General features: G+C 37.2%; 3 protein-coding genes across 6 annotated transcripts; 1 reads left to right on the top strand and 2 right to left on the bottom strand.

Annotated features, from left to right (window-relative positions):
- Positions 1–43,106: 43,106 nt before the first annotated feature.
- EDN3 (endothelin 3) lies at positions 43,107–60,134 on the bottom strand. Of its 2 annotated transcripts, none has more exons than XM_068700497.1 (5): positions 59,735–60,134; positions 59,168–59,408; positions 46,480–46,644; positions 45,419–45,534; positions 43,107–44,500 (listed from the first exon to the last, which is right to left on the bottom strand). In XM_068700497.1, exons 1-4 carry the CDS (start codon positions 59,784–59,786, stop codon positions 45,462–45,464), a joined length of 531 nt encoding a protein of 176 aa, XP_068556598.1. In that variant the 5' UTR covers positions 59,787–60,134; the 3' UTR covers positions 43,107–44,500; positions 45,419–45,461. The 2 variants fall into 2 exon arrangements, with proteins under 2 accessions (XP_068556598.1, XP_068556599.1); XM_068700498.1 differs by having other exon boundaries at positions 45,430–45,534.
- An 11,398-nt stretch (positions 60,135–71,532) lies between these two features.
- Positions 71,533–132,814, top strand: PRELID3B (PRELI domain containing 3B). 2 transcript variants are annotated; one of them, XM_068700078.1, is made up of 6 exons: positions 71,533–71,564; positions 127,979–128,147; positions 128,488–128,577; positions 129,215–129,285; positions 129,867–129,969; positions 130,643–132,814. In XM_068700078.1, exons 1-6 carry the CDS (start codon positions 71,548–71,550, stop codon positions 130,760–130,762), a joined length of 570 nt encoding a protein of 189 aa, XP_068556179.1. In that variant the 5' UTR covers positions 71,533–71,547; the 3' UTR covers positions 130,763–132,814. The 2 variants fall into 2 exon arrangements, with proteins under 2 accessions (XP_068556179.1, XP_068556178.1); XM_068700077.1 differs by lacking the exon at positions 71,533–71,564 and adding an exon at positions 127,249–127,492.
- Positions 86,163–106,802, bottom strand: ZNF831 (zinc finger protein 831). Of its 2 annotated transcripts, none has more exons than XM_068700520.1 (7): positions 106,559–106,802; positions 102,144–102,288; positions 94,020–98,280; positions 92,972–93,114; positions 91,105–91,274; positions 90,272–90,423; positions 86,163–89,046 (listed from the first exon to the last, which is right to left on the bottom strand). In XM_068700520.1, exons 3-7 carry the CDS (start codon positions 98,247–98,249, stop codon positions 88,192–88,194), a joined length of 5,550 nt encoding a protein of 1,849 aa, XP_068556621.1. In that variant the 5' UTR covers positions 98,250–98,280; positions 102,144–102,288; positions 106,559–106,802; the 3' UTR covers positions 86,163–88,191. The 2 variants fall into 2 exon arrangements, with proteins under 2 accessions (XP_068556621.1, XP_068556622.1); XM_068700521.1 differs by having other exon boundaries at positions 102,144–102,184.
- Positions 132,815–133,246: the final 432 nt, after the last annotated feature.

Here is a 133,246-nt window from a genome sequence, read left to right as displayed (position 1 = left end):
TTCTATATAAAGATGACCCAATAATGCTATGTAATTTATGTTGGAAGAACTACCTGAGGCCTTGTTTTTTTTGGTTAAGTGGCAATTTTTATCAAGTGTCAAGCAGAAGCAAAGTAGAAAAAATATATGCTAAATCTCAATATTTCAAAATAAATGTGTGTGAAGGTACGTTTCTGAGACTGTCTTTAGGAAACTAAATAAGTGGTTTAGTTTTCAAATATTCTGAACATAGTAGACATCATACAGAAATGTAACCCTTTTAAGATAGTTTCTGTGAATCATTTTTGAGACAGTCTTAGACTGATATAGGTTGGAGGGGACTCTGGAGGTCATCTGGTCCAAAACCCTACTCAGAGATGGGCCAGTCTAGATGTTAGATTCAACTTCAGATTCTAGCTCACATTGATCACTGCATTGTCCAGTCACATAGTCTTATCAAAACAGCTTTGGTTTTGACATATGTTGACATTTTTTGTGAGCTTCCTGAGTACTTTTATTGTAGACAGATGCATATAGACATTGCTGAGATCAAAAAAGGACTTAATATAATGCTGTTGAAATTGGGTATTGTGTAGGGTTATGTTGTTTTATGGAATGTTTTGAGCTGTTCATTATAGGCTGACCTCTAAAAAGTCCATTTCTTCAGAATATCATGCAAGTGTTACTGTTTTGTAAATGAGAAGAAATTCTTACAGAGACTTAGTATACTCATATTATTCAATTTTGCACCGATTTTTTTATTATAACTTTGGTTTTCCTGCTCTTTGGCAGCTCACTGATTCTGATGTGTCCAGCATCTTAAGCTAATGATATCAATGGAATTTCATATTTTTGTATGTTATTCTGCTTTGCAGTCAAGAGATTTGTATTGGAAAGACTGTCAACCTGATTGTAAAGGAACAGATCCTGAAACAAAATGGAACTTCTTATTTCTTTCCTTTGTAGACAGTTTTGTTAGGGGGTGGGAAGGAGTAGAATACTTTGTATGCTGTCAGAAAATTAAATTGCAGCCTGTGCTCTTCATAGGCATCAGAAGTAATTTCTAATGTTGAAAGATGTACACTAATTTGTTATGTGTTTGAAAATGTCTCAAATATAACTGAGATATAAACCAGCAAGGGACATGTGATTATCATTTTAATCAACATAGCCAAGGCATTTCTGTTTGTTATTTGACAAACTCTAGATTACTTTCCAAGGAAGGCTTCTGCTCATCACTTTTTAATTTGACTTTTACCATAAAACAAAACTGGCATTTTAGATTGTTTTGTAAATTGCTAATGACAAAATCATGGACTTAGTTACCACCCTTTATCTGAACTGGAAATATTTTTAGAAAGAACTGTTTGTCAACATTCCCCCTCCTCTTGGTGCCCATGAATAAATGGTTTCATTCTGTCCTCTGATACGTGTAGAGTTTTTCCTTCCATGTATTTTTCCCTTGAGCCATGTCTTATGGCTTGGTCCATAAGATTTCCTTATTCAACTGGTGGTCTGTTTCCTCACAGTTCTCATCTTTCTGTATCTCTTCATTGTAAAAAAAGATTTCTCACCGTGTAGAATTTTCTATTTGAAGTGGGATGGCAACATTCCTTATTAATGTCTGTTCTCTCTGTCCCAACATGGCTTGCCTCTGGCTGAAGTTCTTACATGTCTCCAAGGATATTACTAATCCACTTTGGAAGAGAATGGATATTGTATTTTACAGAGGTCTTAAGTCTTTTAAACTAATTTTGTCCCAAAATGCCTTCCACTCCAATTTCCTGTATTTTTCCTGAAAGGAAATAGTTTTGTTTTTCAATGTCAAAATGAAAAACTATAAATAAAAATCTATATTGAGATTAGCAGTGAAGTTCTTACTTCTTGTTGAATGAAACAATATTTTGGGGTGGAGGGTAATACCGGAATTTTTTAGTATGATTAGTAGTAGGATTATTTTTTTCCACTTGGAAGAGAGATGAGAAGATATAACACTTTGTCTAGTACTTCAAAGTTAGCAAAATTACAGCAAGTACTGAAGAATTAATCCATCTGGGTTTTTTAGCCTTGGTCTGGTTACCTAACCCTATTTTCCATTATCAAGTTATATACTTGTAACATGATGCTACTTCCTTCAAACCAGTTTAAGACCTCTTCACTGCATATGTTTTCAAAGTATACATTTTTTCATGTGTTTTCTAGTATAACTAAGGTGTGTAGCCTATCTCTGTCTGGTTGAAAGCCACTTTTTCACATGTATGGAAACTGTATAGACTGGGTCTTTAGCACTGAAGGAGAGTATTCAAGCTGCTTCCTTCAAGGTCCACCTGACACTGGTTTACCTGCTATATCATAGAAAGAAATACCTTAGAGGAAAAAAAAAAAAAAATCACTTTTCAGTTGTGAAACTACAGTGATTTGTATTGGCTAATGCTCTGTTTCCAAAAGTGTTGTATGAATCTGCCCTTTCAATCTTGGAATATTAAACTTGCCTTATTTTGAGGCATCTGGTGCCCAAATTCTTCTTGTTTAGATGCACATATGTATCAGTGCACTGACAAGTGCAGAAACTGTTTGGAGAAGTGTTCAGACTGTTTATGCTTTCTTATTTCCAGCCACTGAACAGGCAGGTCAGGGAAAGACAGACTATTAGATGCACAAGTTCGTGGTTTTCCTTCCCCACTATAGTATAACTGTGTAGGGGTTCCCATAATTTGGTATGAACCTTGGGTGACTCATGTTTCCATTGTCTCCTCTACAAGAATGAGAATGAAGTAGTGCTGAAAATAGAGCACTGAAATCTTAAGTGTACTGGAGTCAATACCTAAAGTTCATCCTCATTTCAGTGTGATAAGGATTTCATAACATCTTAGGGGAACATCTTGACTGTTATATACTGGTATATGTTCTGTAATGTTCTTTGTACCTGAGCCTAGATCTATTGGCTGGTCTTAAAGTAATCTAGGAAACTTAGGCAGCTCATGTTAAAAGCTAGTCTCAAATGGATGTACTGCTTATGTATTAAAAAAAAAAGCTTTGTAATACATAAAATGCTTAAACACATACTAAATACTAACAATAATACATATACTAACTTTCTGAAATAAGTTATGATACAGGTATGATTAACAGAGAAATGTCACTTCTTAAATATTCACTTATGTTCCGTTTTAAATTGTATAAGTTCAGGAGAGGATTATCTCTTACAAAGATAATTATGCAGTGTATAACATTCTGTTCATGCTCTGAACTGAAAGTCAGGAGATTTGGGTCCTATTCTGGTCTGTGAAATTTTAAAGTTTCCCATCAATATTGCTGCACCTTAGTATGGTACACATCCTTAGAAACCAAGCACCAGTGTTTCTACTGGTCATACTTACCATCTGTATAGCATACTGCTTTGCTGTGCATGCCCATGCCTTGCTTCAGTTTTTGAGGAGGAGGTTAATGTCTATCTATTTAGGGAAAAAAAAAAAAAAAAAAGAGAGAGAGAGATGTATTAGATGTATTTTGTCATTTTACTAGAGATTCCAAGCAAGCTATAGCCAATTTTTTTTCAGATGTTAATTGAGACGATGTGTTCATTTGATCTCAAAAGCTCTGTCATAAGCAACTAAGTCTTATCCTCCATGCAGTCCTTCCAACCGAATCAAGAACTTTAGAGTAGGAAATAAAGGTCTCAACATCAGATACCTGCTGGCTGTATAGATACCTGAAGCTTCTGTTAGCAAATTGTGGCCCAAGAATGTAGAAAATGTGGTGAAGAAATGAATCTATTTGTTTCTGTAGTTTAGTGATAATGTAGAAAGTCATCTAAAATCTTCAATTTAGTTTTTTATTAAAAAATAAGATATAAAGAATGGGAGAAATAATGCTGCTACTCTCTTTAATGTATTTTGTATTCTGAAGCACAGAAGGCAGTTTGTTTCATAATAATGGAAAATTGTATCATGCAGGTGTTATCAAACGCAATAATTAAACCTCAGCAAAATAGTTCAAACATGCTGTGACTGGTGTGACTAGTTAGTGCTGTGGGTGATGGGGAAGAGATTCTGATTAGGAAGCCCCGTAGGCAACTGGGGATAAAAGAACAATGTCAGCAGCATCTTAACTAGCTGAGAAAAGCCTTTGTGCCCAACGTGCTGCTTCTTGTACTTTAATAATGAGTCATCAGCTGATAGTTCTTTTGACAACCAAGTGTGTTTAAAGGTGATTGAAAATGTGAAAAGTGACCAACATGCTTCAGCCATAACTTGTGAGGTTTCTTCCTCATGTTTTAGGAGACTTTACTCACTAATAGCTAGATCGTGTGAGTTAGAGGAAGAACATGGACCCCTGTGCAAGAATGTTGGTTTTATAGCTTGTTACATATTCTCCTCTTGTAGGAAGTGTGCAAAAACAGACAAGTGACTAACTCAAAAACTAAAAACCCAAAGAGGAAAGAGTCCATGTTTACCAGAATACATCTGGCCTTAAAACCACTGGTAACACAAATCTGTATGACAGGAGCATGTATGAATGTTTGGCCAAGCACTGTGGACTTTTGATACAAGAAACAGACAAATTTAGCATTTGAATACCTGAAGATTCAATTTGATAATGGATGCTAGGGACTCACTTTAAGAATTTTTCAATCATCGGTCCTACATACCAGATCCTATTCTTCAAAGACGTAATTTTATTTTTATTGTTCAGTTTTCCAGAAGACCTTTTACATGGAGGTTCCACTTATTATTAATTTGGATGGAACTGGAAAATAAACACACACCTCCAGCTCAAAATTAAGTGGCCACTGGGTGGAAGATGATAAACTGTAGAATGATTGCTTCTAAATTGTCAGGGGAATGTGCATGTCACAGCAGGTACTTGTACCTTCTTTTGTGACATGAGTTAGGAGAGCAGAAGATGAGAGGGTCCTTAAGAAGGACTGCAATTTGGAGAGCAAGGTGTCTGGGAGTGTTAGAGGATATTTCTGTGGAAATAGTATTAAGTATTTCTGTGGAAAACTTGGAAATAAAGATTCTTCTGATACAGCAAAAAATGTGATTATGATATTCTGAATATGCAACTTGGAATTTGGAAATCAAATATGTGGGTATTTAATTGAAGAATAATGGTCAGGTGAAACAAGAAAGTTAAGCAAAAGTGCATTCAACAAGAGGATGCATTCAACACGCATCCTCTAACCATCAGTTATGATTCTGTTAAACTTGTATTATCTTGCAAGGTACTAGAGATCTTCAGTATCTGTGGTCAGAATACTGTAAATATTCCATAATTCTTTCCCAAAAAGCTGGAATTGAGGAGCAAATAGCCTGTCTTAAGTGAAAGCTCATGGGACTTGCTGGTTCCCTGCCATGCATTTCAAGGACTGATAAGTTTGATAGCACTGGCACCTTAAGGTTGAAGTGGGGATGTTTGGATTTTTATACTCCCTGATAACACTTGGCCTAACTTTAGGACTTTGTGGAATGTCTTTATCTTTTCTGGAGCAGTTGAGGCTACTCCCAGACTTAGGGACAAGCACAAGTAGCTGTTCAAATTTGGGCAATTGGCTATTTAATGTTTTTCAAAATAAAACTGAAATATTTGGATTTTTCTGAAACTATATTTTTCACACTTGCTTTTTTAATTAAAGGTGGGGGGGGGGGGGGCGGCAGGAGTGATGGCCGGTTCTGTCTCAGATTGTGAAGGAAATCTGACTCAGCAGCACAATGGAAATTACAAATTTATCCAGCGTTTCTGGCTACTAAGATGTAATTGTGCATCTAAAGCTAACGGGATCTCCTTAAGGCACCAGATGACCAATACTGTCTTCTAGACATTTTTATTTCCAAGACAAAATATTGGTATTCTGTAATAACGTAAGTACAAAAATATTGCTTAATATACCCTAGTAGAACTTGTTTGTGTTATGGTAGTAACCTAGTACACTATTTGTTGTGATTACTAACCCTTAACAAGAACAGTGTGTGCTCTTACCTATTCCATTAGTTATTTTTCCAGCTGCTGCTTTTCATTTAAAATCTCTCTTCAATCATCTGCAACATTGCTGCTTTTTATAAAGTTACAAAACACTGCACTATTTTTTTTTTTTGATTAAATTTAGTTGTGTTACATGTATAGCTGACAGGCTAATATCTCATCCTATGATATTAAATAAACATCTTTTCCTCCCATCATTTTCTCATAAATCCTATACTTGTTTTGTATATCCAGAGGAGTCCTTTTGAACTTTGCATTTGTTGTTTTAAAATATAAGTGCATGTCTTATTGGGGACAATGATATCCTGGTAAGTCATTTTGGCTTAATTGGTTTCACACAAGAGTCATGGGATCTAAACATGCAAACAGACAAGTTTTCTGCCTGCAAGTCCCATAGAACTAAAATACAGGAGGGCAAACTTTAAATCGTGCAAACTTTTCCCATTTATGTTGTTGTTAACAGCTGAATTATAGATTGTTGTCTCAGTGACCTTTGGAATTATCACTGAACCAAATTCTTTTGGCTTGTGAATTGCTATGCAAATGTAATTATGCATGAGTTATGCATTTTTCCTAGTTCTTTAAATGAACATTAGTTCCTAATTACTCCATGTTCTATTTTGCATTAGGTTGCTCATATCTTTTTTGTTTGGTTCACTCCTTTCTTTCCTGCACAACATGTAATTGAGTATTTATTAAGGTTTTACATGCTGTGACATCTTCCCACAGTCCAACCTTCACTTGTTGTAGTTGCAAAGAACAAAATACAGTTGTACAATAAGCTAATTGTGATTTGATATTAAAATGCTGCTGTGGATAAATGCAAACATCTGCTGACTCCTTCAGTTTCCCTTCTCTTTAAGACTAAGGAGGAAATAAAAAAATCCATATTCTCATGCTAGCTTCTGTACAAGTTGACAAAATATTTAGACAGCTTGTTCCCAAGGAAATACACATGCTAGAAAATGAGATGAACATTTTGATGGATCTGATAATGAATACATATTGAGAGCGCAAATCACTGAAGGTATACAAACAACTGTCCAGCTGAATGAGCTGCAGCACAGAGACACAGAGTGGATTGAAATTGCCTGGTATCCTTTTCCAGAGCACACCTTCCAACAGTTCAAGCTGTCTGGGGCCACTTGTCCATTCCCTGTAAACAGTAGGAAATAAACCCAGAAAGTTCTGGTTATCAGTCACAGCAGAGGATCTCTGCTTGGGTCTGGTTTAATTTTGCTCTGCCTTTTAGAGCTTTTATGGTTGTCTTAGCAACTCTAAGTGAAGGATGACAAAAGCACTAACTATAATTTGGTAATTACATTTAGTACAAAAGCAAGCTACTAGATATAGCAGCTAGAGGCCTGATTTGTAAAACACATTTCAGTGCTTTCTACAAATGAATTGATGGCAGAGCTACTTCTGGTTTACCCCAACCCAATGGAGAGAAGAATGTACTCCGTGGCTGTTTAACTGCAGAAGAATTGCATTCTGGAATGCCAAATAGCATGCTGGGCTATGGATGTGAAGGGAAGAATCTCTCTGGTTTTGTTTCCTACCTTCTTTTCCAAAAGGCTGAAAAAAAAAAAAAAAGTATCTTTACTATACCATCAATTAAATTTTCAACTATATATATTTTTTCATGAAAGCATTTCCTATTTTAGTTGAAAATCCATAATGTTTCAGCAAAAAAAGGCAATGAGATTTTCAAACATTTTACTCCCTCAAAGTAATTTTTTTAACTTTGCAATATTTTTCCTGTTGTTTAGATAAAATATAAATGTTGGAAAAGAATGGTTTTTTCTATGTAAAGGTGTTTTCCTTTAATATATCCCTAACTAAAACATGAAACAAATCTTTTTTATTCAGATTTATTATTTTATTATTAAAAATAATATCATTATTTTATATTATTTGATTTACGGAGGAGGAAAAGTTATGAAATCTGTGAGTTACACAGATCTGTTGCCACAGTTGCACACACAGTTGCATATTTACCACATTATAACATGTAAGAGTTCATTAGTATAAACATGGAATAGGAGTTTATTATGCCTTTTGCTTCGATCAATGGTAACAAAGTCTTATGTTCTTTTAATCATAGAACTCTCTCCTTTTTCAGGAAACCTTTGAGAATTATTCTGAAGCCTGATCAATATTTGTATCATTAATAAAACAGTTGTTCCTAGCCGCAAATTCTTTATGATCAATCCAGCCTTAGTGCTGTTTCTTCCACAAATTTTTCTTTAGAGACTTTGAAAAAGCATATTTCGTTTTTTTCTTTTTTTTCCCTGCTCAACATTACAGACATTACATATCATAGAATCATATGATATGACCTCTTTCCTGAAAGACCTCTTAGTCCTGGGATTTTTTACCATGATTTTACCTTCTGATTTTTTACCCACGTTCTTTGAAAGCCAGTTCTCAAATTCATTTAATTCAGAAGATATTTTGCTGGCAATTTGATGTGTAAAAGATAAACTTTTTTTTTATTTCTGTATTTGTTTGAAGAGAGGCAGACATGCTTTCATTTCTACGATCAGCACATATCAAACAAATTTTAAAGAAGGAAGGTGGTCCTACAGCCTCTTTTTTTTCTTTCCAAAAACTTGTTTGGGTGTAACTGATGCAAGTTACTTCACTTTCTTTCTGCCTGCACATCATCTTCAGGCCTATGTTATCTGGTTTTCATTGTGCCCTTTTGTGTTCCTTCTTGCCCAACCTTCATACGCTGCATGAAGTGGGGAAAATAGTGTAACGCCACCTATGCACTTGGAAGTGCAATGGGTACTGTTATAAGGTAGATTCATGTTCTCTTGCCACTCAGAGACAAAAATCTCTGATAAAGCTAAAGCAGGTTATACCTTTCAGTCCTATAAAGTTTCAGGATCTAAGTTTTAATATCCAGGATCGAGTACATTAATTTAGCATTTAACTTCAGCCTATTCAGACATGGAAAGTTGTGTTTAGGAAGCACTGTATGTGAACGTCATTCAAAAACACTTATTACTTGCGACGTTCACCTTCATGGTTCGTGTCTGGCTTCATAACCAAAACTGCTTCTGGTTTCTGGTTGTCTGATATCATGAGAATTGTTTGTGACATTTTGGAAGCATCTTACATGATGGCTGATTCTCAAACCTTTGAATTTTTAGTCTAAATTTGATTCAAATGTACAGTTAATTGGGATTGTATTCTCAGTGTCAAACTGTGAGAAGGGCTGTATTAAGTTCTGAAGAAAATGAATAGACTGTCTCTGAAAACAAGCAATGCTTCGCTTCTAGGTTTCTATTAGATGTTCCCTTTTCTGTTCGTTAGTGGGATACTCCAGGCTAGTTCGGTTGAGCTCAGCTGTTCTTTGTCACTTTAATTACTATAATCAAAAGGCTGAACTGCTTGTGTGTTTGAGAAGGGGAAAACTTTTAATATCCTGTTTAACCTTTCACTGGTTTTAATATTTCCCTGAATGGAAGTTAAGTGAAGGCATCTGGCCTGTTTCGTTTCAGTAAATAATGGAAATTCTCATTGACATAGTAATTGTACTGAAATTGTGACTACTATAAAAATTAAACAAAATAGAATCTTCATACCTGATCTTGGGAACTCATTTTTTTTGCAAGTAAAATTTCACCTCAGGGTCAAGGGTGGGGGGATAAAATAAAAATTCACTACTGAAGTTTATCTGGGGGGTGGGAAGGGGATCAGAATGTGTGTTTTTTTTCTACAAACACCAGTTGGTACTGTAGCAGGATATGGCATGCTACATTCAGCATATAAATCCCATAAGATTTGTACAACAAAGAGTTTATAATTCTTCCAATCATCTAAGGTCCTGAAATCAAAACCTGGTGGCTTTCTGTGTGACTATGGCAAATTGCACAGAATGTGCGTTGCCTCAGATAGGGCAGTGACACGTTAACACTATGGTAGCTTGCTCTAAGCAAGTCAGTTACTGTGCATAGTGTATTGCTTATCTGTTGAGACTAAGAGTTGCATCTAGTTTTCCTCACCTAGCTCAAGTGTATCTGAATTCATTACTAGGTAACTGCTCTCAAGGTATAGCTTATCCTGCAATCTTCATTTCTGTGTCCAGTCCTCAAGAAGCCCAAGTATACTTACTGTCCTAACAGGAGTTTTGTCCATATGTGGGCAAATGGACCAAAAACAGGACTGTATGGCAGGCATGAAACAAATCAGACTCCAAGCAAATATCCTGAATTTAGTTTTTGCTATGACTGCTGTTGGTGTTTCTATGCCAAGCTGTCAAGTGGTAATGTATTCTGAAAGCACACAAGGTTAAGATTGGGTTGCATAAATCTGCTTTTGAGTTTGCGCTTTCCATTACAGTGAAGACAGTCTTTGTGTCCCCTCCCAGGCTGATTAGAGGATAAATATTTTGACAGCTATGAGATTCTCAGAGAATATAGTTATGAAGACCAAAGAAGTATTTCTGAGATCACAGATATCTTGGGAATCTATCTACGTATTAACACCAATGAGTGTAGCAGGTACTTGCCATACAGCCATCCAAAACAAGGAGAGAAAAAAAAAAAAAAAAAAAAATATGCTGTCCAATACCTGTCTAAAGGAGTTACTTTCCAGCAACCCTTGTTTTTGCTGCTTCCTCATCTGTATTGGAGGATATCCAGAGAGTCAGCTTAATTTGCTAAACTTTCCAAACCTGGTAGCAATACCAATATCCTTCTGGGTCCTGATATATTCTGGAATATATGAGTAAAGAACATAAAATATGAATTAAAAAAAAAAAATCAGTCATAAGCAACTACTTAATTAAAAAAAAAAAAAGTCATAATCTGATGGAATCTTAAAATAGTTGTCAGCCATGTCATTTCCCCAGAGTTACTATTATCTTGACCAGCTTGAAAAAATTGAGTGATTATCTATAGGACCAATTTATCCAACCTTGAGGAAGTGCTTAGAGCCCTTGTGGTCATTTGATGCTGTTAAAACAGGTTTTGACGACAGCTGCTTATTCCTAAACATGAAATGCCAACTTCGGTAAGGGATACTTGTTACCAGGCTTAAGGTGAAGTAAAGAAGCTCCCTCATGCCAGCAGTATTCTCCTATCTTCTTGTGAAGTTATTTTCCACATGGACACAGAAATGAGGCAACTAGCCAGACTCAGAGAGGAAGTTTGTCTGTGTTACTCTCATTCAATTGTCTTCACTACCATCAACATGACGTAAGAAAGTGGCTAGTCAATGACACATCTTTTCATGTGTGCACTCAGGTATTGTAACAGTGTGCAATGCTCATTAAATTGGCACATTTATTTATTCTGTGAAGTTTTACTGCTCAGTTTTGATAAACTGACCTCAAGTGTCTCTGTTGTACAAAAGTGAAAACAAGCTAATAAATTTCCTTCTACCCTTCTACCTGTAGCTTGTATGTGGATAGGAATTAAATTGTTTAATTTCTTCAAAGGGAGATAGAGCTGCAGCATGTCTGCATCACTGCAGCATTAGTCATCTGCCAAAGCACCGCAGGCCTGTGTAGATGTTTAAATTACAATAAATATTTATAATGGTATGATATGACAACTCCATAAACAGCTAGACTGCCCAAAGTTTCAAGCCAGTTATTTTTTTTTCCCACTGGGAAGATGTGATTGCAGGTTTTCTTATAGGAAGGCAAAGATGAATGGTAGAAGTGAGTCATAGGAAGTAGAGTTAAGAAACTGGATTAAAAACCATAGCACGAGTTACCAGAATTATCTTGGGCTTAATGCCCATCAGTCAGTCATAAAATATGAGTTGGCTATTGCCCTCCCTGTGGTACTGAGGACAGAGATCAAAGGAAGACCCCCTACATCTTCACAGAAAAGCCCAGAGGGGTGCAGAGTATTACCAAGGTGAATCCCCTAGAGAGTAATGAAATTGGAATTTCTTTAGCCACAGTTTAAAGGTTAATGTTCTTGTGATGAATGATATGATAACATATAAATTACACTCTGCTCACTTCTTGGTGTTGGGCTTTGTATTTTTTATAATTGCCCAACTGGCCTTTTTTGTGTAATTTGTTTACTGACATGATAAAGCACAGAACTGTCTTGATCTGTTTGTTGTCAGTGCATGAGCCAAGTTCTATTTCTGCAAAATCTGTTTAAAAATAAATAAAATAAAAACAACGCAAACTCTAAAAAAAAAAAAATATATAAAATGTTGTGATGCAAAACAGGAAAAAAACAGGAAAACAGCAGTTTCCTAGAGATTTGTAAAGGTAGGATTTAATTTATGTACCTAATAAACTTTGTAGGAAAAGGGAGAACAGTTGAAGGTAGTAAACTTAGTTTGTGAAGTTCAGAATGTATGTGCCAAAGTTGTATTCTAAGGACATAAATTTTTTAGCTTGTATTTCATACCTGTATCTATAGCAAATTCTTGACTGCTAAATATCACTTGTAAAAGGGGCCTGTAAATCCCATTCACCAGTGGTTTACAGAGACCTTATGCCAATTGTTTTAATAGGACTGAATTTTGCATGAGACATTCTGATACAAAGCACTTTGCCAGACATAGGAAAAGTATTTTCTTTGCTGTGTTGAGTCTCTATTTAATAGCTCTTTAATTTGATCTTAAATGAGACATGGGAAAAGTCTATGCTCAGAGAGAATATTTATTAAAATATTTTATTCTAACTGCTTAACCTTGGGCTTCCCTCATTTGAAATGTTATTTGCTCAGAACAGACAGGATCTGGAAGGCCACCTTATCAGTCATTGATCTTAATTCCTCTAGCAGATCTCCAGTTCCGTGTTGTAGACCTCCTGCCTGTACAATTAATTTTCCTTCTTCTGTTGACATTTATCTAATTTGTAATCCCAATTGGAATAGGGTCAACATGAGCAGGAAACTGTTCTGAACATGGTGGTATTACCAGTGGTGGTAATTTCTCGTACACTTGTACTCCTGTTCTTTCCCGTGCTAACTGCATTAAAGGCATTACCTAGGTCCCTGGCCTGTCGTTATCAAGTGCTTTTCACTTCCCTTACCAAAAACTATCCTGTTTTCTTTGCTTACCCACAAAATAACCCCACTCAATCCCCATGTCCCCCTGGAGTTCCCCACTGGCAGATGGGCAGTAAGCTCTTACTGCTCTGGTTCCTTCCATGCTGTGTGTTCTGACTGGCCTCTTAAGTGCTCCTTCTTACACAAAACTAATTTATGGAATCTATGAGTAGAAACTGGTTTCCACAAACATTTAAAAGCAAATTTTTTTTTCAAGTTCTCTACTGCTTTATTAATTCTGGTTAAATTGCCTGGAAATCTAGAGTTGGTAACATATATTAACAGCAAAATTTTTTTGTTTGTTTGTTTTTAAGACAACAAAAATAGAGAGGTAGCATACATCAGAAAACACAATTTACTTTTCAAGACTTTCAAAAAAAAATAGGTTTGCTTTTAAAATTACAGGGTTTTAGAGTAATAAATAGTAAGGTTTTTATTTGCCTTAAAAGTGTACATCTTCTTTCTACAATTCCAAGTGCTAGAAATTCTGGTTGTAATAGTCAGTATTGTAAAACCCAAATTATTTATTTACTTCTGTGTTGTTTGTTTTCATTTGCTTTTAAATCTTACTCAGCTGAGCCTGTGGAAGACTAGCCACAAATTTATTGCTTTTTTTTTCTATATTTAGACTTTTTATAACAATGACTTCCCTTTAATAAAGAATCTTATCAGTGTTGAGGTTGCTTGAATTAACAATATGGAGTTTCATCCCTTCCCAGCCTTCCCAGTATTATGTCTTCTAGCTCTGGCATTTTCTGCTGTGTTCTCTGCTGGTCTGTGTTTATCCCCCTCCTGGTTCCCACAGTAGAATATACCCACTTTGTTTGGCCTGCCAGGAGGCTTATACTAATTGATGAGGCATCTGAGAGATGACAGTGGCTTTGTGAAGTATATTGCACCGTTACTTTACATTCTGTTCATTGTTTCCATCTGTGAAATAAGAAAGGAGACTCAGGAGTAAACTGATACAAATCCTAACTCTTTGCATAAGCAACTCTCTCAAAGCATGGGACATTTATCCTTAAGTGTTTGTCTATCCTGTAAACCAGTTATCTGGTATCTGCAATAGTTTATCTACAAAACTAAGCTAAAAGATTTTTATAAATGTTCTTGCTTTGCTTTAGTCTTTGGTTCTCACAAATGATGAAGAAAGTACTGTATATATGTGCTACACCATAACTGCTAAATTACTGAGTAACTTTCATATCCCAGAATGAAGAAACATTTGTATTAAGCAGTGACTTTTTGGCATGGTAACCATCCAAATCTTACTAATTTCCTGTGCTTCATACCAACAATAACCCTTTGAGTTCTGATTACCTAACCTCAGCTATTTAATTTGTGTGGATAAACTGCTGTTAGTTTAGAAACCAAAGTATAATAAAAATAAACCTGCTCAAGTAATGAGTTTACTGTGTATCATTCTCAGCAGGTCACTGGACTGATGAATGTAAATCTATTAAATGGACAGATGATAAAGAATGTAATTTCTAGACAAAGTAAGAATTTATATCAAAAACAGCATCACATTAATGAAAACATGGATTACTTCTAATTTAAATTTGCCAGCAGGAAATCAACTTGAATATTTTTTTTTTTTTATGCAGAAACTTAAAACACTAATAGCTTCTACTTTCATGTAGTACTTCTATCATACACTGTGTCATTTTCCCTTGAAAACTCATAGGAAAAAGTAAAGAAAGGGAAGACTTCTCTGCAGGTTTTCTATATATAATTTTGATCAGATTGTGCCATTGTTAGTGGAAAAGAGAAGTGGGAAACAGAATCCAGTTTGCCTCCCTAGTATTTGCAATGGCTCTATAGTCCTGATTATAATACATGGAATATGCTCACACTGTAAAATATCTTGTGCATGGCCAAGAGCCTCTGTGTTTGTCCATCCTGACAGGTTCTCTTGTGTTGAAGCAATGTTCTCATCTACATATGGAACTGCAAGAACATCCTCCTTCTCTGAAGTGGCATTAAGACACCACTTAAAAATAGTTGGCATCAGTTATATTAAAGGTTAAGAGAGCGATAGTTCGTATCCCTCTGAATCGTAAGTGCAGTGCACTTGCTCCCATTTTGTGGTCACTGAAGGTCATTCCAATTACAGTCATTACAGTTCTGTATGTTGAGTATGTTCTGTTCTAGTTGTACCTTGTTTATTCCTCAGAAGTTTATTTCCTTTGTAAATTGTGGACTATTGACAGTTTACAGAGATACCCAACCAGTAAGAGAGAATGAAGGCTCAGAGCAAACTGAAAGCATTAGGTGCTGGTGCTCTCTCTTTTCCTATTCTTAGAATAGTAGAATACATTGTGTTCTGAAAGAATTTCAGTGATTATTTACCTATAAAGAAGTATGCTTGGTTATTCTAAGTTCGCATACAATGAAGGACTGCATGTTTTAATTGGCTCTGTTAGTTCTCTAAAATGTAAAAGCAGCAATGTTATGACTGCATTTCAAGCTCTTTGTGTATGTATATTTTCATTTAATCTAATCCCTTTTTAGAAATCACGGAACCATAAAAAACATTTAGGCTGGAAGAGATCTGGGGAGGTTATCCAGACTTTGAGCTTCTGGCTCAAAGCAGGGCCATTATGTAAGTTAAACCAGGTTGCGCAGGACCATGTCCCATCAAGTTTCAAAAATCACCAAGGATGCAGATTCCTTGCTCTGTGAGCAACTTGTTGCAGTGCTGCGTCAGTTTTGCTCTTTTTTTTTTTTTTTTTTTTTCCCTTTACTGCAGCCTCTGATTATTGTCTTGTCCTTTTGCTTTCAGCCTCTAAAAAGAGTTCATCTTCTTTGTATCCCCACCCTTTAGGCAGTGAAGCCTGCAGGTTGCACCTCTTCACCAGGCTGCAGAAAGCTGCTTCCATCAACCTTTGTTTATACAAGCTGTGCTCCAGCCCCTTAACTTTGTCAGGGCATCTGTTAAGCTGTCTCTGCTTTGTTGGTCTCTTTCTTGCAATGAATGTCCCAAAAGTGGACACAATATTCCACACCCAGATACAGACTCACATGCTCCAAATAGGAGGGATCAATCATTTCCCTTGACTTACTGGCCATGCTTGTACTCTGCAGTTAGCCTTTGTCACTGCAAGGGCTTACTGATGACCCCTGCTGCGTTGTCTTACACCAGAACCCAGAAATCCTTCTCTGCAGAGCTGCAGAAATGAGAACCGACTTGATTAGTTTTAAGTACCTCTTCTGTCTTAGAGACTGAATAAATGAATACTCACTAGCAACTACTCTTGCCTATGACATTAAGCTCTGCCACAGGCTTAGGGAAGTCTTCAGGGTTTTAATACCCGTTTCCAGGAACACTGGAAAATAAGGATCAGCAGCATTCTTACACTGAAGGTCAGCAATTACAGTCTGCAAAGCAGACAGTGAAAAGTAAGCTTGAGGCAAAAAAGTTCTATCATTAACTGTTATTATTGGCTTTCAGTTGTTACAGGCTTAACTGAGAATGCTCATAGTACTTCCTGGTCTGGTATGTTTCCAGATTCATGCAAGCCTTGATAATCATGGTAGTGGCTAGGGAGGAGCAATTAATTTTCTTTTCCCCTTCCCTTAATCATAAGAATACTTCATAATAAAATTTACTTCTAGAGTTGAAAAAAAAATCAACAACAAGCAAGGTGTTGTGCTGCATTTTAATGCTTGGATCTGAAATTTGTGTGGTGAGGGAAAGCTGAGAGTCTAGAAAATGGGCTCAGAGCTCTGAAGTATAACATGTATTACTGCATGTTATATAACGTGCATGTTATACTTCGTACTATACACTTATATAACATGTATAATGGTACATGTGTATGGTTGTCAGTTTGTGATTTTCTGCTTCCCATTCATTTCCTACTGGCCTAATATCAGAAGGTTCAGAAAGCTCTCTTTTCTCTGTCCATTCTCTCAAGCTGCAGCATCAAAAAAAAAAAAAGTGTGTGTGGGGAAGGAGGAACAAATTATACCATTGAAAATCTATGTTTATTAGGAGAACCTAGGAAGCATGGATTTGCAAGGCAAAAATGATGACCTCTCAGTATTTGACGCAGAATTTAATATTGCTTCTTGTCCGTGTAGGCTGTGGGGATTGCAATTCACATGGGTCTGATGCAGAGAAGGTGTGCCAAGACTGCTATAGCCTGACCTTTATGTGACAATGCACATTCATTTCACTTTCTTACTCTTATGCCTGATCAGGTGTTTACACTACCTAAACCAGTCCTCCTGAAATAGAGCTTAGAACTGTCGTAAGACATAGTACAAGACTAACTTAGATTAGGTGTCAAACCTGTATGGCATCAGTGCAGCCCAGTGTCTTCAGAAGACAAAAATGTGTGAACAAGGTGCACAAATCAAATCCTAGCAAACAAACAACTTGCAGAGTGTAATCTCTGTCGTTCCTTTGATCCTTTATTTCCACAGTATTGTGCTAAAAATGTAATAAAAAATGTATAAATAGCTTTTCTTCTTGGGAAGAGTAAATGACCTTGCTTTTACTGCAGAGATGCTGATACGCAATGGTAGGCTTTTCTGTTAGGCTACACAATTAACTTGTCATTTTGTATTATAATTTTACTGTGACAAAAATATAGCCTGGTCAAGTGGAAAAGTGGGTGTTTCATATCTGGCTTTGTAATCTTATTTACATTATCTGGGTATTCTCTCTGAAGTAAAATAGTATGAATAGAATTCAGTCTCAGTGAAATTATTGTGGTTCATTTTTATCCAGCTGGTAGTAGTTATACTTTACTATTTCATTCTTCAGTGACCCGTCAAGCAAAAGACTCAAAACCAGAAATAAAGTATTTGCTTCTGCACTAAAGCCAGTTCTAAAGAAATTAAATTATCTTGTATTCTATTCTTAAAAGCATCATACAATCTGTCAAGGAGTATTCCTGTGGTATTCTGAAGGTTGTTTATATATTTCACATTCTTAAATATAGATAGGACTATAAATTGAAACTGTTTTGTTTTGGTGTAAGGCAATGATCTAATATTGTAACTAGTTGTATCTGTCAGTAAGCCTAAAAGAATCTTTGGTAAATTGAGTTAACTTGCAAAAATACAAGATTGATTGGAAAAATTAATAAGTTGTTATTGAAGTCTAGAAACAAAGCATAATATTTATGTATAGTATGTATATCCAATATAATTATATATATATATATTATATATAATATAATTAACTTTCCTATTCTAAAGCAATAAAACAACTTTAAAATAATCAATAGAAACATATTCAGGAGGGCTGCAAAAACTGTAACTTCTGAAGCATAAGTTTCCTTTTTGAGTAGTTGCTGCTTCACTTTGTGGGAAGTTCATGTGGAATTACATGAAGTTTATTTTTTGATGCACAGGAATAAGTCTGTCATTTTCCTTGTTCTACTCACATCACTGCAGATTTTAAACTACTTTATGTTCTTCTATGGTAGAAAACATCAATTTCTCAGTCTTCTATTCATACTTGTGCTAAACATTATCTCAAGTTGTTTCAAAAACCAAGATCCAAACTTTCTTTAAAAAAAAAATACATAACGTTAAATAATGCTTTGTACAGGGACTCACAGTGAAGCAATATGTTCTTTCTTCATCCTGTTCCATATGAAATTCTTATTGCTGGTTACAGCTTAAATTAGGAGAGAAAAAAACAACATCCTAACAAATCTTTTTTTCCTGTGGGTCATGGTCAGCAATGTTAGCACAGTTCTGGGCTGGAATATTTATATATTATTATACTATTGGTTAGTCTTTGCAGTGGAAGAATTATGAAAGGTTCGGTAAGCTTTTGTCTCACAGACAAAATGGTACTGTCTGTGCTATTAATTTCTGGCATTTTGAGCAGTTTGTTTTTGAAATTGTCTTAAACTTTTCAGTAGCGTGGTCTATTTCAGCCAATATGGAGAATTTGGAGATGTATTTTTGATTACATTAAAGTGTCATTAAGGGTCCAGACTTCCAAATTCTAATAGAAAGTAACAGTTTAAATAAATAAAACTACTTGCAGAGCAAAAAGCGCATCCAGATAATTCCCATACAATTAAGATATGGCACATATTTCTTCCATGATATGCTACTTTCTCAAGAAAGTGAGACTGACAACCTCATACCATTAGGGTTAATCACAGAAGCCTAAAGCTCTTTGAGAATCTCAAAGTGGAAATGTTGACTTATTGAATGGAAGTTTTTTTTCTAATGTTCCAAATTCAATATTTTTTACTCTATTTGTATTTGTGAGTTCTTTCTTGGGTTTTCTGCAGAAATCTTTCCTCCCTGCCTTCTCACCCCTCAACCTTATTGTAGTCTTTACTTCAGACTCTCTTGTGTTAAGGTGCAATTTTAGCATAAATCCTCAAGGATGATGATAAGCATCTAATAGAACCTTCCATGGGATAACAAAGTAGACCTCAAGTAAGAAATCAGCCTATGTATATCAATATCTTCAGTATTATTGGTTGCTTATTTACCTGTAACTATGCACAAAATTCTTTGGGCTGCTTACTGCATTTCCAAAAACCATGAAGTACCACTAGTTCATAAAGATGTTCCTGTTGACTGTGTTCCTATTAATAACATATTATTGGATTGAGAAATTTAGATAGTCTAAATCAATAATGACTTTTCTCGCACAGTTTTTAAAACGCAACTGTATTTTTATTTTTAGAAAATGAGGGGATTTTAGGTTCAGATTTCCCATTTTAGCAGCAATCTCTCTGCTCTCCGGCGGGCGGGGCAGGCGGCCGGCCCGCTAGGTGGCAATGTTGGGTAGGTTTTGGGAGGGTTTGCATTGGTTTGCATCGAGTGGTGAGCATTGATTCAAGTCTGTCTTCGTTGTCTTGCTTACATACATGTATAGTTGGCTTTTAACAAGCAGCTCGCTTTGTGGCCGCTCCCTACTGACAGCTTTCCTCCTGCTGCTGAGGGACGGGTTTATTTCACCACGTAACTGCCACGTTATGCCACGCACTTTGATCGCCTGTGTCCAGGACAGCTGCCTCACTAGTGCTTCGTGGCACTAGGGAACCTCACGGTGATGTTGTTATGCAGCAGCTTCTCCATATTATGATCCTATGATGGAAATTTAAGATAATTGTTAAACGTTCTTAAAAGGAAATAAGGCCTAGTACAGATCTACAAATATGAACTGCTTTGTGATAGACTTTTATAGACTTTTTGTCTAATTTTCATTGTGTTCTCTCTGGAAATGCTTAAGGTAGCAAAGGTTATATTTATATAAGCCTCACTTTCCTGTAGCAGAACTCTGCAGTGGTAAGTCTTGCCCATCTGCCAGTTCATTGTTGCATGAAGTTCGTTTAACAAATATTGAATGAACACCAAGGAATACAGAAGTTGCGTTAGAAGAAGATAAATGGCCCATTAGAAGAGGATAAATGGCCAAGACTAAGCTGTCATTAAATCTCTTATTTGTGTGTATGTGAATAATTAGTAGCAGCAATATGAATTGTATTTAACAGCATACAAATTATGATCTATGGAGTGGAAGCAGGTGAGTTATTAGGACAACACTGAAGGATGTGAAGTAGGAAGAGAGACCTTGCAGTCCTGGTGTTGAAAATCAGAGAAAAGCAGCAAACTTCTTCAGTTCAAGAAGCAGAGGAAAGAGGAGGAAGCAGTGAGGAACAGGGATTTAAGGAAGCAATTCAGTTTATATTCAATCATTTAATCCAGATCATTTAATAAAATGATCTGGGTTTTGAGTTTCATAATTCACAAAATAAACAATGGTGATTTTTGATTGCAGAGGCTGCCAGACAGGCTATAGCCAGAGCAAGATTCCTTTGTGATTTTTTTCTGATATTTCTGTACTTGGCATTCAGCCACTTACAGCAGACTAGCAGGAAGCTATCTAAGACCCATTATTTAACTCCAAACATTTTACTACAGGATTGAGATCAAGAATGAAGTTTAAGCTGTGCCTCAGTTCAAATGTTAATTCCAATTTGTGTAAATTACATGATATAAATAGCCTATAAATATATAAACAGTTTTTAGGTTTTACAGAAACCAAGTTGCAAATTTCCATAGGAGCATCCTGCGGCCTCCTGAGACTTCTCCTGCCCTGTTCATGGTTTGGCTTGGTGGGTGCTCTGCTGAAGTTGTTCACAAAGCATTAGACAAAACAGTGCTGAAGTTTACGTTTGCATATTGGTTGCAAAACACTTTGGTATGTAGTCATTACATAATATACAAGTTGTTTGTGGTACTTTTTAATTCCTTTCTAGCACTATAGCCTTGCAGGACTTCCAGTTCAGCAAAGTCTCCTTAGATGTTTGCTACAGCTGGTGGAACTTCCCCTGTGATGATAGCTAAACTTAGACTTTAGAAGCTGGAGTGAACGGAGGTATAAATCCTGATCCTAGCTCTGTTAAGTCACCCATTGATTTCTTTGGGTCAGGGCCAGTCCCATAATCTTGTGGCAACTATTAGTGTGTGTGCTTTAAGAAAAGCCATAGAAAATCTGTCTTTGTATCACTTTACCACCCCTGCACATTTCCAGCTCTTGCCTCCCAATGTTTTTGTATGCTAAAACTACAGCTGTTGCAGCGTATGCTCCCAGAAAGCAGTGTTTCCATTTTGCATCTCTTAAGAAGTTTTCCTTTAATTTTCTTTTAATTTTTCAACTTTGATCAATATTGATAAAGATAATAAAATGGGAGAACTGTTGCTGCAGGTGCGTTTATATTTTCAGTCATACTTGACTCCTACCTCAGTGCACCCACTTGGCCAGCAGCAGTTCATGTTCAAGAGACGCCCATAGCTTACTCCTGACTTCCTCCCACAGACACAGCACAGTACTTGAAGACTGCTTTGTTTCACTGCACTGGAGGTAATTGCTTGGTGGCAGGCAGAGCTTAACATGTTTGAACTGCCTAAAGGGATGAACTGACTATAGAACTGCAAAAATTGCAAAACTCAGTAAGCAACCAGGGCCTGGCCCTAAGCCTACAATTCAAGGAGGCTGCATGACCTATCAGCTAGGGCTAGGATGTAGCATGGGAATTCCTCTATTACATAATGTGACAAAATTAGGAAGGCACTCTGGCATCCACCAAAGATACCCAGAGGGCACATGTGTATTACAGAAAGCATATGTGACATGCTATGAAAATATTGAAGGGGGGAAAAAAATCCAACAGCTGGCTGTTTTTTCTGGATTCCTGGCAGCAAGGTATTCAGAAAGGCGGGCAAGGTATGCTGCGTGTGTTCAGAACCATGACGTGTATGCTGTACATCTGGTAATGGCCTGTGTCCATGCTGCATGGACACAGTCTCTCCAGAATGACACAAGGCATGTGAGAGTGATGCAAAGTCCCCCAGCACTGGCGTGTTGTTGGCTGGGTGCCATAGAAGCGGCTACGCGGGAGCAGCACCCAGATCACAAAGCAAGCAGATTTTGGGAAACAGTCACATTCATTCATTGTACAAAGCCATCAGAGCAAGAATGGTAGTATTTTGGGGAGGAATAGGTCCTAAAGAATGTAAGCAAGTGGGGTTGTCATTAAAATTAATGGAGGAAGAATTTAAAAATAAAGATCAGAATGCTTTAGAAAGCTAGTTCCCAGAGCATCAGGGTTTGTGGAGTAGCTTGCACAATATCTGCCCCCAGCTATTGGTTCTGTGAAATCTGGTCTTTTCTAGGTAAATTTCTCACAGCTATGGATTGCCGAAGGTGAAACAGCAGGAATATTTGAGCATGGGCATAATTTACAATGTCTACTTCAAAGAAAGTGTTTTATTCAGGTGTCAGAAGTCTCTTGATTTGAGGGGGAGGGGGAAGATCAGGGTAATAAACTGTGAATATTTCATTAGTGATGAAGTGCTTGTCCTGATAAAGAATTTTTTTATTTTTTTATTTTTTTTCAAGAAAAGAGGGAGAGAAGTAAGAATCTAAACACAATGATAATATAATTAATAGGCTTGGCCAAAAAAAAAAAAAAAAAAAAGAACTAAAGTCCTTAAGACTGTAGAAAATCCCCTTCCCAGAGGATTTTCTTCCTACCCACAAAAAAAAAAAAAAAAAAAAAAAAAAAAAAGAGAGAGAGAAAAAGAGGGAGAAATTTTTTCTAAAAGCCAAGGAATGACACCCAGGAAGGGAGAAGCAGCTGCTGGGTCTCAGTTGAAATGATAGCTCAAATTTTTTTAATTTATTTTTAATTGCTAACTTCACATGAGATTAGAGGAAAGATGAAAGAAATGAAGTTTAATTTAAGCTAAACACAACTAAAACCAACTGGTTCCCCCCTTCTTTGAACTGCTAAATGCTACAGAGAATTTTTTGGGCAAGGCACTTTATCCAGATTCATATTCTCAAGGCCAAGTTTGTGGATTCTCTGATTTATTTTTTTGATTGTGTTCCGGTGATAGAGAAAATTCTGAATGTTGTATAGACATTACTGTATTTCTGATTAAGGTGAAATGAGTCTGTATCAAGGTTTCCCAGAGATACTGAAGAACTATTTCAATTATCTAGCACTGATTCTCACTTTTCACAGTTTTAGTCACATTACTCCTATAAATTCAGTATGCCAAATCAGTGTGCCAAACACTAGCTTGTTTCATGTCCATCATTCATAAATATTCCCACAGAGTAAAACAAACATATTTTGTTAAAATATACAAAAGTCATGGATGTCATTGCATAACACGGTTTTGCCTTGGGTTATATGTAGTCTTTGAAAGTGACTATAATGTATTCTAAGCTTTTAATATTCCGGTCTAATGTTTCTTTTTCTTATTATAGTCTTTTTGTTTGTCTGAAGTGGAAGAGATTATCTGTACTCTAACATAAGTCTTCAGAATGTCCTGCTACATAAAGGTTATGGGACCAAGCCCTTATTTTTCCACAGAATAAATAACTTTTGAATAAAAGGCTACACTATGTTGCTGGTCAGATTCTCTTCTTTTCCTTGCACTGCTGTTAAGCTGAAATGGGTAACATTAATTTCAGTAGTCAAAAAAGAAGGTGGCAGTATTAAATGTTGCCAAAAATATCAAAATTAAGAAAATGAGATGTGTGCAGCTAGCCAAGGAAATCATTTTCCTGTAGCCCTGGGAACAGCAGCTTTCACAGATAAACTAGTCCCAAACCCTTGGCAAAATTAGGATTCCCAAAGCACCAAAAATTGCAAGATGGAAATGCAGAAGCCTGATAAAAGTAGTTTTTTGTCTCTCACATTTATTGGTATGCTCCTTGAGTATCTGTAAAAACAATTTAATTGAGGTGGTGTCTACATTACAGCATTCTTCTTTCTTGTTCCTGTTACAATTGTCTGACCCTAATTTCCTGATTTTTCATTTGGTTTAAGTTGGACTCATTCATAAGAAATTTATGCCTTACCCATAAGACATAAATTCTGTGGGGGAGAGAATTCTCTGTAGATATTTATTCTGTGTGTTGGAACAATAAACTATGATAATACGACTATGGATTTAAAAGCTACTTGGCCAATGGCAGCATGTCAGAAGTTTCATTTCATTATTACTCATTTTTCAGTTAATCCCACTGTGCAATTTGAGATAATCTGTTTATTCTGTTATATACTTCTCTCTCACACGTATGAACCTAACTGCAGGGATAGATATTTGCCTAAACCATCATTTGGATTAAATAGTACCCCTTTAGTGCAGAAGAGGAATTAGAAAACAGAAAATCTCTGGAATTAAATTAAATATATTGACTCAGACCTGCCACATCATGGGTATCTCCACAGGAGAATCTTTGTGCCTTTCAGTGAATAGTGTAGGTCAAAATAAAAATTGTCATTAAACTATGACTTTCCTATACAAGATTAAAGCAAAGAACTCAGCTTTCAAATTCTGATCTGAAACACGTTGAAATAACAGTAACTTTGACTTCTGCAGGATTTAACACTTGAAGTAAATTTTGAGAGCCTTCCTTTCATTGAATAGTACAAGGAGTCCCACTGAAGTCCATAAATTCTAGTCATTCATTGCCTCTAGGGATATAGTAGTGATTAACAGCAAAAAATCATGATAAAGTAGACTAAAAAAATTGTAATTGTATCTTGAGTGACTAATGGAATTGTATTTAATCTTCCAGAGGGAAGTTTCTAAAACATCTAGTGCTACCCTCACTACCCTACGTTCCTGCACAAGAAGTCACAACTGGTCAAAACATTTGGTAATTTTGGTGCAAAGTACCAGAAAATACCTTTTATTTAGCATTAATCTGCACAAAACTAGCTCTTCTCATGTGCTCATGCTTGGTAGTGATTCTGAGTAGATTAATACGAAATCAGATAAATATGAAAGAGCAAGACCTTGCATTTTACATATTCTAAGACAACATCAGGCACTGGAAAACTAACAAAACACTTTCCTACAGACCTTTTAGATTGTTATATAAATTGGTACTTTTTCACCATTAAACTATATTACACCTAATCTTCCATAACTATTTCTGCTTATTGCTTTTTTTAATGAATGTATTTCTTAGTTATAAGTTATGGCTAGTCTTATGGTTTTAGGAGGGGCAGGTATTGTTACAGACACAGATGGGTTTGGTTCATTTCCAACATAAAAATGATTAATTAAGTGTTGGCAGCTACATCTACCACTTTATATATATTTAAATCTATTTTATGGTCGGAGTTGTTTGTTCTAGATAGAAGGGTGGGAAGTGCATCCATAACCTGTAACCTAATCAACCTTTTAGAGTTCACCGTAGCAATAAAGTTATGGAAAGAGCATTTTTATGGGAAAGTATCTGTTGAGGAAATCTGAGCCCTGTTAGAGTGATTGCCTTGAACCAATATAGTGCCAATACCTGTGACAAGGCTGTAAAACTTTATCAAGTTTTGCTGATAAACTTTATCAAGTTTTTCTGATTTGTTTATAATGCTTTGTAGATTTCCCATAAAACTGCTTTTCATGGATGAAAATCCATGAAATGGATGAGGTCATGCAGGGTAGGCTCCTGCCATGCTTTTTGTCTGCAGTATGCTGATCGCAAGGCAGAAGTGTTTACAGGGGTTGTGACTTCTAGTCCCCAAACTAGCAGTCTGTCTGCACTACCCCCTGACAAGCATTGGTCAGTAGTGTGATAATCCCTAAATAAATTGCATCACTGACCCTGCTCACTTTCGTCTTCAGGGTGTGCCATTTAAGCCTCCAGCCATCACCTTTCCTGCTATAGGGTTCCGTAGTGTGCTTGTTCCCATCTGAGGCCTTAGCCTCTAATCCTCTGTTGTTCGCCATGATCTCTGCAGCAGGTCAGGTCAACACCTGCAGTTTCATTTTCTGCAGCATTATGGCCCACATCTTGTTTCTGAAAAAACACAATGTGTTATTTCAAACAAAACACTTCAGAGAAAGTAATTTTGAAAAGAGCAATCAGTTATACGTCTCTCCACATCCAGTTTGAAGCTTCATGCAAAGTTGGGTGTTTCTGAACTACATGAAATCATTCTTTGCACTTTCCTGAGAGTGAAACACTGAAAGATGTGTCTCCTTCTATTGTTATCATCGTGCTTTTAATATCTCAGATGTCTTCATTTCCTGGAGGAAGCATTCTTTCTTTTAGCTACTTGGAAAACACACAATACACATTGCTGTAATGTTCTCAGAAAATTTTCACCCCTGAGGAGAGGGCTGAAGTTTTAAGTAAGATGTTCTTGTGTCCTCACCTTTCATTTAATTTTATGCAGATATCAGGAAGTTATTTCTTCTTTATTCAAGATGCTAAAATACTACTTGCTATAATATTTTATTTCTTTAAAAAAAAAAAAAAAAATCAATAGATTCCACATATTTACTTTCTTTGAAACTCTATGGGTTTTATCGCTCTTCCAAAATTTTGAGTGGATTTCTTCCAATATGCAGAAACCGGCAGTCACTATGGCCTGTTGCTTGTTTCTAAAGTTATCTTGATAATTTGAGATCTTGTAAATATAAATATTTTCTGTTTCCCATGAAGCTTTTTCTGAACATTATTACTTTTGTCATCCATTCTTAAAAATTTGCTTTTTTTTTTTTTGGTTGAGGAAGGAATCCCTGTCCAGTAATAAAGACATCTTACAGAGCTATTGTTAATTGTCCATTGTTATGCCTTTAGAAACTGCCCACCTGCTGGGTATTGGAAAGTAATCATTGCCACACATCCACCATTTGGGTCTGGGTGAGTCTCCATATTTTCTTGTGTGTTTACTTATCTTGTTTTAGTTTCTGAAATGTTTAATTTCTTTTATTTCTATAAAATTTTTTGCTGTGATTGGACTTGTTCATAAATATGCTGTGGTAGCTCCTGTCAACACTCAAGTACTCCGTGACTGTTTAGTAGATAACATGATGTTCTCCTGGGAAATTTCTGTGAGCGGAAGAAGGAGATGGCATGAGGCTTTCCCAAGTCCTTCCCTCAGTTCTAGCTGGCTACTGTGGACTATTCTGCAGGACCAGAGGTGCTGAGAGGTATGTTACTGACTCAGGTTCCAGCACAGGTAGCATGAGTTTTATTTGCAGTAGGACTCAGCAAAAGAGACTGCATAGCATAAAACAGATTGCCATCACTGTAACTAACTTTTAAAATCAATTGCTGAAATGCCTGTTACTCTAATATCTTCATATACAGGTGTTTTTTGTTTGTTTCTTTTTCCTCCAGAGGTAAACATGATGCTCCTGAAAATACACATCCTTGCAGTGGCTGGGGGGGAGAACAAATATCTCAAATATCCTCAGTAGATTACATTTATCTCTTTTTCCAATCTCTTTTCAAGATGAAAGGTGAAATAGTCTGACTTTAAACTAAGAAATAAACCCTATCTTCTCTTTGAACTATTTGCCAAGGAAGTAATGGGCTTATGTGGCTTTACCTGAGCATTGTAGGATTTTGCTGAGAACAGCAGCTTTTAATCAAGCATACAAAAATATTTGAAATCTGGATATATTTTTTGTATGGGGGAAAGAAAGGATTTTTGTGTGAACATATTAAAATTCTAAATTACTTCTAAGTATTCACTCAATTAGATAAATATCCCAGAGCTCTTTTCTACATATCTGTGTACCCTTTTGTATTTCAGTTCCAACTGAGTCTTGTATTCTAGAAGTCATTCTTTCTATTTTGAAATTAACAAATTCTTCAGAGATTGTACATGGATTTTAGCTTTTTGCTCTGGGCAATTTGAATCTTCCAGCTTTCATTTTCCAAATACCCAAGCTGGTGTATAACTTCATGCATGAAAATATTCCTATTGATTTCAACGGGACTATTCATGTGAATGTACATATATATCTGTAGGATCAAAGCACTATGAAACAAAATGGAAGTCATTACAACGAACATTGTCCAGCAGTTCTGTGCTGATACGTTTCTGTATATTTATAAGAGAAAAAATAAAAGAAATATATATAAGGAAAAGATAAGAGCTACCTGAAGTTGATGTGAACCAGAAGTCTAGACAAATGCTTTTTTAATCATGGTAGTTCCAATCAGTTCTTCTGTATACAATCAACCCCACTTATAACAGGTAATACTAATACGTTATGGCTCATTGCTAAGCCATCTTACTTTCTTTTTAAGGAAGATGGAAAGATTTCTAAAAAAATCTAGTATTATAAATGTTCTTAGACTAAGATGCTTTGCACTTAACAAACCTGTGATTATCCAAAGGGTAAAATATTTCTTATTGGTATCCAGAGTCATGAGCAGATTAGAAGAGAGAAGCCTCAATAGTACAACAAATGTTATTCAAGTCAGATCATTTAAGACCATTTTAGTAACCAACATGGAAATCAATTACTGCCATTCTTTTTGCAGTAGCTCAAACATAGCCAAGGACTGTTTCTGTATCCCTCCCCTTTTTTCTACTGTTTGTCACACTGACCTAGCTTTTCTCTGCCTGCAGACGTTTTGTTAAATAATCCCATAGACAATATTTTTTAAACCAGGTATGCACATATTCATGCACATACAAGCAAGCAAACCAGAGAGGATCATTTAAACCTGATGTAATTTAAAGGTTATTTTAATTTTTATTTGATTGTAAGTAGAGACAAGTATTGAACTATAGCACAAGAAATCCAAGAAACTTTGCAAAACTACTAGCTGCTTCTTGGGCTGGAAAATGTGGAGAAGCATGGGAAGAATGCTTCCAAATTTTCACTCTGCTTTCACAGGTATATTTGCAAAGACATTTGATCATCTTGACAGTTCCAGGCTCTTTCTTTACCTGTTGAACATCATTCATAGGCACAGTAGTGCAGAAGAGGAAGAATTACCTCCAGCTTCTTGCAAGGCATGCTGTTATCCAAACCTAACAATCCTATAGTTATTTTGGTGCAAGTGTGCCAGTGTCTGTTCTGAGGTCAGTATGTGACTAGGTATACTGTACTTTGTAGTATGCTCAGTAATTACCTGTTTTATGAGGTGTAACAACGAAAAGAACTATGGAAAGCCCTTCAATCCTTCTGCAGTGCTTTAATATCACTAGGGAAAATCCACCCCCATTTGGGGAAGTAGGATTTGTACTAAAGAGAAGTCTGATGCTTCATTTGGATGTGTTTTGATCAGAGCAGTTACAAAGTGCTTTTTTGCTTTGATTCATCTTGAATTTAATGTTTTCATACAGATAAGCCCTTGGGCATGCAGGATTTGGCCTAGTAAAGATCCGAATGAATGCCAGGTAAAGTCAGGAAAGATTCTGTTATTTTTTCAATAAGTTTTGAGTTAAGCCTCAGTGAAAATTTATATTCTAAGGATCCCTACACATTTGAAGTTTATTGCTCCTTCATTTCTGCCAATGCAGCTGAAGGTTATGTGCATGCAGGGCTGCATTTGGAAAAGCACTGCCAGAGGGCCAAGGAAGTAGTTTTGGTTTTTCCTTGTATTCATCACCTGTGATCACCACAGATCATATTTGGAGGCTTGGGTCCTACTGTGGTATCCCAGGCACAGGATGCTGATGAACTCAAGCAAGTGGCTTAGTGGCTGGGGACCTAAAGTACCTAGAGTACATGCAGAGATGAGAGAGCTGCGTTTGTTCAGCCTGGAGTAGAGGCTGTGGGAGCTATCCTAGGAGCCTGGATATGCAGAAAATAGCCTCTAGTTCTTCATGAAGGCACACAGATGAGTGGAAACAGGTAACAGCAAGGGCAATTCTGGTTAGATAGGAGAAAAGCCTTCACAGTAAGGGTGTTCGGGTGCTGGAACAGAGACCTAGAGAAGTTGTGGAAGACTGGAGATTTTCAAAATTGAACTGAACAAGATCCTGAACAACCTAATCTAAACTTGAGATTTTCTCCACTTTAAAGCTGGCCATGAAGTTGTACCAGGTGATCTCTAGAGTTTTTCTCCAGAATATACATTTGTAATTCTAACTGGGAAATACATGATAAAACATCTTTAGAAGATTTTCCTTCTACCAGTCTGTTTCACCATGTCGTCCCACAAATGGTCGCATAAACACAGTGGTAGGGGCAGTAAATTATGTCATAAAAAATGACAGCCAGGATGGAAAGAGAAAAGTAGTAATCAAATGAAGCATCCTAAATGGGTTTTGATGCTGAAAACATTAAAAGTAGGAGTGTGCCACCAGGCACTCCTGGTGTTTGTCTTCAACTTTTGCTTTATGCTAAGCATGTTGTTTAATGCCACAGAGGGTTTGTGGATTAAATGACACCAGATGGGAATAAGAGATCAGGCAAAAATCTCCCTGTGCAATATTAATTGCTTAAATCTGGATAGCATCTAGGGATTGAGGGTAATATGTGGGAAATCAAGATTGCTATGATAGATCAGTACCAAGTACTGGCACCAAGTGGATTGGTATTAAATGTGCATTTCCCAGCTTTGGTGCAAAAAGTCAAAATCTCAATCTTCTGATAAACGTTTCAGTGTCATGGTCCTGTCAATCAAATCAGTATCTACATCTTAATTAAAAGTGCTGCAATGTGTAATCCTATAGCTCTGTATTTGAAAGAAAGAGGAAAAAAATACTGCAGTAATCTCATTTGAGAAGGCAAGAAAACACATGTGGAACGCACATGTAGGTAGGTATGTGGGGAGGCTTATTGAGATTCTTGCAGAAATAAGGAAATAACTAAAAAAAACTGTTGTAACTACGAAAAGCTAAGAAAAAGAAATCCCAAAATGAATCTTAGACATTTATTTTTTTTTAAGGCACTAAATTGAAGTGTTCAGCCTTTAGGTCATTCTTAGACTTTAATAAACTAGAGTTCAATGCAGGGCATGTGATATCTTCTTGTAAGTAATAATACAAAATAAAAATCCTACACTGTGGCTCAAAATTGTAATTTCTAAACTATTATTTTCCAGATGTCTTTACCATTATGCCCATAAACACAGTCTACAATGAACTGATGCTTTTGCCTGTCGTGGTAACAAATGTTTATATCTGGACAAAAGTCTGCACCTTATGGAGGAAAGCATAATTTCTCCTAGGTTGTGCCCTTTCTTGGGAGGACTTCCCTGTTTTTCTCATCCATCCCTAATCTTCATGGTTAAAGAAAGGCTAGAATGAAAGCATGGATCAGAAGAACAGGTGAGGTAGCCACTTTCCAGAGGGTGGAGGGGGGAAGGGGTGTTGTTTGTTTTGTTTTGTTTATGTTGGGTTTTGTTTGTTTTTTCAGAAAAAAAAAAAAAAACTGGCAGCAACAGGCCTGCTGAAGAAAAGTGAGGGTAAGGTTGTTGCTAGTCACTTCAACAAAACAGTGATCATTTTTATTTTGGCACGTTGAGAATTTCTGTGTGATTTTTGGACATGGTTTGGGAGGGGGAAGGGACATGCAATTTTGAGAGGTCAATTCTCATCTTACAACACACCCAAATCATTTATATTTTCACTTTGTTTACCCAACTGCATTCTTGTTTCATTTTGGTAAAATTTACAAATAAATACTATACTCCAGAAAGTACAAAACTAATAAGGAAAAAATATTCCCTAACCAGCACCAATAAAAGGTATTGATGGCACTAACATGGCTATACCTGTAAAATTGTATCCAACTTCCCACCCCTCCAAACTGTACAACAGGAGTTTGTGTTTCTGCAGGAGTTGTAGTGGGATAATAGAATTCTTGGTTATCCTACATCAACATCCTTGGAAATATTAATGCAAAATAGAGCAGCTTCTACTTGCAATTATTTTTTCTTTCTAAAGCTTCTGTCCAAAACAGATTACTACTTTAAATGTTTGCTTTTTTCTTCTAAGTTTTTCCATAATCCCAGTCCATGTGGAGGTGCTGTAGCTATGGTGCCACACTACTTGTAAGCCTGAGAAATGTTTGCAGACATGATGTTCAGATATGGAAGTTAAAAAAATGGTTCAGGACAGTTATTTCCTTTTATAGATGCGTAACTCCATACTATCATTTATTCTTCTGAAAATGCACTTCTCAAGAGCAGTATTTTTCCTGAGCTTTGGCGATATTTGTGGAGTGTTCCCTCCTCTAATTGTGTTCATGAAATTCCATATAAATACAAAAGAGTATGCAAAAGGAACTTGAATTTTGCAAGAAATTACATATTTAAAAGATAGATGTTTCTGATCCCTGAAATGCTGTTAGCCTCACTCATGCAGAGGTAAATAGAGTCTTAGGGTGGAAGGGCATTATTTCCAGATGGTGAGTTTGGGAAAGGCATTAGCCATTTCACAGCCTCAGTTTGTTGTTGGTGAAACAGAATGATGGTACTGAGTTCTGTGAATTGCTTTAAGAACTGTGGATAGATTATGGCATGCAAGAATAAGGCAATAATGTTCTCCTAGGCTGTGTGGTAGAATCCCTGCAATCCTTGAGGAAGCTAAATATGTTCTCTTCTGGCAACTTTTCAAGAGTAAACAGCCATTTCAACTTTCCTCTGTGTATTTTGGTCTACTAGGAAAGGTTTTTAACATTAAGTCCTGGAGTAGTGCCATTGTTTCCAATGGATTTCATGTTTAGCACAGAGTCTTTTGAGGGTAAGGTGTGCCACAAAAACTAATAAGCAAAGCCTTGAGGTTGGATAATATGACTGTAATTGTGGATAATCACCACTAGTAGAGAACTAGAATATAGTCATCATCGTTGTCCTGTTCTAAAGACTGCTCTCAAATGGTCTCAAAACTGTATGTCAATGAAAAACTTTTAATTAAAAACTGATTATAAATGGTAGTTTTAGTATTTAACATTGCCTTGCTGCTCTTCAGTTTTGCATTTAAGCCTTCAGGAATTACTGCAAAAGTGGGATTTTCAAGAAAAGTCATGCATTTTTAATTAATTTCTGTGGATGAAAAAGATGTATCAGGCAATGCAGCTAGTAACTGGCATACCAAAACTTTGTTATATAAAATCAAGGCTTAAAAGGCTTGTTTTGGTTTTATGCAAACTATTGTAATAGAACGTGTGAGGTGATGTGTAACAACATAAGAAAGTAACTAACACAAGCATTTGGATAGTTCTGCAGATACTCATGGATTAACCTCTAAATCAATTAAGTCCAGATCAGATCATTCGAGACCACAAATCATTCCCATATGGAGTTCTCTGTGAGTACAAAAAATAAATCTACGTAATCAAAACCAGGACTGCCACTAGCCTGCAGTGGTGGTGTCAGAGGAAAGGGACAATGGACTGCAGAAATTAAACTATATTCACATGAACTGTTCTTTTGAATGAAACACTTCAGAACAGCACAGACATCTTACAACACTTCTGCTATTGCTGTTACATAGAGGGAGGCATCTCTCACAAGAACTTCATTTAACTCTGGGGGACTTTTCCTGCCTTGTAATAAGTAAATGCCAGAAGGTAGATGCATCCCCTGTAGAAACGTACAGACTGAGAATGTCAAGATGTAGATGGTCAAACACTGAAAGTGTTATGGCATATTTATGGGCAGTTATAAGGGTGAGGTGTTTGGGTAACTGCTGCTTCAATAGCACTACAGAAAACACATGTATCTTGGATTTTTTTTTTTTTTGCAAGTGTCACTCAACCATAATCTTCCTCCTTTATGCTAAGCTGCCATTTTCTGTGAAACTGTAAATGAAATAAAAATGTTTTAATGTTATAATTTTGAGATGCATTTACTATTTGTAAAAGGAAAGGACTGCATAAAAATCTATTTAGTTAGGTAATACATGATAATCTTATATAAATTTGCCACATCTTGAAATTCCAGGCATTTTAATTGACTTTTTATAGAAAGAAAACTTTTGCCTGTTACGTAAGTGGTCTGTTTAAAAATTTCAATCTTCCTGCTGCATACAACCATGTCTGCATTTGTGGATGCCCCATCCCTGGAGGTGTTCAAGACCAGGCTGGATGAGGCCCTGGGCAAACTGATCTAGTGGTTAGCATCCCTGCCCATGGCAGAGGGTTGGATCTAGATGGTTTTAAGGTCCCTTCCAACCTGAACCATTCTATAATGATGTCTGACAAGTGGGTGAATAAGTTAATAATCTTAGGTACACTTAAATGCCCAGATGCTTGGTATAAGCAGGTTGTCAGGAAAGGGAAAGATCATTCACAAGTCTGCCCTTAATGACTCTGGATCCCATCTCCCAATTCCTGTAACCATTCAAGAGAACCTGTGTGTTTCTACCAAAATCCTCTGAAGATGAAAGTCGGATTTTTTGTTTGTTTTGTGTTTGTGTTTTTTTGTTTCTTTCTTTCTTTCTTTAAGGAGAAAAAGGGATTATAATCATATAATTGTATAGATATGTGAGGTATAAGCAGAAAAACTGTGTACAAGTCTATTTAAAAGTTTATCTAAAAGCACAAGATGTCAGGTTTCTTTAGTTCTTTTTTTTAGTTCTTTTTTTCATACAATTAATGGTTTAGTGTTCATATTACTGTTACAGGTAAACTTTGAGAGACATCACTAAGGCTTTTCTCCCCACCTTAATTATATATAAGGCTTGCCTTACTGATGTTTAGTCTGTGTTTGAACAAGGTCTCTCTTTGCTTGTTTAGAAATACGGTTGATAGAGCAGTGAAGAGTTAGCAGAATTGTTTTTGTCTGTAGAGCTCAGAAAAAATGTTTTGTATTTGAAAAATTGGAACAATAAGTGGTTACTAATACTATTGCTATCATGTTGGTAACAGAAAACATGAATAAACATCATGCAAAATCTCTTTCTACTGTGTCTACAACAGTAGTTCATTTAAAAACAGATTTCAAGTCTTGACACCATATCAATTGAGGCTCCTCAGTAAGATAATTGTTTAATCATGGGAAATTGAGCTAATACGCATGCTACATAAAATTTGAAGCAGTGTGAGGAGGATGCTAAAGATCTCTGAGGTAGAAATAATATTTTAAGAAGAGCATCTAGTGGATGCAGACAAAATACTAAGTATGCATGCTTGACAGAGAGATCAAAAATTTCCAGATGAGTTTTTCAGGAAAGTTATGTTGTGATGTTTTGTACAGTGTTCCTGTGGTTTTTAAGTGAAAAACAAGCTTGATAAACATCTTAAGGCTGTTTATCCATGAATGAAATTTGCAAACAATGAAATCTGAAGTAGGAGAAACAGATGAAGCACAAAAACTAGTGTGAGAACTATTTTCGGTAGAAAAAGAAGAAAACTTGAAAAAGAGAAGTTGACTAGCTCAGGAAATTTCTGGACTGCTAATGTTCCAATTCACACTGTTAGACAAACCTTTTATAAAAACACCATTAAAAATATGTTAAAAAAAAAAAAAAAAAAAAAAAAAAAGGCTTATTTAGCCCAGATGAGAAAAACACACTTATCAAAAATGCTGGCAGCTGTTTTCCAATAAAGCTGTTGAAAGATTGTGCCGAACTTATTCTTCCTGCTGTTGAGGCAACAGATGCTGGACTCCCTTCTGTTCCAGCTAGGGCATGATTTTTTTTAGCATTACTTCATGAAAATTACAAAAGAGGAGATTGGAACTTAAGTTTTCTCCAGTAGACAGTGTTTGTTTTGAATTATTTAAATTTTTTTTTATTATTTTTGTAGTGAGGCAGGCATAGAAGGAGTTTAGAAACACACAGTGTCTTTTGAAAAAAAAAAAAAAAAACTTAATGCTGCATATGTGGAAATAAAGGCTTTAAGAACTATTTATGAAGACAACATGTGACTGTCAAATGTTGTTTACTGAGTTTGCTCTGTGATACATAGGAGAAAACATTTGTAACATCGATGAAATAGTTGTTGCAAGAAAAAGCTCTCCTCTGAAATCTTTTGGTAAGGTGGCATAGTTTTATGAGTAGCTAAAGGCAGAATGCCCAGTGCTTCCACTGTCACCTTCACAAGTAACCATGTGTTGGAGTTGTTGGCCTAATGCTAGGTTGCATACTGCACTTGAGAATGTATACAAGAAGATCATACGCGATGCTGTAGCGTGGGTTGGATGTGGGCAGCTAGGTTGTTTCATTATTACTGATGCTAGTAACAAGAGGTTGCAATATTGAGATGTTTCTAGAAACAGTGACAAAGTGAACCCTACGCACGTTAGTTTACTTTCTGAGCCCATTTTTTCCCAAGATTCCTTCATGGAATTATTGGTTCTGGAGTTATTGGACTCTAATGCAGGATTTTCTATCCTTAAGCTTTCTTCTTTCTTCTGTGCCCCCCCCAATACAGAGCTAAATTATCCAATTTCTGTGGAACTCTGCTTAAAAAACATTAATCAAGGACAAACTTCAGGGTCTGGCACGAGTGTTTTGAATGTTTTAATTCATAAACACGTTTGTATAAAGAAAGGTTTTTCATTCAAGAATTCAAAGGCTTAGATTCAATCTGGTACTTAATTGCAGTGTCTTAAACACTGCACAGCATGACCCTTAGCTGACCCATGACTGTCCAAACTGGCACCAAAAGGAGCTGTAAACCGGCTTCATTCTTGTGAAACTAATGGAATTCTCTTCTGTGGTAGATATAAGGAAACAAAATTTAAAAATAAAAACAAATCTTTTGGGAACTGCATCTGAACAGTATCAAATTGAATGAATACCTACAAAGTTCCAGGAATCTTCTAAGAATACCCAGGCTTTGGTTTTAACACCTGCTTTACATTGGTTATGTATTTGCTTTGATCCTCTTGCAGAATGTTGGCTGAGGACTGGATTATTGTTCTCTTCAGAGATTGCTATTACTCAGGAGAGACTGGCTACCCAGTTGCCTATGAGCAATATATTCAGGGCTCAGTCATTACTAGCCTTCTTTTTATTAGTACCCCAAAACTTTTTGAACTCAGGTTTATAGAATAATTTTGACTGGAGGGAACCTTTAACAGTTTAATGTACCTACTTGTATGCCTACATTTGTTAGTTAATTGAAATTAGAAATGCTGATTCCTTACCTACAAAATCCAGTGGAGAACAACATAAATGCTGGCTATCCATTGTGCATGACCTGTTTTATTTTCAGCAGGATAAAAGGTGCTGAAAACAGATCCTGACCTTGTATCCTAAGGGGATTTGCCAAGAGAATATTGTGAAGGACTGAACAAAAGTGAGGGAAGAACATTACTCATTACAGCTTAGAACAAATTAAAATTTTATCTTTGAAGGGGGCCTCTATTGCAGCTATGACGAACTATGATATAATGCAGGAAAAAGTCCTTTAGTGGGCTTTGGGATTAAATTCTAAAATGGATCTTGCATCCATTTTAGAGGCACCTTCACAAATTGTTTCCTTTATCAGCACAAGCTGCTTTCTTTTATGAATAGGTTAATGAATTAGATGTTTGTATCTGCATGCATTTGTGCTTTTGCAGTGGGAAAACTAATTCCAAATGGAAAAGAGCATAGCTTCCCTTTAGGTGTGCTAAATTCAGATGTCACCTTGTACCAAAACAAGCTGTCTCATCACACGAGCAAGATTGTGCTACCTAAATTATCAGTATTGTCTTGAAGCTATTTTCCTGTCATATTTTGTATTTGGTAAGTCTTTCAGGTGCCAATCCTGTTTAAGCCAGGTTTTCAATAGCTACCATGTTCCCATGCTGACATGACTGCATTGGCAAAACCTCTAACCTATGCTCCAGACAAAACTAGAATTAAAAAGGGAGAAGTTGGGAGGGGGGAGAAGAAGGAGGAGGGGGACACCACATTTTTTTTTTTCTTATTCTGCTAGTATTCTTTGAAGAGATTGCGTAGCTACACTTGGAGGAGAAAATCCTGCTGTAAGGATATCCTTTGTCTTCCTCAGGGAGCTTTGCCAGAATAGCTACAACCACAAGGATTCTGTAGAAAGTCTTTGATACCTGGAGGTGATATCTGCCAATTCATATTAGGAAGATGAAGAGGGTACTTCTCCCAGATGTCAAACCTATCTCTTTCAATAGCTACCTATCTGAAGGAGAGCTGGCATAGTGGGCCAGCTACACTGTTGCCTCAGGCTCAGCTTGTATGTTCACGTAAACTTGATTTTTGTTGCAAGTTAATACATGTGGCTGTTGCTGCTCCGTGAACTCATGTTTGCTTCCGTTGGCTTGCTCCAATGTGCCAAATTACCACAGCGTGAATTTCAAGTCCATCTAGAGAAAGCCTCAGTAACACATCTCAGCTGGGTTGATAGATGGCGAGTAGCTGTTGTTAAGTTCAATAGCCAGATTAGGCCAGCAGTAGGCAAGTGTATCCTCCTCCTCTTTTGCTGTTTTCTCCAAGGCTGTTTTACCAAAAGTATCCATGGTTTTGAGATGGTTCATCTTAAAATTCACACTTACCTGCTTGTGACTTCATCCGCAATTTTTACATGTTTCTGAATAAAATCTGATAGCTGACTCTTCCAGTATCTGTGTCTGTGAACACATTAAGATACAAATTGTGCACATACCTAACTGTTGTACTTTCTTGATTGCTTTCTGCAGTGTTGAAATGGCCAGGCTTAGAGGATGAGATTTACAGACTATAATGGAATATATTTGTCTTCACATGTCATCTTGCTTTCTGCTTAGTAATTGTTAAAAATCTGCACCTCGGGAATTTAAGCACCAAGCTGACTCCAAAGATGATTCATCATTTACTTTGCCATACCTTTTTAAGTGCCACTTGTCATCTGTGTGCATTTTTAAGCATAACATACCTGTGAAAAATATGTTCTCTGTAGAGAATTCCAGTCTACAACATACTTGTTGTGTTCCTGTTTTCCCGTAACTTTCTATTATACAAAGTAAAACGTTGTTTAGTTTGTCTCCATGGTAAAACCTATCTAGCCCTTCAACATATTTATATATTTATTGCTGAAATAGTTTGCACATTTATTTTAAAGGTATATAAAAAAAAAAAATGTCTCTAACACTTTTTATTATATGCATTGAAAGTATTTGCGTAGGCAAGGGTCTGTACTGGTAACTGAAGATCGCTCTCCTCTCACTTGAGCAATATAAATTGCCAGGCCCGGATCCACAAAGAGAAACAGAGTGAAAAATGAAGCATTTCCAAATTGATTAGTCAATACTTTGGGGGAAAAAATTGTCATTACAAAATAGTACCCAGCAAATTCAAAATGAACTATGGAAATAAAAATGAAAACAATCTAGCAGATAGCAATAGAACAAATAATTCCTGGACACGTACGGTAAAATTTCTGCTCATGAATCGCACGTAAACTCTCACTAATGTAATGGACAGCTGGATCACACTCCGAGAAACAATTTTAACAGAAATCAATTGTTAATAAGCATGATTTGTTGTCCAGTGGAATATCCATTACTATAAGTAAAAAGGAAACAACTTTTTCTCAGATATTTTCTCATCTCTTCTCATTTAATTTTTTTAACATAATGGCCCTTTACTGTCTAAATGGCCTTGTCCACATAGAAGGTATCTATTCACTGATGATTGAATGATAGAACATGGTTAAAAAAAAATGTAAATACCTTCTAAAAAGAAAAAAAAATGCAGAAGGACTAAGAATTCTAAGCATTGTGCATATAGAATGTGACTTGGTAACCAGGTAACTATTTTAAGATTGATAAGGTGCATATTGAAATAGAGAACCAAGCTAGAAGTATGGGGGATGAGAGGGAATGTGTTCAATATGGATACTACTTTATGCAATGTGGATCTTGCAGCTTAGGCTAAAGCTCAGTAAGAGCCCAAGAATTCAGTGAAGTATTTCTCATGGCAGAACTTGAACCTCATCCCAGAAGTTTTTTTGAAGCGCAGTTACACTACTAACTATTAGCATAGGTTACTCAGCTATAGAGATAATTTTGGAGTGCAAATCAAGGCACATCTGTCTTCCAAAGAAAGCACTTCTGAAAATCTTGGAAGTAGAGATACTTCTGATACTTCTGAAAATTTGCTTTTGAATGACGTTTGGAAAGATACCATACAAGGTAAACAGAAAGCTCAATATGCTTCGTTTAACTTGCTTAACATATTTTAAGTCTCTCAATCCTGACATTTCTTTGTACTATAAAGCTCTCCAGGTTATGTCTTTTCTTTTGCAAAACTCTAGTAGTGAAACCAGAGATTGTTTCCAATCTCATCTGTTCACAATTTTATTTGATTTCTGTTCCAATAGACATCAAGTTGTGGATTTAAAGATTTAATGTTCATATGGCTTTCTGTTCCTTTGTGCCAGGGCAGGTTTAGGTTGGATATTAGGAGAAATTTCTTTACTGAAAGGGCATTGGAACAGGAGGTCTTTGAGAACATGTAGATGTAGAACTTAGTAGAGTGGTTTAGTCATGGACTTTAGTACTAGGTTAATGGTTGGACTAGGTGATCTTAGACTTTTTTCCAACCTGAATGGTTCTATGATTCTACAATAACTTCTAGTTGCATTTTTGTCTTACTCTTATTAGCCTGTATTTTACTCCTATAAGATAAATAGTTTTGTCATCTCAAATCACCTTGAACCAAATTTTCATGATTTCCCTTTGCAATCTTTCATTTTTTTTGTGCTAGATGCTGTCAATAGGAATATCTGTCAGGCTTAAGTGCTGGGTATCTAGAAAGTATCTGTCTGGGTGGATCTGGTGGGTTTGGGTGGCACATCCCAGAACTCTGGCCACTGTTTCTTTTAGTTGTTATGAAGAGATTACATGCACTGTAGTAACGTATTTCCATTATTTTCTTGCAGCAAAAGGAATTCTTTCAAACTCTTTTTTACTCAGCTGTGTTTTGTGAGAAAGACTTATATGTCAAACTTCTTTGAGGTTTTAAAACTGTCAAAAGCATTTCATTCAGTCTTTGCTGGTACATCATGCCAGCAGTCTTGGTTTTTATTATGGAGAAAAAACAATTCCATTCTGCTGCGTTTAATGAATAGTTGGAGGATGTAGTAAATTCCATTTAGCACATTCATAAAGCAAATGAGGAATGATTTAAGTTGTCACAGTTTAGCCAAGAGAAAATTACTTCTGCCTGCATGACAAAATTACTCTAAAACATGTACCACCTTCTCCCACCCACATATCTGGTAAACTTCAGTGGGTTACAAACAACCCTTAGTAAGGGAAATGAATAAATCAATGGCCTATTTTAATTCAACTATTCTTATGAATAAAAATTAAATAACTTTCCTGGTGAAGTCAAGTAAAAATTAGTTTCCTTTTAAAGTCATCCCTGTATTAACTTAACATGAGAAGGATCTACTGAAGAACTTTGTTTCCAAGTTTTATAATCATTGTGTAATCTTTGGGAAGATTAGAAGCAAATGAATAGTATTCCCAAAAGCCAGCACAGCAAGCAAGGAGCCATTTACTCTGATGAACAGGAAACATGAACTCTGCTCAGGGAGTAGTCACCTAACCCTGCAGGAAGGCACTTCCTTCCCCACTCGCAGCTTTGACCCCTCTCTGACTCTGACACCAAAGTCTATGCCTTTCACAGGGCACAGCCAAGGAATAAGAAGTGGAGGTGGTGATGGAGACCATTGTCTCCATGAGACTCTTGTCTTCATGGCACTTAACTGTTCTTACTGCCATGTTTCACATGGATGGGCTTTGCTGTAACGCAAGCCCCACACTTGCTATTTCTGCTAGAGGAACGTAGGAACAATATGCTATTTTCCTCCCTGCCACAGACCTGTGCATTTGATGGCTGTGTTCATTTCCCCCCCCCCCCCTTTTTTTTTATTTAGTTTTTCTTACAAAAAAAATTCTTCAAAGCCTCCCTTCTACGGTGTTTCCAGACCTCTGATCGTTTATTGTTCTTATTCCTATTAACATCTGAAAATTGCACTTCTATTGATGGCAAATATAATAAGAGCTATGCCATGTTGACAAAAATAGAAAAGTTGCATATAAACAGTTGTACATGGAATAGAGTAAGAACTGGAACTAATTTGTTGTTACAAAACTATACTGGAGTGTCCTCAAAACAATATCCCAGAAGAATAGTTCTGTAGTACACCTAGCTATGCTAATGTTACATGTGAAAAGATTTATTTCTAGCTTCTGCAAATAACCATTTTGATTTATCACATTTTAAAAATTTTCTTACTTAAAACATTCATCAGTTGTATATTAATTTTATGTGAAATTTTTAAAGAATTTAAATTCAAATTAGTCCAATATGCATACCATTAAAAATAGATAGACTGACTCCCTGAGACATGAGGGATGCTAGTGGTGAAATTTTCCATAAACATATGAAAAGTAGGTAATAATCTTGTAGTCATAAACTATTTGCAGACAGAATAGCTGTAGTTACAGTCCAGAACCCAGCACATGCATTTTTTGGCTATATGCTGCAATTTACTGCAGATATATCCAAATTAATCTATAAACTTTGAATTTTGTCCCTTCCTGGTTTAACACAACAGTTATTTCTCATGTTCTTTCTTTTGCTGTGTTCAGGACAGATTGATTTTTACATGAACTGCTAGGGGTACATACTCAATTCTCAGACTTTTAGAGCTATCAATCTGTTTTGAAAAAGGTAAGATTTTGTATGACCTAGGTGTACGCATTCAGGGAAAGAAAAACAAAGATCCTGCTAGTGGTTATAAATGTACTAAGCATTCTTCATAACAAAGCCTGATTATTTGGAGCAGAGGGGAAGGGAAATTTTTCCTTTAAAAAAATTATGGGAAAATTATATGTGAGGAGTTTCCGTATAATAAATAATCTATTTTCTATAAATGTACAAAATCATTTGTACAGCAAATAAGACACTGATACAAATGCAATAACTGAAAGATATATTTACTTTTATAACTATAATAATTTATTTATGAAATATATCCATATATATATATAATATCATATATATTTTGGCAAAAAGACCTCCCTTTCTTGTTTCAAACAAAGTCTATCACCACTGTTTTAAGTCTATATAACCATTTTTACTCTTCTTTTCATTTTGCATTTTTTCTTTTAGTCTCCATCTTCCAATAAAATATAATTTAACGTCATCTGGTTACAGTTTAACCTATGCACCCTGGGGAAAGTCTGCCTGAAGTTCAAACCAAAAAAAGATCTATAATGTTACAAGTAAGGGATTTCCTCTCTCTCTTTTTAAATTATGTTATTGAATAGGATGTGCAAAAGTTACTCTCTTTCAAGCTTACTCTCGCATCTTTCTATCAAAAAAGTCCATAATTTCTGAAAATATATTTTCTGTTGAAAGATATCCACTGGTGGATATAATAACATCATCATGTCTCCAAGTTGTTCAGTGAAGAGATAAAAATGTGATTTAAAGGACTAGAAAGGATGAATGTATGTGTTAAGGATGATAATGTATGTTAGGGGGCTTTGAATAGCATATGATCTGGTACAATAAATTCTTTTGTGTGAAGTTTCTTTTGAAGTTCCATAGTCCTACCCTTTCATCCCTAGGAAATTTATTTGGGATGAATTATTGTAGTTCTGCTCATCAGCTACAATGCATCTCTAAATAGGCACTGTAAATGTTTTTGAATGGAACTTTGTGCAAGAATAATTTGTGCATAAATTCAGTAACCTATTGAATACTCCATGTATACTCTTAACTTGCTATAGTTTATAGTAACGTTTATATTAGCCGTTCATATTTATTCTGCATAGATATTGTTATTTAAACATCTGCCACAAGGTTACAATATGATGATTCAGGCTTGCATACATTAACAAGAGAAACATTTTGAATCTGTTTATTCTTATTGAGAACTCATGTATAGGCAATCTCTCTCTAACTCATCACGTTGTCCTGTTACAATTGCCCACGTAAAACTGGATGGGTTCTTCAGACACATAGCAAGCATAAGTGAAACAGTATGTTTCTATTTTACTTTTAAAAATCAGGTAGAAAAATGTTTCCTGAAATTGTGTTGCTGAAGTTTGAATCAGTCTTTGTATTTGTGTTCAAATATTGATATATATATTCCCTGCCAGGTTATGCGATAATTATCCTTTACTGAGACTCTCACGGGGGAAGCATGGGAGAAAGCTTCTTCATACAGGTTCACGTGCCCTCAGAATGGCATTGAGGGAATGGAAGTGTTGCATGCTGCTGAATTCTCCACTGGCATCAGACTGAAGCATCAATGTTGTCCATCTCAGGAGAGAGCTGTAGTTTAAGTTCTTGCTTCTGAGCTTCAGCAAATGAATGTTAAAGCTAAACAAACAAACAAAAAAAAGCCTGCTTGGTTAGTCAGAGCTAGCTGTCTCTGACCTGGTAGAACTATGGTTCACCTCCTTGATTATATACACACACCTACTTGATATAGTATACACACAGAGTAAATGCTACCCAGATGCCTAATTAGCTCTGATTACATAATCATAGCAAAACAAAACAAAACAAACAAACAAAAAAAAAAACAGCAACAACAAAAACAAAAGAAGTTGGATCCTTCCCTCCATAGCTAAAATTTTGAGGTAATGAGGTGATTTTGACTTATTTTAGAAGTCTTGTAGTCCTAATGGCTGCTTCATTTCACCCAGAACTACAAGTATTTGCTTATACTGATATAATTTTGCATTTCTTACATTGCAATGGTATTAAATTTTGATTTGGAACTGGAACGTTTTTGCAACTGGCTACAAGGTCACAGTAACCTCTTTATATCTGACACTTATAGTAGATTTATTTCCCCCTCTAAATATTTTTCCACAAAAAAACAGTTTGTTATGTTTCTGTACCCAGACAACTTAGGTTTTACTGCAGTAGTGCACTGTCACATGTAGATGAAGTTATTGAAGTAGTAATTGAGTAAAAAGTTGATAGACAGGAACAGCTCTTGACTGGAGGGGGGGGTGGGGAGGGAGTAGTACTGTTTCCAAAATATGTTGGCTTATCGCCAGAGAATCCAATTTCTGAAAGAGCTATATCAGCAAGAGAAAAGCTGTAGTAATTCTATGTGTAATAAAGGCTATTTAAAAATAAAAATAAATAAATAAAAAAAAACTTCACAATCCAAATTCTGCCCTTATTTAGCAGGAAGGGAAAATTTTCATTTGGAATAATTTAGTCTTATGAAAATACAAAGCAAATTTATTGAAACATAGTATTTCTACTCAACAAGATACACACCTGAGCCATACCTGACTGTTCAGGATCCTCCAAGCTCTCTGTGCTACTGAATGAAAGCGTTCTCCTCTTCCCTGCTTTGGTCTTTTTCCTCTGTTGTTTTCATTGATCCATGATTTCTGGGGAAGAGAGATTTGCTCAATTTCTCACTGTGTTCTCATCGATTATCCTTACTGAGCTATTCATAAAGTGACAACGTCATACCTTTGTTTAGAATAGAAAAAGCCTTGCATATTTCCATTCTAAAATAATGCACTATTAAGCATGGCCTGAATTGTTCTGCTTGTTATCCTAACTGTAGCTATTTCAAAAATACCACATCATAAAAAGAAATCCACACTCATTTGTCTGGCTGGCTGGGATGGGATGGCTGGGATGAGTCTGGCTGGGATGGAGTTAATTCTTCATAGCAGCCCATACGTTGCTGTTTGTTGGATTTGTGATTTAAAAAAAAAAAAGTGTTGATAGTGCACCACCGTTTTGGTATTCCTGACCAGTGCTTGCATGGCATCAATGGGACAAAACTCGGACAGGTGACCTGAACTGGCCAAAGGAATATTTCATAACATCTAACATTATCCTTGATTACAAAACTCTGGGTATAGATGGGGGGGGGGGGGGGGGGAGGGGTTGCTTTTGGTTGGCTTTTCTTAGTGACTGGCTTGGCATCGGTCTGTATTCAGGAGATGGTGAGTGATATACATTGCATTGGTTATTGGGTTTTGGTGTGTGTGGTTATTTATTTGTTGCTGTTTTTTTTTCCCCTCTTTCCTTCACCTGTTGAGCTGTCTGTATCATGAAGCATGAGTTTTCTCACTTTTGCTCTTACTATTCATTCCCCTACCCCACTTGAGGGTGAAGTGAGTGAGTGGCTGTGTGTGTGCTTGGCTTCTGGCCAGGGTTAACCTACACAACTAGATATGAGAATTGGATTTGAAATCAATACATCTCTTGATCAGTTTAATTTGATAAATGCAATGAACAATTTACTTCCATGAATAGTTTACTTCCATGAAATAGTCAAATCATATACGCAGCCTGCATTATTAAGAAAAGATGCTCACCTTCTCCTGTCTTGCATTCTCCTGCAAAACTGTGTACACTGCTTGTCATCAGTATCCAAACAGGAACACCGAAAAGAAGACTGGAAAGTACTTTGATTCTGGCCTGTAGATCTTTTGCCTCTAAAACTGCCTCTGTAGTTAGACAGCCCATATGGAACAGTCCTCCTGTTGTGAGAATCACAAATATTGTATATTTTAGGAACTATTAAGATGATGCTCTGTTTTTTTTTCTCTTTTAGAAAACAGACCTACATCAAACCAATCAACTTATAAAAGCCTAAGTTGATTGAGTTTGGTATCTTCATATACCAAACTTTATGAAGTAGCTAAACAAACAAACAAAAAACAGCTCAAATGTCAGAATTAGTTGGCAGCTACATTGACTACGTACAAAATAAATTGAGTACCAAGCACCCAGTACAAATACATCCCCAGGTAATTGCTTATTTCAGTGTTTCTTTGTGTTGGTTACTCCCCACAAATGTCATGTCCAGTGCCATGGCTGGTAGAAACTGAAAAAGGGGCTGTGGCAATTTCCACCAGATAAATGACATGTTGTTGTCATCATTTTCTGATTTGCCATTAATTTTATTGAGAAATGGAGAAAACCATCAACATGATTAGTTTACTGCATCACGTTTAGGAACATGAACCATCGAGTCACAAATGTGTGAACAGCTAGATAATCTTTCTCATGCGATCTCTCACAGAAAAGCACTGATGCCTACATATTCTTTACAGCAGCACGCCAGTAGATAGAGGTAATTCTCTTTATTTTCCTAAAGTTTGGCATACTTTGTTTACAGGTTATAGGCGATAGTATCAGAAAAAGGAATGCTTCATGGCTGCTTGCTAGTGTCCCAAAAATGCATGAATAGTTCTGATGTATGTCATGAATTATTCTCCTACTACTACAAGTTGTCACAGAATCTCATCTCAGGTTTACACCACATGGAACTTCTGGAGACCCACCAGTGCTCCAGTGTACTTAAGGGCTGGGCTAAGCAACCCACAAATGCTAAAAAACCAAAGGGTTCAAAAGTGAGAAAGAGGAGTACAGGTGAAAGGGTGAGAAAAAAAAAAAAAAAGAAATGCGGAGGAGAGGAAGTAAGAGTGGTTATAGAAGGGTTACAGAAGGGTTGCAGAACAAAGCCTGAATAATCAGCTTGGAACCACTAACTCTGTGTACTTGGACTTGTTTCATTTGCTTTCATAAAAACATCATTAGGCTATTAATTGGAAAGCTGCAAATTTTCCATTTTCCCACGCTCATGGTGGGCTGAAATGTTTAGAAACATTATTTTTATAATCTCTGCTATAATTTTTGATGTAACATCACTACAGTTCATGCAAATCAGTTATTCAAACCTCTGCACTGCTAGTAACGTACCAGCTTGTAACCGTGTGTCTCATCTTTCACAGCCTGAACCAGATAGATTTGTTATAAAACCACAGAAAGAGGCAAAATCACAAGCAGTATTTCTGTTTGTTACAGACCATGAGAGAGACACTCTCCAGCAGGTGCTGATCTTCTTGACATGTATGCAGAAATTGTTGTCTGTTTTCACCACTTCCTTCATTCTACAGCTATACCTCAACACTAGGAAAAGCCAAGAATATGCAAATTGGGGTTAGGACTTTAGGACTTGATTTTGCCCCCTCTGTTCAAACAGACATTTGAGGAGCTATTTGTTGTCTTCAGGGTTAAGGGCAAGTCCTATTTTATAATTGAAGAGTATTAATAATTCTGCACTGTCATCTACTGGAGAATAACGAATGATAAATGGCTAATGTAGTTAACTTGTGTCATAAATAGTTGTTGCACAGTCATATTTTTAGATACATTAATGCTTTTTATGAAGTAATGGCTGGTATTTAGAGACAGGAATGAAAGGAAGAAAGTTCCTGTCTTTTTAAGGGTAGTGAACCCTCTATGGAAACAGTCTGGGACAACTCTGTTATTCAACTTAATTCTTAGATGTAGGCTGAAATAAAGAGAGGAATTTTGCTTGGTCTAACCAGCTGTGAAACCCCTATTTCATGGTAGATAGGCTGTAAAGGGATAAGGAAGCTTTTTACAGCTGTTGCAGATGTCATCCCGCATCATGTTAACAAGACATCAAATACTGTAGTATTTTATTTTCATTATTTTAAGTGGTTCCCCTTAAAATGTTCACTTTTCCAACATATGATACAATTTTTTCTTATTTTAATTCTCTAAATGAGACTCTCGGTGGGACTGAGCTACAGGTTGGCCTGTGTCAGAGGTTTTGCCTTCACAGCTGGAGAGGCAAAAGGGCACATGTGCTTTATTCCGTAGTTGCTGCAGTTTGCAAATTAATGGGCTAAGTGCAATCATAATCAACATCAATTTTATGTTAATGCATCAGTATGAGAACTACAGTGAGTTAGGAACGGGCCCTTTATCAGTCTGATGTATTTCCTAAGAGACAGTAAATTCCAGCAAACTGGCAGGAGTGGACAATGTAGTGTAATTCCAAGTGATTAGAAGCATGAATCACAGCCAGAAGCAGAGGAGGAAACTGATATTTTAGATACTGCTTTTGATCTTTCTAATCAAGTGCCTTAAGTTTTGTGAGACTCGTAAGCCTTATGCTTATAAGGGTATGCTTCATAGCTTGGAAAATGTATTCAAGAGCACCTCATTGTCAAGTGTAAGACCTTTAAGAATACCCAAGCAAACATTTTTATGTAAGCTAATATGCAGATTTGCCGATCAGAGATGGAAATTTAATAGTTCTCCAATATGCCTGTTTTTTTTTTTTTATTCCTACAGATAAACTTCAATAGCAACTCAGAATCCTTCCAGCAGTATTCAGAAAGAGCTAAAAAAAAAAAAAAAGTCAGTGTTTTTGTGCCTGTCAGTTACTCTGATGCAACTCATAAATCTCAACATTTAAAAAAATGTTAGTGTGTGCATGGTTATCATTCCAGCAGCTGAAAATGTTAGTATTTCAAGTTAGTTCATGCCTCTTTCCCAGTACTTCAGAAGTGAGAAGAGATGCCAGAGAGATTCAGTTGAACAAATATCAGAAGCATTTGCCTAGCAGCATGCTGAGATTGTTACATGTGATTAATAAATGGCTGGTTGTGCAGCAAATTTTATGGTGGTGCAGTGCTCAGGTTCAAAATGACAGACACAGAACTACAATTTCTACATGCTAGGTGGGAATTCTTGTCAACATTTAATTGTCACCAAGCATTTGCTTTGCTTCCTATTTCAGGTGAGGTATCTCACTTCTTTAGTCAGCTATTAACCACTTTCTAAATTAAAGAGGGTGTGAGTTTAAACAAATAGCTTCTTCAATATAAGCTGTTTTGTTCTTTATTTCTCTCATTATAAGGCTGTGGAAAAGAAGCTGCTAACCTAACTCTCCAGTGCCTCCAGCGCCTGGAATTATTTCATGTAGTAAAATTATGGGCAGTCAGTGCAACAGATCTGTTATCCAAAGATAATCCCATGTGTAACATAGAGCTGCACAAAGCTAATCAAGGCACAGCGTGCTCCTGTCACTTGAAATGTGCTTTTGATTTGTGCAATAGAAGGAACAGGCAGCAATCTTTAGGCTGGCCAATGTTTCTCCTAGAATTTTAAAAGGCAAAAGCATAGAGGTCAGATATTCAGATCCTTAAATAACCCAGACCATTTCTGTACTTCTGCACTTGTATCCATAAAATGCCACATAAAAAGCTGACCTAGACGTCAGCTGTCTCTTGAAGCAAGTTTTTGTCAGTAAATTAATAGAGATACGCATTTGTTGAAAAAGACAAGTACTGAGTAGTAGTGAAACAGCCATTCTAAACCAGTGATACCAGTGCAGATTTCCCACAGAAAAAACTGCCCGTTGAGTAACTCTTGCCTTTAAGTCTAATTGGGAATTGTACAATTTGCCCATGTCCAGCTGTCCCTCATTTATACCAGGGTGAATGTTCAGAATTCAGGCAGCCAAATCCAATTGGTCTATTTTAATTCTTATAACATGTGGCTGAGTTTCTCATGCTATGTTATAATTGACCTATGAGCTGCTATTATTTTCTACTTTCCCAGCCACTTAAACACAGCAGATACCTCCAGGGCACTTGAGAGTTTCAGCCAAAACAAAGGTATGAGGGGGTTGCAGCATTCATCTCAGATGCTGCGATTTCAGTATTCAGCAATATATTTTCTGGCAGGTATCCAGGCCAGAAAGGCTCCCAACAGTCTCTAGTGTTCTCAGACAATCTTAAAATGTATGAGATCCCTGTAAGGACCACTGAGAACAAAGAATATGGAAAGGAAGCAAAAAGTAACATCCTTCAAGGACACCAAAATGTCTCCAAAATGAAAGGCGCTGAGGGAAATCACAGATATTTCTGTGTACAATTCCGCATAAAGCTACTGCAGTAATACCGTGTAACTGCAGATGATGAGATCATGGGCTTTTCTGAGAGTTCACTCCAACTGCCTGCAACAAGCATCAGGTTTTTTAAACTGTGAGTAGTTCACAATAGGAGTTCCTCCCATATTATCACTTCCTCCTCTTCATTATCATTTAAGTAAAACACCATGGGAATGCTCTTCAGAGAAGTCCTGGACTTCTTGGTCTTCTGTCATTCTAACCACATGCTCTGGTTGTAGAAATTGTACTTTCTCTAAGCAGCTTTTTGCAGTTAAAATTATTTTCAGATGAGAGAAACAAGTTTTTAAGCTCCAGAGCCACACCTTTATTTCCCCCATCCTCCATTTAGTTGTACTCAGTGTTCCTCTTTATCTAAACAGGCAACTGTTATCCATAAAAGATGTAGCTCCAAAATCTTGCTGGATTTGGTTTTACCTTCACTCGTTTTTTGTTTATATATTTTTTTCAATCCTGTTCTTTAATTAATACTTGATAATTTGTGAGGACTCCAAATTAGTAATTAGTTATAGCTAACTTAGGCAATAAGCCAAAGATTGCACATATCTACCTTGCCATCCCATCTCACTCATCAGATGGGTTCTTTGATATACCTCCCAGTGAGATTTCACACTACCCAAGTACTGTGAGAGAATCCAAAGGCTGCAATAAGGCAGACTATTGCTGGGCACCTTCTTTAGCACGCCATCCCAGGAGGATTACAGCAGTGACACAGGCTTGAGCAAAACTGTGCATAGTAAAATCAAAACATGTTTGTTTTTTTTTTAAGTCTGTGTATATTTTAATTTTATCAATAAAACCCTTATAGCTGTCAAAAGGATGCTACATGCTTTCTATATCAAATACGATCAGAAAAAAAATCTGAGTTTAGTAAAACCTGGGGTATGTTTCTTGAGGCTAGTGAAATCAGCAAACCATGGGGGCGTATTTTTTCTTTTTAATTTCATTCTCTAAACACCCAGAGAAGCTAACCTGCTGAACCGAGCTATTGCTTCACAAAAATACCTCTCTCTAAACAGCACTGCCCGTATCCTTCAGTGTCTCATACCAGTTCTAATCTGCTCCCAGTTTTGTGGCAAGTGATATGATTAAAAATATGTATCTGGTGCAATATTTTCTGTCTGTGGGGCCCAAGCTCCCATTATTCCTTGTTCTTCCTCTGCCTGGCAGGAAATCTTATTAACAAGGAGGCTGCTTCTAAAGGAAATAGACTGAGGCAAATCCCAAAGGGCAAGAACAGCTGGAAAATGAGGAAAGGAATCAGATAAAATTAGGTGGTAAATGATAGCTTTCTTAAAGTAAAATGCAGAGTACCCATTGCTAGTTTCTGAAGCCACCATACCAGTGCACACACACAACACACTCTCTGGTGCGTGTTCCCGCAGTGTGTACAGTTCAAAACCCACTGCTGGTTTAAAAACAAATAAAACAAACCTGGGGGAAAATGAACAAAGGTTAAGCTTTAAGACTGATGAAAGTGCCTGTGGTCTGATGGCCATGGAGACTGTTTACTCTTTGTTTAGTCTTAGAATTAGGCCAACATGAGCAGCTGTAGTGAAATTTCAAGGCACTAGCTGTTAGCGTGTCTCATTCCTGACCCCATTTTCTTCAGGGGCAGCTCCTGCAATGACACGGGAGCCTAGGCTGCAGAGCCAAGAGATTTCAGGTCTTTCTGAGGATACTGCTGTTAAGCTATCAATACTGTCAGCACTGTAAATAAGGTTTTCAGGAAGACAGGATATATTCTACATTTAGACTGAGAAGGGCATGCAAGCTGTGCATGTGTCAGACAGAGATTTAAGGTACCCAGGGATCAGGCTGAACAATGCAGGATGAGGAAATCTGAAAAGAATTTTTAGGAGCAGTCAGGAGAAATGAGCAGAACACCAAGCAGGAGAGAGGGTGAATTTGAGACAGTTAGTGGAATGGGAATGTCTTTTCAATATGAAACTGTCAAAAGAAGGCATTCACTAAAAAACAAAGCCACACCTTTCTTCTTCTTCTTTTTTTTTTTTTTTTAAAAAAAAAAAAAAATGGAAAGTTATTGTAAAATGGAAACACTGGATCTGTTCATTCAAGAGTGTACTGACCCGTCCTTTAAAACAGAATAAGCACGAAAAAGCAAGCTGTTTTCTATCTTAGCCTAGAAAAATTGTATTTTAAGTAAAAAGATTGTGTAGTTATATGCCATTATTGAACTATTCTGAAGACATTTTTTCTTAAGTTTGATACTTATCTCACTGATTGTGGGATTCGAGTTGTGAAAACTGGTTGCACTGCTTAGTAAAATGCATGCATTTTGATAACGACAAATGACCAGCAAACTGTCTTGTCTACCTGGGAATATGCATAAAAGCTAGGAATATGCATACAGACAGTCAACCTAGATGTGAGGTCAGTTGTGCAAAGCTGGAACTGTACAATAAATTTATTCTGAAACCCTTGGGGTTTCATTTGTAATAACGGCAAAGAATGAATACATCAAAAGACTTGTCTACCCATGAATCCATGCAATTAAACTGTATTAAATCAAGGTGTGAAGTCAGTACATGATTTAAATTTTCAAGAATAACCATGTTTGTATAACAGGTCTAATAAGCACACCAGTTTGTCTATGATAAAATAAAACCATAACAGTAGAAGCCTATTACTATGTTCAGTAAACCTATTTGAAATAGTCCGCTTTTGATGTGAAGACTTGTGTAGCATTTTAATATCAAAAATCCTCCTTTAGGGTAGGGGAAATTTACAATCTCTCATTTAATTTTTCACAAATATTTTTATAACTTTAAAGAAAAAGTTATTTAATATTACTCATTTTGTTAATATTCCTCATTTACATTAATTCCTTTTATCTTCTTTATGCCTGATTTTTTTTTTTTTTTTTTTTTTTACCAGTATGACCATAGATTCCATAATTTTAGTTATTTTAATTGTTACTAACTTGTTAAGGTTTTTCTTTTTATCTTTCATTATTCAGGCTACATTAAGACCTGAGATACACATGGATAGTCTAATCTTGATAGTCTGCAACAGGGCAGGGCAAGCTTCATCCAGAAAAATGAAATCAATTCAACATAAGATTCATCATTTCATCACTTCTTTTGGCACTTAGTTCTGATGGTTAACAATGCACACTGTTAAACAGAGAGATCAACTTCTTTATTTGAATTTGCCTGGCTTGCAGCCACTGTTTTATCATCATGCCTTCGGCTAGCAGGTATTTTTATTCTGATCTATTAAGATCATAAGCACGTGCTTAATTGTTTTGGTGAACGAGAAATCTTTAGCTGTGTTCTTTTATTTCTAGTAATAGGACACAGGACAGTGTCTACATTTAACTAATGATGGAGATAATTCTAAAAAAAAATAGGGAAAATGTAAGACTTTATAATAACACTTAATAACCATAAGAATGAAAAGCACTTTAAATAATGTTATGCAGGCTTTCTTTCAATGAAATTCAATTACTGATGAGATGCAGGTAACAAAACGAAGTTATGAAGAAAATGGAAAAGTGAGTCAGCAGGGCATCCTGTTAGAGGAGTATCCAATTGATTGTCCTGGAGTCTTCTTGTTTTCATTCTAGGATGGCCTTATGACAGTGACCTAAGCCAGCAGCGAGCAAAGATCATTAGCTTATAGCTGTTAGACACCTGATCATAGGTGGAGTCAACCACTGTTGCCTATATAGCTTCTGGCAAATCCTGAATCCTGACATTTGTCAGGAAAAGGAAACAAGGAAAAAGGCCTTTCTCACCTTTACAGGTGGTCATATTAGATCAGAAAAACAGATTTCCCTAGGTGAACCATTTAGAGTTGTTGACCTAGTGCTGCTGACATGCTGAATTTTGATGGCCATTCAGGAATAACGACGCAACATCGCGTCCTTATAGCATCCCAATGTCAACACATACTCGTGAAACACTCCCCATATCCTCTACCACTATATCCCACAGAGCAAAACAACAGACTACGAGTTAGTGTATGCCCTTGTCCTTCCCCAGAGGAAATAGAACATGTCAGAGGATCAGAGCTGCAAACACAAAAATATTAGAACAAATTCTCCCTTTCACTTTGTCCATCCAATTGTACTGATTCAGAAATTGATGTAATTGGCAGACAGAACTGTTGGATCATCATCTAAGCTGCCCTTTATGACATGTTCATAGAATTTCATTCAGTTATCCATCTTTTGAGTTTAATTAATACTGAAATAAGATGTCACCTAGAGAAAAAATTTTTGCATTGATTTAGACACTTCAATAAATTAATTTTGTTGCTTAATCCAAGTGAGGAAGTGCTTTTAAAATTATGTATCTACGCTGATTCCCCTTTGAAAGTCTCTGTATTATTGCCACATGTTCTTACTCTACTTCTATTTCAGAATTAAAGACCACTTTGGTATCTGATGTTGCATCACCGTTATAGTATTATTTTCCCATAGTTTTCATCTTTTAATCTTTTACTAATCATTCTGAGCATCTGTAGTAGTTCATGCAGCAACAGTAATGTCATTAACTGAAGCGCATTTTGACATTGATGCACAAGCTCAGTTCATAAAGAAATATAGGACTCCTGTAAAGAGGTACAGATCTAAAAGGTCTTCCCTACATTTTCTTCTTTAACATATAGAATTGAGCATTAAGCTGTAGCTTTATTACATCAGTGGGTACCGTTTAAAAAACAAGCCATTCTTTCACCCTCAAAATGTGTCAGTCTATAGATCAAGATACAGATCAAGATATGCATAATTAATAACTTGACAAAAATGCATTGCCAACTAATTCTGAGTAACCAGTTTTATCAGTGAGAAAAAAAATACCAGCTTTTAATTATCTTTATTATGAAACTTTTGTCTGCATCACGTAATTGCATTATTCTGTTCTACCTTACCTGACTTCCGTTAGGGCTATGTCTTTCCCACTTAGGGCTCTTGCTGCTCCCAGCATAAGGGATTCACATTACGTGAAAATAACACTGGTGGGCTCAGTGATCTGGACTAACCCCAGTGGTTCGTAGATACGTATAAAGCAATACTCAAATGTGTACACGTCATATCTCATTTAATTGGAAATAGCTGCAAAGTCAGAGGCTGGATACTCTGCAGTTGTGTGCTTTTCCAGAATTGTCACTCTGCTTATCCAAGTGGTTTCTCAGCAAGGATAGATAAAGGCCCTGTATTGGCAAGGCTTCTGCCTCCAACACTGTTGTCACTGAAACTTTAACCACTTCCACAGGGAAGGAAAAGAGGAGATCATGACCACTATTTGCTTTAAACATATTACAACAATGCTTAACACCATCTTCTGTGGGAAAGAGTAGAGGGAAGAAATCAGAGGAGGAAGTGAAGTTTGTCTGTGAAGTATGGAGAGAAGAGTAACCTGGTAACAGAAAATAATGAGGAATTTGTGACAGGAATAAAAAAAGGATAAAGTGAAGGATACAAATCCAGAGAAATGAGAAAGAAAAAAAAAAAAAGTTAAAAAAAAAATCAATTGTAGTGCTTGGTGTAGGAAGTTAAACTGCAAAAGAAATGAGAAGCAAATAAGCAGGAAAAAGATCAGAGTCAACAGATGTCAGGGTCGAGCACTGGAACAGGCTCGCAGGAAAGTGGTCACAGAACCGAGCCTGCTGGAGTTCAAGAAGCATTTGGACAATGCTCTCCAACATATGTTTTCATTTTTAGGTAGTTCTGTGTGGAGCCAGGGGTTGGACTTGATGATCCTTGTCTCTTCCAACTCAAGATGTTCTGTTCTATTTAAGAAACACGCCCCAAAAGTTTACTAACTTGCTCATGATTTAATAATGGTATCGTAAGCAAGAGAGACCCATTTAGATGAAGATACAAATACACCTTTATGAGTATAGGCACCAGCAATAGATAAAAAACAACATTAAACTTGTCCAGGTTGATGGTTGGACTTGATGATCTTGGAAGTCTTGTCCAACATTAAACGATTCTACGATTCTCTGAAAACCTCTATTTTTCAATGTAATCTTTCTGGCTTTCCGTTGCATGTGTTGTCCTCAAAGTTACGTTTGAACAATCCTTTTTACTAGTCAATATAAAAACTTCCAACAACACGTATACAGAAACATGAAAGCCCTATTTATAAACAGCCATGCAGTCTTTACAGATCCAAGGGTTACTTCCATTTAAAGAAGTATTGTAACTTTCTTGGGATATTGAAGTGCACAGGCAGGACTGATTCCTCTCATTCATATCCAGAAATACTTTTTGTCTTACTGAGAACACTGTTCCAGGTAGAACACCAGGCCAGAATTAGCACCTTTTCATTCATACATGTGACATGAAATCCTAATGTAATGTAATCCTATTCCTGTTGCACTGAACGTGGTCAAAAATGTGGAATATCTCCATACTTACTTAATTCAGTGGCTACCTCTGCCCTCATATTTAGAAGCATTCTTCTGCAATCCTAGAATCTTTGAAAATCAAGGGTGTGCTTTTTCAGCTTAGAGGGAGATTTGTACATCTACCTAACACATAAACAGAGCCTTTCCTTTCATTGCTCAAGAACCAGCTAACGGAGCAAGGCAGTCCTGTATAGAATTTAACATTCCATATGAATACTTAATCCTTGAATCTATACATTCTGTAGCTTGCATAGAAATATCTGGTCAAATGGCATAAAAATAACTATGATAGAAATCAAACTTTTAGAGAAGTTGAACGATCACAGGCAAGACCTGTGCACTGGACAGTGGCAGTACCAGAGACATTTGCTGTTGTTTTGTGTACAATTGACTTTAGTAAAGAAAGTTGAGAATCATAGCCCCAGCTGTTTAGTATTTGAATTATGAATACTTCCTTTATGGAAATCTTATCTCTCTCTCCATTCTCTACTTTTTAGAAGAAAACCTCCACATCAGTGAATTAATGCAAACATGTTACAGGATTGCATCCAAAATAATTTTCGTAATAGAATGAAAATGGCAACAGCAACAAAGAAGAAAAAAAAAATTAATGACTTCTATGGACGTGTTAGACTTTCAGGCTGGTAGAATTTCAAAAAGGCTTGTCATCAGGCATGGCCTCTAGCTGGGATACACATGTGAATTTACAAATTAAGTGTTATAAACCCTGTGTAATTTAACCTTTTCTACTGCTACTCTCTATCTTTTTCTATTCCTTTTGTTATTTTAATCCAATGACAAGGTTTGCAGTTGATTCAAATTTATTCTTGTGGCTAAGAGAAATATTAGCAAACCATAGTCAACAGCAGTCAACGGTTTTAGATTCATCCAATCTCCTGATTATTTTTTAATGAACTGACTGCTGTGGTTCCTACAGGACTGATACCTTTTAGCCTATGAAAATCTTTACAAATCCTTAAGACTTGTTTAGTCACTCAATGAGACAGGATATATACAATGGGCTAGGAGGAGGACTGTAACCTTTAGGATGTAGGCAAAGTGTCACTCTTCCTGGATGAGTTCTTTTAATTAGATACTGTTCATAATGGATCCTGCTTTTCTGCATGTGCTTCACCCCCTCTGACCTGCGTGAAACTCAGAATTTCCACTTCATGAGAAATGTGATGATTTCAAGAACTGTTTTTATTACATGCTGAAACAAAAGCTTATGTTTACCATTCCCATTGAGCGTAATTGTAAAAGACACTCTTCTGTAACATCTTAACTCTGGTATATTGAGGTTTTCAACAAAATATTATTTTAACGTCAAAGCACTCTCCCACATGAATTTTTATCAAAGCCAGTACAATTACACACACACTATTCTTCCCTTCCTAAAGGGCGGTTTATTAGAAACAGGTTTCTCCTACAAAATAACTCCATTTTCCCCCCATGACTAATTGCACTCGGGCTGCACACGCCGTCCACCCGGGGCTGCTTCCACCGGGACGCTGCCTGCAGCCCACTCCCCAGCCTTCCTCCTCCTCCTCCTCCTCCTCCGCCCCCCCAGGCGATGCCGGGCAGGTGGCGGGGCGCTGCAGTTCGGCCTCCCCCGACCCCCGACGGGACCCCTGGCGGCCGCCCCTCGCCCCCCTGACCCCAGCCCCGCCTTCCCGCGGAGCTGCCCTGAGGGTGGCTGGGGGCGGGCGGGTGCCGCAGCCCCTTGGAGCCCCCCGCAGCCCCTCGGAGCCCCCCCGCAGCCCCTCACCTCACCTCCCGCAGCCCCTCTCCTCACCTCCCGGCGACCCGCGCAGGGGCGGCCCCTCGCAGCCCTGCCCGCCATTTCGCGTCCCTCCCTCCCTCCCCTCCATCCCTCGCCCCTGACTCACTCGGGGGTGTTGATCCAGATGATGTCGAGGTGGCAGTAGTAGACGCACTCCTTGTCCTTGTAGGTGTAGCAAGTGCAGCGCCGGGCTCGCCGCCGCAGCGCCCCGCCGTCAGCCCTGGCCCGGCCGCCGCCGCCCGGCGCCGCCGCCGCCGCCTCGCCGCCCTCCCGCTCCTCCCGGCCCAGCGCCGCCGAGCGCGGCTCGCCGCCGGCCGGCACGGAGCGAGGCCGGGGCAGCGAGGACCCTGCAAAAAGGGAAGGGGGAAGAGCAGGGCTCAGAGATCCCCCTGCGGCCCCCTCGCGCCCCTCACCCGCTTGCAGCCCCCTTGGGGATGGGACCCCGAGAAGTTTCGGGCGGCCAAAGGCACCGTTATGTCTGCGCGGGATGCCAGCACCGGGGCTTCAGGGCGGCCCGGGAGAGGTTCTGGGGGGTTTAACCCACCGACGGCCGGTGATGCCTAGGTAGCTACCCGCGCTTCTGCTTATAGCCTTTGGGGAAAAGAAGGGCAAAAGCAGCTCTTCTTTGTGTGCGTGCGTGGAAACGGCAAAGAAAGAAAGAAAGTCAGGTTACCTGCAGTCGATGTAATTGTAAGTCCAAAGAGGAACAGTAACCCCAGCTCCATTAACCCCAAATTGCACGCTTGTTAACTGCAGGCAAAGGTGAAGCGCAGGGGCCGCTCCGGGAGGAGTCGCTGGGGGCCGGAGGCAGCCGCCGCTCCCCGCAGCCGGCTCCCCACGGGGCTGCGAGCGGCGCTGCTCCCTCGCGGCTCCTTTCCTCCAGCGCCCGCTGAGTCCCGACGGGGAGAGAGCGGCGTCAGGAGCAGGGAAGATCCATCGCTTGGCGTTTCTCACACACACCTCCCACCCCACCCCCAAATGCGAGCAGAAACCGGAGCTGCTGTTTCCCAGCTGCAGCCGCCTCCCCGCAGCGGGCAGCCTCCTTCCCTGCCTCCCTCCTTCCCTCCCTGCTCTGCCTCCCCCGGGGCGGGCGCTCCCCGCCCCCGGCCCGGTGCAGGTGAGGGGCCGGCAGCGCGCAGCATCCTCCCTGCGCCCCCCTTTGTTCTGCCGCCCGCGCTCCATCGCCCTCGGACGGTGCCCGCTCCTCTCGTCCTCTGGGCGCTCCCCAGGGGACGGAGGGTGGCCCCTGTGATGGAAACAAGAGGTTGAGGCTCAGTCCTGGGCTACGGGTTTAGGAAGTAGTGTTTGGGGCTTTCCCTCCGGGACTTTATCACTGATTTCCCAGGTGAAAATTAAGTCATCACTTCGCTGCTACTTTCGTTTTTCCCTTCAGTAAGAGCGCCTCTTTGCCGGACAAACCTACCGAACTTAAAGAGCTTTAAGTAAACTTGAAGTAAAAGGGGGTTCGTGCTGCATACAAAACTGGCACTTGTTCCTAGAACATTACTGCCCGTGGCCTCGTTTGTTATCATAACATAAGCCACTAAGTGATAATAGGCAAGGGTTTAAGGGTTAAGGGAGTCTGCTATATCTTTTCTTACGGTAGTTAGTGTATTACAAGCTATTATAGGGAACATATGTTGCAGATGGCATATAAAGAAAGGTTAGTAAATTTAATTGTGGATATTTTAAATCAAAACAGGATATTTTGTTTAAGTGTCTTTCAGTACTACCAGAAAGAGCTGAAATCAAAATTATTTGTATGTATCATGCCATTTCAGTCTATTCCCTAAAATCTGTTTCACGAGTAGAAAACTAGTTGCAAGATCCCTCAGGTTATTTATTTGAAGGCGTAATGCTGCTCTCCACCGCGTCGCATTCTTTCTCCGGCCCTGCCCCCAGCTCCAGCTTCAGCTGTGGACTGTTGAGTAACAACACTTACAAAAACCCCATCGAGATGTCACATTCTGTCAGTTTGTCAAACCCTGCCTTTTGTCAGTTTCTAAAGTTTGCCTGTTTTGTGGGAGAGCTTTGGTCTACCATATTCACAGCTAATAACAAAAGCATGATGTTCATTAAAGACATTAGCAGCTAGAAAGTTCCTTTTTCTCTGGTTTTCCCCAGACCATGATTCTCTGTGGAAAATTAAAATGCTTTTGTTTCACATGGGTTTTGAAATGACAAGACATCACAATACAGAATTAAAATGCCAGGAGCATTAATCAAGCCCTATATTCAAAGACCGGTTAGAAAAGACAAGAATTCAGTAAGTCCCCAAAGTTTGCACCCACTGTAGTGAGTGCAGTTCATGCAGACATAGCCAGCTGCAAGCAGTTTGCTCTGATAGTGACAACATTCAACGACTGAACTGTAAAACTGTAAAAAGTCTTTGGTGATTTTAGTTCTGATAGTTTTAAATATCTTTGCTGCAGCCATTAATATTCTCATAACTAATACAGTGGGGGAAAACAGATCTTACCTAAGTTCCTGAAGTTAGTGTTATATTGACATTCAGGCTTGATCTAAGTGCTTATTTACCTTTAAAGTTTATTATTGCTTTGCTGGGTTGTGGGTTTGTGTATATTAAAGTTGTGTTCTCAAAGCATCAACAGAGTTACAGTTAGGCTTCACAGTTATATAGCAGCTGCTGCTATTTTGAAAGATACAGTGACAAAACATCTTTGAGAAAAAAAAAAAAAAAAAAAAAAAGAATGATCTTGAAGTTAGTTCTATTATGTATATAAGTAGAAAAATTAATTGCTTCAAATCACAAGTTCTAGATATAGTACCCTGATACTGTTGGATACAGGACTGATTTTGACAAATGCTTATGACTGCATTTTAACATATCTGAAAATAGAAAAAAATAGGGATTTACTGTGCAGTTACTGTTTAACAGAACTCACCCCTGAAGCTTATAGGAAGTACTGGTTATTTGTTTCTGGTGTGATAAGTAACAATATGTTATTCCTAATTCTAATTTTTAAATTTAATTTTCTTTGTTGCAGAATGATTTTGTCAATAGTAATATAAAATGATCATAGTAACAGAATGAGTAATATAAAACTGTATCATATCTATAGGTTAACAGGCTAAAAAGTTCATGTTGTGTTGTGAATTTATTTGCACAAATTTTCCTAAAAAAACCTGCTCTATTTTTCTTAAATGTTATGTTGAAGGCCTCTTCTACATTGCCCTACTTTTTCTTCTGTGTGCTGTTTAAACATTGAAAAGCCAGGGAAGACCGTATCAGCACTGATACTGACTGCTGTGTAAACAGAAGAAGTGATAAAATATATTCTGAAATTAGCTATCAAGGTTCAGAAATTGAGAAGGGCAAGGTTTTGGTCAAATGACCATATTCAAACTTTAAAAGAAGATAAGACAGACTCTACAGGAAGAAACAGACTCTCATCAAAGGTATTAATACTTCTTGACATTGTGGGTCTGATTCTCATTTACGGTGATTATCAAGTTATTTGTTTGGGTCACATATTACCTATGGAATGGTAACAGTTTTGTAAACCAAATGATCTTTAAGGTCCCTTCCAATCCAAATCATTCTATGGTATATTTAAGGATTATATTTTCATTTATTACCAAAAAGAAAAAAAAAAAAAAGGGGGGGGGGGGGGGGGGAACAAGAAAAAAAAAAAGAAGAAAAAAAAAAAGAGGACCCAAGCAAGCATCCCAAGCAAGATGGATGCCTCCATTGTTACAACGTTTGAAGCAAGGTTGTAGCTATGGAGGTAGATTCCCAATAGACCGGACACCAAAAGATCCAATCCGTATTATCTTTTTCTGTTTCAGTTTCAAATCTTTAGGATGGATTGATACTTTCAAAAATTTTGAGATCCCCACACAAAACATAGAGTTAATCCTCCTCATGCCTTCTAGTCTTCCCATGTCCAACATGCCTTTCTCTGCTCTTGTGCAGGAACAGCCCAGCCGCGGGGGCTGTGGGAGCTCGCTAAATTCTCTACGCGCAATGGGAATTCCCCTGTGCTAGGACACTTCCCCATTCTTAGGGACACCCAAGGAGCTAAAGGGAAGACAATCAGTAGATCTATGCTCTCGCTGGGTGTAAATGGTGTATATTTGAGATGAATTTATAATTACTGAAGGGAGAATGTATCTCAGAGATGAGGTCAAGGCTGAAGGAGTCCTGGAATGCAGAGCAGCTGTAACAAATGAGATTAAGAAAAGTAAGCTTAGATTCCAGATTTTATATTTGAAAACCCTGGGCTGTCTTTTCAATTAGGAACATAATCTTGGTTTTGTTTAGTACTTCTCTGCCCCTTGTTATCCTCACTTTATAAATACACTCCAGTGATTGTGAAGCAATCAGAAACCCTAGCCATAATTCCACAGCATTTAACCTTCATCACACAGGTGACTACACAAAACACTTCTGAGTTAAAAAGAAGTTCCAGATGTGTTTAAATAAGGTTGGTTACTGAAAGAAACCACTTAAAAAGCTAACCTTCTAGGACATATTTACACTAGAAATAAAGCCTGTATTTAACATGTATGGTAGGGTTTCAGCAGTAGTGGAGACATTTTTGGCAGTGACATCTATTCTTACAGCTTCACAGCCAGTCAGGAGAAAAACCTGGTCAATACACATGTGATGCTAAGTAAATGCAACCAACCTATTTATTATGCGTATACACCATCCATCTCTCTTTTCCCACTCTCTTGCTTCCTTCTTAATCACAACGTTCTTTTCTGTTAATGGAAGGAAAGATCCTACTGGTGTGCAAACACCATGTGTTTACCAGCACATTCTGCATCACTCGCACAAAGCAAGGTGGCTGAGTGAAAGAATGTGCTGAAATCAGTGGGTTCTCAAGAAAACAGTATCATCTGATAATTATTTCAGTTACTTTTTGCTTGGGGTCTATAGCCAGAAAGCTGAAGTTAATTTTGACTCCCCTTCTGTTACACACAGCCCCATTTAGAGCCCTTTGATGTCCAGAGAAAGAATCACATTTTTAGTGGCCTTTGAACCAGATGTAGTAAAAGGCAACTGAGCATTTTGTATGGGCTGCAGTCGGGTAACTTGCTTAAAGGAGGAGAGATGTGTCACCTATTTCTCTTTTCCTCTTGCTTTTGTAATTTTTAATATATGTATACCATTAGAAGTAAAATAAATACTTGGTAAACACCGAAGAGGACAAATGCTCTGCTCTAACCATATTACAATATTTCAGTGAAGGCAAAGTACAGAAGGACCTGTATGGCTGTTTTTCAGCCTTCAATAGAGCACTAGCACACACATTTAATGATTCCTGTTTGTTTCAGCTGTTGTGAAATTTAGGAAGGAGTTTGCATAAGATAACATATCCTGCTGTTGTAATATACTGGAGACAGAGCTCAGATCTCTGGATAAGGAACACTGCATAAATCTGAAGTGTTATTACCACTACCCACCACTCTCCCCAGGATCTGAACCTGACCTCACTTCCCAGGTCCAAACAACCTCTGTCTTTGTGGAAATAACAGGGTTTTATAAGAAGATGATTTACTATTTTCTTACCTGTTTCACATAACCCAATGGTGCATGAAATAATTATTTTCATAGAAATTTATTCAGGTCTGGACATGTTCCCAAAGAGAATTCTGTATCAAAATACAATCAATCTGAACACTCCTTGTGTTTGTAAAGGATAGTGACTGAGAGTTGCTTGCAATTAAGAAGCTAGAGGCTGAAAACTGAGGTGGCTGTCCCTCCAAAAGACCTTGGCACACTTACAAATGAGCAAAGCAGAGAGACAGACCACTTGAGAGAGACAGCTCATTCTGGGACATGCGGTGGCAGAAGGAAGCAAACATGAGTACCAATCCAAATCATGCTGAGCAGGAGCCATCCTAGAGGGAGATGAGAAGAGGGAGGGAGTGGTGTGGACATACAAGGGTTTGGGTTCTGGCCTGCTTTTCCTTCCATAGCAGCTTCATAGGATATTTGTATTCAGTTGTTTGTGGTGTGAGTGACAGGGAAAAACAAGGAAGGGGAGGTGTAAAGATAAGATGGAGGAAGGTGGCTAGAGACTAGGTATGTCCTGAAGACTCTGGCTCAGCCTATTATCCAAAAATGAAATTTTGAAATGTGTTCTCTGACAGCGCTTCCTGGAGAGCTCCCCTTTTGAAGTGCACTGACCTGAAGCCTGCGTGGCTGCCTTTGAAGAGGGCATTTTTTGCATTCCCTGCAAAGCCGGAGAACCAGAAACCCTGAGTCAGCTGTCCTGTGTGGAGCAGAGCTGCAGAGAGAGGTCACTACCAGGGACACACAGGACTACTGGAGCGGTGAGTACCTGCCATTGCCACTGCTGAGCTCCTAGGAGCTGGATGGAGAAACAACATGAGGTGTACTGGGGCACTGCAGTGATGCTGCTTTTTACAGCTGCTTTTGTTTGGAGATGTAGAAGCTTTGTTGGAATAACAGCTTAATTCTTGTGTTGTCAATTGTGTGGTTCCTGGCCCTTCTGTCCATGAAGGGTGCTTTACAACATCTGCTGGATTTTTAACTGAGAGACTGGATTTTGCAGAAATGGTTGGTCCTTCATGTGGTGACAATTCCTGTTTGCCTTGTTAATCAGTTTCAAGCTGTTTTGTGTGTGTGTGGATGCGGTTGAGGGGGATTGTTTGTTGTTGTTTTTTTTTAGCGTGGCTTAGTGATGTGACATGCAGGTGATTGCAGAAATTAGAATGAAAGAATGAAAGAAACAAACAAACAAAAACCCTGTGCTGCACCACAGATATGCAGGAACATTTTTTACAGATCTGTGGATGAGATAGGTGCCTTCTACCAGCCAGTCTTGTTATATAGTAAGGTCAGTTTGCAAACAAGGCTTAAAAACATATACACTAGCAAAAAATGTGCACATCAATAATAGAAACCTGATTTACTTTATGTGATGTATCCAGGTGGACAAGACTGTTAAAGTACATACAGCACGCAGTATACTGAGCGCAAATAGTTTATTTACCCACATGAAAACCAAACAGGCTGGTCACAAGTACTTTTTTTTTTTTGTAGGAAATCTCCTCTTCAGATTTGTACTAAACAACATCAGTAAGATACTGTTTGTGGTGCTGCTTTGTAGTATAGTATAAATAGAAGCTCTGCTGCAGTTACCAGCTACTAATGAAGTTAGTGTCATCTTATTGCAACTGCTTGGCAAATCTAATTTTAAATACAAGTCTAGGCCCAGCCATTTCTTCTTCTGGAGGATCGACAGCTGAGACTCATCAGTCTAGCAACAATCTTGACACCATGTTTGAATATATAACCTTTCCTCTCCCTAAGTAACTTATCTCTCACTAAGAAAAGACTTCCAGAGAGAAATAAACAAGTGTCTGCCTGTATGAACTAGTAAAGGGAAAATAAAATGAAAAATGAACCTTTATTATTTAAACAGTGTGACATGACAAACTGCGAGTGCTGCTCACACCTAGCCCTCTGAGAGCAGCTTTCTTTGTTGATAAGCTTTGACTGAACATGAACCTTTACTAACTGTTGCTAGGTTTGCAAATACATTATATTATATACTGGCATATTATAATCCTCCAGATTTTCTTCATACCATTTGCTGGCATGAAATCACGCAATGTCTGAACACAAAGCCAAGTTCGGCATTGGTGTTGTGAGGGCTCTCATGTCATCATCCAGGCATATTCAAGTTCGGTGCATTTAATTGGTCAATTAAATCATTCTAATACACAGAAAGACTCTGTGTATGTGGAGCAGGGAGCCATGGCATGAAAAGTGGGATCATAACTGTGGAACATTTTTGCAGGTTATGTGGCCTAGGGTTGGTGCAGCTTTAACTAAATGAAGTTAAGGAAGCTCATGAATGGCCAAAATGTAAGTGCTGTAAGTGCTATGCTCTAATCCTTTCTACAGTGTATATATGGTGCACAGGTACTTTTGTGCATCACAGAGTCCATTTATGTGTGTTTTGTAGGCCTAGAAGATCTTATGGCAAAGAGAGTGCCATTCAGGTCCAAAATGCAAGGTCATTACACAGTTCAGAAGCTGTCTTCTGTACGCTTGAGATGCTGTTGGTAAAAGATGTGGCATAGATATCTAAGGTAGTCATAGTTATGCAATTCCTTCTGTGGCTGTGTTGTGTTTAGTCTGATTTTTTTGGAAGAACAAATGGCAGCATCCTTCCTGAAGGTTCAAGAGAAACAGCTCTTTCCAGAAGAACCTGAAGTCTGCAAAATAAATACCTAGGGTTACAAGATGAATGTAAGTCTAATGTAACAAGGGAATTCTCAATCTATTTAGCTGTTCTCATTGACGTGATTGTGCTTATTCTCAAAGGTCTTGACCTCACATTTGGTTTAATAACATGTGCCTAGGAATAACAGCAAGGCAATACTTCAGATGTAACAGAAATTCCATACGTTTTGTACATTTAAGTCCATAAATTATCTTCTTGGTGGGTGAAACATCAAGATAGGAAGAAAAGTAGAAGAGGAGTAAGTGCACCATACAACCTGCACATAAGTTTTGGATGCCACTGGTGCAGCTCTTCCCTTTTTCACATTTTCCATAGCTACATTTCACCCTACCTTGTCAGGGTTTGTAAAGTAAGTGCTAGTATATCAGATGGTAAGAAAGGGATGGGTGCTAAAAGAATGTTCTTCCCTAGTTCCTAGGGAAAAATACTGGGACATTAACTGAAATAGGACAGTGAAGATAGCAGTGTTTAGTGGGAAAATAGGGGAGAGAATGGGGAAAGACAACAGGCAAAGGAAGGGGAAAAAAAGAAAGTCAATTAACTGATTTTTCACAGAAGTATCTATCCTATATAAAACAGCAAAAGGAGAAGAAATAAACAAAACAAAACAAAAGTAGAAAAATACAATAGGGGAATTAATGGGGGAAGTAGAGAAAAGGAGTAAAGAAACAGGATAAAGAAAGAAAATGAGATGCTAATCTGTTCCTAAGGGTCAAGTATATTCCTCTAACAGCCAACATAGCTATGACTGTGCTTCTGCTTTTGCCTCTAAGTGCTTCTGTAAAGCAAATAGCTAACCAGGCACCATGCTGTTTAGATTAGTAGATTGCCATTTGAGCTTCCTAGGTATTACGCTATTTCCCTAGCAAAAATTCTTCAGCTGCAAACTTTGTCAGGCCATGGTTGTGTGAGGACATGAGGAGAGGCAATCTGAGATTATTTCTGAGTAGTGGTACTTTTCATATTTCTTAGACAACACAGTGTGATAAGCACTGAAAATAGCATCGGGGTAAACAAGAACAAAAGGCAAGTTCAAAAAGTTGTTTTGTTGATTGAAGGACTTGGTGAGGGAGGGAATGAAGAAGGACTGGAATTTGTGCAACTCTTTTAACAGTCTGGCTGCATTCTTCTGTCAGTATTTTTATTGACTTTCACTTCCAAAGAAGCAATGATGCTTCAAGCTGTTCTGTGAAGTCTGGATGTACCTTGCTGAACTAATGAGGCAGAATGTGTCACAGCTGTTAGCAAGGGCTACACATGTGTACACACATTTGAACTGGAAGAACAAAAGAGTTGTGATAATACTTTCTCACTCTGAAGTGCAATTGTTTCCATGTCTTTGGGTTTTGAAAAACAATGCTTCACACATTCGAAGGGGCATCGTGAAATTGATTGTCCCTGCTTGTCAAATAATTTATCGTTGCATTGACATTTTTTCTCTTTTACTGATTAGTATTTTCTCAGATTTGGAATACAGGATTAGGAGTCAGATTTTCTGCTTTTTATGTTTGCAATTTTGCATGGAAAAGTTTACCTAATGTCTATACCAACTGAAGTTGGACTGGTAGTGACTATCTGTTGCAATGATATCTAGCTGAGGGGGGTGAAGTATTCATCTTCATTTTGTGATGAATCAGAATTTAGGGGCAAGGATTTTATATGTCCATCCTTATGATAGTGGTGGGCAGAAAGTCACTGTCTTAATATGAGTTAGCTGCAGAAAGGATGTTGAAGGTTATTTTAGACTCCAGTTAAGCAACCTAAAATATGAAACGAGTAATGACTGTCAGTTTTTCATTGAATAACTAGTTTTAAAAGTATCTGATCAGGTAGAGTTTCAATTAGATACCTTTATTTGCCTTTAGTTAGTTGGTGAAAATATACACAAGTTACTAATAAATCATTATTATTGCTTTAATGTGTTTGATTCCAGTAGTTTATGTTTGAGGTTCTAAAAAATCACTGGGACCTTAAAATTTTCAGAATATAGTGAAAATGCTAAAAAGGGTTGGCATGAAGTATAAGGACAGCTGTGCAAGTAAAGTTAGTTGTGCTGCTAGAAACTGGCCACCCAAGAAGATCTGGCAGAAAAAGTGAAGTATTAATAACATTATTAATCTACCGAGTTTTACTGCCAGCAAAATAAGTAGAGAAAGCAAGATTAGGGAGAAGTTATGAAGCAGCAGCACAAATAATGTAACAGATTTACGGTTGTCAGAGGTATTATGTTTGTGGTTCCTGTTAGCAAACTATGAGTATATACAGGCACAGCAGCTATGCAAAATGTCCAGATATTGCACTTTGCAGTGGGATAAAGGGCATAGCATTGTTTAAACTCAATATGTTTCCCATAAATCCCCCATGATTATTTATTAAAACCATCAGAAGCCATTTTTCATGGGTTTTGGTAGAGGGTGGAAGAGGGGGAGTTGCATTTTGTGTTAATCAAATGTATTTTTTCCACTCTTACTCTGCAGAGTTCTGGTACTGTGTAACAATGGCACTGTGCCATTGTTACTTCTTGTGTGTTTTTCCAGAAATTAAAAGTAGTTTTCTTGATATTCTGGATATATTATTTTTTTATTTTTTTTCAACAAATGGTTCCAGTAATTTCAGAATATCTCAACCAATTGAAACTGTCATTCATGGAAAAGCCTGGGTCACAGTTCAAATTATTCCTGAAAAACCACTTCATTCAAATCCAGCACAACTCAGGGCAATGCCACATCATCCAGTGTAGATCTCCAGTGTATTTTCTGCATGTGTTCACATCAGTGGTTTGGAAGAAATATGTTAAGCTTTAATTAAGACTTACATTTTATTTGTAACATAGAAAGAAAATTCTGCTCTCAGTCTGTGGTATTCTATTAAGGCTCAGATTTAGTTGCCAGTTTTTGGTGAACATTTTTCTTTGATGCACTATTTACTTTCCTGTTCTTGCCTTCCTGACACTTGCCATGACTTCTCAGCTTAATGATCAGCATACATTTTTCACTATACATTTATCAGTGTTGAAGAACAGACTGGAAGAGCATTTGTCTACAGAGGCCTTCCTAGAAAACAAGATAAAACTATCTTTTTATTACTATTATTTTAATGTTTGGTTTGTAACATCATCTTGAAGGGCCAAAACAGAGGAAGGACGTGATTGCTAGATGTACTGCACATGTGTAAGAAGAATCAATTCCTACCTCCAGGACCATTCCAATTGTTCCTGGTCAAGACAATAGGTCTGCACAGTTGGGAAACTGAAGGCCCAATAGGTCAGACGATTTAGAAAAGATTGACTAAAAAAGGAAAACACTGTTAAGCCCTTTTGCCTGACATCAGATAGAATAAATAATTCACAGGAACTCTTTTTATACAGAACATATTCAATATGAGCAGGCTCTAGTAATAAATAAAGCATGATGAAGCCAAGAGCAGTTAAATCCAGAGACTGATCTCTCCAGAAAATACAGTCTTTCCAGGATATGGACCAGGTTATGCCAGATTAGATGGCCTAGGCAAGTAGGCAAGAAAAAAAAATACATTGGTGATTTCAGGCCCTGCTATACATACATTAGGGCTCCTATGTAGAAATAAATGGTAAAGAAAGGATGGAGATTCTATGCAGAAGCTCGAAGTAAATACAATATCTTGCACAATAACTTCAACACAGAAGACTGTAATTAAAAAAAAAAAAAAGTCATATTTGGGGACACACATTTTTAAATAAACAGATTAAACCTATCAAAAAAAATCACATGTGGCTTAAATTTCCTTGAAATATGAAAAGCAGGATAGGAAAAAGTTGTTTGGAAAAAGAGCATGAAAACAACTCAGCAGGAAAACTGAAACATATTACATTTGCTGTCAGAGAACCATCATTGAATTTTCAGATCCTCAGATGCAGAGGAGGACACACTGCTTTCCTCTCTTGCTTCAACTTCTTTTCTCTTAATAAAACTGTTGTTTAGTTTGAAATTTCACATCTGTTTTATACAAACTGCACGAGTATTTTAAACTTCAGCTTTAAATGCTGTTAAGCCATCATTTGCTGCTCGCAGTATGGTTTATAATTGGGATCACGTACTCCCTTCTTGAACCGGGAACTGAAGCCAGGATTCCCTGTCCCGATAAATACCTCAGAAATCAGTGACAAACTGAGTCTCATCTTCTGCGAGCTGGGCTCTGTCAAGGATGACAGCCTTCTGGTTGCTACCCATTCCTACACTGTCTCAGAAGGAAGAGGAACATGCTGGGAATCCTAAGGTACCAGTCACTACAGAGGAGACTTTGGCATGACGCTTTTTGGTTTTTCCTTTTTTTTTTTTTTTTGACTTGTCTATTTGTAAGTAATTTGTTTGTTTTCAAAATCTCCCTTACTTCCCTTTCCCCAAACTAAGTTAAACCCAAGTGAGCATCCTGTTTAAAAGTAAATAAATAAACAAAAAATCTAGCTATGTAATCAAATCTCAAGTATGTTGCTTATACAATTGACCTGAACTGTCAGCAAGAAAAGTCCAGAGTTCTGGTATTTTATGCCCTTAAGATCTACGTTTTGGCTTTAAAGAGGCCTTTTTTTTTTCTTTGGTTTGCCTTTTAGACACCTCTGAAATGTAGTATTTTTACAGATATAGTGCCTTTTGAGGGTTATTTTCTAACCTTTCTTCAGTCTCCTGTCTCAAGAGTGTGTATGTGTCCATGGGTTTTTTTCCCTTTATTTCTGCTTCTCAGGGCTACTCATAATCTCTTGGGTCTATAAAGCATGTCCAGGTTACTTTTACCATTTGGAAACTGAACATACGTCAATACAGGAATCTGAACTAAACCTGTTAAGTTTTATTGTGGTTTAGGAAATCTCTCTGGCAGTATCTTGCAAGCTGGGCAAGTGGTGTTCTTCAGGCCTACTTAGGTTATAATCCATTTGAGGCATGTTTTCCTTATCTCTTGTACGAACACTGTTTCAGTGTTTGCATTTTGTCTCTAAGTACAAATGAAAAATAAAAGACGTAATGGCAAGTCCCTCTAGTAAGCTCCAGCTTTGCTTCATATCCACCATTGAAGACATACTGATTGTTCCCAGTCTTAAAGAACTATATCTTAAATAAGACAAGTAGTTGAAAATAAATGCATTTTATTTGAACCTCTGTATTCTGTTTCAGTGATATTTTGCATGTTCTTTTATTTGAGAGGGATGTTTGAAGTTAAAATTCAGTGGTCTTACAGAGTAAAGACTCTGTATTTAGGGCATTTAAAATGTGTGGTTGATTTTATTTTGCTCTTAATTTTTGTACGCTGACTGTATTTACATTTTATGCCCAGATGGTTTTCTTTAAAGTCTTAGTATAACTTACATGTAACATCTTGCGCCAGTGTTGTTTTCTTGATTTATGCCTCTGTGTTTGAATAGTTTGAAACTTTGTTAGGGCACCTAATGGGGAAACTGCTTTTTTAACACTGGGGATGGCTGTTCTCCATCAACGGAAAACTGGAAACACGGTTTGTGTGAATTGTGGGACAGTATTATTGTCACATTGTGCTGCTGTGTTTTTTGTTTTTGTTTTCTTTAAAGAAACCCAAAACCTTTACCCAAAGTTGAAAGAGCATTCTTCCTTATCATTTTAAGTATTGCTCTGGAATTAAGGATTAAGTTATATCTACTTTTCGTAAGGGATCTTATTCTTCCCATGTAATAAAATGCATATAAGGTGTTAAGTCCTCCATGTCCAAGTTAACGATGAAACTTATGAGCTGTTGTTAACTATTCATGGAGGGAATATCTAATGTAAGGTAGAAGGAGGAATGTTCATTGAGTAGATAAAAGCCTGCAGACACTATTGGCAATGACCATTCTGTACATTATCTAAAACAAAAGGTTATACCGTAAATAAACATTTATAGTAAATTTTAAAACTAGTCTGCAACCTGATGTGCAAGTTAGATGTCCCTTACTGCTAGCAGATAATTTTGTTCAGTGAGTAGAAGAACCTGTTTTGCTATGGCAGTCTAAAAATTAGTATGAATACAAGTCCATAACTTGTTGAACTGAGCTAGCAATTGAGAGTATTTTCAAAACAAAATAGCATGGGCTTCATTTTTTCTACATCTGGGGAGATCCTGAGGGCTTTTGGTATTACTTGAAAGATGAATTGATCAGTGATGAATGACATTATGCAGCTAGCACAAGGAATTGATTTCTTATCAATTTTCACTGGACTGGTTATAAAATGATTTAGCTGCAATGTCTACCAAGTATTTTTGTACCACTGTTGAACAAAATAGGCTAATAATATTCACAAACAATGACATTTTTGTTTTCTTTTGAAATGTGCTGTTGCCAGAGTTCTGTTTCATCCCAGTTTAGGGAAAGGAAAAGTAGAAAAGCATTCTATTTGTACAAACTGAATGCAATAGAAATTACATAGATTAAAGCAAATTCTTTACTGTATATGTGCTTAGTTTTACTGTAAGCTGGGGAAGCGTAAGTAACATTGGTAAACTGAAGCTAGTTACACCTTACTGGCATATTTAAATCTTTTTAGAGAGGACAGACTTCTGTGCAATCCCAAAGAGATGCAATCTATTTAAGTAATTATTGGATACACAGAAAAGTGCTTATTCCTGTCTGAAAATCTTCCCATATACGTTTATTTGCATCCTATACCCACTTCAGTCAGTGCTTAGAGGAAACTATTATGCTAAAATCACAATGTTGGCAAAATATAAATGTTTCTTATTAGAAAACGTGAAAACAGCAGTTTTCATTAAATCATGGTTTTCAATCTCTTCTTTGCACTCTGTATTCAGATGTACTTTCACCGAAAGCATACCAGAATGTAGAACCTTTACAAACTGAAGCATGATCTGGTCTGTGGCTTTGAGCAAATCTTATTTTCATTTACGACAACATTTACATTTGCCAGGAACATACAATTCTACAGACCATTATTAATAAAGTAAAAAGTTTTCTGAATTAATGTGGCTTGATTAGTTTAGTGGAAGAATTTAAATCCCAACAAAGGACTGTCAGGATTTAATTGCTATTAAGAGTTCTTCATATTTCTGCTTTTTTGTAGAATGGCAAATGCCTTACAAACACTCATGGGAAATTAATAAATAAATAAATAAGGTGCAGGCTTAGGTGTTCTTGGAGCACTTTACTTACTGATTTCTGTATTTTTGCTCAAAGTTGAAAGCAGACAGTTTAAAGCTGAGCTATGAAGTCTTTTCTTCCAAATGATGTTTCTCAGTTGCTGTAGGAAGGGAAAGTATTTGTGAATCTGTTTTGCTTCAGTAAGGTGACTGGCTCCTCATAAGCACTGCCTGCAAAAGTCTACTAGTAAATGTCCCTCCGTTCTCTGAGAGACAAAGGTCTTACCTTGTTGGTCTGAAAGTGTCATGGTACTCTGAATATCCTTCTGATACTCCTCTGTGCTGCCACCAAGATACAGGATTCATGAACTGATACTTTCCCTCATGTCTGGGCTGCGTTATTGCCAATTCATGTTCATGGCTTTCTTTTACTTGTTGCTGATCCTGCTCGCATGCTCATTTTTCTGGCTGTTATCTCTGGTGGTTTCAGCACCTGCTCGTCAGCTACTCACTCACCTGTGCTTCCACCCATCTTTCTGCTTTCATAGCAAGGAAAAGCACTAGAGGTCTCCTTGATGTCTCTGCCCTAAAAATGTACCTCTTCAGGATTACCTCCCCAGAATATATCCACAGCCGATCAAGAAGTTTTTGTATCTGAACTTTGCTCTGCAGCTACATCCAGTCTCCCTGCAGTATGCCATTGCTGTTGCACATTCTTGTGCTTCGTTTCCTGTCCTGAATTCCTGTGTTCCAGAATGATGCTTCCTCTTTTTGGTTGCTTGAATAACAGTCTTGTCCTCCGGCAGATAGCTATCGGTATCCTTCCTCTAGTATTTTTTCCACAATGACCTGTGGCTCAGCCTTTTCCGTCCTCGCCCATAAAAATTTGGAAATAAAGAAGCAACAATTTCATTAAAACTGTTTTTTGACTGGGTCCCTTTGCTGTTTTTTCTTGTTATCTAAGTCATATTAATTTCACCAGTGGGAATTGCTGACTGTAAACATGCTCAAACCTGAGATGTTGAGTTGAAATCAGTCTTCAAGGATATGTTGAACGTAGTCTGATGACACAGCCATCCATTAAATGCTTTGAAGCTCCTTTTTTAAAATCACTTGTGGAAGTTCCAAGGCTTCTCAGCATGGCTTATGTAGGTGAAGCTCCACATAAGCACGACTAGACTCGGAATTGGTTTATTTAAAGCCAACTTTATATGTCTGTTCTGATTTCCCATGTCTCCATGTAACGAAGTTCCTAGTTAAAAAGTTTGGACAGACCCAACTTAGTTCTTTCTGAACCCAGATGTGTCCACCCAACAAGTAAATGGAGGTTTCAGAGCAAAGGGAAGAGTGGAACAAAGTGCAAAGACATGTGGCAATGAGAAATCAACATGTTCCTGAAAACCTCTCTCATAAGATGCAATAGTTACTGGGAAAAGACTAGTTAAGAAAAACATGCTAAATTAACATCTGCTTTTAGCAAGAATAGATACGTTGGCTGTCTCCAATGAAACTACTTTATTAAAATAAAAAATCTCTAATCAGATTTAGAGTACTCGAATACATATAGTGAGAGAAAAGAAGGGGAAGCTATAAAAATGTTCTGCCACTGGTGTACATATATTAAAGAGATTCATTTCTTATAACTGGAAAAAAAAATAAGCAAAAGACATAAGCACTAGTTATTTAATTTGCACTTAACTACCTTTCTTGGCTTTCTCTTCAGAAGCTGTTTGAAAGGAGTCATGTAGCCTGCTACTGTTATCATTTATATAGATTATAGGAAATAAAGGAGACAGCCATTCATGGACAGCTTAAACATATTCTTTTTTCAACATTATCCAACACACTTAAAAAGAGGGAATTCAACATCCAAGTTAACTGTTGGAACACTAGCCCTGAGTCTTCCCAGAAGAATGTAGAATGAATTTAACTTTTCAGGGGGCAAAGATATTTGAAGATATACAAGCTATGTAAAGAGCTTGAGGATAGTCAACTAAATAGTTTTCTGTTGACTCAAGCACTTTTTTTCTTATTGTCACGCAGCATGGGATCAAGGGTGGTGGAAATATGCATGTGAGGAAGCGTGAAGAAATGGCTGTCTCTCTTTGTATATCTTTTTGTGGCTTTTTTAGATTTGGCTTTACTGCAACATAGTTACTGTTGCTACAGTCCAATCTGGAAACTTTCCATCAGAAATGCTATTTTGAGTACTGACTTCTACATGTTTCGTATCTCATTGTTCTTAAATTCATGGTATTTAGAGTTTGGGAGGCAAATTAAACCCCATTTAATTTTAGATGGATTCTCTACTATATGAAGAACCAGGCTTGTTTTGTCACTTTTTTGGATTAAGATTTCTGTTGATTTCTGAAACCAGAAACGTTATACAGAGCTATAGGGGTGGGTAGCAGTCATCTGAATGGCTCCAGTAGCTTGGCACAGGATGTGTGCTTTGCATGTAGGCTAAGGCTATAATTTTTTTTTAATGTTTGGTATTAGTCTAACATTGTTTCAGCTGAGCTAAGTAATGATGAATTCAAAGTGTGATGAACACAGTGCTTCTGGAATTCCTCCTTATGCAATACCAATGCTTATGTGTAGCATCAAGGTAAATTGCCACCCATTTTATTTGCTCTACTTAAATTATATGGTTTTCCCTAGCATCCTTGTGTCCAATTCAGGATTTTAGTGCAAGACAGTTAAATACTAGATGGATGGAAAGAAACGGCAGGATTGCTGGGCTTTTAGGGAACTGGTTAATAGCTGACTCTACCTGGAGTCCAGTTACCAGGGGAGTTCCTAGGAGTCTATTCTTGAACATATCTCTTTAATATCCTATTTGTTATATTTATTGATGACCTGGAGGAGGAAGTAGAACACAGCTTCACTATGTTAGCATGACACCAAACTGGAGGGAGCAGTCAGTATACTTGAAGGTAGCGTTGCTTTTCAGAGTGATTTACCATGGAGGAATGGACCAACTAGGGCTCCACAAAATCCTGTGATGACAAATGCAAAGTCCTGGGATACACTAAATGCATGCCATTGTTGGCTGGCTGGGTAGCAGCTCCTCTGGACAGGATCAGGAGTTCTGGTGAGCAAAGCATCAGCCAGCAGTATCATGGACTGTATCACCAAGAATGTATTCAGTATTGAGGGGAGTGATTATTCCCCTATATTCATCTTATTAGTCCACATCCTAATTACTGTGTCTAGTTTTATGCCTTCAAGTTCAAGAAAGTTGATAAACGAGCAAATTCGGTGCAGAGCCACAAAGATAATCTAGAGCTTTGGGATTGAGTTGCAGCCTGCCTATAGCTGTGAGACAGTTACTGGTTAGATGAAACCAGGCTCTTTACTGAGCTCTGTGTTAGAAGATTGGGAAGCAAGTCATAAGATGAAACAGGAGACTCCAGCCATAAATATATTAAAAAAAAAAAAAAAAATCATTCTGAGGATAATTATGCATTGGAACAAGTTGCACAGATTAACTCTTGAATCTCCATTCTTAGAGATTTTCAAGCTGGATTGTGTTTGCCCTGATCTGAGCAGAAGGTTGAACTAGTTAACTAGTGAACTCCCAACTTGAATGACTCTGTGAAATAATGTCTAAGCAAATAAAAGTAATTCAGTCCACTTGTCTACTCATGAAAACAGGTTTAACTGATCACTGACAGGGTACTTTTTAAAGTTGGACTAAATTGCCCACTGCTAACCCTGAACACAAGAGTAATGTGAATGTTTCCAAACAGCATTCTGCATTCTGTATTTCCATCTGGATTCCCAGTAGCAGAATTTTGATGGATTGGGGGACATAAATGTACATGCTCTGAACCTCTTTCCCTGGTAGCTGCTAAATTAAAATGTTGCCAGGAGTAGTTGCTGCTTCCAAAAGCAAGATGCCAGCAAATTTATGTATTTTCAAGTCTAACTTACTCTTGACTCTTTTATCCAGGAAACAATGCTAACTTGTAAGATTGCTCTCCTTTTGGCCCCACCTTTTTATTTTTTTCCCCTTCTGTGGCATTGTAGTTAAACCAAAATTGGTGATTTTTGTTCTTTTTCTGAGGAGTTTTTTTCCTTTTTTTTTTTTTTTTTTTTTTGTACACGTGCTCTTGATGAATATGAAATGGAAAATCTGGTAGAATTCTAAGTGCATAAAGGCAATGCAATGCAATTGCATTTTAGTAAAATGACCCGTCTTGGATAAGTTTTTGTAACGCATTAGTCACTGCTATGTAAATTAAGGTGGAGAGGAGTTGATGGAGAGGAGTTGATATAGACATTGTGTCTGAGTGTCTGATTTTATGAATGTCAGGAAATCAGTAGTAGATTTCTAGCAGAACTGCTTGGTCTCATTCTCTAGCGACCTCCTGTGTATAATTGTTTTGTACAGTGAGTGGCTCTGTTCAAGCCTCACTTTAAACACCCCAGAGGAGGTATTTAGTAGATGTAACTGCAGTGGAACATTCTCTGTCTTTCTTTCTTCTTTTTTTTTTTTTTTAATATTTATTTATTTATTTATATTTTATTACATAACCTATTGTTTCCTTAAAACATTTTATCAATTCCTGTCCTTCCTAGAGGGAGTTCTTCCTTTAATCTTTTCTTAACAAATTAATATATTTTAATCAAGCTTTTCTCCTGATTATGTTGGTACATTGTCATTGAATTTAACTGGACAGCAGTGGTGTAACTGAGAGAAGAAGATTGGTTCATTTAATCTTTCTGAATAAGTAATCTATTTCTGCAGTCCTTTTTTTTCTTACTTGGAATTTCTTCAAATTTGTCAACATCTTCAGGGTAAGGAGGTTCTCCCAGATCTAATAGCACCTGAATTCTTTTTGAAGTACAGAACATGTTTCCGCAGGCATGTTATTAATTACAGATATTTCCCTAATTCCACTTCTCTGACTATTGTCCAACAGTTCACATCTGCATATCCACATCTGGTTCAAATAAAAAATAATAATAATAATTTAAAAAAAAAGCTGTTGTGTTTTTCATTTTAAACATATAAGAATAATGAGTGTTTTACTTTTTTCATATTTTTAAATCAAAGTTTGCAAATCCTTTTTATAATCTCTTAAACTCTATAATATTGCACAGGATGAGGCAGCTTTTTCTGCTTTACTTAGCTGTATTTACATTCTTGCTTCTGGATAACCAGTGGTTTGAGGTCTAAGACCTTTGTATCGTTTCAATTTTTAATATTTGCTTCATTTACAGCTCGTATAACCCATAACTAAAATCAACAAAGTTATGCAAAACTTCTTCATAAGGTATAAAAACCATCTGTGGTGTGCAGAGGCTATGATAATGTGTTTTGTATGCTTGTATTGCCTTCCATTTGAGGATCTAAATGCAAATTTTTCTCTGTGAGCAATGGGAACATTAAGAGGCATTGTGGAGTTAATGGTCAAATAACTTTTTAGGAGTTGTAATTTTCCCTGTTCTTCCTTCCAGCCAACACACAAGAACATGTATGTGCACATCACTATCTAAATTACTAGCTGTGCCAATCTTGTAATTGCATTTGTACGTACAGGTTTTGAGATACAAGCTATTATAGCTCTTGCTTAGCTTCCCAGTAAAGTATTCCTCTTCTCAGAGTGTAGCTTCCTAACACAGGTAGGAAAAACACTGGCTCCCTTTGCCCCATTTGGTTGCTAACCCAGGTTGCTGCCAAAGCATGCTAAAGAAATAGATTTTGTTCTTTTCTTTTTGCTTTAACCATTTTGATGGAGAGGGGGAAGTTTCTGTAGTGGCTCCTTTTTACAGAGGAGAGTGAGCAGCTCATTTGAATGACCCTGTCATATTCCCAGCTCTGTATACGAGACAAAAGGTTTTAATTTGGAATGTGAGGGATGATTTCAAGAAAAAATTTGAATATGATAAGTACAATAAGGAATGATAAATCATAGGACTGTTTCTGGAGATAAACACTGGCTATTGGTCTACCGGTGTGAAAGGAGTGGGGAGAGGTTTTGTTGTGATGTTAATTTTGCACTGTGAATACCTCTGTAATAAGTAAGAGGTTTTAGTTTGCAGGGGTTAAGTGTAATTCAGAAAGACACATTGAAGCCTGACTCCATAAAGACATAGCTTTCTACATTTGTCTAGAGTGGTTGACCTGGTCACCAGTACTACTGAACCTAAGTAGCATTTAAGACATCTGGAAAACAAGACCACAGTAGGTTATGAAACACAGCTCCCACGGCTCTCATCCAATTGTTCATTTTGTTAATGGCATAATAATCTTTGAAAAGAATCACAGTTTAACATATCTGAACTTGCTCAGACTCTGAAACACTTCCAATCATTGCTGGATTAAGTACATACTCATAATAATAAATCTCATGTTGTATTTAGCATTGTTTGCTTTGTCAGTCAGTGAAACAACAATATGCATATATGCAAAACCTGTGAAGCTTAAATAAACTGGATTAGGGATTTACTATTAGAATCACCTTCTGTTTCTTTTTTTTTTTTCCTTTTTGTACCTTTTTTTTTTTTTCTTTAGGGACTGATAATAAGACATATAGTGTCTCTTTAAAGATAAAATAGTATATGGACACATGGAACTAGAATCCTTTTTGACCAGTTTACAGAGCATCTGCAAATGTTCAGGCGAGTTCATCCCTTGTTTAACTGTCTCTTGTAGTTCTTCTAAACTCAAGGATTGCATAAATACAGAACATACTTCGGCAGTTTTCATGAGTAGTCAGTAGGTGCATTGACTTTTACTGTGAGAAAGAAGAGCACTTTTTTATGTTTGAGTACTGCTTAAACTTAAGAGAATGGCTTATAACCAAACTGCGGAAGACACAGCTTTTACATTGTGTGCTTCTACGTGATGTTTATCCAGTTCCACCAAAACACTTTAAATGTGCTATTAAAATCTCTCAGTATTTTGTAGTCTAAAAAATAATATTGACCTTTTCATTCACATGACTTTTGTGGAATGTTGATGGTAAATGAAAAATACAGGCCAGGAGACTTAATCTACAGCCTTAATTCCACATGAATCCTTAAGGTAAAATTAGTAATAGAATCACAGAATATCCTGAGTTGGAAGGGACCCACAAGGATCATTGAGTCCAACTCCTGGCTCCACACAGGACTACCTAAAAATCAAACCATATGTCTGAGAGCCTTGTCCAAATGCTTCTTGAACTCCGGCAGGCTCGGTGCCATGACCACTGCCCTGGGGAGCCTGTTCCAGTGCCTGACCATCCTGTTGATGAAGAATCTTTCCCTAACACCCAGCCTGACCAGCTCCATGCCACTCCCTCAGTTCCTGTCGCTATCCCCAGAGAGCAGAGCTCAGCGCCTGTCCATCCGCTCCCCCTGAGGGAGCTGCAGGCCGCCATGAGGCCTCCCCTTGGCCTGCTCTGCTCTTGGCTGAGCAAACCAAGGGACCTCAGCCCCTCCTCATATGTCATGGCCACTAGACCCTTCACCATCTTTGTAGCTCTCCTGTAGATACTATCTAATAGTTTTATGTCCTTTTTATCCTGTGGCACTGTTGGTCCTTTTGGCTGCCAGGGCACACTGCTGATTCATATTCAACTTGCTGTTGACCAGAATCCCCAGATCGCTTTCTGTAAGGTTGCTCTCCAGCCTGATGTAACCCCATTTACTATAACCCTTTGAGCTCAACCCACCAGCCAATTGTTCACTCATTGTATTATGTGCTCTTCTAGCTGTATGACATTTTGTCCTGAAGGATACTGTGACAGACAGTATGAAAAGATCAAAAGATTTGCTAAAATAATAATAATAAATTTAAAAAAAAAATCATAAAAAAAATACAGTGGTTTAGCAAAGCTACTTAACTAGATGACAATGATTAAAATGTAAACACTCGTGAATGGGAACAAATTTGCTTGTGTAAATAAAACAGGCAGCATACAAAAACAGACATACATTATGATATACATTGCAAGTAATGCAAAGCAAATGTTTTTAGATACAATTCCATGTGTGTACATCAGTGGTGCATATATAGCCACATATGTCCTAAATATTTTAGGCATGGCATTTTGGGGAATCTATTTACAAACAATAATGATGAATAATAAATTTGTTAATGTTATTATAATAAAAAATATGTGACCATTATATAAATATTTTAAGTGCATATATGGTGCTATTCTGTGATTCTATATGATTCTATGAAATACTTGCCTAAACTGTTACTGAAGTTTCCAAGTGATGAAGAGTCCATAACTTCCCTGAGCTATTTGTTACAAGCGTGGTTGCTCCTTCAACGAGGAGCATTTCTTAATATTTAATTTTTATGCTGCAAATAAAGGCCATCATCATCGCACAATGAATGTGAACAACAGATGAGATAGTCTTTACTCATAAACTTCTATTTAGTGTTTTTGTGCATATTTCCTAATTTCTGATGCCTTAACAGCTCTTGTCCATTCTATCTTTTCTCATAGGTTATATACTCAAGGCATATCTTCGTATTTGTTGGTGATCTCTGGGATTGCACTGCTTGGTTTGCACCCTTCTCGTCCACCCTAGTGGACATACATATATCAGTTAGGGTTTTCCAGGCAGATCAATGTCAGTAGTAAAGGAGATTAATAGGAAAGTTTGAATAAATAAGGAATATTCACATCTAACAATAAGAAACGTTCACATCTAAAGAGGAAAAAATTTCTAACATCCATATATTTACAGTGTATTTGAGTAGAGCAGATGTTGAATATAGATCTTATCAGTGATCATCATTGCTGGTTTATTTGCATCCTTTAATGGAAGGAATGAAAATATGAGATGCATTCATGTGTAAAAAAAAAAAACAAATTTGTTTATAGCAAAGCAATGAATCATCAGGACTGCTGCTAACTTTGAAGGATTGAGACAGATTTTTCTCTGTGCTGGTGCCCTCATGTGGCTTTGATGTTCAACTTCTTGAAAATTAATTAAAAATATCACTGCATGACTGACACTTCTGCTGTGAAAAGTCAGGGAATAATTTTTCTGCAAAGCCTTGTATGTTTTGTGTGAGTACAATATCCTTTGGGAAGGCAAAAATGCTGTCTGCCATATGGCCAGTTGGATTTGGATATGCAAACTCCTCAAGTTCTGTAACTTAAACCAAGAGCATTACTCACTGTTTTCACACATTGATGCATGTGATTCAGACCTTAATCCTCCAAGGGCTGTTGTGGCTAAAAAGATTCTGGTGGAGTCACTACCTCCTTTAGTGATGCTGCTAAAAACACCACCACAGATGTATAAATGCTTTTAGAGATCTATGTTTTTTTCAGTTTTTAGCTCTAATGTCAGGTCAAATTTTTACACTGTACACTGAACTAAAATATGAAAGATTACTTCTATCAGGAAATAGAGTTTAACATGTTCTTTCTTTTCTAGTTTAAAATCATCCCAATTTTGTTCCAGCTACAGCTGTTTTATCACAAAGAAGTCTTTATATTTAATGCTCTGAAGTGCACACAGGATGAAAGTTTCTTTGCACAGCACTTCTGAGTTTGCCTTTAGAATATTTCTAAATTACAGATCTAGGAATTTCACTTTAAAACATGTCATTTAGCCACAAACGTTATGCAACAAAAAAACTTTATATAGCAAATTCATTACACATCCATAAATTATTTTAATAAGAAAACTCTTGCACAAGCAAGAAGTGAATATAGATGCTGTGGGGCTGCTGGTTTGGTTTGATGCAAGGGTTGTCTTATGCTTTCTAAAGGTGCTTGACAACGTATTTTCTTTTATAGCTGGTTTAGATTTAATAGGTACAGAAATTTTCCATTTGCTCTAGAAGGTTGTAATTTTTTTAAGATTTTGCAAAACTTTGAAGCATTTGAAATATTTTTTTTTTTTTGAGATTTTTGGATAGAATGGCACTGAATTGAAAATTTGATTAAAAGTGGTGTGTATATAAATTTGTCATCAATGCTACTGTTAACAATAATATGTAGGGAGTTTGAAAATGAAAATGGAAATAGCCATGAAGCTAAAGCACCTGAAACCAGACATATGCCTTTTTGTTAGTATGATTATCTAAGGAATATATTTGTGCAAGACAAGTCCTATAGCCTTTTCTAAAGCCTGCACAACAGAATTCCAGAGAGCACTGTGACTTGTAAGCACTGTGACTGCAAGCACTGTGTCTCTTCTTCTCCTGCTTTCTCTACAGATTCAGAATCCAGTAACTTGGAGTGATTCCATCAGAAGAAAATTCCAAAACTTTTGATGGGTTCGTTGCAGTAACATTCTTCCTCACTTTTCTCTTTAGACAAAGGCACCTTCCACCTAAACATTACCAGAGTACCTGACTAGTTTCAAGCACTGGTTTGAATCTCACTGGGTCTGACTTCATAATTTAGAAGCTTTGCTGGTGCTTTTCTGAAATGGGAACCTCTACATTAGGTTCCCTGTTTTGTTTTGTTTTGTTTTCCCATTTATTTTGGGGCCTTCATAAAAAGTAGTGTTCCTTCTTGAAAAGTAGAGCATTTTCCATTCATCTTTAGTTTGGGTTAAAGCAGAAATAGTAGCTGAGATGAAATTCAGGGATGGATGGCAACTTGTCAGTCATACATAGAATCTGTTAAATAGGATAAACTAAGGCTTGTCACACCTCTGTTATTTATGGGATGTTTAAGTAATGGGAGCCTGTTAGTTCAGTGCAATTTTTCAGCCTATAAATTTGAACCAACTGAATATATTCCATTTGAACAAGACTTTTTGCATTCTAAAAGTTTATATATAGTATGTTTACCATTACTACCTTCATGGATGTTGAGCATGTTTTTTTTGTTTATTTTTTCGGTTTATACCCATTGGTGTTACATTAAGCTTTTTGGATTATTTTAAGAGCCTTTCACCGCTTGTTACATAAAAAAGACGGTGATTACACCTTTAATTTATTATTTGAATTCTAATTTACAGACAACAAATCATGACATTCTTAAGTTAATCAGAGTGAGTGTTTTTTTCTCCTTGTAAATCACACACACACACATATATATATATCGGTATTTGTTGAAGAGATTCTTGAGTGATTTTATCTACTTTGTCTGTTTTCATGGGACATTCTGAAGTTTTTATGATAGCATCTCTTCCTCTTTCCTTTCTTTTCCTCTTTACTCCCAAATTTGAGTAATAGTAGAGTACTTCTTTGAGCTCACAATATTTAAATTCTTTGTACTGGGGATTCACTTAAGTAACTCTCCAGTTTGTCTTGGAGCACTAATACTGAACAGAGAAAGAAATATTTAGACACATTTTCCTTTGATCTTTCTTGTCCCTGTAATATCAGACTAGTGAAACTTGTCAAATAATGACGATATTAACAATTTTCTTGTTAATTATCTCACTGAGAAGTTTTCTGAGTAACACATTGGTTCTCCTGCTAAGTTTTGAGGTAGATTAAGAAAATTAATACAATTATGACTAAAATAATTCAATGTTAAAATGCTTGAACTGTAATACTGGTGCTTGTACTAAGACTATCAACACGTAATTAAGATATTTTTGTAAAACAATGTTGGATTTTATGTATAGGCTCTCTAGTAAACCTTCCCTAATCTGCTGACAGCTTCTTCCAATGATCAGGAATGGAGACTTGCAGCTCATACAATATGTCCGTGTTCCTCACTTAGAAAATATGTGCTAGCAGAAAGCCTATTGACATTATAGCACTCGGAATATCCTCTAAGAACAGTGACATTCTTGAATTTCCATCTCTGCAGTTGATTCTAGAAATAAACCTTAATAACTACAGCAATATTGGTGTTATTTTGATTCATGTTTTATTTTTACTAAGATAAAATAATTTAACAATATAAAGAAAAAATCTAACAATATAAAGAAAAAATCTAACAATATAAAAACAATCTACAAGTATATCGTTCTTATTCATCTGTACCACCCTAAACAAATTGGTATTTTTTTGTACTGTTTCTCAGTCAACAAAATACACGATTTACAGGGCCTTGCAATCCACCATGGTCAGTGTCATTCATTCTTCAACTATATCCCCATGCTTGCTGACCTCTGAATACAAGGCTTCCTAAGTTAAGCAAGCTGTTACTTCATCTTATCCTCTCATTGTATGTAGAAATGTAACTGAAATTTACAGAAGCTTACCATAAAATGTAGTAAGAAAACAGACTGGTTCACTGTATTTCTGAACTGCAAATTCTGATCACAACCCAGCAGAATAGTATTAATACGATTGTTGTAAAATCTCAGCACTTTGTAAATGACAAGTAAAGCATGAAAAGGAAAATCTTCAACTAATATTCCTGGATTTTTTCCTCACAATCTTGACACCAATTATTTGTGTAATGCTACTGAAAATTCTGTGTTAAGGAGCAATATGGTAACATTTCTAAAAACGAAAAAATACCTTTCACAGCTCATCCTCTGTTCTGAAGAGTAGATATTTTTTCCTAACTTCATTTTTTTTTCCTTACGTTAGAAGTAGGAATTGGTATAATGATTTGATCACAATTTTTGTTTTCTGTACATTAGTAAATGTACAAACATAAATCACAGCTAACTGTGAAGTTCCGTATGGACAGTTTCAAGAATGGTCACATTTGTAAGCCAGCTGAAAATACAGAAATTGCATGGAACTTAGCACTTGATTTTACATCTGTTAGCTGTTTTGGCATTGTTTTTCACATATACATTTATGTTCTCCTGTAGTATACTAGATCTCCCTATAAGATCTATGTAAGCTAAACTGTGCATAAATAAAGTAAAAGCAATTCCAAATATTCCATGTAAGTTTATCCATAAAACCCAAGTGTAGAAGTGGAGAGTTTTAATGTTTATCAGTTTAATCAAGTAAGTGAATACGCTTGGCCAATTTAAACTATCTAATAATTTATTCACATAGAAACCAGTAAATTTGGGGGTTGATAGCACAAAACTTTTTGTTAAAAGAAAAAAAAAAAAAAAGAGAGAGAGAGAGAGAACTAGGAGAGCTATGCCATATAGCTTCTTTACTGTCAATAAAATAACATCATTGCACTTAAATTTAAGATTACAATAAAAACAGAACATGCCAGATTATATTGGTTGGAGCACAACGTGATGATCCTTGTCAAAAGTTATGCCACAAGGAAATATTAATAGCTAACATCCATATTCTCCAACTAGAAATCAAGAATGTTTGAGTAGATATTGGCATAAAAGGCACAAAACACAAAGCAAAGCGTGCTTGTGTCATTTGTCACAAAGAAGCATTGACATTTGTGCAACATGGAGAAAGATCAGCATTTTTGCAGACTCTTTCATTCATTACCACAGACGTTTAGGCAGTGTATCTTCTCCTTAATGCCAGTTTATCACTCCCAGTACAAATGGCAGTGACTACAGAAAAAGAGAATATAGGAGAGAATACACCCATACCCTTCCAGGAAATCTTAGCTTATATATTGAGGAAGCTGCTGCTACTGTTACTGTGTGTATTTACATAAATACACTGCTGTCTTTTAATAATATAACCTCTGGCAGCTGGCACTTGTGGGCATTATATAAGACTGGTAAGAAGGTTAACAAGGCTAGAAACCCCTATGCAGGTTTACCGTTTGCATTTAAATAAATGATGCCAGCTCCCCCTTTTGTTTCAAATAAGCTTTAAAAAAGTTCCAAGTAGAAATAGAGGACTCTCTTCAGAAAAGAATGCTGCCTGTTGCACCGAGGAATGGCTTTTCTGATCTTAAGGTGCTTCAGAAATACAGATCAAACATCCACAGTATTTCCTTCTGTAATGGGCCATCATACAAACATCTTATTAGCAGCCTGTCTATATTTCTATAACAAGCCTATCTTCATCATCACTACTAGTGTCATCATATTCAACTCTGGTTTGCTTCCTCATCATCTCTAAACCTCTCTTTTTGTATATCTTGGAAGGTGTTGCAGAGTAATTCTTGAATTCGGGAGACCTGAGAGTTACTGAGGGCTTTTTAAAAGTAGAAGTAGCTGTTCTGTGTGTCCTTCCATAGCTCTCTGACTGCAGGGGGGTTCCATTCTTGTCAGAAGTTCCATGAAGGTGAAGGACTTTTTGAGAAAAGTTTTCCCGTTCTGTGTGTTCTACACTGGGTAATTTAGCTGTAGAGACTGACTCAGGAGGAAACTCTGCTTTTGATCCTAATGAACGAGAACATCCAGGTTGGGAACTAGGAGCTGAGTTTTCCATAGAAGATGAATATATATTTTCTTCAACTGGACATTTCTCCTTTCTTGAGGCCTGGATCACCAGATCTGATGTACCAGATCTTTGACTCTCTGACTGCACCTTTAATATACTTTCCTGGCTTGCCTCTAGATGTAAGGAAAGAGGACCAGCAGCCTCTGAGTTTGTGCTATCAGATTGCTCACCTGTTCCTATATTTCTAAAGTCAAAAGGACGAGACCAAAAAGAAGACGCCATTGAGTCAGCCTGAACATTTGTCTCTGACTCCCCTGGAACTGATTGTTGAAGCACAAGTGGCTGTGTCACTGAACAGCAGATTTCCACAGCACTGCTGACTTGCTGCATGGCTGTATTAACCATGGATGAAAAGGAATGAGTTGTCATAGATACTTCCAGAGGTGGTATAATGTTCTGAAATGAGAAGTTTCTTCTTGTGTGTTCCCTGATTTGCCCAGAAATGTCCTGTAGAAATTAGGGAAGAAAAAAGTTTACATTTAAAAATTTCAATCTAGAGCAACACTATCTTTTAAAAGAGTGCAATAATAATAATATTAATTATGTCAGTAGAAAGCATTTACCTCTGCTATAACTCATATCAACGGAGTAATTAAGGATAATGTCAACCTTTATTTATACAACTGTGATTATATTTGCACTACTGTTTTCCATTACTGCAGGCCAAGTCACTCATCCCTCTTTTGATGAGAAAACTTTTTTTTTTTCTCCCAGTATGTCGAGGAGGTGTAGTAACGGATGTATTTTTTTCCTTTTTTTTTTTTTTTCTTGGTTAGGTGACAAAACCTGCTAATATTTTATGGATAATGGGAATTAGAGATTTCAAGCTACATATGTGCTATCTAGGATGATGTTCTTTTCATTAGGGTATTTTAATATTCATATTGCAAAGATGTTTATGCAAGGTTGGGGGAAAGGTTTGGGATGAGTCTGCAAGAAATACAATGTCTGAGGTGGTGAGATATGTGTAGGAAATAAAAATATTTCATAAAACACGTCTTAAGGGTTAGGCTCCTAAGTGCTTGTGCTACATCAGGCACCAGTGCTTATGCTACATAAAAACAGTCTGGTTCTGGAGCTTCTGTCTTCAATTGTGGCAAGTCTAGGGAAAAGTATAACAGTTAGGATAAGCGTAGAATATTTTCCCCAGAAGCTATGCTAGCACTGCATGTAACAGCATTGTTTGCAGCCAGTGCAGGCGTCTAAGGCCCCCATCTAAGCTAATGTAGCTATTGGTAGTGTCAAAACCATAGCCACACAGGCGTCCACAAAGGGCTAAAGAAGATCTGTTGTGAAGTTTCATACGCATTCTTCCCACTGTTCTGTGTCCATTAGCATCCTCCTAGTGACAAGTTAACTGTCTCCATCTCAGCATCCTCTGTGCTACATCTACCAGCACCTCCAACAGCAGTGCCAACCAAGACAGCAAGCAAGAGAAATATACTTTCCAAATCATGCAAATGTAATCATTCTTTTTAAAAAAGCAAATTCTAACATTAGTAAGTTTCCATTGTATTTCAACCCCCCAAAATAACTTTAACACATTTTTAATCAAAATCTGTGAATAGATAAAGTACTCTCAACTTGAAGTTTAAAACTGCTGAATATAATTCAAGTTTTGCCACTATCATTTTTTCTTGTAATAAACAGTCATATAGAGTACAATACCTACTTTTTTATCCAATTTGTCTTTTTGCTTAGCGTGGTTTAGATTTTCAGTATAGGAAAATATTCCTGAGGTATTCTTTCCTTCTTTCTTCCTACTGCAAAGTGGCTTGTCTGAGGTGGAACAAGATGAGTCTTTTTGCTGGTGTAGGTAATTTTCTATTAAAAAGAGGTTTGAAGAAGCTTTTACTTTTATTGTTATTCCCCCACAGGCTAGAACTTGCTTAGTAAATTTCTCATCATATCACTGAACTAATTGTCATGTATTTATTATTTTCTGTAAATTTTTATTCTACACCTGATATGTTTTCTCAGCTACTGTATATGTGTCTTTTTAAACAACCACTAAAAAATGTCTTGCAGATTAATAGCTATTTAGATCTTCTATAAACAAACACAGGGTATTGTCTCTGCTTCAAAGATGGCCATAGAATAAACAACATTTGCATTACTACCACTCCTTTAAGTTTGTGGATGAGGGGGCAGAATATGTTGATTGAACCACAGAAAGCACGTCAATACACGAAGCATCACACAACAAACACACAATCTTGTTTCAGGAAATTGTAAAGATCTATCTTAAACTGTTTAGGCTTCTAATATAAGTTTGTTTTGTGTTGTTTCTTTTTAAAATGCCCTCCTAATTGTCAAATTTGTTTAAGTAAGGATATGTATGAAAATCATGTGTGAGATGTTTGTCTTTTTACTTGAAGAACATACTGAAAGACAAAAGTGTTTTTGCAGTTCAGTGCAAAACAGGTACATATCAGAGATACTGTTAATGTTCATTCTTTTCAAAACCAAACATTCAATACATTCCAAAATATTCAAAGTACTTACCTTGTACTTTTGCTTGAAGGGAATGGCACTTCTTATACTGATTAAATTTACAGGGTTGTGATGAATAGCCCTTTTTCAAAACATCCCATGTTCTGTTTGGAAAACAGTGCCTCTTGCTTAGTCGATTCATTTTCAGCTGAGCATATCCATGTACATGCCTTCCTCTGTACCTGCAATGCAAATGACGTTGAAAAAATACACAAAAATGTGTCATTTAAAAGCAGCCATGGTAGAATAATACCACAGCATCAGGCAAATTTACTGGGAATTTGGGACTTTACTACTGTGAAAATGTTGTTTTATGTCAACTCAAAAAATCTGGATTTTAGACAAGAGATCCACAATTATTTTATTAAACTTTTTCTCAGTAGGATTCAGTAAACCTTTGGTTTGTTAAGAGAAACGGATTCAGGAATAACAGATCCAGAAACCTTTCTCCTATATCTGGAATTTTAAAACAATATACTTTTTTTTTGAAGTTTTTGAAATACATGTATACAAGAATCACCTGAGACTGCATGGTTGTTGACTTTTTGTTTTTTCATTTTGCTTCATGTGTTTGACATATTCATCATTACCAATGAGCAACATATTTCAGTTATTTACAAAGCTCACAATGAATAATCCAACTTCTTTGTTTTATACACTATTTAGTTCAGTTAGTTTTAATGACTGGGACTAAATTTCATTGGAAGGTCCCATTTTTATATTGATAGAATCAATCATTTTATACACAGAGCAGTGAGTAAATCTTAAACGTTTAGGTGTTTGGTGTATTCGAAAAATGTGTTACATTTCACGATTAATACTTTGGTGAGTTAGCTACCAATACGGACTGGCTTTCAGGTCTCTGTATTTAATTGAGTCCCTGTACTTAATTGATATAGCCAAATGAATCAATTCTCAGATCATCAGAAAAGAAAGATAATTTTTATAAAGTTGAAAAAGAAGTCCCAGAAGAATGCCTCTGGACTGTTTGGGTAACATAGACTTGAGTGTTCTATTTTTGTTCTTATGATCATTTGGAATTGCAGTGCTGTTTGCCAAGCTAGACATGGTGATTAAGTTACTGACACTGATTTGTCCTCAAGGGACAGCCCTGTCTGGTTTTGGTCATGAAATAAGAGGGATGCATGCACGCAATATATGTTTCTTATTGAAGCCATTCATCAGACATTCTGCTGCCCCATACTATTGAAAGACTAGAGACTAAATCTTACACTGATATGAACTCCCATTAAAGTCAGAGGAGCTGTGCTGATTGATACAATGTGCCTTTGATAGTTTTGTGCTCATATTCATCCTGCTTTGTATTTAAACTGAATGATCCTTTAAACTACAGCTGGCTTTAACTTTAACTTTGTGTTAGAACTTGATATTTATTCTTCTGTGTTCTCTGCTTAATAGAAGTTTAGGATATAGATTTGCGGCTAAAAGGATCTTGCATGCTGCTTTTAACTGTAACAGAAATAAAAATTGAAATATGTTGATTCACCTGAAACAAAATGAAATGCTGACAGTTTTGGAAGAGATGAATTTCTAAATCATAATGAGAGTCAACTGACCAGTCATCATCTTTCCGTTGTAAATGGTATGGTAATATGGAATGGTAATATTTCATTGGTAATATGAAACAGTTCTGCTTGCAAAAGTCTGTTCCTGATAGTCAACAATATGTTGATGCTTTGATAATTTACCTTTGTGAAACTGCTGCCTTGTGGGAATAGATCTTTCTAAGAGAATTATTTTTCCCAGTTTTGACAAGATTGAACTTTGGGGCTGGCTTTCTATTTTCTGAGGACTTTATTACACCTATAATAGCAAAATGATGTCCATATCCAATGAAGCTGAAAAATATATTCCTTACCATTTTGGGGGGAGTTTAATTTTGTTCTGTTTGTGGCTTCTCTTGCGTTTATTTGTTGTAATTTTTTCCTTTTTGCAAAGTGCTGTTTTCTTCTTTTGCTCTGATGTATTTTTGAAAGCACCACCAGCAGCTGCTGAGCTTAACTGTTGAGAATATTGAAAACATTGAAAGTATGTGAAAATTGTTAATTACATTAACTGGGATATTAGAAATCTGAGCTCCTGTTAAATAGAACTGAATAGCATAGTAGTTAAATGGTACTACTTTTTCTAGCAGTGTTGTGTTTTTCTAATCACTTTATCCATCTCATTTTATAAACTAAACTTTTGTTTATCTATATAGAATTAGTGCATGTTCTTTTGCATTCTTATTCTTATATAAAAAACAAGCTTAGTCTTACAGAGCTGTTCTAGGATCTTGATAGACTAGTCTATCTTCATTTCCCTAAAAATGAAAAGCTTTCAAGCCTTAAACACTTATAATGTATTAATGCGATTTGGTTTTGTTGACATTTCAGTTTATCTCCATAATGAGACATCTAGTATATAGTCTGTCTTTGACTTCAAGTAAAATAAAGTCTTGAGCTTGACTGTCTTATAAGTCCTACTCTAATTCAGATATTAATTTAAAATGAAAACTATGAAATGCTGTTACAAAAGAATATAACAAATACCCCTACTGGAACAAAATAAGAAATAGAAATTATAGACTAAGAATCATAGAATGAGTTACAGAATGGTTTGGCTTGGAAGGAACCTCAAGGATCATCTAGTTCCATCCCCCCACCATGCTCAGTCTTCTGCCTAGACAACATTCCTACTGAAATTCTCAGTAAATATTCACACAAATATGTATATCTATGTATGTATATGCACCAAATGAATATATGACTTATCTTGTAAAGACAGAACTTATAAATTCTGCATCCACAGATACCTGCAAATGTCAGTAAACTTGTTGTTAGATAATGCTCTTATCTTTCAAATGACAGTATCTTTGCAAGCAAATTACACCCTTTTGAGAAAGGGAATAAGATTAATAATCCTACCTCCTGAATCTGTTGTCCTTGAGAAAAGGATGAAACCAGTGTTTTTAAATTCTTGTTTGTTAAGCCATAGGCCACAGTCTTGTTAATATTTTTCATTTTGAAAATAGAAATATCATATGTTGAGAGTGTGCATTCATTGCTAGATTCCTTGTAACAGGTGTGCATGGAGGAATAAGCAGAGTCTGCATTTCCCTTCTGCTCAGCAGGCAGAGGAAGGCTTTTGGTTAAACAGCACCACGTTAACCGAGGTTCAGCATTTAGTGATGGGAAGGTGCTCTTGGTGCTTGATACTGTTAAACTTGCAGAGTAGTAAGTTAGGCTATTGTTGGGTAGTGCTGGGAATTCTTTACAGTGAGTGGTGAGAGTGTGGCAATAAAATGTGCCAAAGGAATGGCAAAAATAAGTGGAGCTCTCTGTTGAGCTCTGAGAATGCTCCATATCCTGCAGTGTTGGTGACATGTCCTTAAGAATGCCTGGGCTTCCACGTGTGTCCTGTCCTATGGATGTTGGCTCTGTGTCCTTGCTAGAAGTTCCCCTGTGGCCTGATGCTGTCATTGAAGCATCACTTCCTGAGCAAAGGTGATGTAAAACTTTATTTTCTTCTTTGATGTCAGCTGATATGAAAAAACCACTTGAATACTTAGAGGTAAAGCATATTTTGTTCTTTGGGGTCTGTGCAGAAGTGGTTATGCTTATCCACTTCTCCTCTGTTTGCCTTTGATAATTTAATTTATTTTTGTTCTGCTTATTTTTCCAAGCTTCTCTCTTAATTTCCTGCTTATAAAATGTGCTGCCTACTGTGGTTAAAATATTTGTTGTTTCTGAATTGACTGGTGAGCAAAATACTGGAGTTTTCAAGTTTGCATGTACATTCCATTTCAGCTCTCCTTTGCTGCCCTTTTGTCTCACTTCAAATTTTACAGGGGACCAAAGCACATCAGTAGAATGAGAACAGAGTGATCCACTGTCAGAAGAGCAGGGTGGATTGGTTAAGGTGTCTGTCACAGATGTAATCTTCTGTTCAGGCTTAAAGAGAATTGACAGATCTGAGGCTTTTTTGTCTTGTGGCAATTTAAGGATATATTTTGGAGGAAAGGCATTTTTCTGTGGGACCCGAGTTAACTGACCAGATTGCAGATGATGAAGTTTGGAAGGTGCATCGCCAGCGTTGTCACTGAGAAGTGGTATTCCTGTTTTCACAAGACATGTTTTGACATCTTTATCTGTTGCATTGTGCAAGGCTAAAGAATTGCAATCGCTTCCCCTTAATTCAGGCCCCAAAAATCCCACAGATGAAGTTTTTGAGATAACTGCTGAATGTGAAAGAAGGTTAGAACCACTATAATTAACAGCTTTTGTGGGGAGTCTGGTTGTTTTCATATACTCCACGTTCTCAGCACCTCCAGATGATTCATTAATTCCTATGCTTATTTTTTGCTCCTCTGTTTTACTGGAGAATTTCACTGGTACTGTGGAAAGACATTGAGTGATAGTGCAACAGATTCTCTCTACTTCATTTACTGTGTTGTTCTCACTACTGGGACCAGAACAGGGCTTTGAAATAATGTTTTCTTGTTTCTCCACTTCAACTTTCAGCTTTTTTCTTTCTGACGGCAAATTCTGGGATTTCCCCGGGGTATCTCTGTTGTTGTTGCTGCAGTGGACCCACAGGGGCGTCAGGGCATGCTGGCCAGTTTCCTTATTCCTGTTTTGGTTTCCATAATTGTTTGAAGTGCTTTTATAATCAGATTCAAATGTACTGGATTCTTTCCCAGGACTCAATTCCTCCCATTTGCTACTCTGTACTGGCAAGCAGTCATCCTTCATTCTGCTAGCGTTCAGTTGACACTGAGTATTTTGCAGCCTGAGCTCACAACTGCTTGGAGCTAGTGATGTGTTGTTGCCACCTGTGCATTTCTCTGTCTCACTGCCACTGAGATCTTGGGAAGTTGTGCTCATTACACCATGTGCACTAGCGGTTACTGAATGTGATGTCTCCATTACATAAGTTAAACTGTCTGCAGTTTCCTCCGAGGACACATTCTGTAGAGTATGATTACCATTAGTACAGGTTTCTGATTTAACAGTGTTTAAATCTGTTGTCACGAGGGAGGAAAGACTGTCACTTGGAGAGCTCCTGACGTCTCTTTCCTCAGTAATTTCAGTACTGCTGATAGATTCCTTTGAATCAGGAGTGAAGCCTGCAATATCTGTAATCTTATTCCCCCGTTGTTTCATTTTCTTGGCATTTTGACTGCTTTTCATTTTTTGGTAGATTTTCTTAAACGTTTCATCTCCATACATTTGCCATTTTTCTTGAGAGAACATCTTCAGCTTCCTTTGATTGTTTTTCTTATTTTTAGCGCTGACTACTTCTCCAGCCCCAGGCTTTTTACTTGCTTGCAACTCTTCCGAGGGAGGAGGATCAGCCGCGTTACTTAGTGGCAAGTCATCCACTGCTGTTTGTCTGACTAGAGCTCGAGGATGGCTATTAGGAAAATCCACCGAATTTGCAACGAGGTTGTTGCTAGGCAGCAAACTAGCAGTGCCTGCAGTTACAGACTGCTTAGTAAGAGAAAGTGGTTTTGAGCAGCCTGCTTTGTCATGTACCATTCTTGTGCCTTCCACAAATGGCAAAGAGTTGCTTCGTGTGACAGGCACAGCGTCTATCGTCGTGGAGAACTGGGTGGGCACCGAATGAAAAAACATTGGCTTGCATTTTTCTAGGGGTGCAAAGGTAGATTTAGCAGAACAAAGAGAAAGGTTCTTTTTCCTATTCACATCAAAAGTTTTGATGTCAAAATGGAAAGAGTCTTTGTATGTGTAAGGCATTGGCAGATCTATGCTCCCCTGTTTAGAAAGGATGGTTTTTCTGGGCCTAACATTGTCTAGCTGAGTATCATCTACCACAATTTTGTTATGAGAAATAAGTTTTGAAATGTGTTCTTCCAGCCTCTTTTTCTCTAGCATCAAGGCTGTAGCTTTCTCAGCTGAGTCTAGCTTTGCACTGCTTCCGGCAGTGCACCTTAAGCTGCTGAAGGCAGTTTCATTTTCCAGTTCAGTGCTGTGTTCATAGAGACTGTGCAGCGGGCTGGAGGATGCCATCTGTTGTTCTGTGCTATCAGAGCGTGACAGATACCCTGAGTCGGTGCTCTCACACTTCTTTAGCTTGCAGTCAAATGGCTTGTAATCCCACTGTTTTTCTGAAGAGGTTGCTTGCTGCCTTTGCAACTGAATGTGCCTATTGGCAGATGGACTTATTTGCTCCTGTATCTTCTTTCTCTGGCACTGACCATTTGGCAAAGCCACTGGAGATGATAAACCTTGAGGTTCTTTTTCAGGAACCCCCTGCTCAGTCTTTGAACTAAAGGACTGATTAGTTCTTTCTGGATTTTCTGAAGCAAGTGATAAATTGCTTGTTGCCGGCACTGAAAGGTCATTAAGTTTCTTAGTGTCTGTTATATCACTGGTCTCCAAAGTCGCTTTTTTCATCTGCGTCCCCTTGTCTTCACAGATGCTGCTATGTAATTTGCTGCTTTGCTGTGATGTGGTGCTCTCTGTTACTTTCTCATTTTGCTCCAATACACCAGTGTTGTCAGAATCAGAGGGTAGTCTGGTATTGTTGACATGTGTCTGCGTTCTTCTGTGTTTGTATAAATTGCTTTGAGTTTTAAATGCAATACCACAAGTGGTGCATGGAAAGGGTCTCTCTCCTGTGTGAGAGCGAATATGTTTCTCAAGGACACTTGGCTTCAAACAGTCTCGTCCACAATGTTTACAGATATATTTCCCAGCATTTTTTGTTTTTCCTGGGCTTCCAGTAGATGCATTTACAGAAGAATTTGGTGATGATAAAACTGGTAAAGTGCTTACTATGTTTAACGTTAGAGTTTGCCCAAATTGTTTCTGAAAAACTGACTGGGGCTGATCTGTGCCTTCTGAAGGAACAAGTGGATTCAGGATTAAAGGTATGCTACTGCTGTCTAGATTTACACAGTGCCTGCCAGGTACTAACTGACTGTTTGGCTGAAAGCATCCAGGCTGGACAGGTTGATACAGGGGTATAGTGAGGGTTTTTAGATACACAGGTTGAGACAGCGCTTGCTCCTGTTGAGGAATCACACTGTTTTGGCTGAGAGCTGAAGAACCCTGTGCAGGCTGAAGAGAAGAGGTTGGAAGTGGCTGATCTGCTAGTGCAACAGTCACACCAGGATGCTTCTGTGCCTCCATTTCAAAGGTTGTCTGCCATGTACTCACGTATCTGTAGGGGAGGGGAAACAAACAAGTAGGATTCTTAACAAATAAAATAAACTAAGCTAATATAAGCTATAGTAAGTATATTTAGCTATAATAAGCTAAATAAAATAAACACTTTTTTATTAGTGTATATAAATAAGTCAACTGTTCAACTGGGAATCTTACCAAATAAAAATATAACAAACCTTATATACAGGCATTATACAGACTATAATTATTTTTTTTTCCAATTAAATTGATTCATCTTTAATGTCTTAGCTAGGAATTAAAAAGTTCTGTGTAGTTTGAAGAACATTGAAGAATATACTTAAAACTACAATAAGTACCCAAAATATTAGAAATAAATCTGAGCAAATGTAAGGTCTCGCTACAACCTCCACCCCAAAAAAATAAATAAATAATGCCGTTTTAATTTTCTGGAACCGTATTCCCATTCCCATATTCTTTTGTGCAACCCAAATTCATTTTGTTTAATGGAAGGTAATACTGTGGTATACTGTTTAGATTTAGATGTTTTGAATCCCAGCTGAAAACATTTTATAGTCATTGTTTTTGGATTAAGTGAAGCCATTCTCATGAAAGTCTGCCCGGGGTTGGTGCTGGTCCAGACTAATTTTTATTTTATTTTATTTTTATGAAATAAAATTGTTTTTACTTTTTTTCCTTCTCAGAAACAAGCTAGGAAACTAGCAAAATAAGCTAGTTGAAAATTGTTTTTGGAAGAACTGATAGAGACATCAGCATAACATCTAATTATAGCTCGGGTGAAAATTAAAAAGTGATCTTTGGATGTTTATTCAAATTATTATTCTTCTATATTCACAACTATGTATTTAGTGGCTGTTATGAGTAACAGGCTGTTCTTGTGCAAACGGTCTCCAAAAAAAGACATTTAAAATAACATCATTGGTAGCTAAATGTGAAACCCGCAGTTTGTTGCCTTGCTGTATAATCTGTAGCAGTGTTTTGGTACCTTCCTTGGATCTTTCTAATAGTTAACCATTACTGGAAAACAGTAAAAAAAAAAAAAAAAAAAAAAAAAAAAAAAAAAAAAATTAAAAATATTCTCTGAAATTTGGACTAGTGCCATATGACACACAGTATGTTACCATTATTCAAAGCAAAATCTCTGTTGCATGTAGTTAGTGAGAAGCTTGCAAATGATTCATCTCAAGGAGAATTGGCAAACTCAGTGAAATTGTTTTTAAGTATTCCTCAGTTACTGTTGATAGAGCTGGTAAATGGATATAAAACTGGATGAAGATCCAAGAGAATTTTGACTACTTCATAGCTAAAAATGGTAGCATTTCACTCACATCACATGAAAAAATGGGAAAATAACTTTGTATTCATGATCAAGTGGAACAGATTAAGGTCAACTGGTTATGTGCTCAATAGTAAATCTAATTAACATCTTAATGAACAGCCTGAATTCTGGTACTTTTCATATAAAATATATGTATCATTGAAACTGAAGGTAAAGCAACTCTCTTGGTTATCTCTTCTTTGCAAATGAAAAGGTTTTGCATATTAGGATATTGCCTTTAATCCCTCTGATTATGTCATCCTTACGTGTAGCTTGCAATGCAACTGTAAATACTTGTCTCACTGAGCAGTGGAAAGCCAGTGTACCAAGCACCTGGTGCCTATTAGCACACCCTCCTAATTCTGCACCACTTCAGGAAGTTCTGTTACTGGCTGCCAACCCATGCTTCACAGCCAAGGCTTCTTCCAATTTCTCTCCAGTCTGCTTTGCTTTTTGCAAGATTTGAAAAAGTGTAGGAAAAAACAGCAATGCAGTCCCTGGGGTGTGTTTTCTGTTTTTCCTTCTAGAACTGTCTTTTTTTTCTTTCTCATGCATTTTGTCAATCAAAATCAGTTATCAAGTGTGGACTTACCTTGTCCACTTTTGAGATTTTCACATCAAACAATCACTTAACTAGTTTTGTCATATATGTATTGTCTATATTAATAAAATAATGTTATAAGAATTATGACTTATTAAAGGGATTAAGTTATTATCCATATTCTGCAGTGTGGTTAACACTACAGGATAAAAGTAGAGTGCTCTGATTTGCAAAAAGAGGTTACAGACGCTTCAAGCCCATTCTAGATTTTTAAGCTATGTAGTCACCTTCATATCCAACTTAGGCACCGTAAATTTGACTGATAGGTAGAAGCTATGATGACACAAACACAAGAAATACAAGGCATTGTATAAAGTCTAATATTTGCAGCAAAATCACAGTGCAGATAAATTGTAACTGTACTTAATAAAACCAGCAGCAAGTAATAAGACATGAGGCACTCATAACCAAAGAATGCAGTAGTTTTTCCAGGGATGTTAGGGAGATAAAACTCAAAGAAAAGTGAAATCTGAATACCATGTAGCTAGAACATCTAATAAATAAACCACATCAGACAAAACAGATCATAGTATCTGTGCTCCCCACATTCCCCTGGATTAGCATAGAAATGTGGAATTTACACTTCCACCCTGATAAGCCTGCTCCTGTGTGACAATTTTTGATCCCTCTTTGAAATTTTTGATCACTCCTGTGCATGAGCAGTTGATGGGCACTTCAAGGCCAGACGGTAAATTAGTAGGACTTGTGGTGGACAGATGTTTCTAATATGAATCCTGTAGTTCCAGGGACCAGAATATCTGTGTAATTTCACTTATACTGTTAAGATTTCTGGGCCCCAACAAACAGTATGATTCTGAAAATTGTTTCAATGTTCTGTAATGTTACACAAGGAAAATACCAAAGTGCTTACCAAATACTTTTAAGAGTTTAATAATATATTTCTACTGGCTATGGTAGTTTGCTACTTTCTACAACAAACAGAAGATATTTTCTTCCTAAGTGAAAGTTCTGTGGCTGGTGTTCTGTTGTGGTAAATAAAATCACATTTTTCACATCTGTTGTTTATATACATATATATGTTTATATATATCTTCCCCTTGGCTAATTCTAGATAGTTCCTGCTTAGAGTAGAAAAATTTCCTTTGTTGATTATCCCCCACACTCTGTACTGAGCAGCCCCTACATGACTGTCTGAGCTCAACCTCTAGCTTGTAGCATTGAACTACTAATATAAAAACTTGATCCTACTTAGATAAGGAAATGTTTCCAGTAAACAAAACAACGAGCAGGCTTTGGCCTGTCCAAAACTTTCAAAATTAGTTTCTTAAGGTATCAAAACTGGTCAAGATTCAATTTAAATGCAATTATTTTGTCCCTAGTTTGAATTATACTTTCAGATAAGCACCATAGGTAGATCTGTGGAACACTGCAAAGTCAAAAAATGGAGTAGTTTCAGATCGGCATAGCAGAATTTGTTTGATTCTATAAATTGGTAGAAAAAAATCAATGTAAGCCCAATGTAAGCCCTTTCTGTACTCTTCTTAATTCCAAATATATTTTAGAAAATTTGCTTCTTTTTATCAGCTCTATTATAATAATCTTGATTATTCTCTTCTGTGATATCTCTTGATTTTTGTCTTCTGTGTGGCAATGTCAACTGCCCATCATTATTAATAAAATTACTAAGTGAACTTGTAACTGCTTATTTCCAGCACTTTTATATAAACTTTTGATACACCACTAAGAGGAGCATCATAGTCCTTAAGTCCAGTGCTCAGTTCCCTATCTTCATCTACAAGTATAGTCTGTAGGCATGATAGAGTTAGTTTATTTTTGTAACCATGCAGAAGCAGCTATTCATCACTCTGAACATACATAATGTACTATATTGTACTTAAAATATTTGTATTTTAAAAGCTTTTGGTGATCCCTTCCTTAAATATAATACTATATAGAAAATGAATCCTCTTTAGTCTGTAAATAATTTTAGCTTACATACCTTTTATTGAGCCAGGCATTTCAGCAGCAGAAGTCTCATTTCTGTCAATAGTTCATGCAAGCAGAGAGAAACGAGGACAAAGACTTGAAACAGATTCGAAGTAGGAAGTATTTTTTTTTTTTTACATTGGTTTCACAGTAACAACCTTCAGAAAACAGGAAGAGATGAAGCAAAAGAAAATGAAGTAGCATTTCAATCTGTTCTTATCCTTCATTCACGTAGGAACCTATAAACAGAATCAGCTGCCTTTGAAATATAGACATTTCATACACTGCATTCAATTGCATTATTCAGTGAAATACATGAACACAGTGGTAGTTAAACAACATAAATATTTTGTTTATACCCTTAAAGGTAATTTGCTCGTAACCTTATAGTAAAGATATCTCTTAAAATATGTTAGAAAAGGAAACAATGGAGGAGACAAGTCACTTGCTGTATATGAAATGCTGAGCTCATCCCGTGTGGGTATTATCCCCCAGCATCTTCTAATGGTGCCCTGCAGTGCGGTAGGAAGCAGTAACCAACTGGCAAAATACTTCAAGGCTATTGAAAGTGTTTAGATCATTCTTCAAATACCTCTCAAAACTTGTGAAAAGTTGTAGGGAAAACAGGATGGGACATCCTTTTGAGAATTTAAGCTTTGTTTGTGGGTTGACTTCATAAAGTCCTCAAACAAAGTGGTCTGCCAGGGTGGCCTGCAGGAGGACAGCTGTTCATCATGCAAACGCCTTTTTAAAATACGGATTGGGATGGCTACTTCCTTCACCGCTGTTAGACTGGGTAAATACTGAACTAGAATATGCAAGATTTACTCCTGTCAATGTTACAAAATCAGCATATCTGGCCTGTAAAAATTCCTTAGGAACTGTGTTTTGGAAAATGGAGCCTTTAGTCTGGTTACAACTTAAAACAATCTGCCCAATTCAAATAGCTGCAGCCTGTATCTGCTACCCTAAATTGGGTAGTGGTTGAACTGTAATATTTATGATTGTTTGTCCAATATCCAACTTAGTGAAAGCTCTTTCTTTTTGGTAATTCAGTCAATAGACTGATGCTGGAGGTGTAAATGGATTTTCATTTTACATAGCTTTATTCGTCTCAGAGAGTTTTGCCTGTTGTTTGGATCACTATTACGTCTTTTCTGGACCTTATTATACCTCTAATTCTGGAGGTGGAGAAATATTTGTCTTCTTATCCTTTCTATCTTTCTTGCCTGTCATTTAGTTATTCAGGATCAAAAAAAGCTCTTAACAGGACCCATTATTGATGCCTAAGATCCTGCTTTGTTCTATCATGCACTGAAATGCTCCCAGTACTAGGTAACACCACAGCAAACACTTAAAATTGGTGAATCTAGAAAACTACTTGACACTGTGAACAGCTTTACAACTTGTGCTTCTGATCCTCGGACTCATTCTGTCCCTATGGATAAAAAGTAACTGCATGCAGCAACAAGTTTCAGTTCTACTGGGAGATACTTTCCTAAAGCAATGGATTCTCACATGTGAGATCATCTGGAGGATTATTGCCTGCTACAGTCAACCAACAGAGACAAAAAGACACACATAAAAGAACACTGCTCAGACTCAAATGATACAAATAGGCATTTTATATAAACAAAATAAGTGTCTCTTCAGGTTTATCACATATCTGAAGTCAATTATATTTTATTCTTCTATGACACTGGTTATTATTTTAAGGTAAGGTGAACTTACTTTAAAAGAACATTTATTTTAAACAGTACTAATAATTCTAGCAATATGCTGGAACTAGTAACAACTCTAAAGCATATAAAAAACTTTTAAAATTCATTATTTAGAACGCTCAGTAGCATATCAAATTCTAAATACTAAACTTGCAAACTGCTTATCTCGAGAGGCTAAAAGGAAACAATAATTAAAGAAAACAAGTTACAACTATAGCAGATATCTGAATGGATTTTGCCATTATCACATAGGTTTCAGGGCTTAGCAGAAACTATTGAAGCTTGATCTGAAATTTCTGAATTTTAAATAAGTGAATCTGGAATCAGAATGACACCTCAGAATGTGATGATTCCCATGTATATGGATGAACAGACTGCTGTAATGGCTACAATTTGAACTGTATATTTAATAGTAAGGACTAGTATTGCACTGTATTAGTTCTATTTGAAATTAAGTTAATTTTGCTTTCTCTTTTTAACCTACCTATTTTTAGGTGTTACCTCCTAAGCTGGAATCTCTGTGCAACATTGCTTATATTCATTTTAGTTCAAACCATTATCCTGACCAGGGAAGCCCAATTAACTTTGGTTGGCCAATAGCAAAATAGCTATTTTAGCTATGTGCAAAGATAAGCCTACTGTCAGGTACTGCACAGCAGGGAGATGTGGTGCTAACAAACTCACTTCACACTCAATTCAGGTTTTAGTCAGGATTTGAAGAGATAAACCCACATACTATTCTCATGTATTTCTAGGTTCCAAGAATGTGTGGAAGAGCTCCTTCCCAGGCATCTAAAACCCTGCATCTTTTAAAGATACCCACAGGATTTTAGTCTAAGATGTAATCAACTGAAAGTAACAACAAATATGCTACCTATACTGATAAACTAATGTATTTCAAAGATCCTATCAACTACATGTTCTTAAATATTTTACACACTTAAATGAAAAGAAAGTATCTTACAGGATTGTTAGCTATTATTTTTTATTATTATGTATTTATTTATGTGGACAATAATGCTGAAAACAGCACACAGTACACAGTATCTTATTGTCAGCATATGGTACAGATACTGGAATTATCATTTCCAGTTGCTAGACTACCACTGATGGCTACCAGAAGGTGCCAGTGTTTATGAAGAACTCCCATGATTGACTAGACAAAACTTCCATTTAAATACAAGAACAGTGAGCTAAAGAGCCAGAAATAAATTTTATACAGGTACTTCAAATGCTACTTGTTTAATGGAAAAGAAATCTTTATGAGTTTACCCTAATTCTGGAGCTTTCTAAACCTCAATTCACACTTGCAAATGGAACCAATACATTTCCCGATTAGCCCAGAAATGACTGTTAATCTTGTTTTACTTACTTTAAAACTATTTCTGCCTCTGCTCTTTTCTCATTTTGACTTCATACCTTGAAATGTCTCATAACAGAAGTACTGACTTCACCTTTTCACTTGTTCTTAAGGGATGTATCTGATTTTACCAGACTGCAAGTTCTCCCAGCAATGTGCAGACCGCTCATAACCTTATTAACAAAGTTGAGAGCCTCAGTTCCAGGCAGAATTGAGATGAAATGTGTGATTTCCTAATCTTCTGAAACCCTTATAATTTTCAACATTAATATTTCTTGATCAAATTCTGACTTTGGGAAATCTTCCTATTTGTTAAGAAGTCATTGTTCCTGAAATTTTACCCTGTTTTATCTCCTATAAAAGTACAAAGCACCTAGAAATCACAGTTATCAAACTTTGAAGGTCCAGTACTATACCCTGGGGACAGATATTTTTGATACTTTACTTCTACCACTGCGTTATGTCAGCTAAATTGTATTATTTTTGTAAACCTGATCCCAGAAAACAGCATTAAAACATTTTAAGGAGAATGTGACCTGTAACACCTTTCCTTCACTCTAGAATAGAATGTTTTGATCATTTTTAAATACACAGCTTTCTGTCTTTTTGATTCTCCTTTTCATGAATATCCACAAATGAAAATGTTCAAAAGGCTTAAATCAATAATATTGTCAGCTAAAGTTTTAGTGTGTACATAAGTGTTGCTTTGGCCCTTTTGATCTCTTCATGCAATTAGTATCAGAGTATCAGAGAATATTTCCTATTCTACTCCTTGTGCTTCTACTCTTACCAGCTCCACTCAGAAGAAATGCTTCTAGTTTATTATGTCTTTATTTTATCTTTATTTCAAATGTACACTTTTTTCAAAAAAAAAAAAAAAAAAAATCTAACACATCTGTTGGTTTTGTAACACTTTTGGTGGTTTCACAATGAAAAAAACTAGGAATGTTAGTGCTTAAAAAAATCTGAAAACCTCAAAGAATTTCCATTCTTTTGTCCTTTCATCAAATTTGCTTCTGTGAATTTCTCTGGTTAGGAAAGAGTTAAGAACCTCCAGCCAGCAGTCTCTAATCAACAGGTTGCTCTAACAGAAAAATAATAACCCTTATCCATCTTTTAAAGTTTAGGAGGTTGGACTAAATTATGAAAAATTACTGATTAAAGCCCTCTTAAAAACAGAAGTGGGGCCAGTACTAAAATACTCTGTGTTTTAGTAAAAAATCCTCCTCGTTCCTAAGTGAAAGAACCATTACATTAAAACAATCATAACTTAAAAAATTATCTCCTCCTATCTAGAATTTCATTATATCTCTATCTATATAAAATGATAACAAAACACTTGCTAACCTTTAGGTGGCCAATTCACAGGCAGGTGGAGAGGTTCAGGTCTCTCTGGAATAGCGTTGAAACAAAAGAAGCATCCTGTTTTCTTTTTTCAGTCTCTTTCTCTTCTCTTTTTTTTTAAGCATTTGAAAATTGAAGGGTGGGTGGTGGGGTGTGTGCAAAGAAGGGAGGGGGCGAAGTCAGCCCACGCTTGGTGTGGGAAGAGTTTTAATGGCCGATGCTGGTAATATGGTTTGCCTGCTACAGTGTCTGCACTACTGCAGCTCTGTGTGTGGGCGTAAAGAAATGACACGACTGGGTTTCAAACCATTACACTGAAGATTTGCAAACAGTTAAAAAAAAAAAAAAACACAAACCCATCAGGCACAAATGAAAAATTATTACTTTTTTCTTTTATCTTTTTCTGAGTTGCTTTTTATTGTTATTATTACTGATATTATTTATTAACTTAATAGATGTAATCCAGTCAGGTTTCCTCCTTGGCCTCTAAAATATTAAAGGTAAAATGAGTATTTAAGAAGGTTATTTTGTTTTATATAGTGTGAACATTTTGTTGTCATTTTTGCTGCTATTCTTTTCATTAGCCTAGAAGCCCATATCCCAAAAGGCATCCAAATTTCCACAGTAGAAGTCTTCAGAACGTGCCTATATTTCTGCTTTTGAGCATGCTATATCTTGGTAGCACCGAGCAGAAGGGTACTGTACACATAGCAGCCACTCCACAACTAGCCAGGCAGGACATTTTAAGCCACAACTATTCCCTTGAATGTTCCACAAAACAGCCAAGAATAAAAGTGAAATTCTGGCAACCCATTTTTGTTCAGCACTCCAAAAATGCTTCAGGCTTACTGATCCAAATCCAAATCAGTCAGAAAACAAATCTGAATGTTTGTTGCAACTACTGGATTAAAAGGAGGCCAACAGCAATGAGACAAAGGGATTGTTCTCTATAATACCATGATGAAGGACAGGAAAATGCTCTTTAAGCTAAAATGCAACTGCTGGCACAAGAGGGAATGAATATAAATGGATGTGAATACTACATTACTGGGAGGGACAGAGGGAAGTTTTCTGACAGACAAGTGAGAACACTTCTCAACATTTTGTTGACCAAGAAGAATGAAACAGAGACAAAACAGTTTTGGAAAGGAGCTTGAAAACTTCACAGAGTCTTTATGACTTGTCTGGTCCATGACAGCAAGGGACCAGCACTTGTTAAATGCATATCTTCATGTATGCCTGAGAGAAGGCATCCAGCTTGAAAAACCATGTGCTTGGACACAAAGCATATGTATTCTTTAGTGTGAGGGTTTAGGTGTGTGGTTTTTTGTTTTGTTTTATTTTGTTTTTTAATATTGAAATGACCCCCAAATCAAACAGGGTTTTTGTTGCATTTGGTGTTTTGTTAATGCTAATGAGCAGGGCAACTGGACAGCTGGGCAGGTGGGGATGGCACAGGGAGGAGACTTCACAATATCCATGTTGCTGTATAGTGTGTAGTGTCACTGTCACCCCACCTTCTGGCCACAGAGGATCCAGAGCTGAATGCCAAACCAGCAGAATTTGGTGTGTGTGAGTCACAACTTTCTTGACCCAGTTTGAAAGGGTAGTAACAAAATGCATAGCCTGAAGCAGTATCTTTGAAAGGTACATACTACTCATTTTGTCTCGGTATGTCATGGACACGCTGTGTAGTGACTTTCTAGTAGCCTAATACAGGCTAGTAGCCTGGATACAGCCACTACAGCATCTATAATTTCTGTCGTGGTATTGGCCACTTTGCTGCAGATAAAGTGACATCCGAAATGTCTAAATGTACCTCATCCTCCTCTGGGGACTAATCCCCATGAAGACTTATTATATAAAGTTGCTATCAGTTATCTCAAATAGCAATACTTATTTTATATATGTGAACTCTTAAGTTTCAATGTACAGAGCAAGGTTGCCTACAGTTTCCATTTGACCAAAGGTACATTTGTACTATGGTACTTAACGTGATATTTTTCCCCACAAAATACAGCTGTATAAATTGTTAGAATCTTTTAAAGCAAGTATTCAAATTTTGGAAACATTTAAATACAATAAAAATATTGAAAGCAGGATTAATGAAGGCATTCTAGTAAGCTGAAGAGCTAATTATTACCCTAATATCAATACTGACTAACAGCTACTGAGGTTCACATGGCGCTGTTGTATATTTTGGCGAGACAGCAAGAACTGCCACCCTAAACAGGAGTGTAACACTCACATATTGGTAAACCCCCCAAAAAAAAAAAAAAAAAAAAAAAAAAGTCAAAGAGAAAAGAACTTAAGGGCAAAAATTTGCTCAAACAGCAAAAGGGAGAGACACAGCTTCGTTAGCAAATGGTTCTAGTTGCCAAAAAAAAAAAAGCCAGTACAGGGAAAAAACTAAAACACAAGGTAAAAGTAATAGATCCCATAAGAAAAGGAGTCAAGGACTGCTGAGAAAATGCTGAGGCAAACACAAAAAAAGAAAAGGTTCAGCTGGTTGTGCACACAACTAAAGTGTTTCACTAAGAATTGAATTTCTGCTTTAAAATGCTTGGATGCATTTCATAACCCAGCAGCAGGGCTTTGCATGTAGACATTCACTCAAAGAAAATAATAAAAATAAAAATAAAAATAAAAATAAAAATAAAAATAAAAATAAAAATAAAAATAAAAATAAAAATAAAAACATATATATCCAAACCATCTCCAATTAAAAACCACAGACCTTTTTTCCCCAAATTTATATTTAATGTGTTTTAGGTAGGGCTCTTCATGCTGAATCATCATACAGGGTTGATTTGGGGATTTGGGGCTTCTCTTGGCTTCTTCTTTTTTTTTTTTTTTTTATAAATTCAGCATAAGCAGTTCTGGTGAATGACAGTTTCATGGATTAATTCACAGGGATATTCTACAACCCAAGAACAAAGCTCAAACTAATGAGAGAAAAAGTAGACCAGTGAGTCTAGCCTTGCTCCTAAGTACCAGGAGATAGGGTGGTAATGAAGAGTTCCAACTACTCCTTCTTGCTTAAGTCATTATTTGCTACCAGTTGAAAGGGTAAAAATAGAGGAACTTATGCTGCCTCTTCTACAAAATAAATGTTTACAGAAGGAGTATGAAGGGTCTTTTCAGGTCTTTTAGATTGCTGGAATAATGAGCTATAATATTTTCAGGCATATCACATCATAAATATGAGTAATTGCAATTATGATGCACTTAAAAGCAATGTAGCTTTCAGAGGAACAGTTGCTTCTACTCAGAAAGTCAGGAAGGTTAGGGTTTTTTTACACATGCACAGACTAGTCATACTAATTCTCCCATCTGTTTCTTATTTGTCATAGAAAACAGATAACTTCAGAACTTCAGATGATATTCAGAAATGTTCTAAAAAACACCAGCTACATTAACTTATATGTACCTTACAGAAAATAAGACCATAATTTGACAGGGTCATTCATCACTTGAATCAACTTTCTGATCAGTATCAAAAACAGTAAAGGAAAACGTCAATAGCTAGACCTGTGACTCCACACCTGCACCAGTCACACAGGTAAAACCATTCAGCCAACTCAACCATATATATTTATATATAGTTTTGTTTTGTTTTGTTTTATTTTATTTTATTTTATTTTATTTTATTTTATTTTATTTTATTTTATTTTATTTTATTTTATTTTATTTTATTTTATTTTATTTTATTTTTATTTTCTTTATAATCTTTTATGTAGTTGTGTTTTTTCTCAACATGTTGTCAAGGAAACCCTACATTCTTGTAGCTTAGTATCCAGTTCTTTATTGCTATAGCCACAAAACTGTTTAGGATTTTGAGCTGATTGATATACTTGCATTTCCACTGTGTAGCAATGCTTGCAATAACATAAACTGGATAGTGTAAAAGAAAGACCTCTTTTGGAAGATTCATTTCTTCCAAAATACCTGTGGCAAATTAGCCAATTAACTCTTCTATTTTTTAATTTCATTAAATTGTTGTATGTATCAATTTTCTATTATGCTATATACTAACCACCGGAAAAAATAACCCTGTAATCTTACTGTTTTCCTCTTATTTACCTCTATTATGGTTTCTCTTATTTTGTTGTGTTTGAACGGTTTTGTGTTCCTCCAACAAAAATATTTTTGGATTGTGTGAGTGGCTGCCAGCCTTTCTATATTTTGAGTGAGAATAATTAAGTTAAAGTTGTATACTACTTGTATCCCTTCCTGTGTCATAATCTTACCTACTATTTATACCATTTTTCATTGGGCAAAGAGGGGCTATATATACACAGAATTTATGATGCAGTCCAAGAAAGAGCTGCTCTTCCACACCTGGCTGTGAAATAGTAGTGTCCAGTCTGCCCAGGGATAGATTTCTCCAGAGTACACTAATCCCATCCACACTGCAAGGCACTAGATCAGTCTCAGGGTTGGCACTTATTGCTTGAATCGCGTGCCTTTTGTCCAAGAAGGACTTTCTTACTTATGGCTTCCTGGCAGAGTCGCTTCACCTTTTCTAGTGGTGTATGCTATTGCACTGGACTTGTATTTCTGTTGTATGTCATGGTAAAAGGTATTTCTGTCATTCTCTCCTCTCGGTTTCATGGAGCTATGCTTTTTTCTGTTGTCAAGGAAACACCAGTTTTTTCCCCCCTTGCTTGTTAATGTCTGCATTTTTGTTTCCATGGCTACAAAGGAACCTTAGTATTTTAAAATAGCAGTAATTAGATTGCCTTAATTTTTTTAATTTTTTGGCACCACTAATGGCTCCAGTTTTTTAAAAGCAGACACAAAAACTGTATCAGCAGTTTTTCAGCTATTAATGCTTGGTATCCCCTTGTCCTGAAATACTGGGTACATGCTAAGAAAAGTCATCAGCACCCAAACACTCACCGCACCCAACCTCAGACTCTACACATGGTGCTCCAACATAAGTCACAGAGTTCTTAACAGGAATGAGCAATCTGTTGTTATATTTAAATGTAGTTTTCTGCCCATGCTAATACGGTTTATGGAAAACTGTAGAGATTTTGCATACTCGTTCTTCTGTTATGAGTTGCTAAAGATTCCTTAAATAACTATAACGAAATGTGCCAGTTATCTTTTAATTGAAGTTTCCCCGACCTGTACTGAATGACCTTCTATTTGGCACTGGCTGAATTTCCAAACATTTGTTGAAAAATTCCTTCATTTTGATGCAAAATATGAGCTGAAATTACTGAAAATAGTCACTTTTTCAGTTGTATGAATTTCAATTTCTGGTGAGTGCTTGTAAAGAAGTGCAGAAGTTCTATTGTGAATTTTCTGGGTGTTAACCCCAGCATTTAACACATTTCTAAGCTTTTGAAAATTTGACCACGAGAAGAATAAGCTGGAAGGAATTTTACAGGCAGATGTCTAACGTACCCAGGATACGGAGTACATGGAACATGGAAAAAGCACAAATTGAGAGTCCCACTGTTGCTAAGAATTGTTATTACTTAGCAGGGGCATAACTCACTTTTGCTGAAGATAAAACCTGCAACTCCTTGACAGGCCGGTCTGTGTGTCTGTCTGCATCTGTGTCTGTGTGTACACTCCTACCATGCTGAAATTGTTACCATGCCACTGAATTTTTTATTTCTCACAATTTCACCTCCCTATTTCAAGTGGCTACAGTGCACCATAAATGCAGATTCTTCACCCTCATCTTTCTTCCTTTCCAGTATCTCAAGTTCCTCCTGTCCTCAGCCTCGATGCCACTTGTCCTATATCCCCTGATAGGAGGCGTCACCTCTTGTTACTGCCTGGCTGAGCAACCATATACAAGTGTTCATATACACTTCCTACCAGTGATGCCCCTGCTCTGGGTTCCTGCACTCTTCCTGTCTAGTTGCTTTCATAGAATCAGAAGCATATCCCTGTCCCACTCCCTGATTTGACTGAAGTTAACCAACAAATTCAAAAGTTATAAGGGAACGACAGACAGAATAACTAGATAATCAGCCTTTTTTTTTTACTTTGAAAACAAACTAGAAAGGATCACCAACTTAAAAAGTCCACAAGCTATGTATAAGAAAAACATGGCAACAAGTAGCTAGACATAGATAAGTATAAACAAGGAATTCCCTTTAATCTGAAATGCCAGTTTCTACTTTTCATAATGGACTTCTTTGCATCCTTGAGGCTAAGGCATTCTATTGCCATAGAAACAGTATCCTGTGTCATTGTGGACCTTTCTGTTGCTGTGTGCTGTTATGGAAACAGTCATCATAACAGCTGTCCACATGTTATATATCTCAATTATTGTGTTTGTAAAGATCCACTATTAAACTCTCCTTTCAGGATTAATTTTAATAACAACTAAGCCTCTGAAGTAGTTAACAATTTAATAAACACCTCAAGGCTGCCCCAAATTAAAAATACAGCATTAGAACAAAATGTATAGTAACAGTGCCCTTTCAGTAATTACCAGCCTTTCTAAATCTCTAGCATCTGCAGAAGTTTGGGGGGAAAAAAAAAAAAAAAGGTTGCCTGTCCACCCTTACAATCATTTGTAAAACTAGTTCAGGAAAGCAAATTCTTCACCTTCTATGCAAGGACTTCTTTGCACACACATCTGTCATGCATGCGTGCATGGAAATGAAAGAAAAAAAAAAAAAGAAAAAAAAAAAAGGTTCAGTGAGAAAATGTAGCTTAGGTGGCTGAAGAGGTGAATCCTTTTCATCCCAGGTCAACCATTCTTTTGTCTCGGAAAAGCCATCTTGGATCTTGACATAGATGAATGTGTACCAGAAGCTCAACTCCTACTAATTTTTTCCTGGAAACTGAGACCTTAGCTGATCCTTGAGTTTTGAGAAAAATCTCCTCATAACATCTGAGGTACTATTACTTACTTATATCACTAGAGTTCTGTGAGCATAATTATTTTTTAGTTTTCTTGAATAAAACCATTTAAAAATCTGTGACACAGATATAAGTTCTTACTTGAGTTTGTGGTCATTCACCATTTAATTTGTTAGATGTTAATAGTTTTCTGGCTAGTTATATTGATTATACTTTTTAATTACTGTAATTTAAAAACTGCAAATGTGTACTTTTAAACTTCATCCTTTATGTCTATCTTTCATCTTTCTATTTTTTAATTATAATCACCTGTACCAGGAAGGCTATATCTTACCTCTTTTTTCTACAGTTATTACAGCTTGTAATAGGAATATTTCCTAACACTGAAAACCTGAAAAGATGTCAACTACAGATAGGATTTGAATACTTATAAAGAAAACAGTCAAATATAATGAGTTCATTGGTAAAATTCAGGTGCCTCCACTGACCTTCAGGGAAGCAGAGAAACAAAAACTACATGGAAACACGTCAATTACGAAACCCTGCTAATTTCCCCTCATAAGGGAAATAAGGCCTTGCTCGTCAGGCCAGTGATGTAATGATACCTCAGCAGTGTTTGTATCATTTAAGTGGAGCAACATTTTTGTGAAGTTCTAATTCTAATGTAGTTCTAATTTAGCATTCAATTTGAATCCTTAGATACTTTTTCTTTCCTAAAGCAAACTACTAATGACCGTATGCTTGAATTTAGCTTAAATATATATATATGTAGTCTATCAAAACTCCCCCCAGAAAGGTTTTTGAACTGGAACAGAAAGTTCATTTTTTCTCTCCTTATTAATCTCTTCCCAAACAAAGAAAGCTATGTTTAATACTATACAGAAAAAAAAAAAAATGGTACATCACACAGAAGGTGGCAGCGAGCAGGCACACATGTGCACGTGCCGTTAGCCGCACACAAAATGGCGGCAGCGTGGGGAAGGCTCGGTCCCTGTGGCAGTGGCCCCTTCGGCCATGGGCATGGTCCAGCCTCAGGGCCCGCAGGACTGCCATGTCATGGCCCTTCATGTCTGTTGCTTCCAGCGGGCTCTGGTTTTGCTCTGCTGGAGCATGGGGCTGCCCAGTTCCCCCTGCAGGGAGATCGACAGCGCCTGTGGAGGATGCTGGAAATGCCTGACCTTCCTCAGCCAGGTGTGGGGGCAGGAGGCTGGCGGGGTGCCATGAGGGGTGTGAGCAGAGGGGGAAAGAGGATGACTCCCCGCTGGGCAGGAGCATTACCTGCTGCTTGGTGTCGTTCAGCCAAGTGCCATGCTGAGCAGGGGTTAAGTTGAAGTGAGAGCTTTCCCCTTTTCAGGGAGTGCAAAGAGTGTCAAGAGCAATTCATTGAGCTCTGAGAAGGGAGATGTATATTATCAGCCCTTCAAAGGACTTGGTGTCAAGCAGTGACTAAAACAATTAGATGTTTTTGAAGATTTTCTCCTGAATGCCATGTGTTCTTCTTGGGAAAAAAAAAAAAAAATCAAGGAAAACTTGCATTCAGTCAGTGGGAAAATAGTTGGACCACTTAAGATGTCAACACAGAAAATGATTTATTTTTTTTGCTTCAAAATATTTATAGCTTCTCTAATATTAGTAAATAAATGTGCCAAAACTTCACAAATGGTTAAGTAAATTTAAGTCAAGTGAAAAAGAATGTCAGTTAATTCCAAGACAAGGAATTTTTAGGTACTTCAACATTTTTCCCTTGTAAAATCAATACAGTAAAAATAAAGTACTGACAAAAAAAAAAAAAAAAAAAAAAAAAAACTTTTTCTTAACATGTCCTTTAACTGTTTAGATTCTGCAAGCTTTATTGTTTAGGCATATATTCAGATCTACCAGGGATAAGTTTGTTATCCCAGTTGTTACCTATGAAAGACTCCATCTTCACAGTGCTGGTATTCCCAGTTGGCTTAGTAAGTAGTGTGTATGAACTGTCAGATTTTTCAATACCTTCCAATATTATTTTTGTAAAGACAGAACAAGTTGATGTGCTCAATTTAAGTAGCAAAGCTGACAGGTATAATCCCATTTTGTTCAGCTTCCAAAAAATCTGAGTGCCTTGGAGAGGCTACGAATTCTTCTTCTATCTAGTTATAGCCATGTTTTTCAGAAAACAGACTCTCTGAAATTTATTTTTTAGTATTCCTTTTTTTTGGAATGCATGTCTAGATTCTCTAAGAGACAACAGCAAACTCTAGTAGTTTAAAAACAGACTACATGCCATGCTCTCAATATAGGCCTTAATGAAAAGTCTACAACAAGATGAGGTAGGAATTCCTCTTTGTTTCTTTTGTAGGTGAGCACAGAAGGGATTCAACATCTGAGGTTTGCCTAAGTCCTAATTCCATAGACATTTTTCATGTCTATGATTCTGATTATTTGGATAAACATGAGAATCATTGAACTAAAAATAATATTCATCATCACTTTTCTGAAGAAGGGACTTCCTTACAAGTAGTTAATTTACTTTTGTTTAAATCTGTGCAGATCCCATTTGTGTGTTTAGACAGTTTTGAAAGTACTCTAATTTTGAATGTATCATGTATGACACACTGAAATACATATTTATAAAAGGAACAAACATTAATTTTGGAGTAGCTGAATTAAATATTTTTTTTTTCTTTTTTGCTTCCGGTCTTGGCTTGTCTCCAAGTTCTGTGTTTAATGAAGCTTTGTGGAGGTTTTTGTTAATATCATTCTTCTACTTAGAACTCGCCTTGCCTTCTGCTTCCATCACAAATGTATCTGGCAGCACCAGAACCTGTTTGAATCCATATGTGCAGGGAAGTGTTCAGCTGTTCAGAGAGTATTTGTTTTTTTCTGTTCCTATGATACTCATACCACAGTACATTTGGGAGTCCCCCAGTTAGAAGATATACAGTATTCATATCTTGGTTAAAAAGAAAAAATTTGTAGCTCCTATACACTTCATATAGCTCCTATACACTCCTGTAACTTTTCATAGACTGGGATTTCTAGTAATTGTTGATTTACAGTATTTTATATATTCCAGAGCACTGCTGTATACTCTGAATTTGTCATCACTAGAAAATGTATAATAGAGCTATTCTTTTTTCTGAGTATGAAAACTGTATGTTGGCATTAACCAAGAACTCCAGTTTTGCCATTTAATCAGTCATGAACTTGCTGATAACAACGCATTTCCTATTGACTTAGTAGTGTAGAACTGACATAGATATTATATATTTGTGCAGCAACTTATAATGGTTCTTAAATGAATCTTAAATTCAGAGAAAATTATGTATTGAGGCAGCTAGTAAGAAAGTGTTTTAATGTACTAGATATGAAAACTAGATATGAAAAACTAGATATGAAAAATTGCATTTAAAATGTTTTGTGGGAATACTAGTCATCGTTAAATCTGCTTTGTGCACATATTTATTCCATCTATTTATATTTTTACTTCAGTTTTTGGCTGTTATATTTTCAACTCTAATTGCTTATAACAGAGAACCTGTACATCCTGAGGAGATGGATGGCACTAATCCAAGTTGGCCTATTCACATAATAGTTATTTTGATCCTTTTCAGCACTTTGGATTTATTTTTTAATTTATACAAGTTGTTTATTCTTTAATTATTGCTTTTGCTGAAATGCTAAGTTGCAGACAGCTTCCTATAAAGCTTAGCTTCAGCATAGCTTTAACTGTAGGTAGCACAATGATGAAAAAACTTTTGTGTCCCAAATTGCCAACTAATCATCACTAATGAAGCTGCACAAATTAATAACAATAGAGGGGGTGGGAGGAGGGCTAGAAGAGTACAAATTTCCATGTCTAAATTCTGTATCTAAGAACTGTCTCGTGCACTAAACATTTTGTACCCTTGATACTAAGACATAACAATACGGGGAAAAACAAGTGTATGATTTTGCAGGTATACTACATGCACAGGTAGGAGTTAAACTGTGATGATGTTAACTTGGTAGTACTCTTATTTTTGACAAAGTACAACTCTTCAAGTAATGTTCTGTAAATGTATTTTTAATAGTTACTAAATCCTTAGATCTTTTTTAAGTTCTTGCACAGATTTTACTCAAGTTTTCTTATTCTGTATATACCAAACTCGTAGAAGCATATAAAATGCCTTTGGCTCTGTATCAGGACAGTTCCAGACAATGCAGTGTTCTTCTTCAGTGCTTCCAAGATTATGTGTTTTCCCACATATTCCTTTCATTTTTTCTTCAGTGCTATCATATTGCACAGTTGAAGTGTATTAAGAAATGTCCATACCCTGTACTAAGCATCAGATCAAGTTACAACAACATGCAAATTCAGGCATTTTATCTTGCTGGACTCTGCCAGTTAATTACGATTGCATCACCTTCTTCCTGGTTTTTATTTTTCCTAAATGGGAATTATTTTTACATGGATGAGGATTTTTTGAAATCTGTTTATTAGATTAAAATGTTTATTAGAGAAGATCATGAAGGAAAATACTTTTGTCCCAACTGTACATGTAGGGTTTTCTATTACATTATTTTCATAGGAATTATTTTGCCTTATATTTCCACCTTAAAATCTTTTTTTTTTTTTTTGGATACCACCATACTGATGTTACTTTTTGTACAGCAAGTGCTAGTATCCAGCTATGTTGAATGGAATAGAAGGATCTAGCAACTTTGGTTCTTCATTCTTCATACCTTAGAGCGTAAGCCTTCCTTCTTTCTCAGAAATACCTTTTATGAAATAATTCTTTACTTACAAAATAATTCTTAAAAATACGAACCTGCAATCTTCTTGGTGTCCAATCTTTGTTTTGTATTCATTATGTGTAGTATGTACCAACGTAATATATCAAAATTGCAATGTGTATTGATTCTTCCACTGAAATACAAAATAAATAGCTTAGAAGAGATGAGTAGAAATTGCAGATGTTTATGTTATTTGGTCTTCTGTTCATCTTCCAGTTTAGTTTCATCTGATTATTATGAATAGCTCTGTGAGGCTTAAAGACCTCTTTGGGGTACTGATAATGTACCTTACAAATATTCAGAAAAAAAAAACAGGACATGCTGTTAAATGTGCGGTCCTTAACAGAGAAACCTAGAAGGGAAGAGATATTGGAGTGGGACAAGAAAACAAGGGAGTAACAAAATCGCCAGGGAAAAAAATAAAATAAAAAAGTAAAACTTCTAACTGAACAGTCCACCTGAAAATTGACTGATAACTGCTGTGGCTTTTTAAAAATGCTCCTGGTTTAATATAAAGTTAGAAAGGTGCCTCGAATGCTAGGCTTCTCTGCGTTGCGACCACCAGCATGATTCATTCACCAATACATTTCCTGACTCAAAGTCTGTGTTAGATGATACAGGCCATAAATCAAATATGTACACTTGCTAATTTGTTTCACTTTTCAGGTGATACTCAAACATATAAAAAGTGGTCATAGAAAAAGGTTGTGAAATGGCAAGTGATTGAAAGTAGAAATTCACTTAAAATTTGTTGCATTTTTAAAGAATACAAAAACTTTCATACCAGCTGATGCTGTGTTTCCAATCCGCTAAGGTAGTCATTTCTGAGTACACTGTTGAAAGCTGCAGTAAATTACATACTTTACAAACAATCTACAGAGACTGGAAAAAATAGGGGTTTGTCTTCATCATACTTCTGTGGTCAGCCACTGCTAGACACAAGTTATAGTTGTCTAAGCCTGTTGGATTTATAAGTGATTTGATCGTTATCTCTATGATAATTAAGACGTCAGCCATCACCACTAAGTAGCCACTTCCATCCAGTAGTTTGTGTACAAAGAATTCTCAGCTGTTATTTCCAGATTGCGGTTTCTTTAAACCACGTCAAAAGATACCTGATTGAGCACAAGATTTCTGAAAAAAAGAGGTTTATTTTGGATAAGGGAGCATGGTTTGAAGACCATGAGTGCATATAGAGCTCCATGTTTGTGATGTAACGTGTAATATGCTATGACCACTACCTGTCATCACTGGTTCTTCAAGGTTTTATGTTGGGAAGTTGCATTCATCAAAAGTTTAACAGCTTGTGTGTTTAGAAGAAATGTTGTGGTCTTTAAACAAGGATCAGATATAGTTGTGAAGCACTTTAAAACATGTGGCTTTGTCTCTAATTGTGCAGTTACTGTGCTTACTCATGAGTTGTGGGTGATAACGTGATTATCATCTGCCTACTTGATCACATGCACATTTTGATGCTTGAAAAAAAAAAAATTATCTGGCTGGTAATTGTCATATTACACAGATTTAAAGAGACTGTTTCCTAGACAACAGAATAGTTGTGTTGCATCCATGAGCTGTACACCGTCTTGTATCTGCACCTAGGTGACACACCTGGTGGCAGCTGCTGCTCCCATTAATGACATGGACAAGATGGAGCTCTTTACATAGCCATAATCAAACTCCCTGAACTATGCAAGTCAAGGAAGTCACATAAATGTATGAAACAAAACCAAAATGACAAGATTCATGGTGCTAATGAGTCATACAGTCAATATCCTTGATAGAATTGTTGAGTTTGTTTTTAAATGGAAACCAAATCATTCAGTAGCCAAAGGCCATTTAAGGCTATCCTATTTAGGATATCTGCTGCAAAATATAACTACAAGTACACCTGTATAACATGGCATATCAATTCACTATGACGATTCAAGTATGTTAAAATAAAACACGATAGACAGCAGGTAGAAGACCTAACCTTAATGTAGCCACTATGCTAACAATGAGGCAATGAGATGGCCAGTTGTCATTATTTTATATACTATTTTATTATTATTATTTTTATACATTACTGTATATATTTTGTATATTCTCAGATGGGGGAGAAAGCTGATGGGAAAAATGGTTATTGACATTCAAATCACATAAACATTATCACAGCCTAGTTAGTGTAGACAGTGTTAGACAGCATCTTTCACAGGAGCAGTAGCTGCATCACATGCTTGGTAAGGAAGGTGTTTGGCAGTTTTATTTATGAGGCAACAGAACTCTGAAGTTGTGCAGGTTAAGGAAATTTATGGCAGAATAACATGAAAGCAATCTAAAGGGCTAATGTTTGTTCCAGGGCTAGATCATTTTACTAAATGCATATTTTTATATACCCTAACTTAAACTAAACGCTCTGAAGTAAAGATAATATTTGGTGTTTGGTGTTTGGGGAGGAGGTGGGGAAGCATCTGGGGGAATGGTGTTGGTGGTTTGTTTTTTGTTGTCTGGGGAAGACATTAAATGCTAGGTAACAAAAACTCAATCTCTCCTCAATGTTTTTAGGTTCCTTAGCTAAAAAAGGGTGTGCTTTAGCAGGAGTATAGTGGTATCATCACTTAGCAGTTCATATTCTATGCTAGTATTTCACAGTCAGATGGTCACAAGTTTCTGAAGATCTTTATCACACTTTTTTTTTTCCTAAATGACTTAAAGTGTGAATGTAATAGTAAATGAATTTGCTTATTGATCCTGTGACATTTAGTCAGGATTGCCTGTAAATTTAAAAAGGAGTTCTCTGGGGTGTCTCTCCCTCTGTGGGTAGTAAGAGTTATAGTCTGACGGAAGGTGCATCACCTTCTGTACATGCCTTTCATAGGTAGTTTCTGACAGCAAGTCTGCCTTTCAAAGCTTCTCCAAGAAAAGTCATTTCTTTTCTGTTTGCCTTTTCTATTCAAACTGCAGCCAGTCATTGATCAGCCACCTCTAGAATCATTGCACAATGCCCCTAGGTCAGCCAACCGTGTCCTTATGGGTGACTGCAACTTGCCAGACATAATCTGGGAAATCCACTCAGCTGATACAAACAGGTCCAGGAGATTCCTAAAACATCTGGATGATAACTTCTTGGTACAGGTATTAAGGGAGCCGACTAGGAAGGTGCCCTCCGAGATTTGCTCCTTCTAAATGTTGGTCTGTTCCTTGAGATAACATCGATCCATTACTTGATAAGGATGGTCATCTCACAAACAGGGTCACAGGCAAAGCAGAGACATTTAATGCCTTCTTCACCTCTGTCTTCAACACTGATGATGGGCTCCAGGACCCCCAGAGCCCCAAGTTGGAGGACCGTGGCTGTGGTAATGATAAACTCCCAGCCAACCCCGAACTTGTACAAGATTTGCTGCTTCCTCATGAGGGGAGTGGAGGGACAGCCACTGATCTCTTCTCTCTGGTGGCAGTGACAGGATCCAAGGGAAAAGCATGAAGCTGTGACAGGGGAAGGTCAAGCTGGGTGTTAGGAAAAGATTCTTCACCAAGAGGTTGATCAGGCACTGGAACAGGCTCCCCAGGGCAGTGGTCACAGCCTGTTGGCATTCAAGAAGTTTTGGACAAGGCTCTCAGACACATGGTTTGGTTTTTGGGTGTGTCCTGTACGGAGCCAGGAGTTGGACTCTGTGATCCATGCAGGTTCCTTCCAACTTCGGATCCTCAGTGACTCTATGATTGCATGACTGTAAATGATAAGTTGATGAAGATCTGCAGCCTTGTGAGAGAAGATTGTGCTGCTGTTCTGTTCATTTGTTGTCACTGTTACAGAAGACTGATTGACTCTCAACAAAATGTGACCAAACCACATCCACTATAATTGTCTGGTGTTGAAGTAATTTATGCAACCTAGTACATAATCATGATGTGTTAGTAATTTGACCACTTTATCAAGTAAATAGAAACACCAGTATGGAGGCATTCCCAGTTCAAATTCCCTCCTTCCCACAAATAAATCTCAGATGGCTTTCAAAAGATGCTATTTTAGAGCCTAGAAATGGTTTTTGGAACCAGACTGTTTTAAATGTGTCTGGAAGGAAAATAACGTCATTTTGAATCAGGAAATAGATGTACAATGGTATTGTTAAGAAACTTCATCCCCCTTTTTTCCCCTCCCTATATCACCAAGGTAGAGTACAGTGTCACTTTCTGACTTTGTAGAACAGTGCAAAGCTTTATACAATAGAAAAATAACACAGGTTAAGGAACTCCAGGAAGAATCCTTGTAGTACAAGTCCTTTCAGAAAACAAATTCTGAATCTGCATATAAGTCTGTGAAAAAAGACTTAGTTCCTTGTTTTTAGTTATAAGAAGGAAGTATATTTCCCCTTTTTATATTATAGAAAATAGAATATGGTCACTGACAATGAGTAATTCTTATTAAACGCTCTGCCTGTTCTGTCATCTTTTTTTCCCCAAAAGACAAGATGTTTCGTTATCATGTTGAGTTTTCATTTATATTTTTGACCTACTGGAAAAAAAAAAGAGCCTGAATGTATCTTCCTCTTTTGTTGCCAGCAGGGAAATTCTGTCTAGATCACATTTTAAAACGGAATTAGGGAAACCATTTATTTCTGCAGAAAAATGTGCTTTGGATTTAGGGATGGGCAGCCCTTTGGGAGTGGTTGCTGCTGGGATGCAGAATCAGAGTGGGATCTTGCCCTCATTCACATGGCCGTGCTTAGAGATGTGGATGCTTTGAGGTGAGTTTGCTTGTAAGAAGGTAAATACAACCTCTTTCCCTCTGATGGACTAGCAGGTCTTCATGTGGAGAACCTCATGGAAATTTAGCTCCCTCTTGTGGTTTTTCCACACAGAATGTATGAATCGAGTCAACCTTAATTCTAAGTATAATATACCTGTTACTTTTCCCTGGCAGTTGATGTATTTACTGCTATTTCCTCTCTTCTTAGGGAATGATAGGCTAGTGATAATCTGTAAAATGATAATCTGTAAAATTTTGATTTACATTTCATATGCAATTTGAGAGCCATTTTACCAGAACATGGGGAATTAGGGGAAAGGGATTTGTTGGCTATTTCTGTTGTTTGATTTTTCTTCAAATGAGGGAAGAAGAGCCCTAAATACTAGAGGATAAAAAGAAAAAGAAAAAAGAAAAAGATAAGACCCTCCTGTTTGACTGATAAAACATGGAAACAAATATATGCATTTGGTTGTCTTACTCAGATCTGTGTTTTATTTTAGGTTGAACTGAATTACATGATACTAACAAATACCACGCCATTGTTAGTGGATGAAGAACAAACGCACTTAGAAAACTGTTGAGTCTAGCTATTACCAAGCTATGATTCCAGCAGGCATTTTGGGGGGTACAGCAGGGCTAAATCAGCCCTGACCACTTGTTCTTACAGCCTCTCTGCCTCCTCTGCAATCCTGGAATGGCTTTCCTGTGATTTTCAGTTCCATTTATGGTTCACAGTGCAGAAAACAGGAATTCAGCTGTGTTGTTCCCTTGCAGCACTCATCCTGGCCATGAGAATTGTTGTTCTGGAGCTAGGTAGCAGCTCAGGAATGGGACTGAGTGACCACAGGCAGGACCTGCTACAGCCAGCTTAAGCAGATTTAACAAACGTTGAGAGATCAGACGTAGAGACTGCAGTCTTACAGTACCACTACCTTGATTGAGGAAGGTACCTTCAAGGCAGTATAGAACTCAGTAGTCTTGAATGCTGTTTGCCTCACTCCTGTCCAGTTTGTATTCACTGGCTCCAGCTTGTATTTGACCCTGCCCTGGGTCAAATTATGAGTCAGTTCTGACATGGAATTTGGGACAACATCAGCTTTGTAGAAGGAAGGTGAAAGGTTTTGGAGTGAAAAATGAGCTTGCTGAAGCAGTGGGAAGCAACTGTTAGGACTCAGCATCAGCAGTGGAACTGCTAATGCCGTGCAGAGGAGAAAAAGAGAACGGTAAAGAATGATGGCTATTTGTATAGAAACACATTTCCAGTTTTTAAGAGGAAATATATTTATACCATCATTCCTCTGAAGAGAGAAGGAGATGGTTGCTTACCACTGAAACCTCTGAATGCTAACTTGTAGCATAGTTAGAGTTCTGTTCTGACCTAGGAAAGGCGTGCTGTGTAAACTCATTTGCAACTAGCATGGTGTTTGCAGGATGTAGTACACTGTGTAGTGGTGACATTTCCCCCTTTTCATACCAGTCAGAAATCTGGAAGGATCCAAATTGCTTGAACAAAACCCCTATTAAAATATGAGCAAGAACTAGAGGAACTGGTACTATACTACATAGAGATATCAGCGTGCTTCCTTTCTGAAAAGGAACTTTTATAAAAAATACAATTCAAGGTGAATTTTTATACATGCAGACATGTATAATGACTTGCAGGGGATTAATAGTCTGATTTCGGAAGCACAGAAAAGAGATCCTTGCTATCCAACAAAGCTTTTTAAGAAGTACACGCAGGCAAACAGCCAAATAGTACAGGCTCATATGCTGAATTGACTGCTGATGGTGAGTTTATAGATGGGGTATTTGTTAAGAATTGTATAATGAAAGTAATTTCATAAATATGTCTGGATAGGAAAGCATTGTTAATGTAAGTTTTCTGCCAGTACAACTGCCTGGCTGACAAAGGGAGTGGGAACTTGTTTTTCCAGCTCAAGAAAAGGGCAAGACCTTTGGATGGTTTTCATTAATACTGCATTAGAATGCCAATATTTCAAAAACATCAAAACTTTAGTTTGAGATCAAGGAACTGATTCAGTATTATTGTACTGTTAGCTATATTTCAGAATATGACAGGGGAAAAAATACTAACAAATACATTTTTCCTGAGTGTATGAAATAGTAAACTTGTCTCATCTGTAATTTGAAAAGCCTGAGAAATGTTGTGATACACGAAGCAGGTAAGCAAACAGAGCTCATCCTGCCTACTACAAGAGAGTGCAGCAGTTAAATATGGTTCACTGTATCAGTCATCAGCAATCTTACTGCGCTAAAATTTGGTTCTGGTAACCCATTAAGCATGCCAGTTTTGACCTGCATTCATTTCCTTTAGAAGTGCAGCTTGAAGCACTGCCATTATCACCAAAGCCTTCTTAGTTTTGTGATGTTTTGTACTGCAGAGTGGTCTAGTTGATCTCTGTGATTAGGGCTTTGAAGAAGTATGGGTTTTGTGGTATTTTTTTTAAGTGTGCCACAATATCTGTTTTGCAGAAAAGTGAAAAAGCCTGAGTGGGTATGACAATCTGGCTTTTTGTTACCCATTATGGAATGCATAAATTATCTGGTCCTAATGCTGGGGACTTGGTTTGTGAGATATTTCCTGATATTTATGCTTTTCAGTCAAAACAATGGATATTTTATGAGGCTATTTAGAGGGGACAACTCATATCACCCTGCCGGCAAACATGGGTGTGAAAATACGGAATCATAATGATTTGTCCTGCAAATCAGTTTATTGCAACATCAGAGTTCTTTCGTACACAATTCTAACAACAATTTCAAGTCTTTCTTAGTTATGCCAATGAGATTGCTCTTCCAAAATATACATGAAGCCTATAACCATAAGGCCCATCGGTTGCATTTAGCAGAGTGATAAGCAAACAGCCCTTGGAAGGTACATCTGAAATGAGTAATCTTTCCATGGATTTCCACAGATTTTTATATTCTTTTGTAGATGTCTGTTATGGTCCTTAGTGATCATCTTAGTAGTAGCAGTGACTGAAAAGATTTAACTGAAAGAATATGTTCTTTGCTTTCAATTACTAGACAAATACTGTCAACAGATGTGGGGGAAAGATATCAAACTTTGTAGTATTAAATTTTTGGACATTAAAAATGGACACAGCGTTCTCAAGATGCAACATCACCAATATAAAGAATTCTAAATGCCACTTCTCCCTTTGCAACTACAAGGAAGCATTTTCTTTATCTAGTATTTGGCTTTGTTGTTTATGATTTTATCATTCCTTTCAAAGGTCTGGTTTAAAAGTAGTTCAGCCATTTATATCACTCAAATGCAGAAACTTGAACAAAGAACTGTTAAGATGTAGCTCCTAATCTTCACCATATGTTGGCATGCTTCTTCGTTTTTGCTTTCTGCCAATAGTTAGCATTTCTTTCACAGAAAAAATGGTGAGAGGCTAATGGACAGAAGCCATACTGCCTATGAATTGCCTATGTTTTTATGTAAGAGTTACAAAATCTAGAAATAATTTTGTACACTACGATAGATTGACAATGTTTAGGAATGGTCCCATGAGATGGAAGAGTCAGGAAAAACAAGACCGAGACAGGTCTCTCGTTTCTGGGAAATTTCTCTCTCAACGTTTTTCCAGGGAATCCGTTACTGTGCCGTGACAAGTACATGGAGCCACGCAGTGCCTGAGACGTGACCACGAGTCGATGCCCTGTGGCCTCCCTGTTCGGAAGCAGCACAACCTCCACACCACTCGAGGCACTTCCAACACCGTTACCTCAAGAACCGTCACCGAAAATTCTCGAAGTGCCACAAAACGCACGCGTGTGTTGCCATAACCGATTTATTGCTTTATTATCAAACACTTCGAGGACGTTTGGGAGCAGCAGGCCGGGGCAGTGACCCCAACCCCTCGGCCCCTGGCACAGGCGGCCCCGGGGCTGTTTCGTAACGGCGCCGCGCTCCCCGCCAGCGGCCTCACAGCGGGAGCTCGGCCTGTGCGGGGCAGTGCCGAGCGCTGCCAGCAGCTGGGTAACGTTTAGATTTGTTCGCGTCCCGCCTGGCCAGCGCAGCCGCCTCGTGAGAGGTGCCTCGGCGCCCTCTCGCGACAGCAGCCCGTGTCGCGACAGGCTGCGCGCCGCCGCCTCGGAACGGCGCGACAGAGCGGAGGGGATTTGCGGTGGGGAGGGCTCCTGCGAGCCGCGTTGGTGTTGGCCCGGCCCTGAATAAGCCGCACACCGGGCGGACATTTTAATGTTTCACAGCGCGTTTAACGCCCGGCCGGCAGCGCTCCGCCCGCCCCTCCCCGCCCTTCTTCCCCGCCCTTCTTCCCCGCCCTTCTTCCCCTCACGGCCGGGCTGCACCCAGCGCGCATGCGCAGCGGGCGGGGTGGGGTGCGGAGCCCGGCGCCCTCCGCGCGACATTCAGGGGACACGCGGCCCTGCGTCACCGCCACCGCGCCGCGCGCGGCCATTGGAGGCCGGCGGGACCGGCCCGCAGAGCGCAGGCGCGGAGGGGCTGAGGGACGGGACCGGGACCGGGACCGGGGAGCGCGGCGGGGCCGGGACCGGGGCTGGGACCGGGGCTCGGCTCCCGCTGCCGCCATGAGGATTTGGACCTCGGAGCACGTCTTCGAGTAGGGCCGGGGGCTGCGGAGAGGGGGTGGGGAATGCGCTCGGGAGGCGCCGCTCCGCCGTGGCGGCAGCCGCCTCAAGGTCCTTTGGTGCCGGCCGGGGGTGGCGGCCCCGGAGCGGTGCTGAGCGATAACCCCAAAGGAGCGGTGTGTGGGGAGGGGAACGGCTCGGGGGGTGTTGGGGAACTGCTGAAATCCGATAAATTCGGGTCTTGTGGAGTTACATGGGAGGGACACATTCCTGCCAAATTAGAAGCCTCAGGGTAATTACAGGAGGCAGGGGAATTCGGGAGTGCTGCTGAACCAGGGGTGCCAGACCTCTTGGATCTGCCCCTGTCCAGCCTAGGGAAGGATGTTTTGTAAGGTTAAGAATGGGAAACTGATCTGCCCTAAAAATACAAAGTGGTTGATATGTTGTGTCCAGTTTAAATAGAAGTCCTGTTAAAAAAGCTAAGTGTACAACCTCGTGTCTTGGTTTTGTTTTGGCAGTCACCCCTGGGAAACAGTAACGACAGCTGCCATGCAGAAGTACCCAAACCCGATGAACCCCAGTGTGGTCGGAGTTGATGTCCTGGACAGACACGTAGACAAGAGCGGGAAGCTGCACAGCCACAGGCTGCTCAGTACAGAGTGGGGAATACCCTCCATTGTGAAATCGGTGGGTATTGTGGACGGATGTTGGGGGAAGCTTGTGAACCAGGTTGTTGTAATAGAAGTGCCTGATTTCATAATTCTCACTTTTTAAAAGTGTAAGAACTTAAGTGTCAGGAAGGCTCAATAGCAGTACGTGTATTGACTTCCAGGTAGTCAAAAACTGTCTAGATTGTAGATTTCTTCCAGTTAAAAAAAGAGATCCACTGTGACTTAATAGTTTTATTTAAATTAAACCCTAATTCTGTTGTCTCTGTGTCTGTTCAGTACCTTATGTATTTAGACGCACTAAAAAAGTTGCAGTTGCTTAGCATAATTATTTCCATGTATGTGTGCCTGTTTTCTAGCTCATTGGCACATGCAGAACAAAGACATACGTTCAGGAGCACTCTGTTGTTGACCCAGTGAAGAAAACAATGGAGCTTAAATCCAGTAATGTAAGTACTTTAGTTTTGTTTATACAATTTAAACAGATACCAGGTTATAATAAATCCTTGTAAATATGAAAAGGATTGTCATCTTTAAAATTACTATAAAATTGCATTAGAACAATATAAGTAAAACCTTTTAGGTAATGTGTTTATAGCTGACCAGTTCTGTTTTTCAGAAGGGATCTCTTAGGTTTTTGGAACCTGTCAGCAGTGAAACATCTGAACATACAGATGAGCAAAATACCAGTAGTTTTCTTTGTTTGTAGGATTTTGTTTTGTTTTGTTTTTTAACTTTAAGTTCTTTGGTGTACAGTGCCACCATATCCTAATTGTATAACATTTTGCTTTATGTACTGCCACATCTTTTTGATCCGACGGTTAAAAGGTTCTTATAAACATGGTAGTTTGTGTCTTGTGAATGTTGGTAGCTCATAAGGGATCCAAAAGAATCTAAGGAAAGAGCACTAGATTGCTAAACACTTAACTTGGAGACTTATCTGTTCTCTTGTACACCTCTAATCCTAAGACTTGCAGGAAAAACATGTTTAAGACAGATAAAAGTATTAGTTTTGTATCTGCAGTTTTATTTACTATATTCCTGTAATGTTTTTACTAAGAGGTAGTCTTGTTTTATATTCTACAGATTTCATTTACAAATCTAGTGTCAGTAGATGAGAGGCTTGTCTACAAACCACACCCTCATGAACCAGACAAGTAAGTACCACTTGTTCTGATTGCCCTGAGGTACTACAGACTGGTTTTGTATTTGTAAATTCCCATGGTCTTGAACAGATGATGCTGTGGGGTTTACATCGCTTCCAGTGGTATCTTGTCAAAAAAGAGAGAAAAACTGTCGATTTCTTTAGGCTATACTCGTATTGCTAGTGATAATTCTCAGGTATCTATATAAGGATTTTAAAGCAAGAATTTTTCTTCCATAACTGTGGGAAATGCTAAAAACCTGTTGTTAAAGGGGATGTCATAATACCATAATTCTCAACATAACTTCACGCCAAAGCTGCTGCTTCTACTCTTTCTGCCTGCTGCTGAAGATAGAAGTAGTTGAGTGCCACAAATGTCCATCTAGACTTAGTGTGGACACTTGGTTTTTATTTTATGTGTTGAAGCCTATGCAGTTAAGCACTGAGGAAGTAGGTTGTGTTTATGGGGCAGGATGTTCTGTGTTACGTGACAAAGCTGATGAAGGAATGTGCTTGTTGGGGAGGAGTGAGAAGCCTTTAAGCAACGCAGTTTTAAACTACTTGGAAAAATTCATTTTCTGCTCTCTGTTTCAGAACCATTTTGACGCAAGAAGCAATAATATCTGTAAAAGGTGTCAGTCTCAGTAGTTACCTGGAAGGGTTAATGGCGAACACAATTTCTTCCAATGCTAATAAAGTAAGTATGACCTTTGCGTACAATGTGACCGCTAGGAAATGACAATGGGAATGCAAATACAAATCTCTGTTTTATGTTCTGGCTTTGTCAACAATCTTGGAAAGGGTGGGGGTGATCCTGCTGCCTTTACTGTAGATATGTGAATGCTGAGCTTATTGAACTTGCTCTTTTTTTCCTCTTATGAATATAGATAACAAATTCTTATTGGTAAGCACTCAATCATAATTGAAAAAACATTTCCATTCATTTAAACGGTGCTTTCACTCCGTTCCTGCACTCTTGATGCAATCTATTAGTTTTAGTGTTGAAACAGAATGCGCATCAAGGCATCTGAAGTAGTTATGTGGGAGCAATTAAGTGGTGTTATAGTTGAGAGTTTATCCTTTGAGTTCAGCCACAAGAATAACAAAACACAAAGTGGATAAAAAGCCACCTTGTGGTTCATAAGACAGCACTGCTGATAACAGGAATATTAAAGTGTATAGCAGTACAATTCCTGCAGTACTCTGGTTATCGAAGGAAAAAAAAAAAAACAGGCATGCAGTTCTGTAACTTTTGCTTCCTTTTTCAATTACTGTTTCTTAAGTAATTTTCAGTAAGACAGGGTTTAATCTGTTTAATTGGTTTAATTACTTAATTACCAAGACTTACACTTTTTTTTTCTAACCTGTAGGGACGTGAAGCGTTGGAATGGGTAATAAATAGACTGAATGCTGAAATTGAGGAGTTCGCAGCTTCAGCAAGAGGAACGATGAGGAATTCAATGGCAGCAGCAGCATTTGTAGAGAAATGATAGTAAATATACTTGTATTACTAACAGGGTTTAACAATCCAAAGCTTCTCTCCAAACCTAAATACATGTATCCTTTGTTATTTAAAGGCATACCTGTGTATTAGGTATGTTTCAAATTTAATTTGGAGAAAAGCTAAATTCATACTAATGGGGCTGATATGCAAAACTTAATTAATATATTGGTTCAGCTGGACCGAACTTCGGTTGCAGATGGAAAAAATAATTTTGGAGTGTCGTTCCTGTATTTACATGAACACTAACTTAAAATGTTTTCAGATATGAAATAGCCTTGTTTAGAGATGAGGCTGAGTATGTCCAAGGAGACTGGCATGTTAGGTTGACTTCTGTGGAATTTTTATTTTTGTGTGACTTATGGACTACCTCTTTTGGGACCAAACCCAAAATTAAGTAGAATGGTTTGTTCCAGCATTGTTCTGTTTAAGTTTTGATAGTTGTATGATACAACTTGGTTTAACAGAAAGTTTATTACTTGAAGCTTGAAATACAAAAGAATGTAGAAAATATTTTTTGATATGCTTTTTAACTAGTTTGACTGGTTGAGCTAACATGGTACTCAAATTGTTTTTCAGTCAGTATAGGTAAAACATTCAAAGTGTCTCTTATCTACTAAGACCTAAATTCTGTTTTCAAGTATGACATTGATGAGCTAGACATGCAGTAACATAAGATTTTATCTCACATGTCTAGAATAACTATCTCAATTTCTAGAAGCCCGTTAAATAAATGGGTACAATAAGCATAGAGCCTTAAAAAAAGCTGCTGGGACTTCTGAGAATAGTAGGTTTTCAATTCAAAAGTTTGAAGAATCACATAGCGGACTAAAAAAACTTGGTGAAGCTGGCTAAAGAGAGACCTGAGCATAAGAGGAAGTAATAATAAGAATGTTAATGATATATTTATTAACTCAATCATGCTCTGAAAATAACCTGTTACACCAGCTGATTATTTTGTTGTCCTTTAAATTAAACATAATGTTCTAAATTCCAGGAGGTCCTCTACATTTTAAGCTAATTTGCTCACAAAAGAAGGCTCTTTAAATGAAAACCTTGAGAATAAAAGGTTTTCTACAGCTCGTGTTTGTTTCCTGGTACTAGCTATAAATTCTTCATACTGACTTCAGTGATTAGCTGTGGGAACTTAAAGGTCAAACCTTGACGTCCTTGCTTACGTAATGCACCAGTCTGCTGGTAGTCCTGTTGGCTTCAGCAGAGGCTGTGTCCCCCATCTGGCTCCTTCAGTGTGAAGGGATAATGGGAAAACACAGCCCCAAATCTGCTGATTGGGGGGTGGGGGGGAAGTATTTTGGTGCCAGAGACTTACCCTGGAATTTTGATTCTAAGCTTACAAGTAATCTCAAGACTCTCTTAGCCTTTACAAGCTGTAATGTCACCTGTTCCATCGATTTTATGTTGCATGCCATTTCTGTTGTATCAGAATTGCCTGTTCAACAGTATCTGCTATATAAAGAAACAGAGCTTATTTTAAGTTGGAAAGTTTGAAAAAACATTTGTGTAGGAAAAAAACAGGTATGTACATATACCTTTTAAAAATTAACTATTCTAAATATTTTTCTAAAAAGAAATGGTTTAAGAATACCTTTATAAATTGAAATCATTCTGGTTTACCATGCTTTTACAGAAGATTATTACAAGTGAAATAGTGTTTCAACTTAAAAAGTGTATGTGAAACTGCTGCAAAATTGTACCATAACTTCTGATAAAAACGCAATGCTTGAAAGTGACTTTAAATGCTTATTTAGCCCTTATCACTTGGCATTTTAAAGTCAATTTTATGTTTTCCTAACTTCTCTGCACTAAGGACCTGCATAGTATGAATTCACAGTTTGTCCTTGCACTGAAAAAAACTTAACTATTTAATTTTTGCAAGCATTCAACAACTTCTTGAAAGATCATGATTTGCTTGGTTCCATTTTATTTATATGCCTGCATTCTCATTCTGTCAGGGAGTAGTATGGCTTTCTGTATGTGGCGCTTTTTTATTTTAAATAAAACTTTATCTGAGTTCTGGCTACTTTCTGAAGCATTCTGATTATTCATTTCTTTTAACTGCTAGGTTAGTAATGTAGAGTGAGGGGGGGGTGAAGGTGAAGAAATAGTTTGGAGATAATAGTTTATTTTATTCAAATGCATATCCTAAAATGCACGTTTGTAAGTGGTAATAATTTAAATCCATTTGCAGCTGCTGTGGTCTGTCTTCCTCAGATGTGCTATGACTGAATGCATCAATTCTGGAGCAAGTGTGACTTGAGCTCATGCAGAGAAGCCATGTGTTTGGGTGGTTAGAAGAAATGAGGGAGGTGGGAAGGAAAGGAGCTACACTTGAAGGGATAAGAACTAAAGGATGAGGAAGAAAGAAAAAGGGGGGGGGATGGGGTGAAGGAATATAATGCAAACAAATCAGTGGTGTGGTCTTTGGTGGATCCTTACCTCTTCCAGCTCGCCT

This window comes from Anas acuta, chromosome 16 (assembly GCF_963932015.1).
Source record: "Anas acuta chromosome 16, bAnaAcu1.1, whole genome shotgun sequence".
NCBI lineage: Eukaryota > Metazoa > Chordata > Aves > Anseriformes > Anatidae > Anas > Anas acuta.
Note: the sequence above shows the minus strand (reverse complement) of the source record. Positions and strands in the feature narration are given on the sequence as shown.

Bases quoted from the DNA above. Each gene is read 5' to 3' on its own strand.
- EDN3 (XM_068700497.1), bottom strand. From the start codon at position 59,786: ATGGAGCTGGGGTTACTGTTCCTCTTTGGACTTACAATTACATCGACT. The intron at 59,409-59,734 runs GTAACCTGACTT...CCCTTTTTGCAG, and splicing joins TACAATTACATCGACTGCAG to GGTCCTCGCTGCCCCGGCCT. The intron at 46,645-59,167 runs GTGAGTCAGGGG...TTCTCACAACAG, and splicing joins ATCTGGATCAACACCCCCGA to GAGGACTGTTCCATATGGGC.
- ZNF831 (XM_068700520.1), bottom strand. From the start codon at position 98,249: ATGGAGGCACAGAAGCATCCTGGTGTGACTGTTGCACTAGCAGATCAG. The intron at 91,275-92,971 runs GTAAGGAATATA...TTTGCATTGCAG, and splicing joins ATTAAACTCCCCCCAAAATG to GTACAGAGGAAGGCATGTAC. The intron at 90,424-91,104 runs GTAAGTACTTTG...TCTTTTTAATAG, and splicing joins CCTTCAAGCAAAAGTACAAG to AAAATTACCTACACCAGCAA.
- PRELID3B (XM_068700077.1), top strand. From the start codon at position 127,461: ATGAGGATTTGGACCTCGGAGCACGTCTTCGA. The intron at 128,578-129,214 runs GTAAGTACTTTA...TATATTCTACAG, and splicing joins TGGAGCTTAAATCCAGTAAT to ATTTCATTTACAAATCTAGT. The intron at 129,286-129,866 runs GTAAGTACCACT...TCTCTGTTTCAG, and splicing joins CACCCTCATGAACCAGACAA to AACCATTTTGACGCAAGAAG.